The following is a 106,384-nucleotide window of genomic DNA, read 5'->3' as shown; positions in this document are numbered from 1 at the left end:
TGACTAAAATATCTACAAAAATGATTTAAAAATGAAAACTCGATTGTTTTTTTTATATATGTACTAAGATCATACTTCCTAAGAAGTGCAATTAAATCAAGGATGGGACAAGCATCTGCTCTTGGCATTATTCCTTTTTTTAGGTTTTATTTTGAAATTCTGTTCCTCAAAGTTTTTTTTCCTGCATCCATGAACACATCAGTTCATCGTGATTAGTGTCACTGTCCACATTTCTGCGTATAAGTGTGCGTCTGTGCGTTAGCGTGCTGCGACCGGCGTGGGTTCTGCCACAATACGAGCCTGTGTGGCTGCAGGAGGAGGCAGGAAGCCCCAGGAGGGGCAGAAAGAGGGCAGAGAGGGGCATGAAGTCAGGTCAAACACCCTGGGAGAGCAGGCCTGGGAAACCAGGGGGAACATGGAAGGGGAGGGGGCGAGGCCGAGATGCCCCCGCCTGTCCCGACTGCCCCGCTGCTCACCTGGATACACGTTTACTCTGAAATTCATCTTTATTTCCAACCAGAGTCAATAAAATGAACTAAAAAAAAGCAATAAGAATAAAGGGAAATGATGTAATCGGCAGTTGACAAGCTGTGTAGTTTTAACAGTTCAAACGTGCAGATGCATTCTGAAAACCCAATTTATTCATGTTGGGACGATTTTTTGAATTATGTCACATTTTAACCACATTTATTGTTTGTTTCCTGAGTTAAAAAAATAGAAAAAATATGGAGTTGTTAAAAACATCCCCACTTGGGTTATTTTTAGCAATGAAGTTCATCGTTTGTTATTCTTTTACCGTCTGATTCTCACTGAAAAGGAAAATTGATCATTAAAATGGTTAGTAGTGTAAAAATGTATGAAATGTTCTAAGAATTGTTCCTGTATTTGATGATAATATCCCTCGAAAAGCAAAATGTTCAAATAGAGAAAAATCTTTTTGTGTTTCACCCAACGTGAAGTTTTTTTAGTTTTGAAGGTGTTTTTCAAACTCTGAAAACTCAAAGTCTGCTTTTCTGACCTCTTTTGAGCTGTTCGGGAGGTTTGACGTGAAAAAGGCAAACATTTGGGGCGCATCACGGAGCAGGGAGGACGGGCTCCGCCTGTCACTTTTCCACAAGTGTTGAATCAAACAGATGATCGCACACCAGCCTCCCACCACAGCGGGGGACGTCTGAGGCCCCCATCTCTGCAGAACTCCCCCAACAAAGAGCGCCTCTCAGCACACAACGCTCCTTCACTGCAGCACCACACAATCATCCTTTCTTCCTCCTGAGGTTCATCCTCCTCATCACTGCATGTGTGAACTTCAGGTTCAGATTTTAGACAAATTCATTGGAATTTTTGTGGAATCAAGATTCCCCCCTCCCATAAATTAATTTCCCTTTCAAGCGTTTTCTTTGGAGCTAATCTTCAGAACCTGCTGTCCTTCATGGTCTGAGTTTGTTGTCATTTGCAGAGGATGAGGTCCCACAGAGAAACGCTGCTGGAGGATTTCCCAGGGAGGCAGGAACACACGCACATACGTGCACACGCATGAAGCGCTGGGAGAGTCGGGGGAGTCGGAGATCAGCTGATCACGCGTGTGAGCGTGTGCAGTGACCAGCAGGTCTTTCCCACACCCACCTTCTCTGTTTAGAAAGCGCCACGCACGAGAGAAGTGGCCCCCACGGTGGTGGAGGAGGACGCTGAGATGGAGCTGAAGGATCTTCATGGGGAGACCCTGCAGCTCACTTAGACTGAAAGGATTTGATTTACTCTCCTGGTAAACCGTCAAAAAGTACAGAACTTTGTTAAAAAACACAAAACTTGATTCATAATGTTCCATTTCAGACTGTGGATGAAGATCTGGATTGGGCTTGTTTTCCAGGTCTTTCCTGATTAACAGTTAAAAATTTGACAAGTTTCTTCATCCAAAATGATCCCATCATCATAATCATCACAAGAACTGATTGACATTTTTACAAACAATGTCACAGTCCTCCAGAATCCTCTAAAGTCCTCCAGAGTCCTCTCAAGTCCTCGAGTCTCTCATGGTCCTCTAAAGTCCTCTAAAGTAGTCCAGAGTCCTCGAAAGTCTTCCATGGTCCTACAAAGTCCTCGAGTCTCTCATGGTCCTCTAAAGTCCTCCAGAGTCCTGTAAAGTCCTCTAGAGTGTCCCATGTTCCTCTAAAGTCCTCTTAAGTAGTCCAGAGTCCTTGAAAGTTCTACAAAGTCTTCCATTGTCCTACAAAGTCCTCTAGAGTCTCGCATGGTCCTCTAAAGTCCTTTAGAGTCCTTTAAAGTCCTCTAGAGTCTCGCATGGTCCTCTAAAGTCCTCTAAAGTAGTCCAGAGTCCTTGAAAGTCTTCCATGGTCCTCTAAAGTCCTCTAAAGTAGTCCAAAGTCCTTGAAAGTCTTCCATTGTCCTCTAAAGTCCTCTAAAGTAGTCCAGAGTCCTTGAAAGTTCTACAAAGTCTTCCATTGTCCTACAAAGTCCTCTAGAGTCTCGCATGGTCCTCTAAAGTCCTTTAGAGTCCTTTAAAGTCCTCTAGAGTCTCGCATGGTCCTCTAAAGTCCTCTAAAGTAGTCCAGAGTCCTTGAAAGTCTTCCATGGTCCTCTAAAGTCCTCTAAAGTAGTCCAAAGTCCTTGAAAGTCTTCCATTGTCCTCTAAAGTCCTCTAAAGTAGTCCAGAGTCCTTGAAAGTTCTACAAAGTCTTCCATTGTCCTACAAAGTCCTCTAGAGTCTCGCATGGTCCTCTAAAGTCCTCTAAAGTAGTCCAGAGTCCTTGAAAGTCTTCCATTGTCCTCTAAAGTCCTCTAAAGTAGTCCAGAGTCCTTGAAAGTTCTACAAAGTCTTCCATTGTCCTACAAAGTCCTCTAGAGTCTCGCATGGTCCTCTAAAGTCCTTTAGAGTCCTTTAAAGTCCTCTAGAGTCTCGCATGGTCCTCTAAAGTAGTCCAGAGTCCTTGAAAGTCTTCCATGGTCCTCTAAAGTCCTCTAAAGTAGTCCAGAGTCCTTGAAAGTTCTAGAAAGTCTTCCATGGTCCTACACAGTCCTCTAGAGTCTCGCATGGTCCTCTAAAGTCCTTTAGAGTCTCCCATGGTCCTCTAAAGTCCTCCAAAGTAGTCTAGAGTCCTCTAAAGTCTTCCAGAGTAGTCTAGAGTCCTTGAAAGTCTTCCATGTTCCTCTAAAGTCCTCCAGAGTCCTCTAAAGTCTTCCTTTCACAGAAATTAGTTTTTTTGTTTCTTGTTTTTTCACCTTTTGAACATTTAAATAAAATAAAGCCAATAAATTGTAGTAACTTAAAAAATAAATGCTGACATTTAAATGATTACTTGCATGACATTTCTTTACATTTTTAACTTCCTTTTTCTATCTTTTCATTTGGTTCTTTGACTTTCAAATGTGCAGGAACCATAAACCCGATCAGATTGAGTGAAGGCCCTGACATGTGGTCTTGATAATCCTGTCAGCGTGTTCTCGAAGGAGCTCTGAGAACCTGTGCGCTGATCTGTTCCGAGTGTTGAGGTGAGACTAAAGCTGAGCAGAACGCCTCAAGAACAGAGCTCCTCTCACCACCAACATCATCTGCTGCACATTCTGACATGACCAGGGAGGCTCCTGCTGAAGATGAGGAACGACGAAGACGACACCAGAAAATGACACGTTTTTAAGCACCACAACACAGCAGATACAACATGACACCACAAAGAAATCCCAGCATCTTCAGTGTTTGCTTCCAATTATTCATGCTGTATCAGAAATTCTTTTAATCAAATCTTGCAGTTTAAAACTTCATCCACTTATTTTCCTTTTTCTGCTTTTTCACTTTGAAGTTTTACAAACTGACCAATGAAAACGAAGATTCTGGAATCGGAGCAGCTCTTGGTGAACGCCTGCCGCTCACCTGTCAGTCATGCTGGTCCAAACGGGCCTTCGGGCTGCGATGGAGGCGTCGGAGCCGCTGACAGCTATGCTCCCCAGTCTGGACTTCAACCGTCAACGCCTCCTTCCCAGATGCTGCAGATTCCAAAGAGTTCCCGGACTCTTCTGAGGACGCGTTGACGTGCTCGGAGACGAAAACCTCTCCAGCTCTCCTTCAAGGCTTTTCACAGCTGCTTCTTCTTCTGCTCGCCTCTGAAAAAACCAGATGCAGCCTCAAATTCAGTTCTTTTATCAGAACAATTAGCAACATTTGATTTCATTACAAGGCCCTATATTTTTTTGTATTAACAGGGGCTTTAATGCTAAAAGTAACCAAACATTTGCAGCTTTAGTCTGTTTTGATTCTGGAGAAATGATAGAAAACAAACACATCTCTATATGAGCCTTTTATAAAAACATCAACGGACAGAAAGTTGACTTTTATTTGTGTCAATTATAGATATTGCAGAAACCACTGGAAAAATGGATTTATTTATTCCTTAAATTCCTCTGTTCATCAATGGTTTTATTGCAGTCTGCTCCTAAAAAGAATCATAATTTCTTTAAAAATAGGTTTTTGGAATTTCTTGGAAAACTTTGCGTTTTTTTTAACCAAAACCCAAATGAGTTGCTTTAAAATTAATTAGCGTGAAATAAATTAACCACTGACTTCGTGGAATTTTTTTGATGTTTTTGCAAGAAACATTTTTTTTCAGTTGGTTGTTGCAAAGATTTATGAAAGATGCTGATTCTTCCATGTCTGTAGAAAAGCTCCAGTCAATTTTTATGATTTGTATTTTCTAATCTGAGAAACCCATGAAGTTAAAGTCACTTTAAAGAACATCAGCGAAATCTTCTCTCAAGTCAAAGAGGCTTTTTTCTCCAGACCTCCTGTTAGAAAGTCTTCTGCGCTTTTTCTCCCCGTTCAACTTAACCTTTATTTAGAAGGGACGTGGAGGAAAGGTCAGAGGTCAAGTGAGCGTTGAAAGGACCCCCCATGACGATAACCTCTGGAGTGTCTGTGCCCCTCCAGCATCAGCCTCACAGAAAGTCTGAAAATGACGTGTCCTGTTCTCATCTCGTGCACTGCTCTGCTTCCTGCATGCGGGAAAGCGGAGGAGGCGGAGTCAGGCGGCAGGAAGGTGGTGGAGCGGTGCTGCACCTGCAGGTTGGTAGCGCGACGCTCCAAGAGGACGTGGCAGCAGGTTTCCTTTATCACAACAAAAGTCTGTTATTTCCTGGCATAAGAGGCATTGATTGGGTCTGAAGGAGTGCATCAACGCCACAAATCTGACCCCAGGAACACGACAGGAAGTTTAGAACAGAAGGCAGCGTTTGAAAATGCATGAGGTTGTAATCGTTGATGAATTAGGACTTTCTGGAGGGATTGTTTTGAAGACTGAATTAATAAAGTAACATAGAGAAGATGCAGACTTTCATTTAACTTTTCCTTTTTGTTGGCATAGAATAGTGAGCATCTCCAGTTTGTCTCCTTAGTTGTGAAAACCATCTGGTCCTTCAGTCCAGGGCAGACCACGGGTTTCATTCTTCTACTTCTCCTTTCCACACATGAAAATGTTGTTGACTGATGATGAAAAATCACCACAAAACTTTCACATGGTAGTCCAGACCTTGACAAAAGCCGACAAATATACGAAAATCTGCTGAAACCTCTTTAAAAACTCCACACAAGTCCGATATTACGTATAATGTTTTTTTTTTTATAAAGTTTGCTTAAAAAATTGCACAAAAAAACAAAACGGACACAACAAAAAAACAGGGATCAGACATCAAAAGAGAGCGACGATTATTAGGTTAGTAGTTGGAAAATCTGAAACCTGTTTCTTCTTAAATAATAATAATAATAATAATAATAATAATAATAATAATAATGAATTGTGTTTATATGGCGCCTATCTATAAAATATTCCTAAAACAAGGTTACAAGAATAAAACAGTAGATAAAGGTTAAAAAAAGACATGACATGTTCTTCCACAACCCAGTCTCATCCTAAAAATTTGAAGACAACATGGTTCTTCGCGCGCCTTATTTCCCATGCGCGTGCGCTCACCCACGTGGGCGGTTCCTGCGTTTGAGAGCGCGCGCGCGCGTGGCTCCAGGCTTTGTCTGTGGGAAAGCTGGAGCGGCAGAGTGAGGAGGACACTCCGGCACTGACCCGGACCGAACCCGCTCCAGTCTGACTGAGGGGCCTGTGGCAGAACCTGCAGCGGCAGAACCTGCAGCGGCAGAACCTGCAGCGGCAGAACCTGCAGCAGAACCTGCAGCAGAAACTGCAGCGGCAGAACCTGCAGCAGAACCTGCAGCAGAACCTCCGCTCTTCAGGAGGAACTCTGGAAGCTTCTTGTTTTCTCAACTCCTCTCCAAGTCCCTCGGGGAGGAGGTTAAGTTTGTGCCCCTCAGCTTGGGTGGGAGTGGACCCTCTCCTTCACCTGCGCCCTCCGCGGGGGGGTGCGGCGGAAGGTGCGCTGCTCACGCGCCATGAAGCGACCGCGTGAGGACAGTGGCTCCGTGGAGCGTGACGTGGACGAGACCATCAGAGTGGAGAAGCCGCAGATCTTCTCAGGGCGAGTTTTTCTTTTTCTATTTCAGAATAAAATCCACTTTTTACGGTTTTTACAGGATTCATGGAGGCTTTGTATGGAGTCCTATACTGTTCATAATTAAATAAATAAATGTTTAATTAAATATTTATTTATTTAATTATGAACAGTATAGGACTCCATAGCTTTGGGATTTGAACTTTTTATTTGAACCTTTATTTACCCAGAAAATGTCCCATTGGGATTACGATCTGTAAGGGAGTCCTGACTAGGGGGAAACAATAAATTACATTTACAATAAAAATGTAAACATTTTAAACGTAAAATCGACTTTATGTAAAACACGTTAAGAGTGAATTTCTCCTCCATTCTCAGCCTGGATTTAAAAAATATTCAAAGGAACGAGTTCTTTTCATTTTCAGCTACAAAAAATCTGGAAATTAAAATGCAAATGCAAAAATTAGGCATTTTATGAGGAAACCGAGTCTTTTTAAATCTTAGTAAACTAATAACTGACAGGAAGAATGTGTTTAACCTGGATTAACACCTGAAAGTCTGCATAAAGCAGTGAGTCACACTGAGTTCTTTTTTAGTTCAGTCACATGACCGTTCTTTCATAAAGGTCATGTGGACCCAAACCGTCAATTATATTTATGAATCCAAACATTTAATAATATTTAATATTTCAGTCAAAATGTGGACACATGGAAAAAGGATGGACGTCTCGTATATAGATCCATTTTGATTCCAAATAATTACTCATCTTCCATTATGCGTCGCACAATCTTCCTTTAAAATGTCAACAATCCAATGAAATATCAGAATTTTAATGTTCCAACGTGTAAAATAAATATTCAACATTATAATGTTGATGCACCGGGTGACACGCGTGGTTCCTCCGAGTGCTCCTCTGTAACGCCGGGCCCAAAAGCCCGCAGAGGTCCAACAGGACGGCTGGAGGAAGTCAGAACCGGCATAAGCCACTCGTCCTCGTTTGCCAACAAGTCTTCTTGCTGTCTAAAAATGCGTTCACTCCGAATTCTTCCATTTGCCACATCTTCTAAGATCAGCCATTGTGCGTCATTACGCATTGTGATGGGGCATTTTATTTCCATCCATTTAATTACATCTGACAAGCTACAGATGTCGGTAATAATCAACGTGGAAATGGGAAATTGATCAGCGCAAATGTAATTTCTTGTTGCTTTCTGAATGGTTGAGACATACGCCATACATTGTTTTATCAAAAATAAAACAAACTAAAGGCATATGCATGAATACCATAATTCCATAGCTTATGAAGAAATGTTTTACTATGAAAACAACTTTCCCCATTGGATAATTAGTACATCTGTCCGTCCGTCCGCACGCCCGCACCTTTGTCTGCTCCTCCAGACGGACACACTGACGAGAATATCAGTTTTGTACATTATTTCGTTCTGTTAACTATATTATTTATGAGGATGAATTGCACGACATGCCAATATCGCAGAACATATTTCACTTTTCTTTTTGCAAATATGTGTTCATTTGAATTTCTGTTGTAATTTTCGTTTGATTGTTTTGTTTGTTTCACTGCTGATCGGTCCAACGGGTGTTCGTGTAGCTGTTAATTGTCAGACTTGCTTTGTGAAGTCTTCATGTTATTTCTGAGAGGCAGTATTGTCATTTTCACTTTCACGTGTTTCTTCCATCTGCCGACGGTGTCGCCGTTTCTCATTTCACCCGTTTTTGTGCGTACGCCTGGGTCAGAGCTTGCGTGAAGGACCGCACATTTTCCCGTCAAGTTTGCTTTTTATAAATCTCAACTATTGCGTAGAGAGTGGCGTACGCCTTCTTTTGTGCGTACGCAACCTTTAGAAATGAGGCCCCTGCTCTCTACAGAATAGTCCACAGTCTGATTCTGTCAGTAGAGTCTAAACAAAATAGAACTTTAGAGTTTGTCATTTGTTCTGATCCAGGTCTTTCACTTGTCTCACTGCCACCACTTTAGCTTCTGGTGATCCATTTAGTTTTATGAACACGTTTCCATTCCTGGTCCAGTATTTTCTTGTATTTTATGTTGCATTTTCAGGATACGACATGTCCAAGCAATTTCTGAGTTGTTCTTGGTCAAGTGCTCATTTAAATTAACTCCAGTGCCTTTCAGTTTCTTTGCCTCCTTTAGGATTTCCACCTTGTGCGTTCTGTTCACAAATCTTATAATGATCGCAGGATTCTTCTTTTTTTCTCCTTACTTGGCAGAGTGTGGCATGCTGAGATGTGTCGACTGTCCAGATGAATGTCTTTACTTCTCATATAGTGGATCACTTGTTGCTCCAGGGTGTGCTGCTCCTCAGATGGAGCATCTTCACCGTCTTAAACACACCACCTTAAACACACCAGCAGCCCGGGCATAACTCTGATGTCTGGTCTCCAGTCCCTTCAGGGCTACAGAAGGTCATCTGCTCTGGAATTCTGCTCCAAGTCATCCACCTTTTGCTCCAGGAGTTCAATCCTTACATCCTTTAGTTTGATGACAGCCTTTAGCTCCTGGATCTCTTTTTCCATGAGACCTGTCAGTGTTTTCTGATTTTTTTACCACTTCTCTGACGTCCCTTGACCTGAAGTTCAGAGATTCCTTCATATCTGCAATCTCAGCAGCTAACTTGGTATTACTGGACATCTTGCTCCGAGTCCCAATAGAGGATGATTATTAAAAAAAAATAATCTAAAGAAGTTTATTAACATTGACTGGTTTTGTTGCTGAGATTTCACAAAATACATTTTATTTTCTTTTTGCATTTTTTTGAGATTCAATACGTTTCAAACATTTTGGAAGCTGTAACTTCCATCTTGTTAAAAAAAATACATCACCTCATTTAAAGGACATTAAGGACTGTGTCAGATAAATGCATCTAGACATTAAAGAAAAACACAATTATAAACAACAAACCACAACAAGAATCAAGTTTCTCATGCACGAGGGAGAGGAGCAAATGTGTTGGAAAAGGTCCACCACGTTTCTCTTCTCAAAGGTCTGCCCCTCCCTGTGCTGCTTTTATTAAGAACACAAGTGGGAGGTAACAATTCAAGACAAAGACAAAAAGTTCATTAGGGGGTGTCGTCAAATGACCCTTTTGGTTGGATTCTAACTTCAAACAGTATCCCTTATCAGCTCAGGACAGTGTGTCGTAAACCCCTCATCCTGGGTGGGAGATGAGAAGCAGATGAACAAACACACAACTGTTTTCAGAAGAGGTAAAAAGGTCAATCTGAGTTAACATTTAAACATACATTTAACCAAATACATTTAAGCAATGATAATAATAAAACAAATTCCTTCACATACTCCCTCCTTTTTATCATTGATAAATATTAAAATCTCACATCCAATATCACATCTCCTGTCAGTTTTCTGTGACATCTTCATTTTTATAACACTTTCAATTTACACTCAGATGAGAAGTTCTTTTTTTTTTTTTTTTTCAAGTAATTTCAATTTCAAAATCATTACAGTCATCTTGTTCTCCCTTTAATAACAAGTTGTATTCTTGACTCATAAGAACACTTTGTACTCAACCATTCACTGCTCTGGAAATCATAGATTGAATACAAGGAAAAATGCACATAGTGAACACACAACATATGATCAGTACCATAAGAATAGGTGTCACTATTTTTAACAAAAGTTGCCACCAGGAACCAAAAGCAAAACCAGGAGAAGAAATCCCAAGATTGGGGTTTCCTGTCATCCTGAATTGCCTGCTGAACCTTTTCAAGACTGCAATTTAAGTTTTGGACCTCATTAAACATAAAAAAACCTCTCAGTGTTGTCAAGTCAAGCCGGTGTCCTCTCGTTCTGCAGTCATTTCATTATAATGTTTGTCTAGTTGACGTCTTTTTGTTATCTTCCTGTCATTAAGGTACAAACAGGCCCTAAAGCCGAACATCTTCATCACAGCTGGAATCTGGACTGATGACACTTGTGCTTCGTGTGGCGTCCGTGTTTGTTTGTATTTCAGGGACTCCTCAAGTCCTAAAAGATCTTCTTCAAAACAAGATTTGTGGTTCTCTGTCCTCCAGGTCTTCCTTCGTGAGATGTGCGCCGTCAACCACCACCACTCAGGCGACGGCGAGAAAAAAGCGCCGAGGGGTGGGTCTGACTTCTGCAGAGTCTGCGTTCAGATGATGAGCGTCGGCCTGCGAAGGGTTAATCACCGTTCTGTCCTCCAGATCGTCGAGAAGAGACGCCGAGACAGAATCAACAGCAGCCTGTCGGAGTTGCGGAGACTCGTCCCCACGGCCTCGGAGAAGCAGGTTGAACGTTTCCTTCAGCCTCCAGCTGAAAGACAGGAATGCGTTAAAACCACATATGTAGAGGTTCAAACGGGACAAGAACCTCTTAGAATACTTTAGTTTTTCTGATTTTTCCTCATCTACTCTGTCAGAATAAGGCAGAGGAGGTTTGATGCTAGAATCTAAAAGAACATAATGAATTTAAAATGTTTGTAGATGCGGTTTTCCTTTGTTTGGGACAATCTTCTCTATAGGCTGCAGTCCTTTCTATAGCTTTGAGTTTTTTTTTTTAACTCAGGTGTTGCTGGTTAGCAAATTCAAAATGTTAAACATGTAAAACTTCAATGTAAAGGAGAAAATGTACAAAACAAACCTACATTTCTGCTCCCGAAGTGTCAGAAAATCTATCTACCAGACCAGGAAGTATGACGGTGTCGTTTCATGGAGATCAGGACATTCTTTCCCGGACGTGTTTCAAAATAAAAGTCTTATTCTTGGTGAAATGACTCAGAAAAACAAAATCCCATAAACGGAGATAAAAGTGTGTCAGAACTGGAACAGATCTCCCGCTTTGCTGTGTTTCATCAGGGTTCAGCTAAGCTGGAAAAGGCAGAGATCCTCCAGATGACTGTGGACCATCTGAAGATGCTACAAGCAGAGAAAGGTAACCATAGAGACGGCGGGGAGCAGGGAGCTTGTGGCCCGTCCAGCACATTTCCTGCGACACAAATACCATCTTTTTCCAGCAGTTTTTTTCCCCACCTGCTTCTGATCCTCAGCGATTTGAATAAAAAAAAACTCTGAAAGGCTATTTTGAGCTTAAATTTCGTTCTGTGTCCTCCATCATGAGACAAACGCCACAAGAACGTGTTTAAAACGCCATTTCAGTCTTTAAGGACTAAACTACAGACCAAGGCTGAGGTGAGACACCTGCGGATCAGGAAGGGGTTAAACATAAATTCATTAGAACTGTGAATCTAAAGAAATTCAAATGTTGAGACATGAATTGCAGATTCCTGTTTGTTTTAGCATGTGATCCATAGACTCTGGATCCCCTCTGCTCCTCCTTTGTGATTGACCCCGCCCCCTTCCCTCCCTGTCTTCAGGTAACCTGGAAGGCCCCGCCCTCGCCCTGGACTTCCTGTCTCTGGGCTTCAGGGAGTGTGTGACGGAGGTTTCCCGCTTCCTGAGCTCCATGGAGGGGTTGGACTCCAGCAGCCCTCTGCACTCCCGCCTCCTCTCCCACCTGTCCTCCTGCTCCTCCCAGCGCGACGCCGCTGCCTCCCATCAGCACCTCCATCCTTACCTGTTTCTCCCGCACCCCTGGGCAGCTGGCGTGGCTGCCCTGCCTCCTCTACCATACCTACTGGGCGGTCTGGCGGATGCTAGAGGAGGCGTGGCCTCCTTCCCCTCCCATGCAGACTCCTCCTCTTCTTCGTCTCTTGCACTCCCCTGCACGCCAGCCCCTCTTCCCGCCCTCTCCCTGTCGTCGCCGTTTCCCCTCCCCAGAGGTTTCCCCATCCTCTCTTCTTTCAGCTGCACTGCTGCCTCCTCTGCATTTCCCGCCTCCTCTTCCTCCTCTTCCTCCCTCAGCAGCAGTAATCCCCACCGGCCGTGGGGCTCTGAGGTTGGCGCCTTCTAATAACCTGTGGGTGGGTTCTGAGTCACCTCCTCCTGCTTTCAAAAAGTTCTAACAGTTCTGGAGCCGTGGAGCTGATCTGAAGCTGATTCCTCTTTAACTTCTACTCCATTCAAAACTCACAGCTTCACTTTTTTTTTTGGTGTTTCTGAACATTTAATCTGAACGTCTTCATCTGATATCAGGTTACCGGTCCAGTCACAATCTGACAGAACTTGAATTCATATTAAAACACAAACAGACAGAAAAGCCATAAAATGATTATAAAACTGTTGCAGGCTTCTGTGAAGTTTTTTTATTTTCTTCCTTAAAAAACTGTAACAGCTTTGAATCTGTGATCCAAAGACTCCATCAGAGGACATTTCTGTTAAGATTAAATCAAGAGAAAGACGAAAACCTCAAACCTGAGAGAACCGGAGAACTCACAGAAACAAGCTGTTGTCTGGAAAAAGTAAGCAGTAAGTTCTGAAGATTAGAAAAGCATGATGTGGACGCAGAGATCAGAGCTGGACAAACATCTTATCCCTCGTGTCCAAAAAGGTTCAAACATTTAGCTTCATGTTTTACCTCTCAGAGTCCTAAAATCAAGCTATTTACACACATGTACATATGGATGGAGGTGGTTCTGGAAGAGTCATGGAGATGCTGAGGTGGGAGGAGGATCATCTGCAGGAGGGTCTGCGTCTCTCCAGCAGCTGGATCACCAGGTGGTTCTTCAGCGCCTGCAGCTTGCTGCTGTAGTTCTCCTGCAGGACCGCCGTCAGCTGGCGGCGGAGGCGCGCCAGGCTCGGCGGCGACTCGCAGTCCGGCACGTTGAGCAGCGTGTGGAAGACGTCCAGCCACAAGTCGCTGTGAGGCTTCCTGTGGGAGAAGGAGAAGCGTTTGAAGGCCGTCCTACTTTAGCTTCCGGTGTCGCAAAGCTAAGCTGCTAAAAGCCAAGAAAAATGACCAGGAACAGATGTTTAAACCAGGACTCGCCTCCTGAAAACTCCGTTGGTTTTCCAAACCCCGTTTTCATTGGTGACCTGCATGTAATTTCCAAACAGCATGCAGTGGACGGTCCCTGCTATTCCATAGTAGTCGGTCTAAGGCAGAAAGAAATAATCATCAATGTCCCGTTAAAGATTGAGGTAAAATCGTAGAAAGGAAGTTTTTTCAAATAAACTCCCTGTGGTTTAGAGAAAGACTAGAAACATCACGACGGTCCAGCGTTTCACCTGATAGTTCCACGGTTTTCCGCTCTGCATCTCCGTGCACTGAAAGCCTGACGTTAAACACCTGGCGGTGAACGCAGTGCCTTCTGGGAAAAGCTCCATGTCGATGCTCTGTCCGAGGTCGATGAGGACGATGCCGTGGTCGCCGCTCTCTGGATCGAAGCACTTGTTCTCCAGGAACCTGAGGAACACAGAAGCTGTCAGAGACGTTCTCTCCATCCGGCGGCGAAGGTTCTCCAGAGGACGGGTCAGCACCGTCCGCCCAGCATGAAGTTGTCGGGCTTGATGTCGGCGTGAATGAGGCGGAGGCGGTGCAGCTGCTCCACCGTGTGCAGGATGCAGGCGGCGAAGTACAGCACCAGAGGCGGCGGCATCCCCTTTTCCCCCAGGCTTTTGTAGATGTTCACCGCGTTCTGCAGCCACAAACAGAATTTACATTCTCCTTGCTTCAAAAGTCGGCAAAGATCTTTCCAGACAAACTCTGCAAAATAACTGAAAGATGTGTAGGGGTGTGACGATAACCGATGAGGTCATCACTGCGCTGATGAGGTCATCACTGCGGTGATGAGGTCATCACTGCGGTGATGCACTTGTGTGATGCACTTTTTTTTTGGTGAAAGTTCTGCATATGGTGCGTGATTGGAACTATAATAAACACATTAAACACATTCATCTTTGCTGATAATTTCCTTTTTCTTAATGGGATCAGTCTTGTGTTCAGACTTCAAGGGTTTCTGGGGGAAACCTTTTATTACTGTTCTCCTTCACTCCCTGCACAAATCCATCAGACTGGTGATGAGGGGATTAAAAGATGATAATTTACTTCATATTCCTTTGGATGAACATGATCTCTGGTTTTTTCGTATAAGTGGGTTAAAAATGATCGGTTTGAAGACAGACTAAAAGTCTTTCTGCTTTGAATATAAACGATGAGGGAGAGGAGGCTAGTGATGAAGAGCTGCAGACAAACAGATCCATGAACGTCTTTGTTTTCCTAATCTGCTGACTTCTATTCACAATAATCATAATAAACAGACCAGCGGGAACGCTTTGATCAGAAGATGCTGGAAGTGGGACTTTCAAACGTCCTGTGGGCTGAAGCTGCGCTCAGAAAGGGAGGAGGCCTCTCCTGTGTTTCCTTTGCATTACCAGAAGCGTGCCGCAGCTGTAAAACTCCCCCTGCAGCACGCTGCCATTGAGGAAGAGGTGAGCGGAGCTGATGTTGCTGTAGAGATGTCGCATGCTGGGCTGCAGCCGAGCGTCCAGCTGAGTGTTGATGTAAAACTCCCAGGGGTTGGCCGGCTTCTGGACCTGCCGTCAGAAACACTGAGATGAATCCTCGCCGCAGATCAAATAAAACCTGCATCGTGTTTGAGAAGCAGCAGAGCTCTGCAGGAGCCTCAGAACATCACACTCACCTTTAAGATGAACTTCTCGGATGTGGCGAGGTTGGTCGCCTGGTACACGGTGGCGAAAGCCCCCTCCCCCAGAACACAGTCAACTCGGAGGGACGTCTTTCCTGTCAGGAGACAAACTCTGGAAGTTAGACCTGCCAAAGCCCCAGCTACTATTCTGACATCTTTCAACCAAAAACAGACTAAAATACTGAAATCATCGTTTTTTCAAATCTTTTTTGCTTTTGATAATGTTTCTGATTTTAAACCTCAAAAGGAGATAAAAAGTAACCTCCCATTTTTTTTTATCTTTTTCCTAAAGAAATAAAATCACTTCTATGTAAATCTCCACTCTACATTCCTTTAGTTGATCAGAGCGCCCCCTGCTGACAACACAGCTGAATCACAGCTATCAACCAAGCATTGAAAATGGCTTAGGACGTCGTTTTTCCATCTTTTTCCATTCGACACTCGCAGGCCGACTCACCCATGGTGATGGTCACTTTCGGAGAGATGTTTGGCACGTTGCAGCTCCAGGCAAAGCAGCGCTGGTGGGACGTGAGAGGCGGGCTGAGGCGGGACAGCAGGTGAGCGATCAGCTGGTTGTCCCAGGGGTCGGGCACCACATGCACGCCCCCCGCAGTGTGCGGCCTCGGCTCTCGGTCTGGACTCATCATGGGCTGGTCCCCCGTGCTGACCAGCGACTGCTGCGGGCTCATGGGCACATCGGCACAGAGCGGCAGCTGCTCAGGACTCATGGGGATGTCTGTGGCTTTGGTGGGGGCGACTGGTCGAAGGGGGCTGAGAAGGGCGTCTAAATCCGGGTCCGCCGGGGCTTCTGGGCCTCTGGCGCTGAACCGTCCGGGCTGGAGAGCGCACTCCTGGCTCATGGGAACCTGGCTCAGATCTCCTGAGCTGGAAGATGTGTCCTCCAGGATCTTAAAAGGTCTGGTTTTTGGTTTGACTGAGCCCAAGCAGGCGAGTTGGAGAGGCGGCTCGGGACTGGCGTGCACCTCCCAGCTTCGTCCGCTCCGCACGGAGGAGTCGGCGGGAGCCGGCGTCTGGTCTCGGAAGGAGAGCACAGCCGGTGGAGGAGGTTGCAGCATGGTGATGGAGGTGGAGGCGAGGCCGGCCCTGACGATGGTGCCCTGCCTCACAGAGGAGGGTTCCAGCAGGCTGGCTGCCGTTTCTGAAGCCTTGTCCTCATTCGGACTCTGCTCTATGATGGGGCTGAATGCCGAGAGAAGAGAAGAATGCATCATGGGAAAGCTGGGTGGCGTGCCCCTGACATCAATGAGAAACAGAAAAGGTACCTCAGTCTTTTGGTTTGACGCCTGATTGAAGCGTCGTCCTCACTGCAGATGTTCTCTGAAGAGTCAAATGGAAGAAAGCTTTTAAAAAGGTGAACATCTGGGATGAAGGACAAGCAGTGGAAGCCGAGGGGGCGGTCCCAAACGCTACCTTGGTCCTCAGAGAAGCTGCTGAGAGGTTTGTGTGTAAACGGCGTGGAGACACAGTGAGCTAACAAGGCAAATTCGGAGGTGTTGTTGGGACAGGCGGCCAGCGAGTTGAGCGGGTTGAAGCGACCCCCCCACATGGTGCTTTCGTCGGGCATGAGGTACTGCGAGGTCTCCTGATCATCAGAAAAAGACTTCAGCTTCATTTCATCCTAAACGGTTTAAACGGCAGCACAGGTGGAATCAGGCGTACGTTTGGTTTGTCAGCCTTCGGTGCAGCGACTTCAGCCAAACATCTGACTGCTTTTCTGTCCGCAGACGCTTCTGCCAGACTGAAAAACAAAGAAAAAGGACTCCATACATGACAAACAAACACTGTTTTTATTGGTGGTAAGACTTTGGACTAAACGTCTATGTTTAGTAGATTTGTTTACTGGACGTTTTCTTTGTCCTCCTCGTGATCCTGAAAGATTGTGAAGGGAGCGACCTCTGGGAGTCTAGACCACAAGGGCCCGCCTCCTGAAAACCAGATTGTCCACAGAAGTTTCATTTTAGAGGTCAGAAAAAGGCTCATCCACACTTGCGGGAGGTTTACCGCTTGCACCGTCTTCGAGGTCCCTCTCAGAGGCGTTTAGGTGAGACGAGTCGCTGACTGGTTCTTCTAAGAACGTCGGGGCCTGAAACATGTCCATGACGACTCCTGAAAAGCACAAGGCTTCAGTGAAACAGGAAGACGTTGGGAGGGCGTCGTTTTCAGCCTCGGGGGGGCTCACCCAGCGCCTCACGGGTGTTGACGGTGGGTGACGGCAGCACCCTGGAGGGTGTGGCCTGCACAAAGCCCAGGGAAGTATTTGGAGTGGCGTGAGAGAGGTTAGCCGCTCCACCCTGCGACACTGAGAGACGCAGAGAACGTCAGAGGACGCCCATGTGACAGAACGGACATGCAAACGGACGGAAACTCACCGTCAAGCTTCTCCTCTGACTCTGCTGGGTGACCTCCGTCACTGCGGTTTGGGAAAGAACAACCAGAGACGTTAAAATTCATCTGAACGCAGATTCTTTATTGTCATGCGTGCGCAGCATCGGGGGCGTAACAGCGAACGAACACGCAGCGTCTAGACATCCCACTGACAGAAGGAACGCATAGGCATGTCCAAAACTGATTATGTGCAAGGTCAAAAGAAAAACAGAGGTAGACATCTGTGGATGAAGAGTTGATTTCTGAACCTGAGGTTTGATCATCATCAGCCTGTAGCGAGAATCGTGGAACTGTCCTCGACTCACCAGCGTGTGGCGCTGTGCTGAGCAGGAGCGTCTGCATCTGCAGCCCAGAGGGAGGATGGAAGGCCGTTCTGCGTCGCGCTTGTTTGCAGCAGAGCCACGGGGGTCTCGGTGACGCATTCTGGACCCGCGGAGCCGGATCCTGGTTTTGGCAAACTCCAATAGAAGCCGTCTTGGTGTGAAATCTCCTCTGTGAGGCCTCCACAGGCCTCCATGTCTTCAGCCTCCTCTAAGGACAGTTTCATCCTCCGGATCCTTTCCTCCTGCTCCTGCAGCTGCCTCTCCACTGTAAGAAAGCCCTTCATCGTGTTACCGACACACACAACAACTTTAAAGATTCCTCTTGGTTTGGCCGACTCACTGAGTTTGTTCTCTTCCTCCCTCTTCTTGTGTTGAAGCTGCTGGAAGTACTTCTTGGCTCTGACCTCCTCGAAGCTCAGCTCTGAGCCGTCACACAGCAGCTCGTCTTTGATGTACTCGGACACGGTCTGATCGCTGGAGCTCTGGCTGGACAGGCTCCCAGAAGCCTCAGAGCGGGACACTCTGCGGAAAAATCCACTGTCAGCATCAACTGTGTGGAGGTTTCAGGTCATCAAACAAGCTCCACACTAAACACAAAATCCTGGTTTGAAATGATCGCTCGGTGTTAAATTCATTTCAATTGTCAGATTTGAGGAAACAAACAGCAAAATGGAAAAAACCTTAAACCCAACCTACATTATGGTCATTCTAGGTGCAGGAGGTTTGGATGGACACTCCCATGTCATCTACAGCACAGAAAGTAGAGTTGATATGAAAAAACAAACAGTTCCTGATGATTTGAATGAAAGTTTGGGACTCCAACCTTGCTTGGCTCTAGCGGCTCTTTGCTGGAGGACATCTGATTGGTTAGATTCTGCAGGGGGTTTTGAGCGCCTGTTTGACAAAATGTTTTAAACCCCAGAAAGTGGCAAACAAACAAAACCAAAAGCATGCAAACACTCTTTTACATGAAAGCGGAAACGTTTTCTCACCCAGAGGCTGAACTGTGGTTCTTGAACTGAACTGACTGCAGATCAGAAATTCATGGACATGTCATCACGCATCTTTTAAATAAGATGTTCCATATGTTTAAGATGATCTTCACATCCTTTGTAAATCTAAGTTCTGAGTCTGTGGATCTCACCTGTATTCATGGAGAACCGTGCTGGCTGGTTGGGCTTGGTTCTCCAGAGCTTTCCGGTAGACGGCATCAGCCTGTTCCTTCATGCCCCTCTGTTCAAACTCCCGAGCCCAGGCTACGTAAAGCGCCGCGGTCCTGGTGCCGACGCCTTTCCCAAAAACCTCACTGTAGAATGCAACGGGGTCCCAATAATAACTCGCCTGCAACACGATTACCATCAAGAGTCACGAGCAGAACAAAGCAACCAAACGGTCTCAGCGGGAGGTTTTGGATCAGACTTACACATCTGATGCAATAGTTGACGTATCGGATGTCGTTTGAATATCGCTCATTGTTCAGAAATCTCTGGACAAGACTGTCAAACACCAAACACATCTCACTGGTGTTGCCTGCAGGCAGTCTTTGCTCCAGGAAGTCAACAAACCTTCAGACAAAAATCAAGAACACTGTTGACAACAATGCTTGTCTGAAATATAACAATATCTGCTAGTAAACACAAAATTGACATGTTCAACAAGGAAATGCAACTGAACAAACTAGAAGATACACTAATAAATGAATGAAAAAGTACATATATAAAAAAACAGAGTTTTTTTTAATCGATTAAATGATAACTTTAAGCATACATTGAATAAACTGTACAAATACTTACTTGATCCATGGATCAAGAGGATCGTCTCCTACGTAAGAGCTCAGTCTGCTTTCAAAAGATCTGCACACAAACGTAAAGGTTGTTAAAAGCCAAAATCACACGGAACAACTTTTAGAATTCATCCATATTTCTCTTTGATTCACGCAGAACTCAAATGCTAAGCTAGTTGATGCCAAAGCTAACGAGGAGGGCAGGGCTGACACAACGGTTAACGTTTGACTTACTGCAAATAAGAGGCGATGTCCATTTCGTTTCAACCGAAACCTTCCTAGTTTGTAGCGAACAGAGAACCTATCCGGTTTCTTTTACACCATTGAAGCAAATACTTTTTAGGACAAATCTATGTGTTTAATTTGTTTTCTTTCAACTCACTGCTTTGCCTGTCAGAATTGAATTTGGCGCTCATACCTGGTAGCGGTCCAAAGAGCTCATCATCGCCCCCGACTGGTACGGAGGGGAAACGCAGGCGCGTGCAAACTGAAACAAAAAAATAACAACTTTATTTACAAAATTGACAATCATTACATGGAATCACACAAAGACAGGACAATTGAGAAAATGGGTCATAAGAAGGAAGCAACAAATGAAACACAAGAACAGTTATGTAAAAATACAACCATAAAGCATATTACTATTAATCACAAAGTTAAAAGTATGGGGAGCAAAAGCGCAACATTTATTATTCAAATGGCATTTTTCTAATATGGTCAAAGTTTTAAAAGCCTTTAAATTCTCTGAGGTTTTTTTATAGATGCAGCAAAAACCCAGAAAGAATGTTCAAACCAAAATAACATGGGGGATAAATGAAATTGAAAACAATAGACCAACATGTTAAAGTTAAACTCTGGTACAGGAAAGAGCAAAAGTGACAGCTAATATTTATTTCACACACATTATATAAACGTATACTTGTATCTGATTCAACCTGGAAATGCAATATAAGTTTAACTATGTCTGAAAAAAAATATATAACCCCGGAAAATTTTAATAACGGGGATAAAACGCTGCTTTTGTTTGTTGTAATTTGTGCTTTCTATTGTCTGCTGGGAAACATGTATTCCAACGAGCCCGTGAGGAACAATTTGGCAAACCCCGTTTAAGCAAAGGGAAGAAGCTGGACTCGCGACGTTACGTATTCGCCATTTTGAATCACCGTGTGCAAAGAAGCCCACCTAAGCTGCACCGGCGTTATCCGAGTAAAATTTTAAATACCTCCAAAACGGCGGATCCTCATCGTGCAGCCAAGTTTTATTTTGCATGGTATGTAACAACGCTGCGTCTTGTTGTTCTTTGCGCTTTTAGCGATAAATGCATGAGGCCAGTTTCCGTTCACAGCCCAACGGCCACTCGGTGGTGGTGGTGGGGCTAGCCGGCATTTTGAGGAAAAATGGCGGGCCAAATTATTTACAGTAAGTAAAATGTAATGAGCGTGGAACGCTGAGAAAATTCCACTTAGGAGCGGGGATTCGTGTTAAATACACATATGGGTGACGTTACTCCGCGTACATTTTGTCCAGCATTGTCCGTTCAACTAGTTGGGCCTGTTAGCCCGATGCATTAGCCAAAACATGCTAACAGGCGTGCTGGACGTGACTGGCTTTGCGACATTTAATGTTTACCTCTAGTTTAATTTGACGAATGTGTTGCTGTGCTGATGTTCGTCTATGTGTGCGGGGTGGATCAGGAACCCCGTAGATCATGACGTCCTCTACCGCTCCAACTGAAATAACGGCAGTCGGAACGCTGGTGTTTGTTTTTGTAACTTAACGTCCTGTCCTGATTGTGATCGCAGATGTCTGAAGAAATGGCCACGGATCAGGTGAACGGGAACGGAACAGAGGAGGCTCAGGAGCCCATGGACACCACGTTAGCAGCTACTCGGTCGGAGCATTTCCAAGCTCTACTGGAAGCTGGTTTATCTCAGAAGGTGGCCGAGAAGCTCGATAACCTTTATGTAGCAGGTGAGTCTGGAGTTTTATTCATCCACATGGGGATCACCTGCTATTGCAGCTTTTGTCAGGATTCAGCATGTTAATCATGGTACGGGGTCTGCATCCTCATCAGGCCGCTTACACTGGAATGATGCTTGTTTGTACAAATTGATTTTATTCAGTGAAACAGTTTTGAAGCTTGAAGGCCTCAGGTTACGAGCTTTGATGGAGTATAAGGAACACCATGAATAAAAAAATCAAAAACGATTAAAAGTTAGGTGCTGACTAAATGCATCAATACAGCCTTTTGTTGATGCCACAAATGAAGCTTTGCTTTATCATAGTTCACCATGTGCTATAATGCCTTTGGACCTCTGCAACGGCACCGCCGACGGCGTAAACGGCGTCACAAATCCATTTTGTGGGTCTGAATCTTCTCCTGAAAAAAAAAACAGTTTCCTGCTAATTCTTTTCCAGTGTCCTTAAACTCACCAAAGGACAGTGTGGACTCACTTAGTCTTAGTATTTCATTATAAAACACAATATTGCTTCTTCTTTTGTTTCTGTTAGTAAACAGCCTTTGTCTTATAAATTTGTCTATAATCGTCTGAATTTCTCATTTACTATTAATGAAAATATAACTTCACTCTAGGAAAATATATACTTTCTGCTCATAAGTTATTTTATTTTCATAGTGTTAAATTCTACAATGTGTGTACATTTTTATTTTATTTCTCATATGTATTTATGTTTATAGTGGACGTAATCATGCTTTTCTATTAAATAAAATAAATATATATTTATGCTCCATAGGTTGAATTTTTGTGTCCATCTTGTGTCAGACATGCGTATCAGTGAAATATTAATAAATGGCTCTGTGCAGGTCTTTAGGGGATAGAAGGTTCTGGCTTTATGACTAACAAGATGCTGTTGTCTATAAAAAGACAACAATCCACCAATTGCAGCACAAAAACACACACTGCCCCCCCTTCATCCTCCCCTCCCATGTTTATCTGCCCTGTTTTAAAAATTAATGCAATTGAACTGTAAAAGACATTTTTACTTCAATACTTTGGAAACTGAATCTTGTTCAAAAGCTTTAAATGTGTAAAACAAATCCCTTTATGTGAAGACAGATGTAACTAAACTCCTTTGATTTCCAGTTGAAAAGGAACCGTTTACTCGTTTCAGAGTCCAGAGGTTCAGGAAATCCACATCTGATTCCCTCAGCAACATGTTTTTAAGTCCTTACTCAGTTTATAAGAATACTGTACAATACACAATAATAATACTTAGAATAATATTTCTGGTTTTGTGCGTTCCCGTGTAAGCTGACAGTAAATAATCCTAAATGTGTTTAAGTGTGTGGACAGATATTGATGAAGTACGTTGGAATGTAAATGTTAAATCTGAAGTGTTATTTTGCAGGTGCTCCCCTGAATGTCTATAATGTGCTGTGTCGTTTCTCAGGCCTGGTAGCACACAGTGACCTTGATGAGAGAGCCATTGAAGCTTTGAAAGAATTCAATGAAGAAGGTGCGCTGCAGGTGCTGGTCCAGTTTAAAGAGAGTGATCTGTCACACGTACAAGTAAGTTTTTGGATCCTGGAGGTTTGAAGAGGTCGCATTGTTATTTCATGTGATTAAAGAGGCAACTGTTTGTCTTTCAGAATAAAAGTGCCTTTCTTTGTGGGGTGATGAAGACTTACAGGCAACGAGAGAAACAAGGGACTAAAGTTTCTCGTACTTCCAAAGGACCAGATGAGGCTAAAATCAAAGAACTCCTGGACAGAACCAAATACACACTTGATGTTACAACAGGTCAGCGAAAGTATGGCGGACCCCCACCTGAGTCTGTGTACTCAGGTCCACAGCCAACTGTAGGAACTGAGGTACGGGGTTAAATTCAACGAAGACAAAGCCTGAGAATAAACAGAAGCAAATGTCAGTGAATCAAGAGACCCACTTCTTTGTCTAAGAAACTGGAGGAGCTGTAGCCGGACATTGTGTCTGCAGCACCCCCACACTGAAATCAGTGGTATTCACCTGTATTCTCTGCATTGAATTCTCTTTTTCTGGTAGATCTTTGTTGGGAAGATTCCCAGGGACTTGTTTGAAGATGAGCTGGTTCCTCTCTTTGAGAAAGCTGGATCTATTTGGGACCTCAGGCTCATGATGGACCCCCTAAGCAGCCTTAACAGGGGTTATGCTTTTGTTACATTCTGCGCTAAAGAAGCAGCACAAGAGGCGGTCAAACTGGTGAGTTCATGGAGTTATTTTCAGACAAAAACTTTCATTTTCAAATTAAAATGGGCCGAACGGCCTGTTCCTGACCGTCATCCTGAAATGCCTTTTTACAGTGTAATAACTACGAGATCCGCCCCGGAAAGCACATCGGTGCGTGTATATCTGTCGCCAACAACAGGCTGTTCGTTGGCTCTATTCCCAAAAGTAAAACAAAGGAGCAGATTGTTGAAGAGTTTTCAAAAGTCACAGGTACGACCGGGGTTCCTGTCGGTACTTGAAGAACTTTCCTTAAATATAAATCTTGTGATTTATTTTGTTCTGAATCTTCTTTGTGTCCAGACGGCCTGAACGATGTGATCCTGTACCATCAGCCCGACGACAAAAAGAAGAACAGAGGCTTTTGTTTCCTGGAGTTTGAAGACCATAAAACAGCCGCTCAGGCACGGCGCAGGCTAATGAGTGGGAAGGTCAAGGTCTGGGGCATCCTGGTCACAGTGGAATGGGCTGATCCCATCGAGGATCCCGACCCAGAGGTCATGGCCAAGGTGAGCATCACCCTTTGAAAACCTGATGCTGAACTGAGAAACCCAATGCATGGAAACGCCTGCAGGCCTGTTCCTTTGCCCCCTTGGGGAAGGATGGGTTTGTTTGAATGTTATCTGGCCAAAGCGGTACTCTTCAAAAAGTGTTACTGCATGACAGAGTACTTAAAATGCTTAATGTCCTTATTTTTAACAGTCTGCAGTGCACCTCTGTTTTCACACACACAAGGAAACATATTTTACCTCTCATCGCCACGGCAACAGACTTTTTTCAGAGCAGTGCACATTATCCGTCGGGTAACTGTATTAGGATCTTCTGCTGTGAAGTACAGACAAAGCTGCGCTCGCTAGAGTAAAGCTCCACCCCCACAGCCTCACGCCTTCTCATAGGAGCCGCCCACAATCACTGGAAAGGCAATATTATTGGCTAGAGTTCAGTAAGACTGGAGAGTGATACGTGATATGAACGAAGCCCAGAAATCTGTTTTTAATGGTTCTGGTAATGCGGCACACGTTGGTACAAGGATGTCCTGACAGAAGGAAGCTGCACAGGTCTGATGGGAAAAGCGTTTCTCTATCTGTGTTGCAGGTGAAGGTTTTATTTGTGAGGAATCTCGCCAACAGCGTTACGGAGGAGATTCTTGAGAAGTCTTTCAGTGCGTTTGGAAAGCTGGAGCGAGTGAAGAAGCTGAAGGACTATGCCTTCATTCACTTTGAGGAGCGGGAAGGTGCAGTGAAGGTACACACTTTCATTCAGAACCAGAGCATTCTTTCTAAAAAACAACACAAAAGAATGGACCTAAAACTGACCAAACCTTCATTTAGGCCTTGGATGAAATGAACGGGAAAGAACTGGAGGGAGAGCCAATCGAGATCGTCTTTGCCAAACCGCCGGATCAGAAAAGAAAAGAACGCAAGGCTCAAAGGCAGGCAGCCAAAACACAAATGTATGAGCTGTTAAATCAGCAGGAAAGCCTTCCTCCTCCACAAATACTGACTTTATGCTTCTGATTTTTTTTCCTTTCTGTCAGATATGATGATTACTACTATTACCCTCCTGCTCCCCACGCGCCCCCTGCAAGAGGCCGGGGCCGAGGAGGCAACCGGGGTGGATACGGCTACCCCTCCGACTACTACAGCTATGATGACTACTATGACTACTACGGCTATGACTATCACAACTACCGCGGCGGCTACGAAGACCCCTATTACGGCTACGAAGACTTCCAGTCCCCGAGCCGAGGGCGCGGCAGCAGCAGGGGCGCCCGTGGCGGAACTTCACCGGCTCGAGGACGCGGCAGCGCCGGCGCGCCGAGGGGCAGGCCCAGCTTCCCCCCGCATGGAGGGCCTGGACCGAGCCGCGGAGGGCGGGGAGCGAGAGGAGGCGTGCAGCCGAGAGGGCGAGGAGGGGTACGTGGTGTTCGGGGTGGCCGCGGTGGAAATGTAGGAGGAAAGCGCAAAGCTGATGGGTACAACCAGCCAGATTCCAAGCGTCGCCAGACCAATAATCAGAACTGGGGCTCTCAACCCATTGCTCAGCAACCCCTCCAAGGTGGTGATCATGCTGGTAACTATTTTGGTTACAAATCTGACAACCAGGAGTTTTATCAGGATTCTTTTGGGCAACAGTGGAAGTAAACCAGTAAGGCTTTCATAAAAGGAAAGAATTTATCCTTTCTGCCTTGTTTTTTCTCATTTAGAGACTTGATCTAATTGGCCCTCTATTCCATTTTGTTGCCAGCTTTATTTTTTTGTTTTTTCCACTCAAAAGTTAGTGACACCTGGCAGGATATCTTTATGTATATATTTTATCGATCCGCTTGGACTCGATCTAGTCACTCTCACCTGCTTCTGGCAAACTGCATTTTTTTCCTTTGTTGTTTTTGTTTTTTTAAGGTGGTCGTAAAAGATTCTTCAAATCCAACTTTTCCAACATTTTTAGATGCGAAATGTGCTGAAGCTGTCTATTTGGCTGTAGCTTAATGTATGTTTTATAGAAATTCTGATTTTAATGTTTTAACTAGTTAAAATAAAAAAGCTACCAAGCTTCTGTCTCCTAAAAATGTATTTAATAAGAGTGAAATTACAATTTGTATTGTAAAAGTAATGCGTGTCTTGTTATTGAAAAGAAAAAAAAAAAAGGACAACCGTAGTCCTCATTTTTGGGCTTTACATTTTGGCTTGTATTCTTTGCTGTTTGTCTGCTTTAATAAACATACACGCACACGTGTACAAAAACTTCAAATTGTGTCGCAAATTCATGTTTCGGCAAATTCTCTTTTCAAATTTTCTTCAAATTTAAGGCTCCATGTGGAAGAAGGTGGACTGAAGGTTTGCCATTGTTGGCCATATGCTACAGTGTCACCTTGCATGCCATCCAGTTCCAAGTCACCTTCTGTAGTCGGCATCTCAGAGCTCTGTCTGTGTAGTGGCGTACCTCATGTCCCAAAACATCTCACTAATTGGTGTCCCAAATTCACTGTCAACGCAGCGACGTCAGAACGGCCTGGGGGGGGGGGGGGGGGGGGGCACAAAAGCACAATTGGATTGTAGCCTCAGACTGAAGCTTTTCCTGGTCCCAGAAGGAACTTTGCTGTTCACAGCGTGGAAACTAAACCTGCATGTTTATCTCCAGGTTTGGCGCCGGACTTGTGTTGGGAAGCAGCGCTTTGCATGCCTCCTCCCTGTAGATCTGATTTATGCCCTCATTCCTGCTTCACCCGTGTCTCTGCCATCTCAGCCTTTCCCCGCTGCTCCCTTAAAGTTTCCCGGCCAGAAGCGGCTAGTTTGTCAGGCGCCGGCGTGCATGTTTACTCTGCTTCTGTCACGCCGGAGCTCCCCCCGCCACGTGTCGGTGCTCAGTGTTTAGGGAGCTCGGCGGCATTTGAGTGTGTAGATGTTACCTGATGCTGTTTTCCATCCTCTAATAACTTCCTTTTGTTACCTGGCTAGCAGGGAAGAGGGGTGGAGGCCGGCCCTGATGTGTTGCTCTGAAGACTGACGAGCACATGGCGTTGCACACTGCAGGCTGCCCGTGGAGGGAATGGTAAGGTCACCTGATACAGTGGTCCAATGGTGTTCCAGCCTTTTGTCAAAGACCCACTCTGATGAAAACATGCTCTTCTGGCATTTTGTTTGTTGCTCCAAATTGCATTTTTGAGTACCGTATTTTCTGGTGTAGAAGTCTCAGGGCCCAAAAAGAAAAACGCTGCGTCAGAGTTTTGGGAGAAGAAAAGTTTGACGCTTTTGAACGAATCCAACAAATTCACGCGGAACGCCATTCACGTGTCCAATTTGCTCCCGCTGCTTTTTTCCTGATGTGCATCAAGTTTGATACGTTTATAAACCAGAAGCTCCTGTCACAAGTGGGAGGGGCTACTGTCCAGCTTTTTAGCTCATTGCTGCATAGCAGGATTGGCTGCACACGTCACCTACATGCAAGGAAGACGTGAATGACGTCAACGTATCTACCAAAGCTTCGGTGAACACGGCTCCACGTCTGGCCTCGTAAGATCGTTCCGTTTTTGTTTTGGTACGGCGGCGTTTACCTCCAACTCCTTTCAGCGGTACCGCCGTGTCTCTGCGTCCCCCTTTGATGACTCGCTGCCCCGCCTTAGTCTGAGGTCCCGAGTCAAATCCAAACACATCTCAAAGTTCAGGAGAATGGACGGCCCTGTTAAACACACCGGCAGTACTTTTTAGTGGAAAATAAAGGTAGAAGTATTTTTTAAAAATCACATAAGCTGCACAAAAAAACACACAACTCATACTCTGAAAAATATGATATTTCTTTATTAGAAATGTTAATAAGGAGCAAACAAAGGCTGTTGTAAGCAGACCACAAGCTCTCTGCTCCAGGTTCAAAGCAATCATGAGGGGAAGAGGGTCCGGGGCTGCTCCACGCCGACGGCCCCGCCCACAACTCGGAGGTGAATTTCTAATGAACTGCTGCCGCTCTGCAGGAACCAGTTTTTTTAAGGGTTTTGGCTAAAACTGTGATCAAAAGGTGATCGGAGTGGGTCTTTAATGAGCTGCTGTGTTTAAGGATAATCTGAGGAATGAAATCTCTATTTCTGTGAAGATTTTAGCCCCGCCTCCTCTCGTCCGGATTCAAAATCAGCCACGAGAGACGTGATGAGTGGGAGTTCGTGAATGACATCCTTCTGGATAAAGCTTTGCACATTTTTTTTTTTTTAAAGTTTGGAGTGGTTCTGGGGGACTGGAAGCCTTCTGCTGTTCGTACTCGCCATAATCTACTGGGATCTGAAACGGCGTTTAGGCGTGACCACCTGGTATTCAGGGCCTGCCATCCCAGCGATGTGGTTGGTTAACTACCTCTGGCTCGGTCCGCTCTGGCCCTCAGGAGACGACGGCTTCCTTCCCTCCTCTCTCGCTCCACTTCTTCTGAATTGCACAAGCAAAAACCCCACGAAGCACATCCTGAACTTCAGTTCTCCTCTGACGCGTGACGAGCTGCAGCTTCTGCAGGCAACGTCTGCTGCTTCTGAAACCAGCCTCCCGGTCGCCACGGCTGGAAGCGGCTCCAGCCGTCTTTGGTCTTCCACAACAACAGCAAAAACTGGTTTTGTGTCCATGCCGAAACGCGTGTAGCCTTTTGTTTGTGGCGCGTCTCCGCTCCTGAGCGGCCACTGATGTCTGGCAAAGCTGCCTTAGTTTGGTGCCTGGCGTGGGGACGTGGTGGAACGTCTCCAGCTCCCACAGGGATTCAAACGTGTCCCGGGCCTCATTGTTCCTCTACCCGATTATGAAGTCGTCATGCATAATGTACTTTAGCTAAATGTGCGGTAAATTGTGTTTGCTTTTTTATCGAATGCTCTGGAAACCAAATTTCCTTACAGAAAGGTCACCTTTAAAAGGGAAAGCTGCCTTTTTAGATGGAAGCATTGTTTTTTAAAAAAAAAAGATCAAAAGGAGCATCAGATCTATAGTTAACACGGAGCTTCAAGATCATGAATATTTATTTATAAAATGCACTCAGTGCAGCTCTGATCAAATACTCAGCTGCACCCTCAGTCGTGCTCGTCCACCATCATCGCTGGAGGAGGTGCGTTTGCTCCTTTCAGGCCCAAACAAATCCACATGTCTGAATTTGAAATGCTTCTTCAGATCTGTGCTACTTTAGCCGCTGAGCTCTGAAGGCAGCTGAGAGGAAAACCCATGTCAGACGTTTCACGTCAGACTGATTCTCCTGTTAGCTCATGTTGTAGTTTTCCTTCCTCTCTGAGTCTGGAGGTGTTTGTGTGTGAACAGAACCTGTTGTTGGACGTTTTAAACACTCTTTGTTACTGCGTCGTAGTATTTTTGCCACTTATCTCCAGTCTTGCTTCTTTCAGGTGAGATAACACTTTGCAAATGATAATCAGCATTTTTATCTGTCTTAGAATGAGATTTGTTCTGTTCAATCATTGGATCTCCAATGGTGAGGGTCAAGTCTTTGTGTTTGTGTGTGTGTGTGTGCAAGTGTGTGTGTGTTGCAACTGAAATGTTTTATACTGTACAGTGAGGTGAATGAGACCTATTTTTCTAATAAATTTATTGATTTTAAACCTTGTTTGGTTCATTTGTTTCCATAGATTTTCCTTTTTTCCCCCAAGATTAGTTTTATGGAGTAGAATTAAAATGTATGTAGTACTGCATTAAAACGGACTATTAAGTTTATAGCTGCATAAAGACTTATTTAAAAAATCTGTTTTATTTATTCAGAACAAAATCATCTGTAAATAAATAAACTAGACAAGCAACAAGTTCTAAAGCAGGAAAAACTAGGAAACTCAAACCGGAAGTTGCCTTTTTTGGGGTTGCCACATCTAACGTTTCAGCCACGTAAATTGCAGTTTTAAATTACAGTAGCACTTTTATAATACTGCCATATATAATAAACATATTAAAAGAAAATACAAATATTATTATTCATGTCTCGGCGTGATTATTTTTGCCTGTGTGTTTTTATGACAACATTGCCCTCCAGCTCCTTTTTTTTCTTTACACAATAGTGCAGTTATAGTTTCTTAGAATATATAAAGTAATGACGGAAACAAATTAAATAGCAACATATTTGTATTAGATCCCCCTTTCCCCAATAATAAGGATAAAAAATTCAGAGGTTGATGAGGCGTGATTACGTTTGGTGTCAAACCTGGCAACCCGCAGGATTAGGGAAAACATTTTTATCTGTGAGGAAGTCGATGATCGGGACCATAAAAAGTGTTCGTAATGATACGTTTGGATATAATGTTCTTTTTCAGCCGGATTTGTCTGCAGCAATGAAGAAAGTCGTTACAAAGACGCATCTGATCAAATGAATAGCTATTTTTCTTTTAAATTAACTTAAACTATGACCGACCATGGTGGTTTGACAAGCTAACTTCCGGTCAAACGTTCACGCGCGCACTGAAACGCGTCGATTCCAGGTATTCTGAAGAGTAAAAACATCACCCGAGGCGCTGGACATGAGTGGGAAGTGTGTCTTGTGGCGTTCCTGAACTTTGGCTGACAGAATGGCCGGCATTTCCACGTACGTGGAGGATTTCAGGCGGGGGCTAAAGTTGGACGTCCTGCGGGAGACCGCGCGTCAGTATCCCATGTCCTGCTGCCTGATCCTCTGCCTGCTTTTGCTGACGGCGCTGCTCAACAGGTGAGACGCCCTCCTCGGCACCGACGGCCCCCATAACCGCTCCAGAATAATCGACTATTGATCACCTTTACGTCCTATTTATAAACACGTGCACTTCCCGAACCGTCCGGAAGGGGGCGCACCAAGCCCATAAAAATCACCGACTGCATTTTCACTAAAACATGAGAAAATTATTGATTAAAAAAGACTTTTTCCTGAGCGAATAGCCTTACAATAAAAACAGAGAAACGACATGATCATTTTCTTTCTTTTACTTTTCCTTTAGCCATAAATGTATCGAGAAATAAACCAGAATATTGAAAGAAAAATTCACGAATGAAACCATATTTACTTAAACATGATCCAATTCAGGGCATGTTTCACTTTAAAGCTCATTCTTGTTTCTATTTTCATTCATTAACCATTTTTTCTATTTGCTTTTAATAAGTATTATGCGTAAACTGAATTTTATTAATGATACTATTTTTTTACCTTTGTGTAAAATGAGTCACATTATTGTCCGTTTTGAGCATCGCTCTCTCTTTTCTCTGACAGAATGACAGGTCTGTTGTTGTTGTTTTGCTGCTAATGTGTATTTATTTCTCACTAATCTGGATTAAAGTAAAGGATGGGCATCTTTTGGACAGTCGTGTGGAAATGATGAGTCTGTTTTCTCAGCTACCTCCACGTCTTGATGATCTTCTGGTCCGTGCTCGCCGGCGTCGTCACGTTCTACTGCTCCCTGGGACCAGAGTCTCTGGTTCCCAACATCTTCTTCAGCGTGAAGCACAGGAACAAGGTAAGCCTGGCGGCGGCGGTGAAGGCGGCGCTCCGCCGTCCCTCAGGGATAATGGTGGTTGTTGTCTCGACAGCGGCAGGAGTCGGCGTTGTTCCCTCTGGGCCACAGCTGTGCCGTGTGCGGGAAGGTCAAGTGCAAGCGGCACCGGTGTGTCCACGCTCAGCCAATATCCCGGATTTTTCCTTAAACTGGGATGTGCTGACGTGTTTGTCTGGTTGTCTGCAGACCGACGCTCCTCCTGGAGAACCACCAGCCGTGGTTGGAGCTGAAGGTCCATTCAAAGGTGGACGCTTCCATAGCAGAGGTACCTAATGTCCACGTCTTCCCAGATCCACTAGTTGTTCTAGGCAGACAATCCCAGCGAATTTTGTTTTAGCGAATTTCTGGGCCATTAAAATGTCGATTCTCCAAATAAAGAAAACAGAAATAAATATTTCGGCGCATAAAATGTTCGTGTTTGAAATTCAAAGGTTTCAAATGTCAGAATCTGGTGGAAGAGAAAAATGTCCGTAGGTGAGCATCGTTTCTGCTTTCTTTCCCTTCCAGGTGTTCGAGTTGGTTCTGGAGAACTTCGTGTATCCCTGGTACAGGTGAGAGGGCGTTTCAGAGAGGGGGGGGGGCTACCTCCCACTCTGACTCGTTTGGTTTCCTTCAGGGAGATCACAGACGACGAGGCGAGTTTGGACGAGGTGAGGATGACGTTCCGGTTCTTGGCGTCCGTGCTCGTCCGTCGAGCTCAGAAGGTGAGACGAACGGCTCCTCAGATGTTCATGAGGTCTTGGTTAACCCCGCCCACATGCGTCACATCGTTTTGTTCAGCTCGTGTATTACACTGTTCCGATGAAACATGTGCGAGCAACAGGGGAACGCCACTTTTGGTTGCTCGCCACGTGAATGCCGTTAAAAATCTAAAAACGTTTTTTCCCGCCCAACGGCGCTCGAGGAGTTAGGAGGGAAAAGATGGAGGTTACATTCGTAGAAGGCGCTTAAGGAGATTTGGCGGCCTGTTCCTGAGGTCAAAGGTCAATAAAACCTTATTTAAAGGTCCAAGATGTGAGGAAACAAAATGGTCTGAACTGAAATTAGTTTGAATATTTTCTCCAGAACTGGATTTTTTTTTTTAGGTTAAACACATGAAAGCGTTTTAACGGCTCTTTGTTTGACCTTTGCCCTCACCTGTCGGGCAGGTCGATATTCCAGGTGTGTTTGCCGACAAAGTGATGAAGGCGGCCATGAAGCACATCGAGATCATCGCTAAAGCTCAAGAGAAAGGTGAGAGCACCGATGGCGTCGAGGCTCTCGGTGATGTTTGGTATCATCCATTCCCACGTTGCAAAATATGAAATATTTGCTTTCAAACGTTTTTTTTTTTCCTTCAAAATTGTTATTATTGTTTTAATTTTCTTTATATTTTTGCGTTTGCAACACTAATGTTTTTTCATGCGTTGTGTCTCATCTCGCTTTTTTCCTGTCTTTGATTTTTCTCTCATAAGTTTCAGGGGGACTTAGTGCAGCTGGAAGTAACGTTTTAGTACGACTTGTGTCTGAACTCTTGTTTTATTTTATCCATAAATGATAAAACATGAAGAGAAAATAGTATTTTTCCTTTGGACAAAAGCACACGAGTTCTAAAAAATAAGACGCTGTGAAAATTAACATAAAAGTTCACATTTGTTCTTCTGCTAAATACATGAAGGGTAAAAAGAGCCGCCTCTGATTGGTTAGAATCTGAACCAATCAGCACCTGTTTGATGAAACTCATGACAGCAAAATCAAAGATAGGAAAAAAGCGAGATGAGTCACAACGCATCTAAAACATTTGGGTTGCAAACGCAAAATATTTTTAAAGCAAATATTTCATATTTTACTTTTCTACTTAGAAATGTTGGTGTGCTACGTGGTCGCATAAATATCTCTCCATGTTTGCCTTCAGCCAAGAACGCAGACGCTCTGGAGCGAGCCGCTCTGGAGGAATACGGTCCCGGCCTTCACGCCGCTCTGTACAGCAGGAAGAATGAGCTGCTCTACCTGAGGAAGCTGACGGAGATGCTGCTTCCTTACGTCCTGCCGCCTAAAGCGACGGACTGCAGGTACCAGAACTCCTCAGGTCCAGAGTTTCCTTCAGGTTCAGGTTTGTGGAGTTGAGCATCACTTCTGCTCAGGTCTCTGGCTCTGCTGCTGCGGGAAGTGATGTCCGGATCCGTCATCCTCCCGACCATGGACTTCATGGCCGACCCCGTAAGCATCACCGTCTCCGCCGCCTTCGTGACCTCTGAGGCCCCGGGACCCGGGGTGGTTCCGGTAACGGGACACGAAAAGGCAGCGGAGTCTGACCACCCAACGTTGGAAGTGCTTGAATGTGGGCGGCGTGGACCTAACCGTAGTCTCTGTTGGTTCCTCAGGACACCGTGAACCTCATGGTCCTCATATTCGTCGACCACTCTCCAGTAGGTGTCGCTCTCTTCAGGTTTTTGTACGTTTTCTGCATCGCCGCTGACGCTGCCTCCATCAGGGAGCTAAAGCTAGCGAGCAGTGGTCATGTGATCGTGAGCAGTGGTCATGTGATCGTGAGCAGTGGTCATGTGATCGTGAGCAGTGGTCATGTGATCGTGAGCAGTGGTCATGTGATCGTGAGCAGTGGTCATGTGATCCTGTCGTCCAACCAATGACTGAGCCAGACGTCGTCTGTTTCTATGGAAACCACTCTAACCAATCAGGAGTGAGCGCGTTGGAAGGCCACACCTCCTACCACTTGAAAGCGGGCTCTGCCAAATGTTTTGGGCGCTGGATGCGGACAGCCAGCAGGCTCCACCCACTTTTACTGAGGCGTCTGATTGGTCAGTTTAGAACGGATCATCAAGAACTGCGGGGTCAAATCAGGATCAGCTCAAACTCGCACACATAAAGTAGTAAACTCAAAAGTACAAAGTTCAAATTCTGAATTTTCTTTTTTTTTTGGAGTTCATCCTAATTTTGCGTGGGGGGGGGGGGCTTTGAGCGCATTGGCTACAGGGACATGATTGACATCTGGTTACGCCATAACCGTTATGTCTTTGGGTTTTTCCCCTGTAATCCCTTCTTTTTTTTAAATTCAAGTTTCAATTTTGAGAACAATTTTATTTTTTCAAATTTTCAATATTTTTGTTTCAAATTTGCAATATGTACTTTTGAGTTTAAACCTGTTTTCTTTGTGTTTTTTATTCGGTTTCATCTGATTTAACTCCATATTGAACATCTGATTGGTTCCTCTGCGTCTGATTGGACAGAGGAAGTTTGCTATAGTCTGTTCACCTGTCAGAAAATTTCCCAGAAGTCCCTGTGAAAAACCACCAGTTCTTAGGTTTTTACTTAAACTCCGTAAACATTCAGGACAGTCCTGCAGCACACCGTCCAACCACGACTCTTATCTCTGGGAAAAAGCTCATTTCAACCCTTTTCTTCGTGTGTTTGGACAAAAAGTGTCATGTTGATCCTCTCCTTCCTGAAATTCCAGCCAGAACCAGCCACAGAGCCTCCGTCTCCGCTGGTTCCGTTCCTACAGAAATATGCAAACGGCAGCACCAAGAAGTCCTCAGTGAGTTTTTCTGAGGACTCTGTCCCGGCTCCCTGCAGATCTCTCCTGCTCTGCCACAGTTTCCCCGACTTCTTCTGCTTGCAGGTGCTGAAGCTGGAGCTGAAGGACATCCGGGAGCAGCAGGATCTGCTCTTCCGCTTCCTCAACTTCCTGAAGCAGGAGGGCGCCGTGCACGTGCTGCAGTTCTGCCTGGCCGTGGGTAAGAGCGCCGCTCCGCAGTGCGGGTTCTGTCCCGCCACGGATCCGTCAGAATGAACTCTGTGCTTCCAGAGGAGTTCAACGATAAGATTCTGAGTCCGGAGCTGAGCGACGGCGAGCTGCGGCGTCTGCACGGCGAGGTGCTTCACATCTACGAGACCTACTGCCTGGACGAGAGCGTGGACAAGATCAGCTTCGACGCGTCCATCGTGGAGGAGATCAGGAACAGTACGGGAATCGGCTTCAAGCTCCACATCGGTGCAGGTCGACCAGACTTTGTTCTCATCTGAGCTCTCCGCCGCCAGTCGCCTCGGCGCCGTACTCGGACGTGGTGAGGCTGCAGAAGACGACGTGTCTGTTCGAGGCGTACGAGCACGTCCTGTCTCTGCTGGAGACGGTCTTCACGCCCATGTTCTGCCACAGCGATGAGGTATGGATGTATAGGAAACCTGCGGAAAAGCCCCGCCCACACGGGTCAACGTTTCTCTTTTCTCATCAGTATTTCCGACACCTGCTGAGAGGAGCTGAGCCGCACGCCAGAAACTCCAAAACCAACAGGTTTGAGTCTGAATGTTTTCCTCCGTTTGATGCCGAGGAGAATAAAAAAGGAGCAGCTTCTTCACCCCCCTGTAGCCCTCATCATTTGCTGCACAGCACGCTCACCTTCTTCTGGGAGCTTCCACTAACAGATGCCGAGCTTATCAAAGTGGGACGGTCCGAACGAGCCATTCTCAGTTCAGTCCAGATGATTCCAGAAAGGCCAGATTGCTGGTTACCAGCAGATCATCAAACGTTCATCCCTCTTTTCTAAACGTCAGATAAATCACACTGTCATCTGCGTATAAATGGAAAGAGCCGTGCTTTCTCAGAATTGACCCCAAAGGCCAAAAGGAGGCCCTAAAACCGATCTGGACCAAATAAGAAGTTAAAAAAAACACCATGTTCACCTGAAAGAGTTTAATTTCCATGAATAGCTCCCGCCCTGCATGGCGTTTGACAGCAGACCCACTGTCTTTCCTGCAAAGCGACCAGAACCTCAGGGTTCTGCTGTTTCCTGCAGGAACGTACCAAGAAGAGGGGAGTCCTTCAACATGAGGAAGCTCAGCAGCAAGCTGAAGGACGTGTTCAGAAGCACCACCATGGAGGGGGCCATGCTGCCCCCCAGTGAAGAAGACGTGGTAAGAGCGCGTGCAGCTTCCTGCCTGCTGCTGCATGTGGCGTCAAAGAGTCTGCCCCTCCCCGTCTGCAGGTGGAGGAGGCGGCGGCGGTCTACGAGGACGAGTCCTCCTCCGAAGTGGCCGCCGCGCCGGGCATCCAGAGGAACCTGTCGGCGTGGAGGGTCAGCATCCCCTTCATCGACTTCTGCGAGGATGAAGTCAAACGGGAGAAGATCCCCGTTTTCTGCATCGACGTGGAGCGCAACGACAGGAAGGATGGTGAGGGAGGAGTGAGGGCTTCTGGGAAACCCCCCCCCACCCTTCAAACGTGTGTTGATCAGCCAATCTGTGACCCCTCCTTCTGTCCTCGCAGTCGGCCATGACACCGAGAAGTGGTTCGTCCCCAGGAGATACCTGGAGTTTTACGTTCTGGAGTCAAAGCTGACGGAGTTTCACGGTAATGAAGCCGCCGCACGCCGTCCTAAAAAACACATGGTTCTGTCCCGCAGCAGCCGTCCCGGACCGAAGGGTTCCTCCTCTGCCTTTGAGCAAACATTTCCCCCCGTCAAAACTCAAATATATAACAGGACCCACGGCATGGCGCCTGTGTTATGGCATAATTTGACCACAATATGGGAAAAGAAATCTTTTGTTCGAGTGATTGTTTTGCAAATTTATTGACCTTTGACCTTGGGAAGAGGCCGCTATTTTGAATCTACAAACTCTTCTTTTCCTTTAATGTATCACCTCCTAATTCTTCAAGCATCACTGTTGGGGGAAAAAAGGTTGGTTTTAAAGTTTTTAGAACTTGAACGTCATTGGCGAGCTCGCAGAAGGGCTGTTCTCTTGTTGCTCCGCCCATTTTTTACCCCGTGAACATTTCACAGATGAAAATACTAAGCGATACGAGTATATTAGGAATGTGGCCAATTCTTCTAAAAATCCCATAAACCTGATGGTACGGTGGCCCTGAAGTCCAAATCATTCAACGAGAATTAAAATAATTAGAAAAATGAGTTCAAAAGCAGAATTACATTTGAGAAAAAAAGACAAAGTTTCAGAAACCAAAACCTAAAAAACAAACCCTTTTTCTAAAGAAGGGATTTGATCAAATGAAAAAGAGGAAAAGTTCTTGTAGTTCTGTTTATCGATTCACTCTGAAACCCGAGGAACCCGGTGGAGATCCGTTCTTCACCATTCATCACTCGTGTGTTTTGTGGATCATCTGCAGATGAAATCAGCCTTTCTTTGGGAGAAATCTCCACTCATTTCTGCCACAATCAAAAGCAAAAACTCCTCCAGCCTGAGGCGGCTGATGGAAAACTTCATATCCCAGCATTCCCAGCAGTGGCATGTCTGTGCAGGTTCAGAACTTTGCTCATGTGTTTGTGGTTCTTGTTCACCTTACAGGAACGTTTGCAGACGCACAGCTTCCATCCAAGAGGATCATTGGACCCAAGAACTACGAGTTCCTTCAGTCCAAAAGGGAGGAGTTTGAGGAATACTTACAGGTACTACAGAGGAATACTTACAGGTACTACAGAGGAATACTTACAGGTACTACAGAGGACTACTTACAGGTACTACAGAGGACTACTTACAGGTACTACAGAGGACTACAGTGAGGGTCTTTCTGGTGGACGTTGGGCGTCCTGCTGTGTCTCACGTGTTCCTGTGGCGTTCCGTCGGTCCGACTGACTGTGAAGGCTGCAGAAGCCGGTTCTGATGAGAACCCGGTCCGTGTGTTTGTGCAGAACCTCCTGAAGCATCCGGAGCTCAGCAACAGCCAGCTGCTGGCGGACTTCCTGTCTCCGTTCAGCATGGAGTCGCAGTTCCTGGAGAAGATGCTGCCTGACGTCAACCTGGGTGAGTGTGGCCTCTGAGGTTCCTGATTGTTTTAGAGACCGCCGTGGGACGGTTAGGGACCGTCGCGGGACGGTTAGGGACCGCCGCGGGACGGTTAGGGACCGCCGCGGGACGGTTAGGGACCGCCGCGGGACGGTTAGAGACCGCCGCGGGACGGTTAGGGACCGCCGCGGGACGGTTAGGGACCGCCGCGGGACGGTTAGAGACCGCCGCGGGACGGTTAGGGACCGCCGCGGGACGGTTAGGGACCGCCGCGGGACGGTTAGGGACCGCCGCGGGACGGTAAGAGACCGCCGCGGGACGGTTAGGGACCGCCGCGGGACGGTTAGAGACCGCAGTGGGACGGTTAGAGACGGTTAGAGAGTTCGGTAAAGTTAGAAAGATATTCACAGATTCGGACTTCCGGCCGCAATAACTCTTCCGATAAACGTTCAAATGTGCCAGCAAGTATCTAATTCCTTTTGTATTAACCCAGAGAGTGAACTACAATTTCACTTCAAAAGAAAAAAGATCGTTTTTTCACCTTTTGATCAAAATTGTTCTCTTCGAGGTGTAAATGCAGACATGCAGCGAGCCGGCAGCCAAGGGACCGTCAACAAAGTGCAACCTCTGTGAAACACCATTCTGTAAAAATCAATACTCTTGTGGAAAGTGAATACATCTCTACATTTATATGAACTGGTAATGAATATCTGTCAGCATATTCATGCTAAAATGAATATTTTGTGTGTCTTTCTTCATTATATTTTATTGCACATATTTTTCACATTTATTAGAGACAAGAATCATAATTAAAGTGTTCAATAGCTTTTAAAAATACTGAAGCTTCAGTCACCAAACTTTCTGTACTAAGTATTCATGACCTTATTGTCCGACTACAACAAAGACTTGGTCAGAAATTAACTTTGTTTATGTTTTTCTATTAGTCATATAGAAATATGGATCATATTCGGTCAAAAATCCTCAATAGCTCTGAAAATACTGAAGCTTCAGTCACCAAACTTTCTGTACTAAGTATTCATGACCTTATTGTCCGACTACAACAAAGACTTGGTGAAAAAAATGAACTTTGTTTATGTTTTGATGTTTTCATATTGAAATATGGATCATATTTGGTCTAAAATGTTTAATAGCTCTGCAAATACTAAAGCTACAGTCCCCAATCTTCTTGTACACAATAATCATGTCCCTATTGTCCTACTACAACAGAGATTTGGTCAGAATCTTTCTTTGTTCTTTTTTAAGGATGAAAAATAAATTGTCAATTACACTCTTTTGCTCATAAAATACAATTAATGCAGTCTTCAACCTTTTACTAAATTTTACTATACAATCTTACTACCACAACCTGTTGGTTTGTTTCTTTATTTTTTATGGTATCTCAATTATTCGAATATTGATCGTCATTGGCCCCTGACATTAAATTAGTTCTGCTTATAGTTAAACCACAGTAAACAAACTCTGTACAATGACAACTCTTCCACATTTTTTTAGACCATACCACTAAAGAAAATGTTGAAAGAAAATAACTTTCAATAGCTTTTAGAAATGTTTTATTAGGAAAGATTTTAATGCAATGTAGACCCAATAAATAAATAAAAAAAACCTGTCCTTAGATATACTGGTATTCAAACAAACAGACTTGAACAAAACATTTTCAGTGAATTAAAACAATCATGTGTTGAACAAAAATAATAATTTACAAAAGTCATTTTACAAAATGACATTGCTCAAAAAAGGTTGCAAATTTTTTTTCTGAATGTCCAAATGAGTTAATGGTGCTATTACGTTTTACACAATGGACAATACCAGGATTCTGTCTCGGCAGGGATGTCACATGTTTCCCAAGACAGGCAGTCGATGTGGTACCACCTTCCACAAGCGCCACACTGGATCTGCAAGTTAAAAATCAAATACAATCAATGGCAGGCAAAAGTGACTCAGTTGTTCAGCAATTATAAAAAATATATTACTCTGTAATAATGTATTACTTTGTAGACTATATTTTGATCTTTTTGGAGCAAATATGAACAGTTTCTGACTTAAACAGTCATTTGCTACTTTTAAAATGCATAACAACATGGACGACATTATTCATTCATTCATTTTTTTTTTAATTCATTCTCTATTTCGTTTTGTCCCTTTCGGGGTCACGGGACTGCTGGAGCCTATCCCGGCCACTTGTGGGTGAAGACAGGGGGCCCTGGACAGGTCGCCAGTCTGTCGCAGGGTAGAATGTCCACAATCACACACCTATTCATTCTCACACTCATACCTATGGACAATTTAGAGTTGCCAATTAACCTATGAAGCATGTTTTTGGATGGTGGGAGGAAGCCGGAGATTCCGGAGATATATATATATATATATATTGATAATGTTATTTTCAGACTTCTCTTACTTAATCTGACAAAAACCTTTTTACATTTTAGGACTACATTGTATGAAAATGTAAAAGGTTTTTGTCAGACTAATTAAGAGAAGTCTGAAAATGTCATTAACACATTTTTTTGGATTGCAATGTTTATATTTTAAGATTATTAATGATACAGTAAAGGCACTTACCCAAACTAATCTCTTATCCCTTTTTGGGAGATCTTTCAGTCCACAAAAGGAGCAGTATTCGTCCCGTGACACTTTTAATAGAATGACAGAGAGGATGTCATTAATTTGAAATTACAAAAAAAGTATTTACAATATACCGGTATTTTTGTTGTTGTTTCCAGTATCACCTGATCCCTTCATGATGTCCTCAGCAATGTCTCTTCTAAACCTTTTCATGGATTTATTTGAAGATTCAATGTCCAATGTCAGTGGGACTTCTGGGAAAGATGAGATGAAAATCTTTGCCATCTGTAGGAAAAATAGCACGAAATATTAACTATTGCTATATTTAAGACTTATCTTACTGGGACATAAGTCTTACCAGCATCACAAACACCCCACAACTGGTGGAGTCCTGCTGGTAGGTGTGAGTTACAACTCCAGGCTGCCATTTCATATTGACCCAGTCATCCTTTCCCAGGCGATTTCTCCTCATTTTGAAGTACTCACTGCGGAATAAAAAAATAATTTCTGTAAAACATATTATCTTACATAACTACGCAACACAAATATGACCACAAATTAAACATGTACATTTCTTTTTTAATTTACATGAATCTTTTGGCAGCTTTCTTTGAGTCCTCCTCCTCATTTGAGCCATGCAAGGAATCCAACACAAATATTTTTTGAGACAGCGCATGGAGAAACTGTGAAAATGAAAGTACATAATCAACGAAAAATTACATCTTTAAAATATTGTAAACAGTGAAATGTTTTGACTTATGACTAATATATTATAGAAACATTCCTACCACAAACTTCCAGTGTGCATTTCCTATGTTGACAAAGCCAACAACTCCATTGTAGTTGTCAAATGTGACCTGACATATTGAAATAGTTGAGTGAAATGAAAATAAGGTAGATAATGACAAGCCTACAATCCCAAATTAAAAAAAGATAAAAAAAACACAACAATCATGTAGACAAAATCAGTTTTTTGTTACATTTTTTAGCCCTTGTCTGGCCACCTCCTCTCTTGTCCCATGTAAAATCACTCCCACGGTGTAGTGATTCATTTGATAAATTTTTCCATTTAGATCTTGCTCGTTTAGAGTTGCCCCAATGTAGCATTCTATGACCTTCAATTGAAAAACATGACAGACACTATTAAAGAACATGGCTGAAGTAGCATTCAGTGAATTATTTATTTATACTGAAACAAGACTAAATAATTATTAAAGATATTAATTAAAGTCATGCAAAATGATGTGCCATCTGCAATTAAGTGTAGTAAACAAAGTCTTTTTTGAAAACACTCACCTCTCCAATCAAAAGTTCTTCGGGTCTCAAACTCAAAAATTCTCTGTGTCTCAAGGTGAAACTCTGTTTTTGATTCGTGTTTCTGAGGACTGCAACAACAACCTCTGTTTCTTCACATTCCCAAAGTTGTTCTACCTGTGAAATGTAAACATCCAAATAATAAAATAAAAATATTTGCTTTAAAAATTAGGATTTAGTTTTATTACAACACTGAATAACTTTGACTAATGCAACTTTTTCATGCTTTTCATGCTTTGGGACAGCAAAATAAAGTGATGGGATGAAGTGCTACTTTTCATGTAATTAAACATCTCAGTCTGTTCTTTTATAACATTTACATTACACTTTTCAAACTTTAATGTACTCACCTCCGGATTTACTGGTGATTTTTCCTCATGGATGCTGGCATGATCCCGTTGTTGGACCCTGGTTTGACCCACATCATGGGCTGGTGTTTTCCATGTTACTTTTGGTTGTGGGATAATCTTTGGAAAGACCAAAACACATGATACATAATAATGAGACAATGTTTTTTCAATTAATAATACATCTCTATTATTTAAAAAAAAACAATTACATAACATTCTCTGATCATAATTTACTCACTTGAGGGTTTTCTTTTAATTCTTGGACAGGAGTACTGGCAGGATCTAGTTGTGTGCTGGTTTGAACCAAATCGGGTTGTCCTTTTGTCCTTTTCGTTTTTTCTTTTGGTCGTGGCATTATCTTTGGGGGATTGAAGTACTTTGATTTTTTTTTTACACTTAGCCTATCTTCACTTTTTGCCCACCCTTCCTGTGACTGCATGATCTTTTTTGAATTTTGGTTGGCAGTCAGAAGTTTTTCCGAGAAGTTGTTGTTGATGATGTGTTCCTTGTACCTTCCTTGAAGGCTTACATGCATTTTTCGGATAAATGCGGCTGGTCTGAGTTTTAATTTTCTCATTAGAATCACATTTTTAGTAATGCCAAACCATCTTTCAACATGGCAATTTGTGTCTCTTGTTCTTGTTGGTTTCAAATCCTCTTCTTCTTTGGAATGATGCACGTACCTCTGTAAATTCCCCAGCATCAAACCACTCCAGAATGGGAAAAGCCCTAAGTAGTTCTTAAACAGAGCATTCACAATGTCAGGACAGAAGTAAGGGTTTTTGAATACTTCTTGTCCAACATCCTCTTCAATTTGTTCTGCTTGAGCTTTGTCAAAGACAGTTTTGAACGAGGTCGTGAAAGGAGATCCACGAATGAGGTTTTTAACATTTTGCTTGTCCTCATCATCGTCCTCTTTTGAAGAGCATTTAATGTCAGAGAAAGCATCCATGTCCGTTTCAGGTTTCCTCTGTATGATGTCCTGCAGTGTTTTCAGGTGATTTTTCACGACAGATGTGTACTGTGGTCCATTCAGGACTTTGCAGATCGAATAGAACACCTTTAGTCCTTCTGAAAGTGATGTGCAGTTTTGCAAGCATGCAAATGCAAAAGTTGCAAACTCTTTCAAGGCTTTGTCTGACGTTTGCCTTCCAAACAACTGCATCACAGACTTTAAAACATGTGTAGAACAAATGTGGACAACTGTTAATGCTTTGATTTCGGGCCAAGTTTTTTTTCCTAAGCAAATATCAAAAGTTCTGTTAAGATACCTCACAGCGTCTTCTCTGTTGAAGGTCAGCAGAACGCTTTGTATGATTGCCCAGCTGTGATCTGTTTCTATTTGCCGAATTGTTAATTTTGTATACTGTGATAGTTTTTTCAAAAACTGCATGAGCCAACAAGTTATAGATGGAATTGAATGGTCGTTTGTGAGCATTTCACAGACTGGCAGTGGGGGTGTACCTGCACCATCTCCAGGAAGAGTTAGAGAGTAGTAGAGAATGCGTTTTTTTTGACCAGGAACCTTGGAAGTGACATTGCCTGTCGCATCGAGATATAACGCCAGAGGAGTCTTTCTTCGCAAATGTTGTACAACAATGTTCAAACTTGTCTCTGTGTACATGTGAATGCCAAATGGGTCAATTTGAAAATGTTGCATGTATCCTGGGAAGTTTTTGTACTTTGTGTCACATTCTTTAATTATGTTTTGAGTGAGGTACAGTTCTAAAAATATGTCCTCATGCATTCGTTCTTTTTTGGCAAACTCCGAACTAATAACTTTTAGAACATTTTTGTTGAGACTTCGTGTCACATTACCTGAAATGAGTTCAGCCATAGGCGTTTTGTTCATTTTTTTGTAAAAGTAGTTGCTCACACCAATGTGAAGAGCTCTTGCGATTTTTCCTCTTTTGGTTTTAGTAGCTGGCCTGAATTTCCTTTCTGTTGTTTTGTGTAAAATTTGGCCATTTTGAATAACTGATATTTTAACTGAAGTACCTCTTTGAGGTTCCTTCTTTCTGTTGAAATTGTATCTTGCTCTGCATGAGGGGAATGTGCAAACAGCTGTAATGTTTAGGTCTTCTTCCACTTTCGGCTTCTCCCATCAGGGGTCGCCACAGCGAACGAGTCGCATGGTAGATTTGGCAATGTTTTACGCCGGATGCCCTTCCTGACGCAACCTTCTCAAACCGGGCTTGGAACCGGCAGAGGTAGAGAAGGGAACAGGGAGCAGCCCGGAGTCGAACCCTGGTTTCACGGATGGCAGGCGCTGCAAACCAGCACGAGCTAAACCGGCTGCAGCTGTAATGTTTAGGTAAGGACTGTTTATTTTTCTACTGGATTTTTGTCTGATATGATGGCTCTTGAAGGCAAGTGTGCAGCATGGATTTTGTTTTCGAAATCGTTTGTAAAAAATGTTTGTCCAGGGTGGTCTCAGTTTGTTAGCACCAGCACTTGGAGACATTTTTTTTTTTTTTTCTTTTGCTTTGATAGTGATAACAAAGCGTTTATGCACAGCAGGTAAGTTTCTCAAATTTTTTTCATGCAGTTCTTCATTTTGGGGTTCTTTTGGATTTTCATATTTTAAAGATTCCCTCTCAGATTCTTGCAAGTTGGCACTTTCTGCAGATTTTTGGCTGTTTGACATCAGAGTTTCAGCATCTGAAGAGTTGTGTCCATTTGTGTCGTCTGAAAATGCTGGCTCTGGATAGTCTTGCCTTTTCCTCTTTCCATTAGTTTCTATGAATTGTCCAGTTTGCAGTTTATCTTCACATGATAATGTGCAAAAATTTAAGTTGCTATTAGATTTTTGACATATTACTTCAGAGTCGAAATGAAGATCTTCTTCCCAAGATTCAGTGACAGATCCAAAACGCTTTGATCCCATTTCTTGAATTGCATTTTTTAAACCACAACGATTTTTGGTCCACAAAACCCAAAGCCAATGTCGATTCTTCTTATTGTCTTCACCAAAAAGTGAGATGGAAAGTTCTGACCACACTTGTGAAGAATATGTGGCCTGTGTCATGGCATCTTTAGCACTCTTGAAGGCTTTTAATAAAGCTGTAATGCCACCTGCCCTCTCTACCATGTTTTGCCTTCTTTTCTTTTTTCCCATCTTGATTTTTCCCATTTTGCTCTTGTGATCCTTTAAAATAAATTTTAAATTGGTGTTACTCACATTTCTCCTAATATGCAATTCACTTTTTTATTTTAAAAAAAAAGGATAAGTAAATTGTATATGTTACAGCTTTTTCCGATTGCTAAAACACTAAGTGCCATTCTCTAAACCACCCAAATAGGGCTGCACGGTCTGTGGAAAACTCGCAATTTGCGATATAAGTGATCAATATTGCGATGACGACATAACTTGTTATACATAAACAAATAGCAAACCAACTAAAAACGTAATTGCCTACATAGGAGGCGAGCATTTAACATGAAAGGGTTCCATTCGATTGGTCAACGACGTGAAGGGATCAATCTGATAGGTCAAATGCATAAAGGGATTTAATTAATTCGTAAAATACTTCAAGCACATTTACAACTGACATTAATTTAGTAATCTTCTAAACCCGCTTTTTCCCTTTCGCTGTAAATTATGATCAAGATTAGCCAGAGCCTTTCCTGGCTATTTGTGGGCCAAGGCAGAGAACATCCAGGACAGGTCGCCAGTCTGTTGCAGGGCCACAATCACACAAACCTAGGGACGATTTAGAGTAACCAAAGTTTTTGGATGGTGGGAGGAAGCCGGAGTCCCTGGAGAAAACCAATGCATGCGGGAAAGCGGGGATACATTGGTGATTCAGTTTCAAGTCCCCCAGACAGGACTTGAACCAGGGGCCTTATTGCTGTGAGGCAAGAGCACTAACTACTATGCCACCGTGCAGCCCTCTACAATTACCACTTATTGCTATTTTATTTTTTAATACATTTATGATTTATTGTGCAGGCCTGCATCCAATCAACTGATTTAACTAAAAAAACATCACTCTTTAGTTTAAACTTAAAACCCAATTTGCAGTTCACACATAAAAATTTACAAAATCCATTTACATTACAAAAGTTAATACCTAAAAAAATATGCATAAAGTGACCACAAGTAGAGCACTTTCAAGCCTTACAATTTTTTTCAACAATTTAGGTCTTTCAGGTCATGATAACAACAAACAGGATTACCAAAAATCTACAAAAAAGATTTGAGATATGGGAAGAATTCTTTTTTTCAACTCTCTTTAGTTATAAAAGGATAACATATCTCTTAAAAAAATATTTTAATTGGTATCATGAACTTGAAGAATGTAAAAATAAAAGAAACACAAAAAGTAATGCTTAAAATTGTTGAAATGGTGTCCATAAATTTTTACTTTTGTAAATATTTCAATGTTGAAAACAGTTGAATAAATACAAAAAAAGCTATTTTTAATATTTTAGAAAGGGTTCTATGTAATGACACATTAGGCCCTTTAAAATAAGTTAATATAGGAAAAAATGCTAACAAAATGACAATTGTCAAAATAACTCTACCCTAGATCTGTTGATAAAAATTATGGCATGTCCACAAATTTAACTATGGTATGAGAGGATATAAGAGAATAAATGCAGAAGACTTACCGATGCAGCTCACTACTTGATTCTGAGGGAGTCTTACAGTGTACAAACTTTGAACTTCTCCAGGATTTCACCTATTGGTCAGGTTGTCCCGGGAAAAAAAACAACTGTAAGAAGTAAGGGGCTTTCAACTAAACACAGAAATCTGTTCATTGTCACTCTGTAACGACAGAGTCGTTACAGAGTGACAATGAACATTTGAAGACTTTGATTGTCCTTGATACTAGCAGGTGACAGCTCTTAACAGGTGTCATGTGTTTGAAAGAAAACCCCAATGTAAAATAGATATCAACTTTGACAGGATCCAGCGGCTGAACTTTCAAAAATCAATGACAAAAAAGGCGATATTTACATTCAAGTATATAAATGCCCTTCCATAAACCCCAAAAAATGAAAGTATTTTTCTTTTAACCCATAAATAGGAACATGGAAGAGTCTGTGGCATGTAAGTAGAGCAGTTGTTCCTCATCAAAGAGTTGGTTCAATTGCCAGCATCTCAGACAACATGCTTTATTTCCCTCTACTTCTGTTGAGAGAAGTGATGTTAATCTCTGTGTATACTTGCTGGATGCATGCACACGTTTCTCTGTGCAAAAGGTTATATTTTTTTGTATTTACAGGATTGGCACTTTTTTTTAAAAGGTAGAAAGAAAATGCAGATTTAACTCCAGGTGTATTTTTCTAACTACACTGTGCCTTTCCCCTGTGTCTGAGCCATTAGATGTAGCCTATGTTTCTTTATAAAAACTATTAACTACTTTCTTCTACATATGTTGGTCCTCCTGTGCTTGGAAGTCTGGACCAGCATCTAATTTTGGCTGTTAATTTCAAGTAGACACATTATATGTTTTTTTTCATATTCATTTAAGTTTCAATGGACATCAGACACAGGTAAAAAACTTCAATCATTTTTTTTCTCCTTGTGAATACTTGGCCTTGTTGATGGCCAATCAGTAGCCACACAGAATTTTTCACACAGACAGAAGAGGTGATGAAAAGTGTCACCTACTAGTCTCAAGGAAAATCAAAGTAAATTTGAAAGTAAGAAATCACTCTTTAACGACTTTGTAATTGTGGAGGACAAGTCCATCTAGATCAAAGTCCCTCATATCTCACAGTAATTTTTTCTCGGGACAAGCACACCCTTGTTAGCTACAAAGTGAAGTCTGGACGGAAAGAAAAAGTATATGGTCTCCACCTGCTTTCTCAGTATGAATATTGGCTGTTGTTATACAATTGTTAACCTTATTATAAAAACATTACAAAGTTGCTAAAGCTACTTCTTTTTATGTAGAAAATCTGTAATAATTTAAAAGTTATTTCATTTCAGGAATTTAAATTAATAGGTGAAGATGTTTAGATAAACTTATGGAGGGAAAAACTGGCCATGGGGAGAGGAGGAAACACCATAGCTTCATTTATTGGACCTGAAATAAAAACCTGCAATTTAGGGAATATTGAAGTGCTCAAGGTTTTTCTACTGTTGCCTACTTTTTTTCTTAGACTTTAGTTTCTATGAGAATGAGAGACAGGAGAGGTGCTGACTTCAAAACATGTTAATATTTATTTTACAAAAACCATCCAAAAGTACAGTAATGGCGCATTGGGTTCATAATTTCTAATGGGCTATACTAACAAAGACAGAGATATCTGTTGACATCAGGCACTCTAAGACATAAAAAACTCTATAAGCCCTCAATGTATGGAGAGAAAAAGTAAAATGACGTATGGGATGAAGTGCTGATGGGCTCTCATTTCCTCCAATGTCTTTTTTCTGTAATTTTTTACATCATCATCACACACGTTATTCCATTATTTGATCTTGCATCTGCAGAAAAAGACGAGTGAGACCGACACACACAAGAACCTGAAACAGTCTTCAAAATAAAGAAGTCAAACCAGATCCTGCAAAATGTTAATCAATTTTTAAATAATTTGAAATTAAGGAAATTTGAAACCAACAAATTACATGTTTTTAAAAAGTTTTCTCAGCAAAAAGGTAACAATAAGACAGATTGGATAAAATTAAATTTAGAGAACAAAAGAGTAGGAAGATAAAGTCATGATTAATCAGTACAGAAAGTTTGGTGACTGTAGCTTCAGTATTTTCAGAGCTATTGAGGATTTTTGACCAAATATGATCCATATTTCTATATGACTAATAGAAAAACATAAACAAAGTTCATTTTTGACAAAGTCTTTGTTGTAGTCGGACAATAAGGTCATGAATACTTAGTACAGAAAGTTTGGTGACTGAAGCTTCAGTATTTTCAGAGCTATTGAGGATTTTTGACCGAATATGATCCATATTTCTATATGACTAATAGAAAAACATAAACAAAGTTAATTTTTGACAAAGTCTTTGTTGTAGTCGGACAATAAGGTCATGAATACTTAGTACAGAAAGTTTGGTGACTGAAGCTTCAGTATTTTCAGAGCTATTGAGGATTTTTGACCAAATATGATCCATATTTCTATATGACTAATAGAAAAACATAAACAAAGTTAATTTTTGACAAAGTCTTTGTTGTAGTCGGACAATAAGGTCATGAATACTTAGTACAGAAAGTTTGGTGACTGAAGCTTCAGTATTTTCAGAGCTATTGAGGATTTTTGACCAAATATGATCCATATTTCTATATGACTAATAGAAAAACATAAACAAAGCATTTTTCTGACCAAGTCTTTGTTGTAGTCGGACAATAAGGTCATGAATACTTAGTACAGAAAGTTTGGTGACTGAAGCTTCAGTATTTTTAAAAGCTATTGAACACTTTAATTATGATTCTTGTCTCTAATAAATGTGAAAAATATGTGCAATAAAATATAATGAAGAAAGACACACAAAATATTCATTTTAGCATGAATATGCTGACAGATATTCATTACCAGTTCATATAAATGTAGAGATGTATTCACTTTCCACAAGAGTATTGATTTTTACAGAATGGTGTTTCACAGAGGTTGCACTTTGTTGACGGTCCCTTGGCTGCCGGCTCGCTGCATGTCTGCATTTACACCTCGAAGAGAACAATTTTGATCAAAAGGTGAAAAAACGATCTTTTTTCTTTTGAAGTGAAATTGTAGTTCACTCTCTGGGTTAATACAAAAGGAATTAGATACTTGAACGTTTATCGGAAGAGTTATTGCGGCCGGAAGTCCGAATCTGTGAATATCTTTCTAACTTTACCGAACTCGGTTAGGGACCGCCGCGGGACGGTTAGAGACCGCCGTGGGACGGTTAGGGACCGCAGTGGGCTGGTTAGGGACCGCCGCGGGACGGTTAGGGAACACTGTAGAACGTCTGCTGTTCCTTATGTTACTCAGAAACGCTTTAGGTTCAAAGGGTTTCCTGATGGAAGATACTTTTAGTTTTAGGTTCTGCTCCTAAAAACAGTTGAGACTTTTGTTGTTCCAAGATTAGAATCATTTATAAAAATAATCCAGATTATGCAGTTTAGAAAAGTAGATGTTTGATTTTCTGTCGTTTATTGCGTTGCTGAAATAATTTTTTTCATTCAGTGAATTCTAAAGTTGAATAAACTGAGTTCACGTCAGCTTTGTTCTTCCAGCAGAACCTTTTTAAGGAAGTCTTTGTTTTCCAGGAAAGATCTTCAAATCCGTTCCTGGAAAGTTGATGAAGGAGGTAAATGATTCTTTGTTTTTACCCTTTCCTGAGCTCATCAGAAGCTGAAGACGGTTTATCTGGAAAAAATTCATCATTGGTGCTTTTTTTTGTCTTTGTAAAATGTTTTTCAGAAAGGACAGAACCTGGAGCCGTTCATCCAGTCCTTCTTCAACTCCTGCGAGTCGCCCAAACCCAAACCCAGTCGGCCCGAGCTCACCATCCTCAGCCCCACCGCCGAGATCAAGAAGAAGGTAAACGGGTCGGTGCTCATTTCAAACATTGGTCTGTAGGATCCAGCAGGGGGCAGAGTGGGAACCGTGTGATGTTTCACCTTTTCTCTGGGAGGACCTCTGAACCTCATCAGTGCCTGAATAAATGTTGATGAAGGAGAGCGCTGGAAGATGCTTTATTTCCTTCCTTCTAACAGTCTGCGTCCCCACGCTGACGTAATCACCGGTTCCACTGCTCGTCGCCGTGACGACAGCCTTTTTTTGTTGTTTTTTTTGGATCATTGTACATGTCGCTCTGATCTATGGGGTCGCGGAGGTCGACCAAACCTTTGCTGCAGCATTTTGACTGAAGCTCCACCCACCCTCACAGCCACGCCCATTCTTAGGAGCCCGCCCACAACCGCAGGACAAGTAAGATCATTGGCTAGAATTGCAGAGCAAAAGCAAATGGAACACAAGTGACTGACATGTCTATTTTTAGGGTACTGGTAGTGCCATATGCATCGGTACCAGTACCCATCCCTGGTTCTGAGGGAAGAAGTGGATCAGCCCATTAGCTCCAGTGTTTACCATCTTCACCCGCTTCTCGCCACTCCAACAGATTCTGAGCAGATTCCTATTTCCACGTTAGAATCAGCTGATGATCGGAAACATGTCGTAAAGTCCTGCAGCTTTTCTCTGCTCTAGCATCTGCCGGAATGACGTTCATTGCACAAATGGTGGAAGAGTTACGCTTTGTGCCAAGTTGTTTGTTATTTAAGTGACATTTTCAGTGTTAAAGGGCCGATGTCATGCAAAATCCGTTTTTTGAGCTTTTAAGTGTTCTAAAATGTTATTTCCCCACAAAAAATGTGGTAAGTGACCACAGTATCAGCTGATAATAAACTCAAAGGACAAAAGCGTTGATCTGCGTCAGCACTTTTTTGTGTGAACCTAAAGGTCACAAACAGCTTCACTGTGTCTCCTTCACCCCATGGCCGTCTTTCCAGCTTTTTAGCGCCCTCTACCAGAACAACATGGACCTGCAGGAGGACGCCGTGAGGAACCACAGGTCCAACTGCTTCCTGGAGATGATGACGGTCCACGGCATGTATGACTACATGATGCACGTGGGTGAGTGACGCAGCACTTCTTCCTCTTGGCTTGCTTCTGCAGACGACCCCTCAGAACATTACCGGCTAAATCCGTCCTGGTTTGATCCGTTTGGGTTCCTTCTGCTCCAGAATCCTGCATGCTGATGCGTTTCAGACCTAAAGGACGGAGGCTCTTCAGAATAAAAGCGGGACTTTGAGCTCCAGCATCTTCACTTTTCTTGAAACGTCTTCTTCTTCAGCTTTAGTCAAATCCAAACAAATGTAATAAATGAATTTGGTCAAGGCTGGACTGGTTGACTGTTTGATGGAATCAAACCCGCAGACACGTATCCTGAATCCCGTTCTCTCTGCAGCGCGGGTCGTGTTCCGCATCCCAGACTGGCTGCATCACCTGCTGGCAGCTGGAAGGATTCTCCTGAAGAACACGTTGGAGGCCTACATGGACCAGTACATGCAGTCCAAACTGGACCAGGTCCTCCAGGAGCACCGCATGGTGTCCCTCATCACGCAGCTCAGAGGTTCCTTCCTTCTCCTCGCCGACGTCCCGTCCGCCTCCCACGTGGCCTGAACTGTCTTTCTGCTTTCAGACGCAGTTTTCTGTGAGAGCGGTGAGAAGCGGACTGCAGAAGACAGACAGGCCCGGGCCAAGCAGACCTTCCAGGAGATGATCAGATACTTACCAGGTCAGTGTGCCTCCTCACGTCTGTTGAGGAGCACGAACGCCAGCGGCTCCATCTGACCTCAGAGCGAACGCAAAAAAGCAAAGCAGGGTTTTCCTCTGAGAAACAGAAAAGTCTTGAAGATCCTGAACGCCTGGAAAAAGAACAGGAAGTGTTGCAAGTGACTCAGGACCCTGTATTGGTTGGCGTAGGTCATCATCAGTTCCCGCCGTGGTCTTCTGTCCGTCATCTCTAGCTCGTGTTGACCTCCTGGTTTCTTCTTCCTCTGGAGATTCCAGGCCTGACAGGCGATGCTGGATGCTGGTTTCCTCAGGGTTCAACCCCGTCGTCTCCTTCTGGTCTGCCGTTTTTCCTTCAGTCTGTCGTCTGCTTCACCCGGTCGATGGCGGGAAGGAAACAGAAGCGGGTCAGGTCAAATGAAGCAGAAGCTGCTTAACGGTCTCTGTGTTGGATTTCAGACTTTGTGGGGAAATGCATCGGAGAAGAAGCCAAACATGACGGCGTGCGGCTCCTCTTTGATGCTCTGCAGCAGCCGCTCCTCAACAAGCAGGTGAACACTTCACACCTTCAGAGGAGGAGCAGAAAAGAACAGCACCATGTTCAGAAACGGCTCATTATTTGGAGATGTTCAAACACGGATGTGTTGCTCCTCAGATGGCGTACGTCCTGCTGGACATCGCTGTGCTGGAGCTGTTCCCTGAACTCAACAAGGTAAAGTGCAGATGACAACAACAACACCACCAGATCAGAGCACCGCTCACTGTCACTCTGATTCTTTTCTCTCAGGTGGGGACAAAGGAACCGTTTATTGTGTGATTGATGGACAATATTCTGAGCTTTGGCTCCTTCACTGCATTCCAGATGCTGCTGCACTAATAAAAAGATTATTTATTAAAACCGCTGCAGTCGGACTGTTACTGTCCAGTTTAAGGAATGGTCAGATCCAGATTGAGGACTGGTCAGATCCAGGTCGAGGACTGGTCAGATCCCGGTTGATCCGTGTCAGGGAGATCAGGATCCTTTGATGAGGACGTCTACAGTGACAATGAACTGGGTCTGGAGGTGATGTAACATCAACACGTTTCAGGCAGACCAATCCGTGCCGTTACATTCAGGGCAACCTGGTTGCCATGGTTACCACGTGGAGCTGAAGTCTGCCACATTACAAAACACGGCGTCTTTGTTCCAGTTACTTTTCTGACTTGAGAGTACAGCGAGGTTTCTGACACGTTCCTGAGTGGTGTTCTTCCACGGTAACAGTCTTCAGGTGTGAAACCAGAGCCTGGAGAAGACGCTGGCGTCTGCTCCTAAAGCCCGGAGATGAAGAACGGAGCAGATGCAGCGGCTGAAGGAAAGGCGCTCTCATGAATATGAATGTCCAGCATCACTTATGCGCACGAGCGGCATCCTCCATTGTCTGGAGGTGTGACGTCCAGCAGGGCTGGTGTCTCCAGCTGTGTCCACAATGACATGAAGGACCATCAGCCTGATGTGACCCACGTCCTGTGGACACCTGTGAGCCTGAAGGACGCCGCTGCAGGAGCGCCGCTTTCATCCATGCGGGTTTAATGGAAGCGGGAATGAAGATCCAAATACAACGAGCCATCATCTGTATCCAAGAACTGGACTGAGCGAGTGAAAACCATTTACTTCTAGCTAAGTTAAATCGTCTCCATCCCTCCCCCCCATATGGACGTTGTCAGGGTTCTGACTTTTTCCTTAATAAAGAGAAGAACCACACAGGAGATGAGAACTTTTGCTAGACTTCTGCAGAAGGAGAATCGGTCTGTGACAGCGCGAACTGTCACAGAGGAGTTCTGCCATCCTAGTGCATGGAGCCTTCTTTTATTGAAAACTGAAGGTTGCAGACAGGAATGTGGGTCATTTAATCAGAAACAACAAGAACATCATATTCTCGTATAATCAGAACTTTTCAGGTCATTGTTTTCTTACTGAAAGATAGAAATGAGACAATCATATTATGGAGATTATAGTGTGCAAGCAAATGATAATTACATAACTCTAACAGACGTCACCATCTTGGAGCCAGATGTCATCAGTAAGCAGTGATTAGTACGAGTTGGTCAGAGTTTCTATGGCAACCATACTCACCAATCAGGAGTGAGCTTGTTGGAAGGCCACGCCCCCTACCACTATAAAGCGGGCTACATGAAATCGGTCAAAGGCCTATTTTTAATTGAGGCGTGTAATTGGTTAGTTTATAACTTTAACTACAGAAAAAATATCCTTAAAAAATGAGGATTTTCAAGAACGTGTTTAAAAAAAAGGAACCAGGGGGTGGGCCCCTGGGCTGGGTGGCCCTGGCCCCTTTGCTGGGGGTGGGCTGGGGGACGGCTGTTTGACCACCGGGGGACAGTCTACCAGCTGTCCCCAACTTACCCCCTTCCTTATATAACCTCATATTAGGGTGAGGGGGTGGGGGGTTTAGCCTGCGATGCGCCTTGGGGGGGGGCTACTTGGGAGTGGCCCCCCTCCTATGGTTGCCGTATGGAGTGGGCCCCCCCTCTTTCGGTTTTATTTGCACCTTAGACACGTAGGGTCCTTGGTAGGGGGGGTGCTTGGACATCACTGCAAGCAAGCAGCAGATGTCCTCCTGGCACCCTACCCGCCAATTTTAACCGCACCTTAGACATTTAGGGCCCCTTGGTGTGGAGGGTGAGGGGACATCACTGTGAGTAATCAGGAGATGTCCCCTTAGTGCCCTACTCGCCAATTTTAACTGCACCCCCCTTAGTACACACACCCCTCCCCCTTCAATATATACATTCAAACATAAACACACACACATGCACACAAACACCCTCTCAAACACCCATACACGCACACACATTTTACAAGGAAGGTGGGACCTGGGTCCATCTGTCCCCTACCCCGTCCCTGGTGGGGGGTGCGGGCCTCTTGGCGATGGCGGCCGTGTCCCTTGGGTGCCGGCTCCCTGGGCCCGGCGGTGCTCTCTCCGCGCGGTGGGGGGGTTCATATTACACCTGAGCCGGGGGTGTTCGTGTCCCTGGGGGGTGGGTCCTGGTCCTTGCCCCTGGGCGCTGGGCCCCGCCAAACTTCCAACATGGCCGAGCCTGGTCGGGCCATATTTATAACATCCCTTATGGGCCGCCCTTTTTTCCCCGGGGTTCCCCCCTCCTGGGCGGGGGCGGCGGGCCCCTGCCTTGCTCCTACCTGGACCAACCGTGGGCCGGGTGGGTGGCTGCCTGGAGTGCGGAGCGGGTCTCCCTTGGGGGGTCCTGGCTCGTACCTGGGGTCGGGGCGGGGGGATGCCCGGAACTCCTGGGTGGTGGTGGGGTGCTCGTCTGGGGCTGTGGGCGTCCCTCTCCGGTGGGGCCCTGCGTTGGGCTCTTCCGGCGCGGCGGGGGGCTGCTTTCCTGGCTGGGCTGGGGCGGCGCTCTCTTTCCCTCTGCGCCTCCCTGCTCTCTGGCTCTGGGGGCCTCGCGGCGGTCCTGCTGGCCCTGGCCTGGGTGGCGGTCTTGGTCGCCCGGGGGGCGGTTGTTCCCTGCCTGTTCCCGGTGGCGCTGGGGGAATTCCGGCTGCCGCTGCTGCTGCGGCGGGGGTATGGGTGTGGGGGTGGCTGGGCGCTCCTCCTCCTTCTTTTCACATTCCACCATCCATTTTAGAAGAACATAAACACTCACCTGAGCACAGGTGTTAGCTCACCTTTGCACTAATAGTTTGCATGATTGAATGAATGAAAGATTTCACACTAGTTGGTTTAAAGGCATAGGTATGCGTTCGTGAACACTATCTGTTTTGTGTGCATGTTGACATGTGGACATTTCTGCGGCTAGCAGGTGTGTTGATAATATTTGAGTGTGTGTGAACAGGCCCCGCCCTTTTTGTACTACATTTGAACCGTACCGTAACGATAAACAACCAGTAAACCTGTCTGCTCTATGCTGCTTCATGGTCTTACCCCCCTTCCCCTCCTATTATCACCCTCCTACCCCCCCCTTTCTCTAACGTCCCTCTCTCTTCTTCCCCTCTTTCCTTTTCCGTCCGGTCCAACACCAAAGATTTTCAAACATGATTGAAATTAATAAAGTTTGGCCTCAATTACAAAAGGGGTTTATTCAGACATACCTTTGGTTTGTCTGAAGATGAATAACCCCTCTTGTTAGAATAAAATATGTCCAACACAAGAGGCCCTCAGCTCTCATCTGTTTGCCTAGCTGTTGGACAGGACAAGTTAAAAAAAAAAAAAAAAAAAAAAAAAAAAAAAAAAAAAAAAAAAAAAAAAAAAAAAAAGGAACCAGAGCAAGAACCGCTCTTCTGACCAATAGAATGACTGAGGAACGGCTGTTCATTTTGGCTTCTTAGAGCCACTTCCTGCATGGAATGCCAGGGGGGAGGGGCCACTCAGTCCAGTTTTATTTACAGTAAACGAGGCTAACATTTCAATAACCTGCAGGAATCCCTCCCAGGTCAATCTGAACTGGGTTAGATCCACAGCTCCAATTATCTCCAGAGTCCCTCATGAGTCATGGTTGGGCCCTCTTCTGCAGCCTGAGGTTCCAGAACCACATGTGGCTCTTTCGCCTTCCATTGTGCTTCTCTAGTTAAAGAAAAAGTTATTCATCTTAAAAAGTAACTGTGAAGTAAATAAACTCCAACTTAATTCAACTCATTCACAAACAGCTGAGGACGGTTCTTATGGCTCCATGAGGTTCCTGACTGCGGTCGCTGAAATTCTCCAACAATCCGTCAGTTCTTTGTAGTCTGCCAAAGTCCAATAAAACGCTGAAAGATCTTTCAGGAAATAATTCGGATGGCAATAAAGAATTCATCTTAAGGTGGACCAGATTAGACGGTGGATTTTAAAGGTGCCATAAGAGATGAAAAATACAGTAGGAATCACTGACCTAGTTATGATTTATTTTTAGTTTGTTAGATTTATGAATTTATGGCTGAAAATATCTACTACTAAATTTGCTGCATTGAAATAAGTGGCACATTACGTCTTTTATCTTTAAAGGAATTCATGTAAACCTATTTCAAAAGTTATAAACCACTTCTTATTTAAAAAAAAGGCTCTTTGTGTTTTATTTTTTATCATAATAATTCACTTCAGACAAACATCGACCATCTACGACCACAACCAACCATCTTCGATCACCTTCAACCCTTGACCATCTACAACCATCCCAACCATCTAAGACCACCAGCGACCATCTCTGACCATCCCCAACCACTGACGACCACCAGCGACCATCTACGACCATCTACGACCATCTACGACCATCTACGACCATCTACGACCATCTCAGACCACCATCGCCCATCTTCAACCATCGACCATCTCAGACCATCCCCTACCACCATCGACCATCTCTGACCATCTACGACCACCATCAACCATCTTTGACCACCATCAACCAGCTGTTAATCACCAGGAATTCAGAGCTACCGTCTCCCTAAACTCACCACACTTCAAACTGAGCTGAAACTTAACCAGCGCAACGTTCTGATCTAATCAGCTCCTTTAACTGAGAACCAAAACAGAATAATTTAGGTAAATGATCTCTCTGATGTGGCTTAATGAAAACCAACAGCCGGCTGCCAAACCCTAATGGCTCCTGTTTCATCTGAGAGGACACAAAGACTTGAAACCTGCGTCTTCTTCAGTGTCTAATTGGAAATTCGCAGATTTGGCCAAATGTTGAAGACGGATGGAAAAGCTGCCAGCAAGCCCTTCAGATATCTGTGTACCACAGGCCTGCGCTGCCAATTACCCTGATCTGGAAGCGCTAATGGAATCTTGAGCGGACGCAAAAGTAAATAATGAAATGAAAGGAGCCCCTCGTGTTATTGTTTGCTGCATTTGGGCCTCCAGTGTTCTCATGCTAATCTCATGTTTGTTTTTGTTCCCCCATAATGAATTCAGTGTTTTTCCTCCAAACAGTGTTGGTCAGACATTTGTGGAGGTTCTGGCAGAGACACAAAGACGTACATTAGGAGCCATTGTCCCCCGCCGTTATTAAAGTAAACAGAAATCCGTGAAGAGGCGACGCGCGCAGCTGCACGCACTCCAGCATGCGTCTGTGAAGAGGGCGAAAGGACCAAGCAACCCTCAAGACTTTGTCAGAGACGATCCCATTATCTGTAGCTCCTCAAGGGCCCCGGCGGCCCCACGAGGCTTTGAAGATCCACGGCTGGCACACAACTCGAGGCGCGGGGGAACGCGGGGAGCCTTGGCACCAGATAAGATGTTTCAGCAATGAACGGTGGAGGCGTGCTCCTCGCAGCGGCCTTTCATTCAGCCGACGGCATGTTTTTTCATCCAATCTGCTCAAAGAAAAACCACAAAACGGAAAGATCCATCATCCTGAAGAGTCCAGGACCACATTAGCTGAATCAAATAAAATATCAAAGTACAAATTCCATTGAAACCAAAGGGATTCAAAATCTCCCAGGGAGATTGTTGGATTTTTACAAAAAAACAATTAAGTGGATTCAGAACCAAGTTTGTCTTTTAACAGTTCCTGCAAATATAAAACATTATTTGTAAGGTTATCAGATAAAAATCTGAGTCGGATACGATTTATCAACACGGTGGAAACCAAAACACTTTAACTGATCCTAACGAGGTCACAGTTAATTGACCTCAAATCCAAAATCTGAATATTTTTAACCAAAAAAATTATTAATCAGAATTTAAACCCAGCGAGCGAATAAGAAACATAAACATGGTTTGTAAATGTCTGGCTTGATGAATCAGTTTTTATTTGTTCTTCTGGTTTATGTAAATGTTTTCGTTGCACTATTGTTGATTATCAAAATAAATAAATGAAACAAAAAATGTAAATGAATCAAATAACATAGAGACTGTCAATGCCAATAAAGTTGAGCAAAGTTTGAATGTGCAGTTTCAGTTTGGAAGTTTTCAGTTTCAGCATCGACCTTTGGTGGAGGATGAGGAGGATGAGGAGGAAACCACCTGTTGGCTCAACATGAAGGTCCTTCATCAGCTGAGCGGAGGCTGCGTTCAGGGCCGAAACAGCTCCACCTGCTGGAAGCTCAGCAGAATCACAGCATGGAAACCATCAGCGGGGAACTTTTCTGGAGCTGGAATTCAGGCATCAGATTGATATGAATAATCTGCAGTAAAACTATTTAGAGTTTTTTCCTTCTAAAACATCACAGCGGAAAGTTTATCTCGTTTTAAATCCAGATGTTGTAAACGGACGAAATGTATGTGTTTGCACAATTATATATATATACAGTCATATATATATATATATATATATATATATATATATATATATATATATATATATATATATATATATATATATATATATATATATATATATATATATATATATATATATATATATATATATATACACACACACACTATGTTTCGTAAACATCTGACCGGATGACTCCCTAGAACTACAGAAAGTACAAATCAGACCAAAACAGAATTGTATTCAGCTTTTGTCTGTGTAAAACTGGTGTGTTTGTGTTACTGCATTTTTCTAAAATCCAGGGAACAAAAGGTCAAACTGCTAACAGTGATCAATTTCATCCTAAACGTTCATTTTCTTTAAATTGAAAGCTTTTATTTGGACGATTTTCTTCTCCGGTTTACAAATGTCGGAGCTGGCCCTGAACGTCTCTCGTCCGTCCCGGTTAGCGGCGCGGATTCTCCGGTGCCCCGCTGCTGCGGACTGACCCGGGAACGGAGACCGAACTCCGCCTCTGCTCGGAGCCGGACCGACTGCGACCTGCGGGGGCGACGGAACCGGACCCAGACGGTACCGAGTACCGGACCCTGAAGAAAACAACAACAACAAAACTAACAGGAGGAAGTTTGGAGAGAAACAGCTGCTCCACGTTTCCATGGAAACGGAGATGAGAGACGGGTCCCATCTGGATTCTCTTCGGGGAGGTGATAGGATGGAGGATGAAGCCACGCCTCCTGGTTGCTGGTGCTCCTGCAGGTCCACTTCAGTACAAAAGGTGGCGTTCACCGCCTGCCGCGGAGCCGCAGCCTCCTCCTCTGCACCATCAGCTTCTCTGGAGGGTCAGGAATGTTCCCCCGCGGCGTTTGCCTCAGCAGCTGCCCTCCAGGACCCCTCCTCTCCGGCTCGGACCCGTCCGGCTACGGCAGCCGGGACTCGAACCTCCTCAGCTTCAGGCAGATGGAGCTTGGCTCCTCCGCCCAGTGCAGCGGTGGACATCTGTCCATGAGACTCCACCCACTGCTGGACTCCTACGACCAGGACGACTGCAGCCTCAACAACGCCAAGCGGGCCAGAGTGGAAAACACCATCCGAGGGATGATCTGCACGGATGCCGGCGCCGCCGCAGATCAGGAGTCCTACCAGGAGGAGCTTCAGCACGCCGTCGTCCACCACAGACCTGAAAACACAGGTGAGGAGCAGGAGACGGGACAGCACCTCCACCTCAGGAGGAGCTTCAGCCACATCCTGTCCGACTGTGGGAGGGAGGAGAAGCCCCCCTTCTGCAGCCTGTCTGCTGCACCTCCTGCAGGAGATGAAGGTCTCCTCAGCAGGAGGTGCCGTGGATGGAGGAAGGTAAAGCCCAGGAGCTTCTTCCAGTCCAGACCCGAGGGACTCCAACTGATGGCAGACGTCTTCAAGTCCGAACTGTCCCGAGCTGTGAGCAGGAGCGTGGACGCCATCTTCAGGAGCATGCCGCTGCTGCCGGCCTCAGAGGAGGACGCAGACGCCGCTCCTCAGGCGGAGAAGAAGTGGAGCTCCTTCTGCTGCGGCGCTGCGGACGTCCACGTTCCGGACGTCCAAACAGAAGCTCTGTCTCTGGTTGTGCAGCGGCCTGATCTGGAAAGATCTGCAGCTCCTCGCCATCCCAAACCGCCATCCCTCCTCTGCCACGACGCCGCCGAGGGGGAGGAGCAAAGGCCGGGCAGGAGCAGCAGCGCTGTCAGTGGTCTTCAGGACGCAGAACCGCGGCGTGAGGCGCCCTGGAGGCCAAAAGTGAACTCCAGGTCTGTGCGGAGTCCTCATCAGGCGGCGGCGGTGGAACCGCTTCCCCCGGAGAGTCGGTGTCCACCCGGGGTGAAGATGGAGTCAGACGGCGTGCTCAGGAGTCATCTGTACGCCGTGAACGTATCCTTTCAGCCTTTTTCACTTTCAAACGCTCCCGGGGCAAAGGTGACTTAACTCTGGAGCTGCAGGAAGGTCTGACAGCAAACCACCTGAAGAAGGCCAAGCTCATGTTCTTCTACACCCGCTACCCCAGCTCCCTGGTGCTGAGGACGTGTTTCCACGACGTCCAGGTCAGAACCGGCGGAAAAACGGAGGCGGGACGCCGCAGATTTGGGTCAGAGGTGTACTTTATTCAGTGAATGTGCTGTGAGCGACTCACCGTCCTCCTCCGGACCTCCTGTCCTCCCCAGTTCTCGCGCTGCATCGCCTCTCAGCTCATCAAGTGGTTCAGCAACTTCAGGGAGTTCTACTACATCCAGATGGAGAAGTGGGCCCGGGCGGCGCTGCTGGACCTCCGGGATCTGACTGTGGGCAGAGAATCGGAACTTTTCAGAGCTCTCAACATGCACTACAACAAAGCCAACGACTTCCAGGTGAGAAGAACCGCACGGGTTCGGTTCTGATGGTTCTTCTGAACCCTTTAAAGAAAAAAACCGTCAAAACCCAAAGTTTGATGAGATGCAGATTTATTTCAATCTGCAAAAACAACAAAGAAAGAATCAAATCCTTGAAAATAGTCTCCTTTTCTGTCCATCAAAGGTTCAGCTCTGTTCTAATCTCTGAAGGTGTGAGATTAAATGAAATTATGGAGAAATAAAGATTTGAAACTAACCTAAATGATTAAAATCTTTCATCTTTTTTTATTTATTGTCAATAAAAAAGTAGATTCATCTGGAAAATAAAAGGAAAGAACAGATTTATTTCAGTTATGGGATTATCATCCGAGTTTGGCTTTGATTTAATTTCCAAAAGAAGTTTTAACGTTTGATGAGTAAAAGATCAAAGCAGTCCATTTTTTTAAAGAAAATCCCGTTTGATTTTCTGAGGAAACAAAACTTCCAAAAGATTCGTACGTTTGAAGAATTACCGGAAAATAACCCGAACTTTGAATTACTAAACTAATAAAAATGACAAACAAGACTGAAAAATGCAAAATAAATAAAAATAAATGTCCATTTTCTAAACATCTTTGAACCAAACGACAAACAAAATATATCCGATTAACAAGAATGAAAAGTTCTTTGCAAGCATCTTTAATAAACTCTTTTACCACAAAAAAGGAAAGAAATTCAGGATGAAGTGATCTTGAAAAAGACGTTTTTTTTCCGTCTGTGTGTTTAGATTTCTTTGATATTTGTATGTAACCATGACGACGTGTTTGGTTTAAGATTCCCATTTCCAGCTGTAAACCTCACGGACGTCCGAGTTTTAATCTGTGGACAAAAACAGATTATGAGGAGGATTACAGATTGTTTTTAAATAAAAATCTAATTTAGTGTTTTGACATTTAAAGTGCTGAAGCCATTAAATAATGATAGAAAAACACGTTCAGATTCAGAGGCTACAGCAGAAAAATCTAAACCGTTTGTAATAAAAGACACAGGTGAGTCATCTAACCCAGCAAGATTAAAGTCATCTGTTCTTGATACTAATCTATAAGAATGATTGTTTAATAGTGTTGTGGGTCTTCTACAAGTCTGGCTTTAAACAAACAAAACATCAGAAATCATCAAAAATCCTGTTTTCATGTCAATCAACTAAAGATTTGTGGTTAAACTACAGGAAGAGGCCGTGTGGGGGGGTGGAGTCCAACCCAAATCAACGCCACTTTCTGACTCTGGTCATGTGACCCTCCCCGACCTTCCACTTTGATTGACAGGTCCCCGACTGTTTCCTGGAGGTGGCCGAGGTCACGCTTCGAGAGTTCTACGCTGCGATTTCACTGGGAAAAGACCGCGACCCGTCCTGGAAGAAAGCCATCTACAAGGTCATCTGCAAGCTGGACACAGAGGTTCCAGCAGAGTTCAGAGGTCACCTGGGAGTTTAGGAACCGCGGCGGGATCCGGGCTGAACAGCATCAGTTTTTAGTGTTGCATTGTGGGCGATTTACCGTTTTGTCTTTGAGTTGGACGGCCTTTATTTTGAAATTTAGAGGAAACAAAATCACACAAAGGTAACAGTTTTAGTCAAACTTTTTATATTTACATCCATAAATATACATTTAAGTACTTTATACACAATATGTAAAAACAACACAGGATTCTTGGAAATCCAACCGCTTGGCGGTTTTTCTTCTCCAGGAACGTGTTGCCGTCACGACCTACAGGTGTGATGTCACCTACAGGTGTGATGTCACCGTCTTAGAATCAAAGGTTTTCTTTGGAGTCCATGAAGTCCAACGTTCTCCAAAAAAAACCAACCAGACTCAAACTCTGGACGTCACGTGGGAGAACCGACCGCTGGAAGTCTTTGAGTGGAAAATGTGACGTTTTTGTGTCCTCGCCATGTTTGTTTCATGTTTTCAGACAGAAAATAAGCATCTGTGAGTCTCCATACTTACAGGACTCCGTCCGCAGACCCTCAGACTCGTCTTCAGGGGTGGAAACTGTCGCTCGTTTTCCTGATGATCCAAATAAAAACGCTTCATCCTCCAAATTCAGACCTTTGATATGTTTCTGAGCGTTGATGTTCACCTCATAAATGTCAGGATTTTTACGTGAAGGAAAAAAAAAAAAGCTAAAATTTCTGCAGAACCTCTGAAGAAATTAACAGCTAATTGTGATTCAAGTCCATTTAAGTTCTAGAGGCGGCAAAAACACGTATGACTAAAAGGTGCAAAATAAAGAAAATGTAAAAAAAAAAACACAAAGTCAAATATTTACCACTTTTCTAACACATAACGTCCAGTTTAGTAATCCAGAGTATTTTGGAAGTTTTTCGCATAATCAGTTTAGGCGGAACCCCTTTTCTGAACCCAAGACCAAACTACCGAGGCTAAAAACCGATCATACGCTTTGAAAACCCAGACAAAATATAAATATTAATAAATATAATTTAGACTCCTCCCTAAAATGTTGGCATTGACCACTTATCTATTTTTTTTGGCAAAAAAAATACAAAAAGCAAGGAGAAAAGTCATATCGTCCAGCCAGGAGACCTTAAAAAGTCCCAAATTCCACCTTAAATAAATGAGGGGTGGCAGCATCAGTGTGTCAAATATCCTGAAGGGACTACAGGTCCCAGGTGAGCAAAGATAATCTTGCAGATGAAGTTGAAGAAAATTAAAAACTTCCCTGAAATAAATCATAGACTGTACCAAAGGACTGGAGTGAGCGAGTGTGACGTCGTCCATAGAAAATGGTTTATTCCAGCTCCAACCAAATTAAGTCAATTTGGTCGCTAATTTTTTTCACAAAACGGACGCCGCCACGTTGGAACCAGAGGAATGTCCGGGTCAGTCTGAGTTTCTATGGAAACCACTTTCACCAATCAGGAGTGAGCTTGTTGGAAGGCCACACCCCCTATCACTAGAAAACGTGCTGCGCAAAATCTACCAATCAAATGGTTTGGAAAGGGGGGGTGGGGGCTGCAAGCTCCGCCTACTTTCAATTGAGGCATCTGATTGGTCAGTTTATAACCTGAACTAGGGAGGAGCCACTCAGTCCAGTTCTCACATGCAGTCAATGGATCATTCAGAGTGGCATCCAATAATAATTCTAGACTCCTCCCCATAACGTCAGCGTTTCCCAGCATGCATTCACAATTATCTGGTTAATTTGGGGGTTTTACATATTTGTTAGTGTGACCTCGAACGGTTCAAAGTATTGAGCGTTTCCTTCTTCAATCGCCGTAGCGGCGTGTGGAAAATCCTAAAGATGATGTCACAGATTAGCAGAGCTGCAGCCACAGATGCATTTATACTAAACCAGCTAAACCAGCTAAACCAGCTACCCGTGTCTCTGGGATTATGGGAAGGGAGGGCGGGGCGAACCCCCAGCTTGGTTCTCGGCGCTAGCGTTAGCTTTGAAAACGTTGGAACTGCTCTGCTCAAATGGACGACGGGTTTGAGAGAACCGGAACCGAGACATCACACGTGCACACACACGTGCACAGATGTAACAGATCAAAGTGGATCTGACCCGAATGCTAGAACAGCAGAAGATCCCGTTTGCTAGAGAAATCAACTGCGATCCTCGTCCTCGGGAGGTCAGAGGTCAGCCCCCAAAGCGAACTCCCAGAGGAGAGAAAGTTCAGTTTTGATCAGAGGAGGAGCAAGGCGTGAACTCGGAACCACAGGAACCGGGTTTATGGTTTACACCACACTTGAGAAATGAACAGAACCAGTGTAGCCGAGTTCCTGCAAACCCAGAAGGAACTGAACAAATAAATCTGTTTTTTTTGTTTTAGATTTGAACAAATAAATGGCACTAAACTAAGTCAACTTCATGGAAGGAAACAGTTTAGTCTTTTCGTGTGGACACAAAAGAATCCCTTATTTTTTAGTTTGTTCCGTCATGAAGCTCAAGTTATTTTCATTTTAAAAATGTTTTATTTCATATAAAACCAAACAATGTGGAGGTCCTAAAACAAACACAAGGGGAGACCAGCGTTCCTCCTAAAATCAGAAACAGGAAGCGTTTATTCCACAGAGCTGCATCTGCATCCATTCACGGGTTTTGGGGAGACGTTTATTGTCTTGAAGCTACGCATCGGCCGACAGACGGAGGTACAGAGCTGCAGTACATGAAGCTGAAGGCGTATAAAAACAGACGACCACCATCAAAGGAAAACTCAAAGGTTGGGTAAAAGGAAACGCGTCTTCCGTCACGGAGCAGCAGCAGGCCGAGATCTCCTGTGCATGAAGGTGGGCCTCCGTCCGGCCTGCGGGAGGTTCCCGTTCAGGACATCTGGGAAGAGAAGGATCACATCTGACTGCCCGGTCACGAACCCGGCGCTCCGCTCCACCCAAAGGTCACAAACTTCTGTACTCTTTATCAGAAGGTCACTGCTCCCCAGTGAAATGAGGAAGTGAGGTCACGTTTCTATGGAGTTCATTCAGTCTGAATAATCAGAAAAGCACACAACCTGTTTGACAAACACACACATACATCCTTATGCAGACGTGCAATAGAAATTTGGAAATCCGCATGTTGTGTTTCACACACGCACACTAAATATTTCACAAATGTGCACGTTGTGTTTCATGGCTGCCATTAGTTGAACGAGCGCAGAAATAACCGAGTGAGGAACTTTACAACCGCGCTAGCGCAATGCTAACCGAGCGACCCGCGTTCTACAACTGCACGGCTGCAATCCCAACGGAGCGGCGCTCCGGCGCTCTCGCTGGGTTTGCCTGCAGTGTTTAGGGGGGGTGTTTGTCACTTGGGGGCGGTAACCTTTCTGGTTGATCCGATTGGCCAGAATTTGCATGTCAAATCCGGCGAGGCAGCAGAGCGGGACTTTCAGTTTTTTAGAGGCTTTAATAGCAGAAAAACGGCGGATGTTACGTGGATTAAAGCGTTAACCAGCCGCCCAAGACCAAGGTAAGAAATTGTTGGCCTCTGTTAGCCACATGCTAATACACGCTTCCTGTACCGTCTCAGGCTAACTATAGTGTACATGTTTATTTATCTACTAAAGTGATTTTCACATCAGAACAACTCACAGCACAAAAAAACCTGCTGCACTTTCTTACCTCGGTAACACTGAACACTACAGGCAAACCCAGCGAGAGCGCCGGAGCGCCGCTCCGTTGGGATTGCAGCCGTGCAGTTGTAAAACGCGGGTCGCTCGGTTAGCATCGCGCTAGCGCGGTTGTAAAGTTCCTCACTCGGTTATTTCTGCACTCGTTCAACTAATGGCAGCCATGAAACACAACCTGCACATTTGTGAGAAACACTTGCTGTGCATTTGTGAAACATTTAGTGTGCGTGTGTGAAACACGTGTTTGTGAAACACAGGGTTCTAAATTTCTATTGCACGTCTGCATAAGTATGTTTTTGTGTGTGTATTTGTCAAACAGGTTGTGTGCATTTCTGATAATGGAGGCTGCATTAACTCCATACGTTTCTGCGCTGCAGGTCACTTCCTGTCAGACATCAGGGGGCGCTCCACCTACGTACAGACCATCAACTGTACGTGAGAACTGGACGGAGTGAGTGTGACGTCACCCACAGACAACAGGTCACTTCCAACTCCAACCAAATAGTCGCCATTTTTTGCAACGATCGGTCCCCGACCTTCTATGGGAAACCACCCCACCAATCAGTTTGCTGGAAGGCCACACCCCCTACCCCACATCAAATCTGTCGATGAAATATTTTAAACGATGGACGTGGGGGGGGGGGGGGGGACAGGCTCCACCTTCTTTCAGTGAGACCTCTGATTGGTCAGTTTCTCTTGCTCTACAGAAATATGAACGTACAGTGGGCTGAAAGTGTCATGGCAGAAAACGCCATCCGTCACAAACGGAGCGCCCCCTTCAGTCCACACAAGGTGATTCACAAACTTAAAAACCGTCAACATTTTTAGATCAAACAATGCAAAACTACAAATCTTACATTCACTTCTGACTTAAGTTTTCTGAAAGGACACAAAGACTTGAGTTGAATCTAAAGCTTTTCGTCAACATTCCGTGGAGGAATTTCCTTATATGGCAATCTTTGCTAGCTTTAATTCTCAGCCTTTCGACACAAATGCAGAAATAAGACGTTTATCTGCGGTAAATTCTCTTAAATGAATAGTTCAGGACAAAAGGAGCTGAATGCTGAAAACTAAACATCATCTTTAAAACTGTTGAGGGTTCACAGAAGCAGCTTACCTTTCTAAACCAGAAAACATCTTCTCAGAAATACTTGGTGCGGTTTAGAGCTCGCTGTGCTAGCTGTCCGCTCTCGTCCGTTATCTTTTCCCAGTCCGTTTGACCCACCACAAACCCGATGGCGCGCTTCCGATCCGCATCCTTCTGCTCCTCCAGATCAGCCCACCGAACCTTCGGAGGGAAACGGAAGCAGCAGCGTGACGGGCCAGAACGTCTTTCAGTTCCCTCCGGTGAGACACAGAACAGCAGAGCAGAAACGGGGATCTACCCTCTTCTTTCCAGGTTCTGACATGCGCGTGGCGTAATCGTCTGGCAGCTGAAGGAAGTCCACCAGGCCGGACACGTGGTCACCTTCACGCTTCCTCTTCCCACCGCTAACCAGCCCGTCCAACTTGTCTGCGTACAAAATAAAAGAAAGTATAGAGCATGAATTCAGCTGCAGCAAAGGAGCAGATCTAACTGAAAGGCTTTTAATCTCACATACATGTATGCATTTATCTATAGGGCCGGAACACGGATGTAAAGCTGATGAGAGACCTACATCAGAGAAAACAAGCAACTAAAGAAATATCAAAAAGCTGGAGCCACCGCAGTTCGCAAAGTTACCACTAGGTGGACAAGTGAGTACCTATCACTGACATGATTCAAATGCTAGGATCACAGCTTTCTGATTCTAATATTCATGAACTAACAATCGTCACGAAGTTCGTGTGTGTGGGGGCGTGGTCTTCTGATTGACAGCGATTTCTAACCTATAGAATGACCTTTCCTGTTTACAGGACAGATGCAAACTGCTGGTAAACTTTCCTGTTTACACGTAAACAGGATGGATGTCGGAAGGATCACAGTTCTGCCGCTACGTACACTTGGTGCATTTTCCGCGTATGAAATGTCGGTCTTCGGTTATTCATGCGTGATCTACGTCATTCATAAATGTTTATTGCGTTCGTCATTCGATGTCCGTCAAGGCTTTCGGCTGACGGGTCTTTACGTGAATTTGGTATTTAGTTGTTCAAATTTTTGGTCGGTTGAGAATTACTCAGTTGACACGTATTTCACGTAGTTTATAATCAATTATTACTTCAATCTTACACAGTTGTGTGTGACTTTTGTCAAACTCAAATGTGTGGCTTTCCCACAACCGTTCCACGACGCGCATTTCACGTTTGAATTGACGCACAAATCAACAATGAATCGCATATAAACAGTGGAATCATCACGCACGGTTCATGATCCACTTTGCATGTTCTGTGGGTGGTTTATTCGTCCATGGCCGTGTTTCCAGGGTTTCAGCTGCGTTTTGTAGCCACATATAAGATGCGTTTTAGCTGCGTTTCAGCCCTATTTTAGCCGTGTTTTTGCCGTGTGTCACCTGTACTTCAGCTGCATTTTGGCCCCGTTTCAGCCATATTCCAACTGCGATTAAGCGTATTTTAGCCACGTTTTAGCCCCGTTTCAGCCGTGTTTTAGAGGTATTTTAACTGCATTTCAGCCCTGTTTCAGTCGTATGTTAGCTGTTTTAAGCCGTATTTTAGCCGCGTTTCAGCCGTATTTTAGCCGCGTTTCAGTCGTATGTTAGCCGCATTTCAGCCCCGTTTCAGCTGCGTTTAAGCCGTATTTTAGCCGCGTTTCAGTCGTATGTTAGCTGTATTTCAGCCCCGTTTTAGCTGCATTTCAGCTGTATTTCAGCTGCATTTAAGCTGTATTTTAGCTGCGCATCAGCCGTATTTTAGCCGCGTTTCAGTTGTATGTCAGCTGCATTTCAGCCCCATTTCAGCCGTATTCTAACTGCGATTAAGCTGTATTTTAGCCACGTTTCAGCAGCGTTTTAAAGGTATTTTAGCCGTATTTTAGCTGCATTTCAGCCCCGTTTCAGTCGTATGTTAGCTGTTTTAAGCCGTATTTTAGCCGTGTTTCAGTCGTATGTTAGCCGCATTTCAGCCCCGTTTCAGCTGCGTTTCAGCCGTATTTTAGCCGCGTTTCAGTCGTTCAGCTGCATTTAAGCTGTATTTTAGCTGCGCATCAGCCGTATTTTAGCCGCGTTTCAGTTGTATGTCAGCTGCATTTCAGCCCCATTTCAGCCGTATTCTAACTGCGATTAAGCTGTATTTTAGCCACGTTTCAGCAGCGTTTTAAAGGTATTTTAGCCGTATTTTAGCTGCATTTCAGCCCCGTTTCAGTCGTATGTTAGCTGTTTTAAGCCGTATTTTAGCCGCGTTTCAGTCGTATGTTAGCTGCATTTCAGCCCCGTTTCAGCTGCGTTTCAGCCGTATTTTAGCAGCGTTTCAGCCGTATTTTAGCCGCGTTTCAGTCGTATGTTAGCTGTATTTCAGCCCCGTTTTAGCTGCATTTCAGCTGTATTTCAGCTGCATTTAAGCTGTATTTTAGCTGCGCATCAGCCGTATTTTAGCCGCGTTTCAGTTGTATGTTAGCTGCATTTCAGCCCCATTTCAGCCGTATTCTAACTGCGATTAAGCTGTATTTTAGCCACGTTTCAGCAGCGTTTTAAAGGTATTTTAGCCGTATTTTAGCTGCATTTCAGCCCCGTTTCAGTCGTATGTTAGCTGTTTTAAGCCGTATTTTAGCCGTGTTTCAGTCGTATGTTAGCCGCATTTCAGCCCCGTTTCAGCTGCGTTTAAGCCATATTTTAGCCGCGTTTCAGCCATATTTTAGCCGCGTTTCAGTCGTATGTTAGCTGTATTTCAGCCCCGTTTCAGCTGCATTTAAGTCGTATTTTAGCTGCATTTAAGCAGTATTTTAGCCGCGTTACAGTCGTATGTTGGCTGCATTTCAGCCCAGTTTTAGTCGTATATTAGCTACATTTCAGCCGTATTTTAGCTGCGTTTAAGCCGTATTTTAGCCCCGTTTCAGCTGTATTTTAGCTACATTTCAGCCCCGTTTCAGCCGCATCTTAGCTGTGTTTCAGCCATATTTTACCCACATTTCTTCCGTGCTTTTAACAAGGTTCATTTATGAAAATTTCCCTCAAAGACCACAAGTTTTCTCACTTTTCCACGTATGACCAATTTTCCTCAATATGCACAAACTGTATATATATCATTACATTTGTCTAACTTCATAAGCCACCGTCTGCTTTTGACACTAACACATTTATTTTCTCGATTCAGTTTCTCACAGTTGAAGTCTGTCATTGACTCAAAGACGGTTTTCTCCTCTCATAGTTACCCTCCTGATTACAGGATGGAGATACTAGAAACATAAGTAAACACTTTACATAATGTAAATGATGGATGTTCTGAAAGGTCATCCACACCACAGAAGTTTGTTAAAAAGGATTTCCTTTTAAAAAAAATGGGATACCTACCGAGTTTGGCTTCAGACGTGTCCATCTCCCATTTGCTTTTTGGAATGTAGCCCTACATCAAAGAAACACTGCAACCGTTAATTTCTGGGACACGAGGATAAAAGGAAGGAAGAGAAAGCGGAAAAAAGGACTTGCTGCAAAAAGAGGAGACGGGTTTATCAGGAGGATCAGAGCAAAGACAGACAAAAATGGACATGAAAGTTCATCATTTCCTTCAGTCAGACACTTATTTTCTACTAATGGACCAAAATGGTTTCAACAAATAAGCTCAGACTCACATCCTTAGTGAGGAAAAAACTTTTCCAACGTGTTTTAACATCAATAAACATAAACATGCAGAAGAGCTCATCCATAATGAAGGAGTTAGCGGTGAGCAAACATGGATTATTAGGAAACTGAGTTCAAAAACTAAAGATCAAACTTTCCTAAAAAATAACCTGTGACTGTCACGTCAAACACGTGTTTTGTTTATTGTATTTTGATCATTTCACAATGTTTCAACCAAAAGCTCATTAACTATAAAAGTTTTCAGCTTTGCTTCCTTCAGTGTTTGCAGCTGCAACCATTGAAGGAAGAAACGCAGCTTCATATCAAACAACTCTTGAAGACAGACGGACAGCTTTTATTTAGATCCGGCGCTCTCGGTTAGGCAAAGGAAAGACTAAATTGTCGTCTATTTAAGCCTTTTGTGTCGAGTTATTGGAGGATTTCTGGGTAATTTTTATTTAAAAAAAGCCCATACATTAGAAAATCACCACAACCCAAAAGATCCTCAACGGTTCAGACATTCAACCCAATAAATATTATGTTTATTCATTCAGATAAACAGCATATTTTATCCAAAAAAAGTTCTGTTGGAAAAAAAAGTGGTTATTTGTTTTTAGGGATCTGAAATTCCACCACAAATGTTGATATCTTGTTGTTTTTTTCTTTACCACAAACTAATTTGTGGTAAAGAAAATCAATATATATTTGACTAAGGTAGGCGATTGTTGTTTATGGTGAACATTTAAAACAGAAAGAAGCCAAGAATTAAAGCGTAAATATTTAAAATAGTACATTAATTCTTGCATCGTTCTGTTTTCTTTACTTAATACTTTTCTTTGATGAGTTCTGACACCTCATTTTGAAAAGTCCTAACGTGGATTTTCAGTTTATTGACATGAATTGTGATGAAGATTTTAAGAACATGGTTGATTTTGATTTTAGTCAAAAACACCTGGGAATCGAACCCACAACCCACCGACCTCCGGCCGCTGCAGCTTGCATGCGGCCGCAGAGGCGGAGCCTATTAGGGATTTGTCCTCTTTCTCGTCTGGCATTGACGTTCAGAGGAGGAGCCGTCGCTCTGAGTAATCCAGACACAACGGATTTATGCCACAGAACCGCAAATGACGCTCAAATATTTCAAACCCCAAAAAAATGAAAAGAAACGTTAGAGTTTGTGTTGGTCTGACCCGTTTGCACCGTCTGTAGAACCGTTCCAGACTGTTCTAACAGCCAGCAGAGCTGGACTACATGGACCCAGAGAAGCCGCCACCCAAAAACAAAACCAAACAAAAGTAAAGAGAGGAATCTGTGTTTCTGATCACGAGGCAGTAATCATCTGCATAGAAGTCAATGCTAATGCTAGCAGATAAAGAGTTATTTGAGTGCAGAGATGTGAATAAACGGTTTAGTAAACCTAAACTCCTCATTTATTGTGGCAGAAAACGATAAATAAAATAAAAATCACATGGCGCTGAAACATCCATGAAGCGTGGAGACGGTGAAAGGTGAACTGTTGGAGTGAGGATCAGTTTGATGAAAATGTTGGCTCAGCTTTGTTCACCAAGGAGATTTGTTTTCCTGAAGCTCAGAACTAAAGACAGTTTGACAACTGCTCCCTGGAACTGAACCTCGAGGATGTAAACCTGTAAATCTTCAGGATTTGGTGTTAAATGATCCAAAACAACCAACATGTTGACGTTTTGCTTCCTGCTGAAGTTAACCAGGAAGTTCACTTTGAGTGTGTGGCGTTGTTTAACGTCGTAAAAATGAGTTCTCTCTTTCTAAATCTGTGATGTTTTTAAAGGTATAAATGATGGTGATTAACAACATATTTCAATTTTCATACATCCAGTAAAAAGACAAACATATAGAAACCATCCAGAGATAATATGTAAAATAATAAGAATCATGGTTCAGTTGATCTAAATTAAAATGATTCATTTAAAAGACAATTATGACAATTATGTATGATGATAATAAAATATGATAAAAAGATGAAAAACAAAACGTTCATTTTATATCAATATTGATCAATGATGAGGTTAGAAAATGTTTGTAGTTTAGTGATTTTAATGTCGCGTTTTATTTAGACTTTTGCCTTCTTTCAGAATTGTGTGTTTTAATTCCTCGTGCACTCCAGGCTGTTGCACGAGGAATAAAAGATAAGAAGGTTTTTCAGAATAAATCAAGATCAGGATTTTTTTTTTCAGAATAAAGGCGTGGAATTAAAGATATGAAGGTTTTCAGAATAAAACCCTTGAGCCAAAGATCAGGATTTTTTTTCTTCAAAATAAAAGTTTTGTATTAAAGATGAGGTTTTTCAAAATAAAACCCTTGTGTCAAAGATCAGGATTGTTTTTCAGAATAAAGGCGTGGAATTAAAGATCAAAATTTGTTTTTTCACAATAAAAGTTATGTATTAAAGATAAGGTTTTTCAGAATAAAACCCTGAAGTCATAGATCAGGATTTTTTTTCCAATATAAAGGTTTTGTATTAAAGATAAGAAGATTTTTCAGAATAAAACCCTTTAAATAAATATCAGGATTTAGTTTCAGAATAAAGGCGTGGACTTAAAGATAAGAACGTTTTTCAGAATAAAACCCTTGAATCAAAGATGAGGATTTGTTTTTCACAATAAAGGTATTGTATTAAAGATGAGAAGATTTTTCAGAATAAAACGATAGAGTCAAAGATCACGATGTTTGTTTTTTTCAGAATAAAAGCGTGGAGTTAAAGATATGAAGGATTTTCAGAATAAAGGCTTGGTCCACAGGTATGGCTGTTTAGACAAACATGTAAATGACAAACAGTGTTCTCAATGTCCTGTTTCCTTGAACTCTACGAGCATCTCAAACAGCAGGTCTGTCATCATACTGTAAGAACACGAAGCATCTTCAGGCGCCAGACGTGTTGCAGTTTGCTTCAGTTTTGTTCAACCAAAAACGGTTTAAAATTCACAATGACTGCAATGCAAATGATTGATTTTCAATGTTTTTAACCTGAATGAAGAGTCAGAATAAAACATTTAAACTATATAAACTATGTAACAAAAAAGGAGGAGAGTGCCAAATGATCTACTTATGATTAAGAGCAATTATAATGTCAAGAGAATGGCATCATTTTCTTTAATTAATTTTCTAGTGAATTTATGAATCAGAGTTCAAAGCAGATCTGACGCTTCGGTCATTTCATCCCTTTGTGAAGGAAAAGTAGCTGAGTGGATTTTCCTTCTGCAGTAAAATGAGATCAGATGTTTGGAGGGAAAGGTCTTTAGTGGGGGGGGGGGGGCATGATGTGATCAGTCAGTGCAGAAAACCTGATGGAAAAACCCATTTAAACCACTTTTCTAGAGTTCAGTTTTTGCCCAAATGTCACAAATAAAGTGACAAATGAATAAAACAAACACGTAAACAAAGAAAATGCAAAAAACAAGAAAGTAAAACATGTTTAGTTAGAGGGAGTTTCCCTGTTTGAAAAAAAAATCTTTTTCTCAAACAGAAAACACAATTTTTACACAACAACCTGTTTTTCTTATCATTTACTTTAAACCCTAAACATAAAGTTTACACTTTTATGTTTAGTGAGACCTGGAGTTCCTTCTCAGTTCAGTTTTTGAAATTCTATTGGGACTTCTATAAACTCATAAATGTTCATTCAAGCCAACAAAGCTTCATCTCTATTGTTTATAACCTTTTTAGTCGACTTTTCTCTTTTAAACTTTCTCTGTCTGCTCCTTTTGTTCATCACCTGTGATGTTTATCATCTGCAAACGTCGACACACTAAATGACAGACGGGTGAAAAGAGCCAGACGGCTCTGCGGCTGTGAGTTTGAACTTCCTACCAGGTCACTCTCCTCTTCCTCCTCCCTCTTGGGTTCCATAGACTCTTCGTCAGGATTGAAGTCTTCCATTTCCACCTAAAAACAAGACGCTTGAGTTTGGACGTCTCAAATCTAGAGGAGGATCAGAGAAGAGGCCCGAGCCTTCACCTCCTCGATGGCGGCATCCTGGAGCAGGGAGCGGACGTCCAGGCGCACCATGTGGCGTGGTGACGGCTCCCAGTTACCCGACATCTAAGGAGAGGGTGTTTCCGTGAGAAAAGTCACGCTTCCTGTTCAAAATCAGAGTTCAGCGAACGCGTACCTTTGTTATGTCCTTGTGTGTGCGTCCATGGAGGTTTCTCTTAGCACAGGTCTGCGTGTCGGCCGTGATTTCAGCCACGTAAACCTTAAAAACAGAGAGGGGCCCCCGTCAGATCCCAACCCAACTGGACTTTATCTGCTCACTAATGGAGTCTCACCTCAAAGCCTTTAGTCTTGGCTGCACTCCAGAACTGGTCAAAGTGTTTGACTTTGTCGTTGATGGTGTCTAAAATGATGAAGGGGAAGAAGCCGTCGTCCAGAGTTTTCTTAAACGTCTTCAGCATGCTGCTCCTGTAGGTGTCCTCCATCTCTGGCTCGTACTCGTACTCCATCACCTGGGCAGCGAGGGAGGATGATTGACAGTTGTTCTGGTTTTGACTCGGAAAAGAGAGACGCTGCAAATGAAGTGATCGGTTCCACAAAAAACAAATAAGCAAGCAGACTGTCAGCAGAATGGGGTTTTCTGTTATTTCATCCTGTTTGTGGAATCGTGCAGTTTGGTGCCTCACCGGGAGGAAACCAGGGCTGTAGATTGGTGAAAGTCCCAAAAAAAATCCCTCGACTACCATCCTCTGTACTGAGAGCTCTCTGTTTGCATGCTCTCCCACTGCGTTTCCATTGACATGGAACTGCGATGATAAATTCGAACGGCTGCCATGAAGCAACACTCCTCCGCTTCGGCGTCTGTGGGAGCCGAGCCTCGTCGTATGACCGGCTAAGCCTCACCTTGGTTTTGACCTTCTTCCCACTGTCCGGGTCCTTCTCGATTCTCTCAACTTCTGTCATGAAGTAGTCGTCTAAAACAAGAACCCTCGGGGGGGCGCCGCCACTTTCAACTTCTTTGTCCTGAAAATTTCAGAAGGAAAACATTGTTATGTTCGCCTCAGGACGGCTCAAAAGGTGCTTTCACGGCAGGCCGTTCAAAGGAACCGAAGCTCGTGATTGAAAGGAGCGCTCCAAACGAAACTGTAAAGTTTTGGCGAGCGTCCTGCGCCACTTTGGCCTAAATGTGCCGGGCTGGCGATCACTGCCGAAATACAAGATCAGTTAGATTTTGGTAAAAGTGGATTTCCATTCAGGGATTTAGCCTTGATTGTTTTTTTTAGCTCCTCCAACAGCTTGACCGCGTCTCATGGTGAGACTCACCCGAATGAGCTTCGCCACGTGACTTTTTCCACTTCCTGGCAGGCCCCTCATGATGATGACAATCTGAGAAAACAAGCGGCCGTGGTTGGTCAGCTCTCAAACCGCAGCGACAGAAAGCTCCACGGCGGCGTCAGGACCTACCCTGTCAGGACGCGACAATCTGCCCGGCGGTTTGAGGATATCGTCGATGTTCTTGATCTCTGGCTTCTTCTCGACTCTTGGCGGCGGCGGTAGGGGGGCCGCAGCGGGAGGTCCTCTGTCTTCTGGATAGGCTCTTCTCTCCACTGCTGATTGATGCAGTTCAGATGTTGCCCTGGTTCATGCCAGATTCATATTTTCAACAGTGGGTACGTACTGTAAGGTGAGCTGTAGCGTTCGGGACCGATCCGCTCCAGTCCGGCACGCTCAAACGGCAGTCGGTCATAGCCTGGTCTTCCGTAATGGTCTTCGGGATCCCGACTGCCACTCCGATCCCTGTATGCTAAGCGCAGAGGAGACCTGCACACAGGGGGAGGAGCTTTCCTTCACGGGTTTCAGACGTTTCAATGTGCTTGTACAAACAGAATCATGACTGTAAAGAAGCAGCACGTAAAGAAAAGCGTTCTGGAGACGTCTCACCTGTCGTCTCTCTCTCGTGGAGGATAACCTTCCCTCTCAAATCTCTCTCTTTCATATTCGGGTTTTTCTCTGAACATCTCCCTGTCTCTGCTGTACTCCCGGCGCTCCAAATACGGGTCTGACCGTCGGTCATAGTAAGGATCTCTGCTGTACGGGTCTCTGAGTCCCAGTAATTCTATAGGGAAAGGTCATAAACCAGGTTGAACGGCGCTCAGCAAACTGCTAAACAAAAGACGCGGTGCAGTTACCCACCCTTTTCATATCCTCGGTCCGACGGCGGCGGATCCGGCCTCAGAATGATTCTCTCCCCGTAGGACATGCGCTCCACGGTGGCGCCCGGCTCTGAAACACGCAAGGTTTCATCAGAACTGCGACTCACAGATGATGAACGGAAGGGCTGGAACATGCAATCAATCCTAATTTAGTCATTATTTATATTCAGGCAAAAAAAATACTTTCAGTTATTTTTAACTGTAAAAAAAAAAAAAAAAAACTTTTTGTTCGGTTTTCTTTACTAATTTTACCAAAACTTCATCATCATTTATTTATAAAAGCACTTTCTACAACATCATAGAGACATAAATAGAATAAAACAAAAAGCATCAAACCAATTTAAAAGAAGTTAAAGCCAGGGCTAGGCTGATGCTAAAGCGGTAAGATGGAGGAACAATCCTTTGTAAAACTCTCCAACAGCCTGAAACCGATTCCATAAAATCTCCCGATTTTATTTTTTTAAATTCGATTTCTGTCTTCTCCACGGTATATATGGTTATATGGTTATATGTCTGTGACTATATGCAAAGCGACCGCTTCGGTGATTGTTCTCCACCGTGCCCCTTTCTTAGGGATGGGTACCGAGCCCCGGTATCGAACGAACCCCAGGGCAACATTCTTCAGGACCGCAGTATCCGTAAGATCTGACCTCAACGGTTCTGCTATCGGTACTGAAGAAGTCACATTTATTTGTGTCCCACAATATCTAAACTAGAGCTGTGACGGTGTGGGATTTTTGATCACTACCGTGATGAAGCAGCAGGAGTCGCGGTCAACATCCTTGGATTAAATGGGGAAAAAAACGAACCAGTTTGGAGCCCAGAGTCAAAAGACTGAGTATTTTTTCAGCGACACCCGCAGAGCAGAGTGAAGGCACGCCACATACCGTGTCCGTGTCCATAATCGACAGTCTTGGGAATCACGGATGCAGCAGAAAGAGAAGGTTGGTAATTAAGAGCGGCAGGTTTGCTTTCCCAAGACTCGGAGGCAGGCGGTGCAGCCGCCGTGGTCATTCCCTGGGGAGACAAAATTCCTGTGTTACGGCTACGCCTGGAAAGGCCAACCAAGAAAATGCAACGTGCAAAATAAGTGGAGGGTTTCCACCATGCTGCGTCTGACCATCTCGGGGTTTACCTTCAGAACGTTCCTGACATCCGGTGGGATCTCCAGGCCAAGAAGACCTGCAGGCAGTTCTGGCAGGGCTTTGCTGGCTGCAGGCTGAGGGTCCGTGCTGAGGGGGTTTGCCTCCTGCAGTTCCCTTTGGAATACAGAGTTTAGTTTATAAAACACAGTTTATGTTTTGAAATCCAACAAACGACATTAATCCTAAAAAAACCAGAGAATTTGTACCTGATTTGTTTAAGCTCTTGAGCTGCTTTCAGGATAATCTCGTGTTGGCGTTGGGACAGGGCGAGCACGTTCGCCCCACCTCCCGCTTGAGACTCCGCCGAGCCCTCCGGCAGGTCTGGAGCATGTGCAGCAGACGGAGGAGAAGACGCTCTTGGTTCTTCATAGCGCAGTCTGCGTTCTGGATAGTCGAAGGGGTAATCTCTGCCCGGGGGAGGGGGGAGCCTGGAGGGCCTGTCCCACTCTTGGGAGGGGGCTTGCGGCGGTTCATCCTGCCGGTACGCCATCTCATCTCTGTACTCACGGATTCGCAGTTCGCCTCTTCCTGGCTCATCGCATGGGTATGGGTGAGCTCTCTCTGCTTCGGGGCGCCGGAATCGCTCCCTCAGGTGTTCTGGGGGGGGCATGCGAGGAGGGTATTCCCTCTCAAGATGATGTTCGGAGTCCCACTGGGAATCAAAAAGCTTGTCGTCAAACTGTTCCGGAGGATAGTCTTGAGCTAGGTGCCGTCGATAGCCCTCTTCCCCATGTGCGTAATCCACCGCAAAACCCTTTTTATACTCCTCCTCGTATTCCTCGCTCGCCGCCCCTGGCCGCCACGCCCCCCGGCCAATTCCTCGCCCCATAGGCCTCCTCCTCATTCCTCCCCTCTCGATCAGATCATGCGGAGGCATTGGGGGGCCTCTAGCATGAGGTGGAGGCCAATTTAGCTCCTGCTCTCCTTCTCCATACAAACCCTCCCCCAGCGCATCACCCATTTCATGTGGGGGTAGGAGCCGCCTGCCTCGCCCCGCCTCTGGATTCATGGAGGGCCCGTAGGGGTCACGCCCATGGTATATGGATGGATCTGAGGCAGCGGCATCAGGGTCCAGGTCCGGTTCCATTGGTCTGTGAGGCGGACGTCCTCTAATTGGAGGCATAAAACCAGGGTGACCACGTGGGGGTCGACCCCGACTTGGAGGGAATGGGGGTCTCATACCTCTCATTGGAGGTCTCCATTCTTCCCAGTAAGGGTCCCCCTCCTCCTCTGCATACTCTGCTGACTCAATGTCCTCCCAGTGTCGGTCAAATGGTTCTCCTCTACCAATTGGTGGGCCTCCCCTGCCCACGGGGGGGCCTCCTCTACCCATAGGGGGGCCTCCTCTCCCCATGGGCGGTCCACCTCTGCCCATTGGTGGTCCTCCTCTTAGCATATGTGGCCCCCCTCGGCCCATTGGTGGACCTCCTCTTATCATATGTGGCCCCCCTCTACCCATTGGGGGCCCTCCTCTTTGCATATATGGCCCCCCTCTGCCCATGGGTGGACCTCCTCTTATGAGAGGTGGTCTGCCCCTTGGGGGAAATCCTCTCCCCACAGGAGGGCCTCTAAGCAAAGGGGGCCTTCCTCTTAATAATGGCGGTCGCCCTCTGCCCGTGTGGGGTCCCATTGGTGTTTCAAAATACTCTTCATCTTGGAAGTACTGTTCCTCTGGTCCCCATGCGTCTTCAGGGGGGCCCTCCGTCTCCTCGCCACCAAACTCTTCGTAAGATGACTGCCAGTTATAGTCTTCTTGCTCTTCCGACATGTCCATCCCTTCTTCAGGATGCATTTGGTCATAAAACGTTTCTTCCGTCTCCTCTACCGCGGGTTTGGACGCCCTCAATTCTCCGCCAATTATTTTTCCACGTCCACGCATCAGTGGCTGACCCCGTCCCCGACCGGGAATGGGCTTCGGAGGCTCAGTTCCTGTATGAACATTACCAGAAACCTTTGGGTCTGGTTTGATTTCAGGAGGCCTTGGAGTCTGTAAAGGCTCGTTTTTCAAAGCTCCTTCTGGTTTGAGCAAATTTTGTCCAGGAGCTTCTGGCGCTAGAGATAATTTAGCATCACCAGGTTGAGGTTTTCCATCATTACTAGCAAGACTATTGTCATCCGTTTTCTCAGGCTCTGGACCATCTTGTAATGTTTGGGGAATGGGGTCATCTTGCACAAAAAATCCATCTGTTCCAAGCAAACTGTCATCTAAAATGTCGTCCATGTTTGTTTTATAGTTTTCCTTATAACCTTTATTTTTTTCAACAGGCCTCTGTGGAACATTCTTCATTGTAGAACTTTTGGCAGAAGTTCCAGTGGACTCCTGAGACACCTGTGTGAACTCGGGCTGAGCAGCTTCCTGTTTTTGAGTCACAGGTGGAGATTCAAAACGGGGCGAGGGACCAAGGGGCCTGTGTTGTTGCAAAGACGGCCTTGGCTGGACAAACCTGGGAGGACCGTCAAAACGCTGTCGAGGTGGCTCAAACCTCGGAGGCCCGTCAAAGCGTGACCTTGGTTGGTCAAACCTCGGCGGACCCTCGAAGCGCTGCCGAGGGTGATCAAATCGAGGCGGGGCATCAAAGCGCTGCCGGGGTTGGTCAAATCTTGGAGGCCCATCAAAGCGATGATGTGGCTGGTCGAACGGCGGCGGACGGTCAAAGCGTTGTTGGGGAGGATCAACCCTTGAGGAACCATCAAATCCTTGTGGTGGTTGGTCAAATCTTTTCATTCTGGGACTGATGAGAAAATAGACCAAAAAGCAAGACATGGATTGAAATTCAAAAGCAGAGATCACTCTCTACACCATCAACAATTCAAGGAAGCTCAACTGACCTTGGCCCTCCAATGCCAGTGAAGCTTTGCGGCTGCCCAGATGGACCCGAAGTTGTGACTCCAATACCAGTAGAGACACCTCCTTGCAGTGGAGGCTCCGCCGGTGCTTCTGGGTGAGCCCCAAAGCCAGGAGGCTGTTGGGCTGGAGGACTGGGACCAACAGCAGCTGCAGGCGGCTGGACACCAAGGTTGACTGCATGCTGCTGCATTTGCATGTCTTGTCCAGGGTACTGGTTGAACTGTCCCACCATTGGACTGTTGTACTGGATGGACGCAAACGGCACCACAGCAGTCAGAGAGGCGACTCTTTCCTGCAGGTGAGCACTGGTGGCGGCCATCTGCTCCTGCCACTGTTTCCACTGCCGCTCATAATCCTGAAGCTGGTTTTTGTGGGGATACGTCTGGAACTGCTCGTACCACGAGGCAAAGGAGACGTTCCAGTCTTGGAACAGGGAGTTGAACTGCTGCTGCTGCATTTCATAGTGTCTTAGCTGCAAGTCGGCAGACATGGACTGCAAAAAAAGGAAAAGTGAACTCCAACAGACAAAACAATCCCAGCAGCCTAAAACTAAAGGAAGTGAATGTACCCACCTGTAGGTTTGGAGGTTGCTGAATCAGTGTTTGGTACCTTTCAAGGACCTGCTGAAGCTTCTCGTGCTGCTGCATCAGAGCCTGGTATTGCAGACCTACTCTCTGCTGCTGCACCTGCTGCCACTGCGCAGCCGCAGCCTGCAACTGCTGCAGACGCGCAGCTTCCTCTGGGTCTTTAGGGACTTCCGGCTTTAAACAGATTCAAAGAAGATACACCAATGATCCTGTTTGTTATGTATTTTTGACCTCTTTGGGAAGCATTTACAATAAACAAGACATGTGTTTGTCATGAAAAGTATGCATTTAAATGGAAATCACATGAAAAGTGACACTTTAAGAGGAACTTTTGTTTCATAAACACTAAACTACACATTTGGTGATCAAAACACGTAGCAGCAAAGATAAAAATGAATGTAAAAAACACAAGGAAGGATGGAAATGTGTGCCGCCGCCCTACAGATGTGATGATGGAGCCGTGAGTATAGTTAGGAGTCGCTGATCTTCATGAAGTGCTCATTTTAGCCTGCATGACACTGTACCGGTACATTCATAAACTGACAAAGGTGTAGCAAAGCATTACAAAAAGGGTTTTTCTCCATCATATAATATTGACCGAAAGTAAGGCGGCTGTCTAATCTGATGATGTCCTTTTAGATTTTATTACAGTATTGATGTGGAAAACAATCCATTCGACTTGAATGTGATATTTCAAACAGCCGCGACCTCTTGGATTACACGTGAAACTTGTGCTTAAACTGGGAGAAGGTTCCGGGAGGCATGAAGGGAATGGGATGAACAGTCAGTGTGACTTACTGTGTCCGTCAAAGCAGGCGGGTTTCCTACATTTTCCCTCTGAGACCGCGTGCAAAAGGATGTAAATAATATTTGGGTTTGTTGGTTTGCATAGATTGTCAGGAGAATATAAAAGAACAGACTGAATATTTTAAAAACTGTCTATTAAATTAACCTAGAATGACATTTAATGCCACAGCAGATAAAAAAACATCAAAGTAAAAGTTATTCGGTTACATTTGAATCATAGCTATACAAACTTATTTAAGATATTCTCCAAAAGCAGACACTACAATAGGAACATGTCATTTGTTGTAAGTGATGCGTGTGGAGTTGAACCGTTTGAGACAGAATTGTCTTCAAGTATTGAAAGAATTGTTTCATTTCTAAGGTAAATTTCAGAATCAAAGGCAGCGATTCCCAAACTTTACGCACCACAAATCAGTTTAATGAACTCCAATATTTTTAAGGACTGACTTTTGAAGGTGTGGGGATCAAATTCAACACAATAAAATGATATTATTGCCGTGAAAACAGGCATTTTCTAAATATTGTCAGCCTTAGCGGCGATCCATTGCTGCGATTTAATGAAAACATTAAATCCATTTTGGTCGTTTTTTGTCAGACCATGTAAAAGGCCAGAAAAAATAGGAGTAATGTTTCTAAGACAATGCCTAATGTCATTTTTTGTTAAAACCAGAATGGAAAAAGGAATTGTTGGGAAACTGAAGACAAATCCTGAGTTTAGTTACTGGCATCAGCATTTTGGGAAAACACCCAACCCTCCTTGTTAGAGCTACGATTCCTAGAAAAGCCCCTAAAAACATTGAACTGATTTAATAAAAAGCATTCAGATCTTGTGTCGCCTCTGACATTCAAAACTGTTCTCCAATAAAGTTACCTGGGCTTAAAATAAATTCATAAATAAATAATCTTACTCAACTTCAAGTACAGGAAAAAACCCTAAAAAACTTTACTAGAGTTAAAAAAAATTCTCTCTTTCCAGAAGAGCTTCGTGTGTAAAAACAACAGGATGTGGATCCTCACCCGAACCTCCACTGGGAGCGGAGGGGCTGGGGGCTCGTCTGAGGGCGGGGGCGGAGGGGGGGCGCTTTTGGGCGGATCAGAGGGAGGGGGAGGAGGAGTGGTGTGGCTTGAAGCTGGATGTGGAGGAGGAGGAGGCGCATCGCCGTCTTTCTGGCTCTGCCGCGCTTTCTCCTGCCTCAGTTTCTGCAGATTCTTCAGATGCTGTTTGTACCAAAGTTGCTGCTGTTCCTGGAAAAAACAGATCCAGCAGAAAAAAATTCACTCTCTTCCACTTTAGGTGGCAAAATGTCCATTTTAACATCAACGGCTAAATTAGCATTTAAAGTGTTTAAAAACAACAGAAACCCGGCAGTTCCTACTTTCTGTGGATAATAGTTTCGTTCTTTCTGGACTCAGTACACAGCTTTTATAAATGTACATACATTCATATTTAATCAAAACAAATGTGTGTGCAAATGTTCCCACAGATAAAACCACTCATTGTGAAAATATGAACCAAATCAGGTTTTAATAAAAAAAAAAAACATGTCTGACTTGACAAATACACAAATTAATTTACTTTAAAACTGTCTCGCTTTTTTTATTTCCCAAAAAACTGTTTTTTGTTAATTTTCACAGGAAAAACTTTTAAATTTAATAACAGAAACTCCACTTTTCATCCATAAAAGGTTGTATTTTTTATTGGAAATTTCAAAAAGGAACTAGAAGGAGCTGCATTTTCTGTTTCTCTTTCTTTATTCTATTATCTTCCTCCATTTTTTGCCGCTTAACTCCTCTTACAATGTTTCAGCTATTTCAACCATCCAACCATTCAAATGTTCAGCTCTTTCCGCTTTTTCCAGCTGTGACTTTTGGTCCTTCAAATCATTGAACTTTTCCAGATATTCCAGGATTTCCTGGATTATATGTCCTGTCCGCTGTACCTGGTTGGTGGTGAAGTGACACAACACGTGAGCTGAGGTGCACAACTGCCTTTTTCACAAAGATTTCCTTTTTGTTGTTGTGCTGTTTTCACTTTATTTACTTTCTGTTCATTCACTCTATGTCGACTTAGATCAATTCTTTCTTTTTTTGGTGCCAATTCTTACCCTTTAAGTCGTATTTTCATTCAGCAATATAGTATTCAACACTGTATTTTCTTCTTGAAATGCGTCTCCTAGTTTAGCTTTATTTATTTTTTACAATCCTGAACACTTTTGGGTTTGGGTACGTTGCCTAATTTCGGGCCGATGATCTTGTCTGCAGCCAAGTCCATCTCAGTTTTACCTTTCCAGGTGTGTTCATTTGCTTCTTCAGAAGACCCCAATAAACTAAGCTGTCCTTTAAGTACAGCTTAGCTGAAGTGCGCTTTTTTAGTATAATTTTCCTCCCAGAATTGAGAAACTGTTGAAGCAGCAATAAGTCACAATATAAATGATTTAAAGGCTGCAACAAAACAGTTAATTTATCAATGCATTTATGAAATAATACACTTCCTTTTCACACCTGAAATTTGGTTATAGCTGTTCATTTAATCCATAGAGCAAAAACCCCTTCTTTTTTAAAAAAAATATAGTATGTAGGAGCATTTAAGACACCTGTTACAGGTGTGCAGCTCCAATCTAAGATCATATCATGATGGACCTGCTCAGCCTCCAGCTGTGCAGCCAAACTGTTAAATAAGGGCTCCATGGATTGTTTACGTGGATGTTTTAGCTATAGACGGGTGACATCATCACTGGACAAAGCGGGCATGACGTCACCTGTAGAAAAAGCCTGTGAGATACTGTTTAGCTACAGATGCAGGAGGTCAGCTCACCTGTGGGACCTTTGGGCTCTATTCTCAGCGGTTCGTCGATCAGGTTTGAGTGTACCTCCTGAGTTAATTGTTTAAACAAAACAAACAGGTTTAGTAAACTGTTTACCTGCAGAGGCAACGACTTGTCTTCCGCCGCGGAGCAGTCCTGAATCCCGGCCTTTGTGCCTTTGAAAGCGCCGTTGCTGTCCGGTGGGTTGGGCGTCTGGGTCTGTGGAGGCGGGGGACCAGGTTGGGGGTCGGCTGGGGGCTGCTGGGGCCCCTGCGTGGGGGCTGGAGGACCCGTGGACGTCGGAGCCCCCTCCTGATTGTAGAAAGCCTGGGTGCCATCGTCTTCTTTAGATCCCTCCGAGTGCCACGACTGTCCGGGATACCCCCCCGAGTGTCCGGAACCGAACTGGGACGCGTTATTCCCGTGGTGTAAAACGGACTGGAGCTGCTTCTGGTGCAGCATCTGGAGCTGCTGCATCTGCTGGCGGTGCTGCTCCTGCAGGCTGGAGAAGAGCGAGCCGCTGGACGGGGCCTCGAAGCCGCCGAACCCCGCAGGCTGGCCGGCATGGTTGCCGCCCACAGGCTTCCGAGGTCCCGGGCCTGCAAAGCTTGGAGGCGGAGGCACACTAAAGTTTCCCCAAGAGGGATACATCCTTAAAAACGAAGCTGCAGGCGGAGGTCACGGCCGGGCCCGAAGCGGCGAACAAAGCTAGCAGGCGGCGTCCAGCTGCGTTTAGCGGGAAACGCGGCTACATGGCGGACCAACAATCACCGCAAAGACCCAACATAAAGTTCTGAACCCTTCGGGATCTGCTACGCGCGCGTGTGCGCGTGGAAATGCTGTTTTCAATCGTTAAAATGTATTTTTCTTCTCGTGGAATGGCTGACGGTGTTAGCCGAACACGCCACCGGCAGCGGAAATACGTCACAATTTGCGTGACTACTTCCGGTCCACACTCAAAACAAAAATGACCCAAAAATTAAAGAAAAAGTAAGAATAATAATAATCCAGAGACAATTGCTGAATGACTTGGTTTGTAGAATATTTCGTTAATTTTTGTAATTTTTTCTGGTAGTGTTATTCAGAATATTTGAATTTATTAATTTTTCAACTTTTAAATCTCAAAACAGACTCGCGTGAGAGAACTAAAGAAGCAATTGAGTCATTTAAACCCGTTTTATGCAGCTTTTCGAGTCAATTTCACGTTTTAACGTTTTAACATTAAATTTTTTCTAAATACATTTTTAGCTTTCCATGTTTATTATGTCAAGCCAAGTTTATATTCACTCCCCTATTGATTTTTTTTGGCACAGCGTCATAAATAATTTACACACACACACACACACCTCTTTTTTTCTGTTTTATGCTTTACTAGAATAGAATAGAATAGAATCTTTTTTGTATCCCAAAGGACAATCATGAGCTGCTTGCATTCATTGCACATCGGACAAAAACAAACAAACAATAAAATAAATAACAGAATAATATCACAATAATGGCCAGAGATTAACATCTCTAAAAAAACACCCTAAAACCCTAAAATATTCAATAGTTGAAATCTCACATCCATCTAATTTCCCCACTAGATGGGAGCATTTACTGACACATTTGTAATTTATGACAGAACCGTAGATCAGTGGACTTCCTCTTGAGGAAACATTCATGCTGGGACAGATTTGCAACTGCAAAAAAAAAAAAAAAACTCTCAAATAATTCAGATTTTGTACAAACTCCCGGCTGTCAATCCCAATTTCTATAACATCCTTTTTTTTTTTTACACATAAATTATTTACAAAATGCACAGTGTCACTATGTCTGAGCAGAACATTTGCTCATTTTTATAAGTTTAACTCAATACGATTTTAAAGAATTTTACGTTCAAATTTTAAGTGTTATTCTCTTTTCAGATTATTGACAGGTTTCCCTCCACATCATTGCACGCTGCAGAAAAACAAGCTAGTTTTCAGTGATTCAAGTCTGTTCCTGCAACCTCAGTGGTTGACATAAGCCGATAAAAGGGAATTATTGTGTCAGCAAGTTAGATTTGTATGAAGTTCATTTATAGTTTTTGCTTGGTAATTGTTGTTTTTTTTTAATTCAGGGAGTTATTTAAACATTTTTGTGTGTTAAAAAAATTGTCTGTATTTACAGCTTTTCCTGGTTGAGGCAAAAGCACTTTTAGTGTTTAATCGTTTTTAATCTTTTTTGTCCAGATTTGATTATTCAGTCAATCGTCTCAGCAAAGATTGTTGTTAAAATACTTGAAGTTAATGTGAAAAAGAAAGTGCAGTGGTGTCTTACTGTACATTGCATTAATTTGACTTTAAACAATGATTCATACAGAGAATGAAAAGCAAACAGTGACAGTAAAGGAGCGTCTTTTCATAACAGGCTCAGACCTCAGGGAAACAAATGAGAGCAGCGGGAGGTAAAAGAGCGCTGACTTGAGGCTGCCCTTGAGGCCTGAAACACAAAAGAGGGTCTTTTTCTTCAGATCACCAGTAAATCTGTTTTAATTTGGACCAGAACCACTTAAAAAGAATCATTAAAGCGGATTAATCAAGCCGGTCCTGTTTAATGCTTCCTGTTAATTAGTTTGTCAGCAGTGTTTTTAATATCGCCTAATGACTTCATATTTCACCGCTGACATTGGAGGTGTTAAAAGAGGGGAAATGGCCCATTCAGGATGCAGGTCTTTTGCTTGAATCGCCCTCGCTGAATAAGACAAGGTCACGGGAGGCCTCGCCTTTAGGGAGAGATAGATTATCAGGGGAGGGGGGGAGAATCCCGTGGAGGAGGCTCTCTCCTCTGTAAAACAGCATGACGGGCACAATGTGATACAGTTCTGTCTTTGAACAGGAGGTTCGGGCTCCACAGCGGTACTTCCAGCGACAGCATCGCATGAAGACTGTTTATGGAAACTCTATTTCTCCATTTCTGTCAGCGTTTTCTAAACAAGAACAAAGAAATCAGAAAGCTCCTCTTATTGAGGACACGGCATTTTCTCTGTGATGAAAATCCTACGTTAAACAAAATGCTCAATGGAGGCTAATGGATCCCCAACGCGTCCATGCAGAGCTCCTGAAATGCTTTGTTTGACAAATCAATTTTCCCATAACCTGGCGGGGGGAAAAGTGATGCTGATTGATCGACCCCTCTGACTTTGTTTCCAGAATATTGTTTGATGGCTGGATAGATTAATTGGTATGACATTTGAAAGCATTCCCTCCACTGTCAGCATCCAGGCCCCGCGCACCAATCGAACCTCGGTGTAATTGTCTCCTCTGTAATTCGTCGATACACAAATAAGAGACGGTGCTGCTATGAAGTGGGCGCAGCGTAAGAAGTAGCAGCATCACAGTCCTCCTCACAGGGTGATGCTGGGCTGATGAGGAGGCTGAGCGCATTAAAGGGCATCACCACAACAACAAACTGCTGACGCGGCTCATCTTCCTCGCAGCTCTCTCTGCAGGTCTAAAATAAACAGATTTCAGCTGCGTCTGCGGCTGAAAACAAAATCATTCTGGCAAAAATCTGGAAAGGAAACGACTTTTAATGGATTCGTTTGAACTTATGATGACACTGAATGTTTGTTGGGCTGTTTTGTGTGTGTGTGACTTCAAATTCACTTCATTATGTTTCTGCAGGAAACCAGACGATTTTTAGTTTTTGTTCTAAAATATTTTTGTGAAAACACAGAAAACATGAGCTGAACTCCACACTGAAACAATGTTGAAAGAGTGGAATATTTGATAAACGACCTTACTTCATTGCTAAATCACCAACATAGCAAAGAAAAAGGAAAAAACGCTTCACGCCTGACTTCATCTAAAAAAATCTCTTAAATGCTTTTCCCGTTTAAGTTATTGCACTAAAAAAATGACAAAATTAAAAAAATATATATATATAAAATAAATAAATAGAATAAAATAAGTAAAAAAATAAATTAAATAAATGAAAAAAATAAATAAAAAAGTACGTAATGCATTTAATGGTACGTAGTGAATCAGCGACATAATGCTAAACAAAGTACATTTGTGAAAACTGCAAATCCTTAAACACTCACAGTAAATCCTAATGCTGCCAAACTAAACTATTAAGTTTGAAATGTTTATAAATGTGCCATAAAAACAATGTTTAAATTCAATAAGTGTTGTCAAAATTGTGTTATTGACTGTTATTCTGACGGGCTAAATAATTATACAAAATCTTTAACTGTTTTTGGAAGTCAAAAAGCGCTAAAATGAAATGCTAATGTAGATCAAAAATGTTAAAACGTAATAAAATAAATTAAAAAAGAAGAATGTTGCACAGAAAAGTGATTTTGAACTTTAAAACAATAAGATAATCTTAATCTTTAAAACATTATACTAAACGGTTTTCCCAATGGTAGCTGGGATAGGCTCCAGCAACCCTCTGACCCTGAAAGGCAACAAGCAGGTTCAGAAGATGGATGGATGGATGTTCCTGCAAAAAAACAACAAAAAAAACAACAGAACTCAAAGTAGCACCTGGTAGATTAATTGAATATTACTTGGAACAAAATTCTATTTGGATTTTAAATTTTTCAATATTTCCTAAAAAAGCAAATAAGTTACATCTTGAAGAATATTATAGTGGTGAGCGAAGAACATAAATCCTAAAGTAGCAGAGTAAAAATCTGTGTGCATTTAAACTTTTTTCTGTGCCTGGACCACATAAGTCTCTCATGTTCTACTCATTTCAGCTCTGAGATGGATCTCCGGGGCCACATATCTAAGGATTCAAGGAGTTTTTAGAGCAGTTTCACAGAATAAGAATTTGCTGCGGTGCTAATGTGCGACATAAAAGACTCAAGAATAGAAAAAATAAACAACAGTAAGCAAAAAAAAAAAAAGAAGACACAATGGTCAGAACAATAAATAGAAAGAAATAGTGCAAACAGTGCAAATTGAGGATGAAGAAGGTGCAGGTAGTGGACAGGTGACTGGACCTATAAGTGAAACGTTTAAGGGGGGAGGAGTTAAAAAGTGTCCATGAGTCTGACTGCAGAGGGAGAGAAACTGTTCTTGTGTCTCGAGGTTCTGGTCCTGATGGACCTTAGCCTCCTGCCTGAAGGGAGTAGTTCAAGTAGACCATGTCCAGGGTGAGACGGGTCAGCTGCTATCTGACCTGCACACCCGCGGGTTCTGGAGACGTATAGGTCCTGGACAGATGGAAGGCTGCAGCCAATCAACTCTCAGCTGAGCGCACAACACGCTGCAGTCTGTTTATGTCCCTGGTTGTGGCTCCAGCGTACCACACTGTGATGGAGGAGGTGAGGATGGATTCTATGATGGCCGTGTAGAACTGCACCATCATCTGGTTCGGCAGCCTGGCTCTCTTCAACTGCCGCAGGAAGTTCATCGTCTGCTGGGCCTTTTTGAGCTGAGAGCTGATGGACGGCTCACACTTGAGGTCCTGAGTGATGGTGGTGCCGAGGAAACGCACGGAGTCCACTAGGGTGATGGGAGAGTCTGACAGGGTGAGAGGGGGTGACGGGGCTATGTAGGGGTGTGACGATAACTGCATCACCTCATCGCCGCACTTTTTTTTAAAAGTTATTTTTAATTTTTTTTAAAGTTCTGCATTTGGTGTGTGATTGGAACTATAATAAACACATTAAACACATTCATCTTTGCTGATCATTTATTTTTTCTGCTAGTCCTGTGTTCAGACTTCAAGGGTTTCTGGGGGAAAACCTTTCATTAATGTTCTCCTTCACTTCCTGCACCCCGCCTCTTGCGCTGCGCGCGGCTCCCTGTACTCACACACGCGTGTGCGGTTTCAGCAGCACACACACATCCTCATTCTACAACAGACGTTTCCGTCTTGCGATGAAATACAACACATTTACTGCGTTCTAATGATTAATTTCCATTGTATTCATTTCCATTACAAGCTGTGTGCGTTCTTGAGTGCGCGACACGGCCGCCCGCCGGAGGATTTTGTGTTGGGGGGGTTATTACTGTTCTCCTTCACTCTGTAACACCAAACATAAACGCGTACTGTTAGATTTCCATGAATATCACTACACGTTATGTTTAGGAACTATTGTGTACGGCGCAGAGTTACGTGTCGGTATAAACAAAGGCGGAGCCTCCTGCCCCACGTTCTTCATGGGTTTCAGTCTTCATGGCGACCGGAAAGGTGACTAAGTGTCTGCAGTCTGTTTATTAGATAGATAGATGGATGATGACTTTATTAATCCCACAATGGGGAAGTTTCATATATCTGTGGCAGCAAAAAATGACATTCAGTAATAATCTATATAACATCAAAAGAGGACATAAAAAATGACATTCATATTAAATTATTAAGAATATTGAATTATAAAAAATTATAATTACAATTAATATTGAAATTATTATCGAAAATGAGATTCATAATAAAAAAAATAAATCAATATTTTATTTTTAGGGGGGGGGGGGGTGCTGCGGTTAACCGTGACCCTGCGTCCACTGCTGGTTCATCACCCCAGTGTTTAAAAATCCCACACCGTCACAGCTCTAGGGCTGTGACTTTCCTAGAGTCCACCATCATCTTCAGGGTGTTCAGCTCCAGGTTGTTGATGCTGCACCACAACACCAGCGGCCCACCTCCCTCCTAGGCAGACTCATCATCGTTAGAGATGAGCCCGATGAAGACGCTGTCGTCCGCAAACTTGATCAATTTGACAGAGTCATGGCTGGAGGTGCAGCAGTTGGTGTACAGAGAGAAGAGCATAGGAGAACGTACACAGCCCTGTGGAGATCCTGTGCTGATAGTTTGGGTGGTGGAGACATTCTTCCCCAGCCGCACTCACTGCCACCGGTCCAGTAGGAAGTCAGGGATCCACCTGCAGGTGGAGTCAGGCACGTTGAGCTGGAGGAGCTTTTCCTGGAGCAGAGAGGGGAGGATGGTGTTGAACGCAGAGCTGAAGTCCACGAACAGGATCCTAGCATAGGTACCAGGGAGTCCAGGTGCTGCAGGATGAAGTGGAGGGCCAGGTTGATAGCGTCGTCTACAGACCTGTTGGCTCTGTTGGCAAACTGCAGAGGGTCCAGGAGGGGGGAGGTGAAGGACTTGAGGTGGGGGAGGACCAGGCGCTCGAATGACTTCATGACCACAGACGTAAGTGCCCCAGGCCTGTAGTCGTTGAGACCAGTTGGGCAGGTCTTCTTTGGGACAGGGACGATGATGGGCAGTTTGAAGCAGGCCGGGAGGAGGCAGGACTCCAGGGAGGTGTTAAACATGTCTGTGAAGACCGCTGCCAGTTCACCTGCGCAGTGTTTCAGGGTGGCAGGGGAGATGCCATCCGGGCCCAGAGCCTTCCGTGGGTTTTGCTTCCAGAAAAGCTTGAGCACCTCCTCACCTGTCACTGAGAAGACAGTGGTGGGGGAGAGGTGGTCCGGAGGGGTCGTGTTGTCCTCAGTGAGAGTGGTGGGGGAGTAATGTGGCTCCAGAGTTGCTGAGGAAACCAGTGCAGTGAGGGGGGTGGAGGAGGGGGGTGGGACGTCAAACCTGTCATAAAAGGTGTTAAGCCTCTCAGGCAGTTGTAGGTCGTCAGCAGCATGTTGGGCTCTGGGCTTGTAGTTGGTGATTTGGCTGAGCCCTCCCCAAACAGAGGTGACGTCGTTGACAGAGAATTGGTCTTCCAGGCGTTTATTGTACCGAGTTCTTGCCTGTTCCACCTCTTTAGAGAACTGGTACTTAGCGCCCTTATAGCTCTCTTGGTCTTTGTCCCTGTAGGCTGCTTCTTTCTCCTTCCTCAACTGTCTCATTGTGGGTGTGAACCAGGGTTTGTTATGGGTAACCCTGGTTTTTGTTGGGATGATGCTGTCCTCACAGAACTGAAGGGATGAAGTCACAGTGTCCGTGGAATCATCCAAACTGTCTGTAGCAGCTCTAAACACATCCCAGTCCGTTGGGTCCAGACATCTGCAAAGCTCCTCCACAGCCTCGCTGGTCCACATCCTAGAAGTCCTCGCAGTAAGTTTAGAGAGCTTCAGCTTTTCCCTGTATCGGGGATGAGGTGAGCAGAAAAAAGCCCCCCCCCCCCCCCCCCCATTTCTTTAATGCTGGTTTAAAAAAACTTTTTTTTTCCTGCAGAAAACACAGATTTCATGGATCAACTCTGACCACTGGTGGGGGGGGGGGTCTGCATTTCAACTTTCCCCATCATTTCTTCGGCACCCACAATGACTAATTACATGACTTGGTTTCAATTCTGAGGGCTGGGACCCTCACGGAGGAGGATCCTCCTCCCTTCATTTGCCGCACCTCCCTATCAGCAGCCTTTGAAAAACTGTAATTGGATGAGTTTATGTCGTCAGATTGATTAATCATATTAATTTGTACTTATTAGTGGGATGGTTGAGAGCGATGACAATTAGATTAATGAAATTAGTTAATTCTTCTAATCCACAACCGACTCACACAAATGCAGACACACAAAGGAAAAAACACAAAAAGGAAGTCTGTTATGACAAAGTTGGCAATCAAGATTGGGATGCTAATTGAATGTCGTCTTTTATTAATGATAGGTTTATAAAAAGACCTTGAGAAAAGAATATTAATTGATTAATCAAAGCGCTCCAAATTAGAATATACAAAGAATCCAGAGTGTGTGAAAATGCTTTGATAAATGACTCTGCTCCCCTAGAACATTATATCATAGAAGAGACGCTCGCTGTCCAGACCTCACAGTGACGTTTGTGGCGTGTTAGATCGCAGTTCAGCTCCGTCTGTAGCAAAGACGCGTCTTTACGGGATGAAGATGACTTTAGGAGCAGCTTTTGTGCATCAGAAAGTGAAGTAGATCAACCTTTAAAGTGGACCGGTGTCCAGCTCCACTTCAGCTGACCTTCAACTGGTTTCTGCAGAAAAATCTGTTGATATTTGTATATTTACAAAATGTACATATTTACATATTTCTCCTGAATTTTTATTGCTTTTATTGAGCTTTGATTATTGTCTTTTATTCTTATGATTCTTAATGCACCACCTTAAACTTCATTGAGGTCCTTATATGATGACAACAAAGCATTCTATTCTATTCTATTTTATTCTGTTCTGTTTTTTTAATCAACAGCTTTGACAAATAAAAAGCCATTTTTTTTCGACTTAAAGAGTCTAAAAGTTCTGATGAATTAAGAGAAATCTGTCAGATACCACAACCAATGAGGAATAGAGCTGACAGAGGAAAGGTGATTGGTGAGTAAAAGGATGATGATGATGATGATGATGATGATGATGATGATGATGATGATGATGATGATGATGATGATGATGGGTCAGGATGGGTTAATCTCCACAATTAACTAAATCATAAAGTCTCAGAATTCTCAAAGACAAAGATGCAATTTTTTTTTTTAGTTTAGCAAATTCTAGGAACAAGCAGGAACAGGGAAGAGCTCTGTGTGAAAACATGGAACTAAAAGGTCTATGAGATGAGGTGGAGCTGGAAACACCTAAAACAAACAAACAAACAAACAAACAAACAAACAAACAACTACTGCAAGAGGAGAAGCTAAAGTATGACCCAGAAAGGAATATAACTCCCAGAATCTGTTACAGCTCAATAGAACAGAACAAATATATGTATATATATATATATATATATCAACAAATCACTTCACAAGTTTCAAGAAATGATGTCTTTAAATGTTCATAATGCTGAATACGATTTGATTGACTGATTCATAATTTGATTTGATTTATTGTTTGATCCAATCCCATGAAAATCCACTTCTCTTTCAAATTTCCCTTCAAGCCAACTTTTGTGTGGAATGAAAAACACATTTCCTTTCATTTCTTGAGTTTAGGATAAAAAACGAACAGATATTGTTCAATCCCTGGAAGTTGGAGTTCGTTCCACAGAAGCTGGTTCCTCTACATCGGTTCAGTCTCTGATCTTTGCCGTGGAGTCTCGGCGGCACAGCAGAAGAGAAGAGATTTAAAATAGAAAAGGAGGTGAACAAAAGCAAAAACAGAAAATGCTTTAAAATACTTGATGTTATAATCTGTAACTTTGGGAGATGGTGCCGTTTTCCTGCAGCTGTTCTGCTGCTGAAGCAGATCAGCTTTCGTCAGACAGAGCCTGAGCTTCAGCAGAGAGAAGATTCACTCTGAGATGTTTCTAGAAAGTTTACAAGCTTGAACTAATCATTTTTTTAAATAATTAAGAATAAAAGTAGAACTCCCAGAAGTGCTTTGCTTCCCAGCAGAGTCCTCCTCTTCATCCTCGTGTTGTCGTGACCTTCTTCACGTTGTCCGTCTTTGAACTCCTCAGAGCATCAGCATCTCCTGAGTCGTCCCAAACAAAACACGTCCTCTCCGACGTGAATCGGATTGGAGGAAAGGGGTTTAAGATTTGGCTTCATTGTTGTTTTTCTGGTGTTTAATTCTAAAAACACCAAAGCTCCTACAGTAATTAGGCTTCTGTAATGGAGGTTCTCCTGTTGCAGCGTCACACTCATCAACTCAGCGGCGACCTCTCATTGGCCATCAAACCCCATTCCTATGATAAGACTCATCCCTCGCTTGTAAACACCAGTCCAACCAGCTGAAAGGACATGAAATGGCAGCGGTGCTTCCTGTCCTGCAGTTAAAAGATTCACACTTGCTCATGTAAAATGTTCACAGAAAAGAAAGGTGTAATTGGCTGCTGCAGATGCAAACGCAGCTCTGCAGGTTTGTTAAGGTTCAGACTGGATGGAGAAGCTCCAAAATGTCACACGCTGCAGTGTCATTACTCACTTTTACTGGCCTTTTCCCTTCACTTCCCACTTTTGTCTTTCCGTGCTCCTGGGCTGGGATCCGGTTATGTGAGCTGGCATGTTTAATTCATTTCTGAAAGCGTTAAAGTCATAGTAATAGTAATTGTTTGCTGTGTGTGTGACAACTGATGGGACAGCATTTTCCAATGTGGGAACACAAGAAACAACTGATTATCTCTGTTTTCACTCCACATCAGGGTTGCCGTGGATACGCAATCGTCTCCTGGTTCTCCACACATGCCAGGATGCAAAGATGCTAACCTGCAGACGACTTGTGTGGTGCACACCTTTGGAAAGATGTTAATGTCAGGGAACACTGTTGACATTTTAACCCAAGAATTCAAATAAAGAAAAAATATTTGGTGTTCGTCTTACTGTTTCTTTTTGCTTCCACATGTTGGATTTGTTTTTCTTGTGGTTAAGCAGGTAATCAACCCTCTGACGGCGGGGCAACCACAACGTTCGATGGTTTAGAAAATACAAATTATTTATCCTTTATATGAGTGTTTTGACTTCGAGAGCTTAAACCTTTAAAGAAGTAAAGACGGTAAAGGAGAAACTTTGTGGGAGAAGTTCAAACCGATGCAGCAGAGGGACAAAAACATACTTATCCTGAGTGGGAAATGAGGCCGGGAGTGCTTTTATTTTGGTGACACCAGTCTCCTTCAGTCTCTTGCAGAGCTACAACCTTTGCTTTTTCCTTTTTTGCATCAAGATGCATTTATGTGAAAGTTTAGCTGATGCTCTATTTGTTCTAAAATTGTAGAACCAGAAGAAAACTGAAACCTGTAATGAAGTGACAAAAACAGGAAAAAACAAGGCGACAAGCGACATGAACAATGGAAACCTGGCGGGAACAATTCCCTTCCATTAGACTTTATTTGATTTATCTCCAACCCATAAGCCTAAAAACAGGACAGCAAATGATGAAACTAGGACCAAAATTATCATGTGATAAACTAAGGAAAAATAATGGCATGAATAAATTATGGACCAAAATACAACAAAATAATAATAATAAGACACACTGACTCAAAAAAACCAACAATGTATATAACTGCTGGATGCCTGCATGAAGTAAAAAAGAAGAACAAGGAACATATTTTGCTCAGAAAACAGAAAAATCCCCAAGTGAGTAAATGTTTAGTTAACCCTTTCAGTGAGAGCCGCCCTGCCTTACAGCCCACATACCCCGCTCTCACAGCCACATGCCCCCAATTACCCTGCAAGCGCCACATGTGCAACATCATTAATGAGATCCACTAATAATGGTGACGAGCTCTGTTTGCCATGAGTGAGATTTGACTAATTACTGTAATTGCATTGGAGTCATGCTCATTAAATATGAAAATTGTGTCCTGTGAAATGAATGGGGCTTCATGATCTCTCTTGGATGCAGAAGCGAGAAATAAATGAGTGAGCGCCTTTTCGCCGTGCAATTAACCACAGTGCAGACAGCTACCTGCCGCGGCCACACGTGCACGCCTGCGCTTCTGCCTTTGTGTGTGTTTATACAGGGTTTGTGCTTTTACTCATGTTTATCATTCTAGGATTATTAGTTGTCTTTCCGCTAACTGGCTGTTTGTGTGACCTGATTAAAAACTAAAAAATACAGAATTTACGGAACGTGCAAAAACTTCTTCAGATTTATGTACTTGTGGGCTTGTAAGTGTGTGTGTGGGTGGGGGGGGGGGGGATCATAAGAGTTTTTGTTAGTGAAAAAAGTATTGATATAAAAAACATGTTTTCTATCCTTAACTCCACCCACAACTAAGTGACATCACAACATGTGCACAATCGTAATCATGCTAATTGGCGTATACTAATGTAGGCCTTCACACACATTCACACACTGATGGCGGCTCCCCCGCCGAACACCGGCGCCAACCTATACCCACCAGGAGCGGCGTGGCTTTCAGTGTTTGGACACTTTAACACAAGGCGGGAACTGAACCTGCGATCTTCTGGTCAGACGCTGTCCGCTCTACTTTACGCCTAATTCAAATTTCTTAACGGTTGCATTGTTGGTGACGTGGGGTACAGATCAGGTGGCAACAAAGGGTATCGATATCAGCAGTCTGTTGAAACTGCAGGTGTTGAAATTGCCGTGAATCAGGATCAGAGGAAAAAATGCAGTTTTGCGCATATTTCACAGATGAAAATTGGTCGTACGTGAATAAGCAAAGTATGAATAAACCACACAAAGAACGCACAAAACAACATAGAACTTGAACCGATTATTGAGCTGTTTCTTTACAATTATTGTAAAACACGCGTAAACTACGTAATTCTCAACGACCAAAAATTCTGAACAGCTCAAATCCGAATTCAGGTAAAGATCCGTCGGCACACGGCGAGTGACAGATGCCAGAAACACTTCTGAGTTTCCTACGTCACGCATGGATCACAAAAGACCAACAAGTGTGGTAAATGTCCAAAAAGTTGGTAGTGGCTGTGTGAGACGGTCAGGTTGGGGTGTGAGGGACTGTAAGCTAGCGGGAGAGAGTATAAATAGATGGATGGCAGGAAGTAAGGGCAGGCTTACTAATTACTGTGATGTTTTGCTGTGGTCTCAGGATGCTCAGCCAACTGGGATGAAAGTGTGGCATGAATTTATCTGAGCACAATTCGTAAAAGTCTCAATTTCCAATCCAAACGCAGAAGCTTTTCCTTTTCCTGCTGCGAGCGCACTCGCCGCCTCCGCTGGAGCTCCTCTTCGTCGTCTCAGGGGGGTTTGAGCAGCTGACGGAACATCTGTGAGCGTCACCCCGAGGAGAACCGCTCCCCCGCTTGTTCCTGCATGCTTAAGTTGTTTAAGACGTCGTGCAGAAGTTTCACTGCCATGCATCCAAACCTCACACTCAGAGGCTCCTGTGAAGGGTTTGATTGAGGAGAAGTGGAGGTGAAGAGAGGCAGGTAAACGCAGCATAATGTGGAGGTCAAATGCTAATGAGCGCTCGTCCTGCGCCGTCTGGCTGCCTCCAAAGGTGGACGAGCAACATCAGCGGCACCAATGAATCCTTCGAATAAAACAGAAAACTGCATGATTAAGAGACGACTTCCTGACTTTCTCTTCATCCTGAGTGAATTTGGGTGGATTTCTTTTCTCAGGAGAGACAGGAGTCCACCTTCAGGCCCCTCCCACTTCCTAGCTGTTGGCAGGTCAACAGGAGCGGGAACGGGCTTCAGGGTCAACCCAGAGCCCATGTGAGACCCTCGTCTGTCTCTCAGCGAGCCTGAGTGACAAACGAGGCGATGAAAACCCCAAAGCAGCAGGCGGACCTTCCCAGCGCTGTCCCACCTGCTCTCCTGGCCGCCTGTAGATGGCGCTGCAATCACTTTGAAAGGGTTTTCCTGTAGGCCGTCCATCACCGACTGCAGGGTGGTTGGGACGAGCTGCCGAGAGGAGCACTTACCTGTCCTTGAGCCAGGCGGGAGCGGAAAAAAAAAAGAGTAGATTCAGCATGTATGGACGCTGCAGCCAGGAGCCATAAATCATGACCTGCTTCAATTTACACAGGAAGCATATTGATGGTTCGCTGTATCCTTCACTCACTTTCACCTGGTTACATTGTCTAAGACAGCCCAGCTCGGGGTAACCATGACTGACACTTTACAGCCTCTCCCCGGTGGACTCTCACCTCCAGCCGATGAATAATTCCCACGTGAGGCCGAGCTCCAGGCTGGCGGCTGGCGCGCAAGGTTGAACTCAGAGTGCGATTATGGATTTACTGAAAGTGAAATACGCAACAAGAGCGACTGATGAGCAGGGCAGGGGGTGACCTGTGCAAGGTAGCAGGTTTACGAGACGAAGTCGCTCCGAGGAACATGGAGAGAACATGGAGATCCTTCTTCTTCTACAGATGATGGAGATCCAGGCGGCCGGGCTCCTCGTCTCCATCCATTTTATTTTCTTCCAGGACAAGCATGTTGGAAGCTGCTTTAGTGCTTCTTGTTCCTTTCTCTGGAAGCTGAAACATTTTCCCTTTGGGTACATCTGTTAAACCAAAAGGACCATCGGGGGGGCAAACGGATTCCAGATTGGATCAACAGGGACCAAACTAAGTCTTTACCTCTGGAACCTTCTTTTCACTGTCAATGGTGTCCACGTTTGGCCTGAAGGAGTGCTGCCAACTCAGGAAGATGCTCTCCTTCCACGCAGCTTCCCACACAACATCAGGAGGTGTGCTGACTACCGACGTAATCGATGAATCGCTTTACCTTCCAATCCAACCAGATCCATCTGTCTGAGGCGAGCTGTTGATTGAATGGACTATGATTGAACAGTGGCTGAACACCAGCCTCAAGTGTTTGTCTCTGTCCACCCCGCCCAGCAGCAGTTTGTAGTTTTCAGCCGACACATGCACACACCCAGACAAACAAATCATTCCTATTTCATATTTTGTTTAATTCCAAAGGTGCACACTTGGTTTTAAACAGAATTTTACTCACCATGTTAAGTGTTCCTCCACAAACAGCCAAACCAGAGCCAAACCGTTGTACACATCAGCGTACACGTCCACAGGAAACAGGAAGTGACATCACATGTCAGAATTGTTGTTTTGCCTTGTTTCCCTTTCTGTCTAATTGATTTTTATCAAGATAAGATGAAAAAAGGACTTTATTGATGTCCGGAGGGAAATATAACAGTTAGAAGAAACGAATAGCACAAGAACGAATAAAAATAGAAGTAAAAACTAAAAAATGGCAGTAAAAAATCAATATATAAATAAATAAGTAAAAGGGTAAATACAGCTGCATTTCTGTTTTTCAGTTGTTAGTATCTTTTGTTTGTTTTTTTATATATTTGTAATTTTGGAGTTATGTTTAAGAATCCTCAGGACAGAAATTCAAGGCAGGAATTTGTTTTGAGGAAGAGTTTGGTTAATTGCCCTGTGGGCGGGGCTAAGCCTTTATAAGGAGAGCAGGCTTGGTTGCAGTGGTGGCAAAAGGCTCTCCCAGAATCAGCTGAATTTTTTCTTTGATTATTGCTTTGAGATCACTAAAATCCCATTGTTATCTCTTCACTGCTAAGAAGAACTCGTCACAACAGCACTTAGGCGCCGCTTGTTAGCAGCGATAATGTGACGTGCCGTCCGTCCTGCAAAGAGGATGAAGGAAAAAGTGTCAAACCCATCTAAACGTTTAATTCAATCTTCTTTTGAGAGATACTTTTATTTTCCCCCGGACGTCGTGTTTGACTCTGTTTGGGGGAATGTGTTGCGGCAGGCTGATTAAACGCAGGCTGACCCCCCCCCCATATTGGCTGAAGTTGAAAGCCCAGTAAATGAAATGACTTCCACAGGATTGCACCACAAAGGAAGGGAGTGTGTCAGATGTGCATTCAGCCGGTGTCGCAGACACATCAAGGTCAAACGGGACGTCGTGCAGACAGTCACCCCACTGACGGTCTGGGGCAGGAGGATGCCCCCCCCCCAGGCGTGCTGGTGTGTGCGTTCACCTTTACAGCCCCACGACCCGACGGCGAGGAGGGCGGAGGGAAACGTTTACTACTGATGGATTATTTTAACCAATTTTCTGAATCCAGGAAAACTGGGTCAAATGGATCCCAAAAAACAAGAACTACTTCAGGGTTTGATGAGGTTGAATACTTTAATAAATAAGCAGAAAATGTATTTTTATTTATGGTTATTTTGGAAACTGCAAAAGCAAAACAAAAACTTTTAGTTTGAACACAAAGATTTTTTTCTTTTTTCTGCATTAAACTAAATATTTTATAAGTCAAATCTTGAATAAATGCAGGATAAAAAATTCAAATGGAAAAATAATAATTATTTATTGATGATAATAAAGTCTAAAATCTGTCAAGCAGTATTTAAAACTCATTATTACAATTGTTTATATAAAATGTATTTTATTGTGTTAAATGTTAAAAGTAGATTTATCTTTGCCTTTTATTTGTGGACATTTGATTCAGTGGATCAAAACAATCTCTGGTCGGCTGAAATCCAAACTTTACGTTTTGAAACATTCTGGCTCTTCAGGTTTATTGCTAAAGAAATTCATCACATTTTAGACTTTGATGCTGGACTTAAACCAAAATGTTGTTTAGTTTAAATGTTTTTTTTTTAATTATTTGCAAAGTTCATTAAGAGAAAATGTTACATTTTAATTTAAGCAAAAAGAATAAATCTGGATTTATTAAATAAAAACAAGCCATTAGGTAATTTGAACTCTTTTCTGCAAATGCAGATAGTGACCGGGAAAAGAAGAATAGTTTATATGTGAAAGAAAACATTTGTTAGATTGAAAAGTTGGCAAAGACTTTGATCAAAACGCAAATGAGCTTCCTGTTATTCTGATTCTACTTCCTGCAGAGTCATCTACCCTCACGGAGGGATTCAGGCTTTCTGTAGGTGAAAAACGGGAAAACCTGAACGCAGGACAGGCGACTGGCAGAAAATATCAAGGTCATAGACCGCTCAGTGAACACGTAGAGAGAAAATGTTCATGCACATTTTGCTACCGGCACGCTGGAGGCAACAGGTTGTCGAGAACACTTCTACAACATGTTTATGTGGACATCCTGGCCGTCCTACGGACACTAATGGATCACGTGCACACCCCGAACGTACAGCATTAGCCATTCAGTAAGGAGTCAGTACTCACACCTCACCAACGTGTAACTTCCACTGGCCTTAAAAACACTTCACGAAACGCTTACCCCACGCATGACAACGGTACGTTCCATTTTAATGACCAGGTGGCCGTACGAGCCCCAAGGGACCTGCAGGCACACCTGTGCGCCTCCCTGTGACCCTCCATGGACCTGGACAACCCGTACCGGTGCAGGTGACTAAAGCTCTAGACGTGCGTTCAAGAGCAAACATTTAGCCTATGGTGCTCACACTGGTCAAGCAGGGAGGGTCTTCTTCCTCTTCTTCATTCCACAGTTGAAAGAGGCTTGGTGCAAAACATTGAAACGGTGCATATCTCGCAATTTGGGCATGAAACAGAACAACCTCCAAAGACATTAAAGGTGAACTCCTAGATCAAGGTACATCAGTGTCAGACCGCACCATTCGTGGTTGTTTGAGCCAGAGTGGACTTCATGGGAGACGACCGAGGAGGACACCACTGTTGAAAGGAAATCATCAAAAAGCCAGACTGGAATTTGCAAACATGCATGTTGACAAGCCACAAAGCTTCTGGGAAAAGGATGAGACCAAACTGGAGCTTTTTGGTAAGAAACATCAGCTCTGTGTTGGTCGACTCAAAAATGAAGCATCCAACCAAAAGAACACTGTCCCTGCTGTGAAACATGGAGGAGGCTCAGTTCTGTTTTGGGGCTGCTTTGCTGCATTTGTCACAGGGTGTCTTGAAGTTGTGAAGGTCAAATGAAATCTCCAGATTATCAAGGCATTCTGGGTAGAAATGTGCTGCCTAGTGTCAGAAAAAGCTTGGTCTCAGTGGCAGGACATGGGTCTTCCAACAGGACAACCATCCAAAACACACAGCCAAAAAACCCCAAGAATGGCTCAGAGAAAAGCCTTGGACTATTTTGAAGTGGATTCTATGAGCCCAGATCTGAATCCCATTGAACATCAGTGGAAGGAGCTGAAACCTGCCATTTGGAGAAGACACCCGTCAAACCTGAGACAACTGGAGCAGTTTGCTCATGAGGAGGGGGCCAAAATACCTGTGGACAGGTGCAGAAGGCTCATTGACAAATACAGAAACCGTTTCATTGCAGTGATTGCCTCAAAAGGTTGTGCAACAGAATATGAAGTTATGGGTCCCATCATTTTTGTCCAGCCCTATTTTATTAGTTTTAAAAAGTAATTCTGTTAATCAACAAGTCAAAAAGAATGGCTGATTTTGATTATTTGATTTTCAATAAATTTTAATTTATTGTTAGTTTTGAACGTTTCAAGTCATTTCAATGAGCAATGTTGGACTTTCTTTCTTTAACTGAGGGGTACCAACAATTTTGTCCACCACTGTAGATTAATATCATGTCAGGAACATTGGTTTGTCTTTAAATGAAAGACAGACGTCTTCAGGCTTGTTGCCATGTCAACAGATAAACCAGCTGTGTTTCACCGCGTCACTATCTAATCTGAGTCCCTGATTGGTCAAAGTTTGACCTGGTGAGGCTGGCAACGTGTGTTCAACAGCCACACAATTTGGACATAGAGCCTGAAAACGGTTGTGAAAGCTTCTGTAGCTAGGTATTCACGCACGTTTCTGTACGTTTACATACGTATATGTAAGTTTACGCACATTTACGTACGTTTGGGTAGTGTTTTCCTTGAAAATAGTTGTTGGAAGATGCGTTGCTGAGGGTGGCGTGAAAAAAGCTTAACACCTCTTTAGCTGTACACGTGCACATCCAGAGTGCACATTTAAACTCTCCTGACTGATTTCTGACAGCTGTAGAGAAATAAACCAGAACCACAGCTTTTACATAAACCATTGGATTTTATTATCACTGTACATTCAGTGCACTTTCGGATCCCTAGTTACCCCCAAAGAAAAGCTTCTATCTACAGGTGAGTGAGTACACGAGCTCCACGCCGTTCTGTCCGTCGCCCGCCGCTCAGAATCTCCCGTTTGTCCTCTTCCAAACAAAGTTTTTCATCTCAGTGAACCAAAGCTCTCTTTTAACTTGATTCAGATATCACAAAAGTTCCCATATTGCTTCAGAAGAGGGAATCCCCCTGGGTAATCAGATGTCTGTGCAGCGCAGACGGAACAGGGTTCTGTATCCACGGCGGAGCGCAGCAGCCGGGGAACTTCCTCCATGTTTTATGGAAATCTCGTCATCTCGGAGCGCATGGAGGGAAGGTAAGTCCACAAATGGAGCAGCGAATAAGCAGCTTTCTCCTCCGAGG

At 43.9% G+C, this 106,384-nt stretch overlaps 7 protein-coding genes across 13 annotated transcripts; 4 read left to right on the top strand and 3 right to left on the bottom strand.

The window, feature by feature from the left end:
- Positions 1-6,001: 6,001 nt before the first annotated feature.
- On the top strand, positions 6,002-12,798 carry LOC101169991 (hairy/enhancer-of-split related with YRPW motif protein 2). Its single transcript, XM_004083372.4, has 5 exons — positions 6,002-6,489; positions 10,531-10,600; positions 10,681-10,764; positions 11,332-11,407; positions 11,850-12,798. The coding sequence occupies exons 1-5, from the start codon at positions 6,404-6,406 to the stop codon at positions 12,383-12,385; spliced, it is 852 nt and encodes a 283-aa protein (XP_004083420.1). The 5' UTR covers positions 6,002-6,403; the 3' UTR covers positions 12,386-12,798.
- bub1 (BUB1 mitotic checkpoint serine/threonine kinase) lies at positions 12,658-21,289 on the bottom strand. Of its 2 annotated transcripts, none has more exons than XM_023952986.1 (24): positions 21,162-21,289; positions 19,767-20,019; positions 19,543-19,602; positions 19,173-19,314; positions 18,894-19,090; positions 18,742-18,776; positions 18,573-18,643; positions 18,446-18,495; positions 18,090-18,271; positions 17,732-18,014; positions 17,411-17,451; positions 17,221-17,340; positions 17,043-17,147; positions 16,882-16,966; positions 16,701-16,779; positions 16,452-16,623; positions 16,304-16,358; positions 15,478-16,220; positions 15,015-15,115; positions 14,746-14,907; positions 13,852-14,009; positions 13,600-13,777; positions 13,361-13,467; positions 12,658-13,243 (listed from the first exon to the last, which is right to left on the bottom strand). In XM_023952986.1, exons 2-24 carry the CDS (start codon positions 19,787-19,789, stop codon positions 13,045-13,047), a joined length of 3,348 nt encoding a protein of 1,115 aa, XP_023808754.1. In that variant the 5' UTR covers positions 19,790-20,019; positions 21,162-21,289; the 3' UTR covers positions 12,658-13,044. The 2 variants fall into 2 exon arrangements, with proteins under 2 accessions (XP_023808754.1, XP_020570569.1); XM_020714910.2 differs by having other exon boundaries at positions 19,951-20,019; positions 21,162-21,288.
- Positions 20,632-29,828, top strand: LOC101169504 (heterogeneous nuclear ribonucleoprotein Q). 3 transcript variants are annotated; one of them, XM_023952991.1, is made up of 11 exons: positions 20,632-20,802; positions 21,335-21,503; positions 22,944-23,062; positions 23,143-23,364; positions 23,555-23,731; positions 23,833-23,968; positions 24,059-24,264; positions 24,851-25,000; positions 25,087-25,187; positions 25,293-27,307; positions 28,343-29,828. In XM_023952991.1, the coding sequence occupies exons 1-10, from the start codon at positions 20,800-20,802 to the stop codon at positions 25,897-25,899; spliced, it is 1,890 nt and encodes a 629-aa protein (XP_023808759.1). In that variant the 5' UTR covers positions 20,632-20,799; the 3' UTR covers positions 25,900-27,307; positions 28,343-29,828. The 3 variants fall into 3 exon arrangements, with proteins under 3 accessions (XP_023808759.1, XP_023808758.1, XP_023808757.1); XM_023952990.1 differs by having other exon boundaries at positions 25,087-25,208; positions 28,461-29,828; XM_023952989.1 differs by having other exon boundaries at positions 25,087-25,208.
- A 582-nt stretch (positions 29,829-30,410) lies between these two features.
- LOC101169255 (sorting nexin-14) lies at positions 30,411-53,861 on the top strand. 2 transcript variants are annotated; one of them, XM_023952988.1, is made up of 28 exons: positions 30,411-30,916; positions 31,574-31,694; positions 31,768-31,841; positions 31,920-31,998; positions 32,241-32,284; positions 32,350-32,383; positions 32,882-32,966; positions 33,628-33,784; positions 33,857-33,932; positions 34,097-34,141; positions 35,188-35,268; positions 35,353-35,467; positions 35,539-35,694; positions 35,772-35,896; positions 35,966-36,024; positions 36,527-36,644; positions 36,716-36,902; positions 36,997-37,080; positions 38,034-38,134; positions 38,378-38,489; positions 50,938-50,978; positions 51,092-51,211; positions 52,180-52,303; positions 52,638-52,802; positions 52,872-52,967; positions 53,423-53,514; positions 53,619-53,675; positions 53,751-53,861. In XM_023952988.1, exons 1-28 carry the CDS (start codon positions 30,780-30,782, stop codon positions 53,778-53,780), a joined length of 2,715 nt encoding a protein of 904 aa, XP_023808756.1. In that variant the 5' UTR covers positions 30,411-30,779; the 3' UTR covers positions 53,781-53,861. The 2 variants fall into 2 exon arrangements, with proteins under 2 accessions (XP_023808756.1, XP_023808755.1); XM_023952987.1 differs by having other exon boundaries at positions 32,350-32,437.
- On the bottom strand, positions 42,563-44,590 carry LOC111947070. The gene is made up of 2 exons (XM_023952992.1): positions 42,960-44,590; positions 42,563-42,838 (listed from the first exon to the last, which is right to left on the bottom strand). The coding sequence occupies exons 1-2, from the start codon at positions 44,571-44,573 to the stop codon at positions 42,578-42,580; spliced, it is 1,875 nt and encodes a 624-aa protein (XP_023808760.1). The 5' UTR covers positions 44,574-44,590; the 3' UTR covers positions 42,563-42,577.
- Positions 53,862-60,621: 6,760 nt separating the features above from the next.
- On the top strand, positions 60,622-64,442 carry LOC105357129 (prospero homeobox protein 1). Its single transcript, XM_020714557.2, has 4 exons — positions 60,622-62,086; positions 62,155-62,256; positions 62,377-62,559; positions 63,846-64,442. Exons 1-4 carry the CDS (start codon positions 61,028-61,030, stop codon positions 64,011-64,013), a joined length of 1,512 nt encoding a protein of 503 aa, XP_020570216.1. The 5' UTR covers positions 60,622-61,027; the 3' UTR covers positions 64,014-64,442.
- A 2,053-nt stretch (positions 64,443-66,495) lies between these two features.
- On the bottom strand, positions 66,496-87,680 carry ylpm1 (YLP motif containing 1). 3 transcript variants are annotated; one of them, XM_023953301.1, is made up of 22 exons: positions 86,869-87,680; positions 84,965-85,192; positions 83,939-83,977; positions 83,126-83,314; positions 82,535-83,046; positions 79,912-82,437; positions 79,696-79,819; positions 79,448-79,577; positions 78,541-78,630; positions 78,289-78,463; positions 78,026-78,168; positions 77,812-77,957; positions 77,671-77,733; positions 77,251-77,370; positions 76,683-76,859; positions 76,526-76,609; positions 76,372-76,455; positions 76,225-76,299; positions 72,112-72,163; positions 69,055-69,182; positions 68,787-68,957; positions 66,496-66,873 (listed from the first exon to the last, which is right to left on the bottom strand). In XM_023953301.1, the coding sequence occupies exons 1-21, from the start codon at positions 87,400-87,402 to the stop codon at positions 68,811-68,813; spliced, it is 5,766 nt and encodes a 1,921-aa protein (XP_023809069.1). In that variant the 5' UTR covers positions 87,403-87,680; the 3' UTR covers positions 66,496-66,873; positions 68,787-68,810. The 3 variants fall into 3 exon arrangements, with proteins under 3 accessions (XP_023809069.1, XP_023809070.1, XP_023809071.1); XM_023953302.1 differs by having other exon boundaries at positions 77,812-77,954; XM_023953303.1 differs by lacking the exon at positions 83,939-83,977.
- Between the last annotated feature and the right edge of the window lie 18,704 nt (positions 87,681-106,384).

This window comes from Oryzias latipes, chromosome 24 (assembly GCF_002234675.1).
Source record: "Oryzias latipes chromosome 24, ASM223467v1".
NCBI lineage: Eukaryota > Metazoa > Chordata > Actinopteri > Beloniformes > Adrianichthyidae > Oryzias > Oryzias latipes.
This window is presented reverse-complemented; position numbering and strand designations above follow the sequence as displayed.

Excerpts from the sequence above, each read along its gene's own strand:
- LOC101169504 (XM_023952990.1), top strand. Across the intron at positions 21,504-22,943 it reads CGATAACCTTTATGTAGCAG|GCCTGGTAGCACACAGTGAC; the intron begins GTGAGTCTGGAG and ends GTCGTTTCTCAG. Across the intron at positions 23,969-24,058 it reads AGAGTTTTCAAAAGTCACAG|ACGGCCTGAACGATGTGATC; the intron begins GTACGACCGGGG and ends CTTTGTGTCCAG.
- ylpm1 (XM_023953301.1), bottom strand. The coding sequence starts at position 87,402 with ATGTATCCCTCTTGGGGAAACTTTAGTGTGCCTCCGCCTCCAAGCTTT. Across the intron at positions 79,578-79,695 it reads ATGTCAGGAACGTTCTGAAG|GGAATGACCACGGCGGCTGC; the intron begins GTAAACCCCGAG and ends TTGTCTCCCCAG. Across the intron at positions 68,958-69,054 it reads CAGAACCTGGAAAGAAGAGG|GTTCGGTGGGCTGATCTGGA; the intron begins GTAGATCCCCGT and ends TTCCCTCCGAAG.
- LOC105357129 (XM_020714557.2), top strand. The coding sequence starts at position 61,028 with ATGTTCCCCCGCGGCGTTTGCCTCAGCAGCTGCCCTCCAGGACCCCTC. Across the intron at positions 62,087-62,154 it reads GTCATCTGTACGCCGTGAAC|GAAGGTCTGACAGCAAACCA; the intron begins GTATCCTTTCAG and ends CTGGAGCTGCAG. Across the intron at positions 62,560-63,845 it reads ACAAAGCCAACGACTTCCAG|GTCCCCGACTGTTTCCTGGA; the intron begins GTGAGAAGAACC and ends TTTGATTGACAG.
- LOC101169255 (XM_023952987.1), top strand. The coding sequence starts at position 30,780 with ATGGCCGGCATTTCCACGTACGTGGAGGATTTCAGGCGGGGGCTAAAG. Across the intron at positions 32,967-33,627 it reads CGCTAAAGCTCAAGAGAAAG|CCAAGAACGCAGACGCTCTG; the intron begins GTGAGAGCACCG and ends GTTTGCCTTCAG. Across the intron at positions 53,676-53,750 it reads TGTTCCCTGAACTCAACAAG|GTGGGGACAAAGGAACCGTT; the intron begins GTAAAGTGCAGA and ends CTTTTCTCTCAG.
- LOC101169991 (XM_004083372.4), top strand. The coding sequence starts at position 6,404 with ATGAAGCGACCGCGTGAGGACAGTGGCTCCGTGGAGCGTGACGTGGAC. Across the intron at positions 6,490-10,530 it reads AAGCCGCAGATCTTCTCAGG|GTCTTCCTTCGTGAGATGTG; the intron begins GCGAGTTTTTCT and ends TCTGTCCTCCAG. Across the intron at positions 10,765-11,331 it reads CCACGGCCTCGGAGAAGCAG|GGTTCAGCTAAGCTGGAAAA; the intron begins GTTGAACGTTTC and ends GTGTTTCATCAG.
- LOC111947070 (XM_023952992.1), bottom strand. The coding sequence starts at position 44,573 with ATGAACAAAACGCCTATGGCTGAACTCATTTCAGGTAATGTGACACGA. Across the intron at positions 42,839-42,959 it reads AATTAAAAGAAAACCCTCAA|ATTATCCCACAACCAAAAGT; the intron begins GTGAGTAAATTA and ends GTCTTTCCAAAG.
- bub1 (XM_023952986.1), bottom strand. The coding sequence starts at position 19,789 with ATGGACATCGCCTCTTATTTGCA. Across the intron at positions 19,603-19,766 it reads GACATCGCCTCTTATTTGCA|ATCTTTTGAAAGCAGACTGA; the intron begins GTAAGTCAAACG and ends GTTTGTGTGCAG. Across the intron at positions 14,010-14,745 it reads ACAGCTGCGGCACGCTTCTG|AACGCGGTGAACATCTACAA; the intron begins GTAATGCAAAGG and ends TTGTGGCTGCAG.